Here is a 144,179-nt window from a genome sequence, read left to right on the forward strand (position 1 = left end):
ACTATACAGTTATCGTAAGATTTGAAATTTACCCTTATTTTACTCCATAATAAACAATCCACTTACACCCCTCAGATTATCCCTTCCTCATATTTAATCGTGGATGCCAATATCAATTTTTTTGCGTCTGTGTTTATTAGATAAATCTTTTTACTCCACTTTTTCTGCCCTTAATTCAACTAAAGAAATAAATAAATGGGAAAAAGAGTCATGCGGGAAAATTGATTTTTGTTAAAAGACGTTGGATACAAATCAGTTTTCTCCTTAAAAGTTTATTGGTTCGGGGGAAGGTTTACTGTTAGTTGACGCACATCTGTTTTCCTGGGAATTTACTTGGAAAGTTAAGTAAGATTGAGCTTTTTATTTCAATTTGATTTTGCACTTAAAGTGTTTAAGTAACATTTAGCTTTACTTTTATTCATTATGGGGTTGTCGAGGCTCGTAGGAACGCAGGGCACGTTGGACTGGTCTCTACAATTTTAATGCTATTTTTACTTTTTATTTTAACTTATGACCAACAAGCAGCATCTATAGTCTTATAAATAATATAAACCTCTTGCTGGAGTGATATTGAACAATTTTTTTTTTCAGGAATAAAGTTTATTATTGTTTTTACAGTATTGAGTCACCTTCGTAACTCTGCAACTTTTATTTATTTTTTTACAGATTTTATTGATGTGCAATATTAACTCACAATAATAATTGATTTATTGTGAGCAATAAATTAAACTCTTCTCCTAATATAAGTTTTTTAGTTCACAATTATTTGTGGTTTTTTATATTTTTATCATTAAAGAAAATATAATAGCATTTTTCTATACCAAGAACCAGGGGAACTTCGCTCCACTTTCAGAACATCACAAAATTAAAGACTGTTTGAAGAATTTGGAGATATATATTGTAGTATTAGCAACAGAGTAATAGCAATGAATATCCAAGTCTGCTGATTTTGGAGAAAATTTAAATTGTTCTGCAGAAAGAATGCTGAGGTTGAAGTTGGTTAAGTGCAATTTAATATGTCATATTAATCAATAAACTTTATGTTTTTCCATTGCAAACACAAGGAAAATAAGTCAGTTACAATATCGGATGATATTTATCATAAAAAATGTAGCGTGTTGTTTTCTCAATGTGGACAAACGTAGCCCGTGCCCGTGGAACGTTAGTCCAATTAGCAAAGTTCTGATAATCGAACTGCCTATTTAATTTTTTGTTGGTATAAAGAACGAAATGCATAGAAGTGGACCAACGTGCCCCGACTTCCCCTACTTTATGAATTCCAAAAATAATAATTATTGTAATTGAGTTTTGTATTGAAAAAAAAGGAAATAAAAAAACTGTAGATGTTTGGCAAACATATTGGAACATTGCTATCCTTTATTTAATAAACTAGCTACGTTGCCCGGCTTTGCATGGTCTACGTCGAAAATAAAAGTTATGTCAAGTGACGTGTGTTCAACGTCAAGCTTGAACAAAAAAAAAAAAAAAAAAAAAAGCAAAAAAGACAGATCGCGGAAAAATAACCAAAAAGTAAAAGTAAAATTTTTTAATTCCCCGGTTACAGAAAAAGCCTCAGAACAAGAGCAAGATTTTTTTTTTTTTTTTGTTCACAGCCGAGAAAAAATGGCAACACATCTTTCTTACCAATTATTTTGTCACGCTATATAAAATTGAGAGCGATTCAGACGATAAATTTCTGATTCATTGTTAATATTCTTTGACTTAAAAATGCTTATAATTTTCTCCTCGTGATTTAGCAGCCTTGGTTTAGTTTTGAAATTCGAAGGAAGTAAATCTAATTCAGGTGTATTTATCGCACGCTTCCGAATGAGACTGCAGTGAAAGAAATCGGTCGATTAAATCGGGATGAAAGAGCCATTTAATGCCATTTTCGGGTCCTAAAATTAAAATTCGAACGGTTCGGTTCTTTTTTGGAATTTGAAAACCTACTATGTTCTTTTTAGTGTGCCCTCCCTACCAAATTTGGTCAAAATCCGACGTAAACTGTGGATTTATATAGGAAACATACATATATACTCTCTGTTTGTTTTATTTATATAGTACCTTGACGACCGAGCCTCGCTCCGCTTTAAAAGAATTATTTTTTGTCGACTCGTGTTTTTTTTTTTTTTTTTTTTTTTTTTTAAGGTTCGATAGTTTCTAAATATTCTTGAAAAGCTTCACGTTAACGAAATATTAAGCGCTTGACCTTCTAATAAGTACCAAACAAAGAAGATTCTGAATGCAATTAAATCAACATTTTCCTTTAAACTATCTGTTACATTTTCTTCCATTATACAGTTTTCCTGTCATTAATTTAAATTTTTTTTTACCTTGGAACTAATTTTGCTGTGGTTAAATCTGTTTTTAACCGAATACTTTTATACAATGTTGCGATTCACGATTTCCCAATCGAGACTTTCATTTAGAATAAGTACTTTTAATGTAGTTGATCACTTAATTAGCGCCAACAGGAAAATTTAAGGCAAATGTATACATTGAACTTCATGGCAAATTCACCTATAACAAACTTTGTTGAAAAAAGCTGTTGATGGTACATGTACTGAAAATATTTTTTTGATTTGAACAATTTTTCTTTCAGTTTTGAACAGTTCAAATACACTAAGCATTAACGCTTATGGGGAAACTAAAAGTTATTTTATATCCCTAACTGGAAGGCAGATTTACTTCAAAGAAACTTTGTCGGAAAAATTTCTTGTTGATTAACATGTATAGAGCAGTTTTTTTAAAAACATTTTTAAGCGTATTTTTTACACAATTCAAAATTTTTTAACACTAACGGACAGTGCCAAAAATTACTTTTTGGCTCCAAAAAGTTGTGCAGATTTCAAATACATTCTCAATTTTTGGTTTCCAGAAATGCAAAAGAAAAAAAAAAATAATAATGGGTAAAAATCAAAGTTCAATATTCCGTAAACTTAACATTCACAATAAGTGAGAGGTAAATATGACTGAATCAAAACATAAAATGAATTCAAGGCGCAGATGTTTTTACTAAATCTCGGTTTTAAAGACCAGCTCCCGACTCATAGAATTTTAGGATCTTCGACTTCGACATCTGCGCCCAAAATCAGTCCGACTCTAGCCACGCAGTGTTGGCACAAATACAGGTTAGGAAGACGAACGACCGACTCCGACTCCTTTATCCTAAAATCAGTCCGATTTCAATTCCAGAGGAAAAATGGCCAATCCTGCATTGACTCCGACTCAAAGAATTTTTTCGTCTCCGATTATGACTCCTCAAACACTGACAGAGTTTTGGACATGAAGGGAAAATAACCAACTCCATCTCTGCAGTTCGTTTTTTTTTTTTCACTATGAAATATTGATTGCTGGTATGTTTTTATTCTCATTCCAAAGTTTTATTTTATTTATTTTATTTTTGGACATACGGCAAACAAAGGAGAATTCAGAGACCGTTATGTTTCGTCAAAAATGTCTGTGCAGAAGATTTTTTCTTGTTTTGGTTGATGAAAATTATCGATTAAAGTGGACATTATATATATGTTTTTATTTTCTAAAGTATCTTTATATATTAATGGGCAAGCCGTTTTCTTTTGGTACCGATTTCTCCTCTCTTTGTGAACCGATTTCCTTCATTCATTTTTTGTTCGGTAGCTACTGCCGAGTTTTAGTGTCATCAATAAAATTTTTTGAAATCAGACGCTAATTAACGGAGATATTAATAAAAACGCATTTTCGTTCTAAATGGCTCTTTCTACGCGAACGGATGGTTCAGTTGTTTCGAATTTGATATGGTTGGAAAGGTCTTCAAAAAACACTTCTAATGAAAAAATTGTCAGTTCGCCCAAGGTCCAATAACCTAAATCAACCAGAAAAAAAGTTATAAGCGTTTTTTTAGTTAGCGAAACTCAAAAATTTTAATTTTATCTCTTTTCCATTGTTGAAATTCATTGTTGGAAGCGTGAAACTTTTAGTTTTAATTCATATTCTAAACCGCTTTTTCTACAAGAAAATTGAATTTTAATGCTTCGAGCTTGGTATGGTTGGAAAGCTCGCGAAAAATGCTTTAAAACACGTTTTACCAGGTTTACCGCGCGAAAATCGAAACCTGCTATGTTGGCTTGAAACAGCGCTAAAAGCAATTAAAAGTTAGTGAAAATTCATTTTTATTTGCTTTTTCACGCGACATAGTTAGCGTGAAGAAATTGCTGGATAATATTGTGGTGTTGCCAATTCTCGTTTGAGAATAAAGAAATGAAATACTTGCATTTGTTTTTATTATTGAAGCTTTTGGGGTAATTATGGGCATTTAAAATATTTTGATTATGTTTTTGCGATTTTAATTCGCAACTCCAACGAACTATAGGGGGCACTGAAGTCACTGTCTAATGGCGGACTTGAAAACTAAAACAAACGCACATGGTAACGAAGAAAATGCTAAAAGTGTTGTGATTTTTGTTCGTACGTATCATTTTTTCGCTTTATTCTTTTTAAATTAATTTTCAAAGTCTTGTGGATATTCTGGCCCACGTAGAAAGAAATGAGAATTCAAGAAGCATTACTAAACGTCAAGGATTAATGCAAACTACGTAGTCCGTAGTTCTAAGCAGCTATTTCCACGATGTTGAATTCGATATTTATCAATTCTTGATAAAACTAAATAATAATTGTGGCCTGACAAGAATAACAATTAATGCTAGAAAATTCAATATGACATTACAAATTGTTATCGAAAGAAGATGATACTTTTTTGCCTTGCTTGGCTAGCGCTTATTGTTTTCCATTTGTAGCCGAGTTATTTCTCACGAATTCCCGAATCGGTTCATTTAAAAATTTTCTGTTTCGATTTTTCTAATTTCTGAACTACGATTTAATTGTGTCATGTTATGCAAATCATCAACAAAATTCTCACGGATATATGGTGGTAGTTTTCTTTTCAGTTGATTGACCATTATTTCCTTTCACTTATCGAATTCTGTAATCTTACTACCATTTTATTCCACTCATGATAAAAATTAAAAATGGTTAAACTAAAAACGCGAAATCTCGCCAAGGCTACTTTTCTCGCACAATACCAAAACTATAACCCTAAACAAATTTGGCGAAACCTTTCAGCTGAGAATAAAAGGAATAAAGTAAATTCTTTCTCGGTTATTCATTTTGTTCTACGATAATATATTCAAGAAAATATTTTGCATACTGTCCATTCCAACTAAATGCTGCTGTAAAATATGGTAAGTTTAATTAATTTAAGATTAAAAAAACTCCCATATTCTTACAAATTCGTACAAAACAATAAAATTTTTTACCTTGTAGAACGTTATCCAAGTTTGTTAATCCAGAATTTTCGCTTTCACCTATTATTAAGGAAATAATGAAAACTAACATTATTTTGAGGAGTTCGAGAATACTACTAAGGGACGAATTAATTTCTGTAGCTGAAAGCAAGTAAGACACATCGATTGCGTTAATAAATACTCAGAACAAACTGCCTGTGTTTACGTCAACAGACACACATGGAACGCAACGTGGCAAAGTTTTAGTTTCATTTGCAGTTTTGTAAATCACCACAAGGTAGCGTATTCGAGCGCTGGAGTTCCGAATATTTAAATAAACTATTTTACTGAGTGAGGGATGACTTTCAGTTCCAGATCCCAATAATACCTGCATTTGCTATCGCCACAAAGAGATCTCACGGTGAAACTTTTGATAAAATTGGCGCATTATTACGACGTCCAGTGCTTTCGCATGGACAATTACATGTTGCCGTGAGTCGAGTTCGTTCACTTGACTGTTAAAATTTTTTATAATTAACGGCAAGATCATGCCTACTTTTACAAAAAATATTGTTTGTACAGAAGTTTTACGTATTAAGGGAACTTTGCGGCATCATTTCATTCAGAACGACTTCCATAATAGTGAAATTGGTGAACTTTATCCATTTTGGCACAGATGCCAAGACGAGAAATGTTTTCCTTTTGCATTAAAAAAAAAACGAGTTCAGAAATGTCTATTTGCAAGGAACTGACTACGAATAAAGCCCCTCTTTAAAGTGGGGTTCATTAAACTGTAACCGTTCGTGACAAGACGGAGGAAATAAATGACAAGAGGAACATACAATGAGGAAAATGGGACATCAAACTTTTTTTTATAAGAACGTTTATGAAAAGCAGTGTGATATGTGGCAAAGGGAAAAGGGGGTTATGGTGAAGTGTGAAACTTAGCGACAAAAGGGACAGAGATCAAAAATTTTGAAAAGTGCATTTGTCAGTTTTCCCCTAAACCGTAAACAAATCACAAACACGATTTTTTAAAAAATTACACTATTATTGCGACGTCCAGTGTTTTTGAATGGACAATATTTAATGTAGCAAGTAGGATTCGTTCATTTGACTGTTTGGAATTTAATAATTCTAACAGAGGAGGTCAAGGCATCTTACTCAATAATATTACATTTATTAAAAGGAGCATTGTTCATGCAGAAGTTTTACATATAATCTGAGTTTTGCAGGATCATTTCATTCGGGAAGATTTCAATAATTGTTTAATTGGCAGGTGCTCTTCATCTATTGGCGTCAAATTTTTGGCCCCAATTGCAGCTCGAGAAATGTTTTTACTTTGCATACTAAAACGAGCTGATGTGTGCATCACATGACTTCCTTTTACTCCAATTTAATGTCATTTCCCCATTATTCGCTATTTTAATGTGATTCAATATTTATTCTCTAAATATCACCAACAATGGCCAAATTGAAACCAAAAAAAAAAAACTCCGCCAAATTTGTCGCCAAGTTGGCGACAAAACTTGGCGACCAAAAGACTGGCGATATATCGCCAAGTGTCCGACAAATTATAACGCCACTTGAGTTTACATCGAAATTAACAATGATTTCCCCCCAAAAAGGTGCAAAAGACACCCTTAGGAACATCCGAAAGCAACCAAAAGGGGAGGTGCACAACTAGACCCCACTACGAGTCTATGTACCAAATTTCAACTTTCTAGGACATACCATTTTTGAGTTATGCGAGATACATACGCACATACGCACATACGCACATACGCACATACACACATACGCACATACATACAGACGTCACGAGAAAAGTCGTTGTAATTACCTCGGTGATGGTCAAAATGGATATTTCGCGTGTCTATACATTCTTAGGCACTTTTCCGCATGTGGTCGAATCGAAAAAAAAACTCAACATTCATTTGGGGGTGAGCAAAATGGAAATTAAGGGCGATTTTTGAGTGAAAATTTTTTCGCGAATACAATACTTCCTTTTTTGTAAAAGGAAGTAAAAAAGAGTAGAGAAATGTATATTTGCATCAGGTTGTCACAAAATAGGGGCTGTCCACGAATGAAGTCCCGCTTTAAGGTGGGGTTCACGAAATAGTAACAGTTTGTGACAAGGGAGATGAAATACATGACAAGAGGAGCATACAATTGGGTGAACGTGACAACAAGTCTTTTTTTTTTAATAGGAACGTTTATGAAAAGCAGCGTGACATGTGACAAAGTTAAGAGGGGGTATAGCGAAGTGCAAAATATTGTGAAAAGGAGGGGGGGGAGGGCCGAAAATGTTGAAAAGTTTGACATCAGTTATTCACCGCCCTTAACCATAAACAAATCACAAAGTTGACCTTTTTTAAAAATTGTACTATTATTACGACGCCCAGTGTTTTTGAATGAATATTTATATGTTGCCACGAGTAGAGTTCGTTCATTTGATACTTGGAAATTTATATTTCTAACTAGCTGCGTTGCCCGGCTTTGCCCGGTCTACCTTGAAAATAACCCGTTGTGTCAAGTGAAGTATATTCAATAACCAGGCTTAAATGAAAGAATAAAAAACCATCATGCAAAATTTCCCCTACAAACAATGACGGCAGATATTAAAATACTTTTAAGAAATTAAAATAAAATGTGAAAGATGGATTTAAAAAGCGTAACCATGGAAACACAAAGTAAAATAAGTTTAAGAATTGAAAATGAGAAAGATGGAAATAAACAATGGATTCAAAAAGCGTTACCGTGGAAACGCAAAATAAAATGGTTAAAAACTCGAATAGAAAACAGATTTTTGAAATTCATTTAATTCGCTTGTAACTTTTTTTCTAATTGAGATAGAGGGTTAAACTTTCGACCCTAGGTCGAGTTAGATCTGGAGTAAAAAAGCAGCTCTTTCCAATGGTGTCAAACAGAAAACTGTGGGACATTTCTTTCACTTTTATGGATGGATTTAATAAAGAAAGTACTGCCTAAATATCAGCTAAGCCTAAATAAATTCGAGCTAAAAAAGCCAATAACTCACGCCGTAAGTAGGTTAGAGCATTGAAACAAATAACGTAGAACGTAGGAAATTCTACTCTTTCCATCGATATATAATATTAATATGTGCAAGTAATTTTTCACCCCCATATTCTGGAATTTATGTGAAAATTGGGCCTAAATTATGATAAGAACAGAACTATTCATCGAATTTTTTTCGAACTGATCTGCAAATATTTTCAGGACTTAAAGGAACGAACAGTGAAACTTTCAGGAAAATCGGCCGGATATTTCTCGAGTTTTGCGGGTTCAAACACACAGACGCTTTTTGGAGAGTTCATTTAATACTATGTAAAGATGACAAAGAAGCAACTTACTCAATAATAGTAGACGTTTTATAAGTAACATTGTTCACAGAAGTTTTAAGTATAAATTGAGCTTTGATGCTTCACTACATACGGGAAGATTTCGAGAATTGGGATTAATAATTGGTGATTTTTATCCATTGGCGTCAATTTTTAGCCTACTTTCCCAGTAAAAGTCAGAGAAAGAAGAAAAAAGCATGAAAGAAGGCTTATATTAATGCATCTTAAAAATATCCCGAAAAACAAAAAAAAGTCGAAAACAAAAAAAAAAATAATTAGATAAATATTGAAAAATTAAAAATTGGAAAGTAGGGTATTGAGATGGGGGAAAATGTCTGTCGGTCTGTCTGTCGGTCTGTCTGTCTGTCCCCCCTAATAATTTTTGAATGAATAGTCCGATTCGAAAAAAAATTTTTTTGTCCGAAAGATCTCGGCGAGGACAACTCGTTCCCATATTTCACTTTTTGATTTGAACTATTTTTTATTCAATTCTGAACAGTTCAAAAAAACTTAACATTAGCGCCTACAGGGAAATTCAAGGCAATTCCGAACTGTGAGGCGAATTTGCTTCAAACAAGCTTTGTAGCAAAAAGATTTTGATGAAAAACTTGTATGTAAAATATCTTTTTGATTTGAACAATTTTCCGTTCAATTTTGAACAGTTCAAATGCCTTAACAATAGCGCCTACGGGGAAACTGAAAGTCAATGTAGACTCCGCACTTGAAGGCAAATTTTCAAACAAATTTTGTTCTAAATAACTCTTGACGCCAAACTCCAGACTTCGACTCCGAGAATTTAGGGCACTTGACTCCGACTCCGACTCCTGTGGCCGACAATTAATCGGACTCCGACTCCCCGACTTCGACTCTGACTTCGTAGTTTTGGCAAAAATTTATACACGGAGGACAAATGACTGACTCCGATTCTTAAATATTCGACTCCGACTCCTTTATCTCAAAATGTGATTGACTCCGACTCCTACTCCGCAGCTATGGTTTTAACTGTGAAATAATTATTGTTGATATGACTTGTTTTTATTTTTACGGTAAAGTTACAATTTAGGTACTCAGTTTTTGGCGAATAAACTCGAAGTCATTTATGTTTCTACATTAAGATATGCGCAGACATTTTTTTTTTTTTTTTGACAAAGAAAATTATTTCTTTAAGTTTACATTTTATTGTTTTTTTTTTTTTGGTAAGTGCATTAATTAATTTAAAATAATGTTTTTGGCAACAGGGGAAAAAGAAACGATTTTTTTTGATATCATGTATTCATTTTAATGAGCTTATTAATTTTAATTATTATTCTTTCGTTTTGAAAGCTGTTAAAGATTTTTTATTAATGGAAAAAAGTGTATTAGCTGCTTTGTTTAAAAGTTGCTGCAATTTTATTTGTTCGTTTTTTTTTATTTATTTTTTATTTTTTTTAACCCATCTAATTTTTTTAGATGAGTGAGGAATATTTTATTCCTAGAAATCAGCTTAAAGTATTTTAAAAATATGTTTGAAAAAATTTGCAATTTTAGCTATTTTTGAGATTATTGATCAGGTACTAGAAAGTAGTATGGGTATACGGGAAAGTAGGTTCGTCTAGTTCTAGACAGAACTTCTTGTTTTGTTTCCAATGCCAGTGCGAAAAATGTTTTACCTTTGCAGACGTAAACAAAGAGTAGGGAAATATTTATTTGCATAGGGTTAGCACAAAGCAACACGATATCCAAAATAAAATTATTCAAGCTAGCAATTTGTCGACCACACCAATTTCTCTATGGGGTTGTTTCCTTCAATCAAAAGTACTACTTTTAGTCACTGAAATAGATAGAATAAGAAAAAAAAAAACATGTTGAGCCAGAAAAAACTTTCATTTTCTCAACAGTTGTTTTTTTAAAAACTTTTTTGAATGTTCGATTTTGGAAATAAGGCGTGGTCTTTATGACGTTATTAGTGATGTATTTTGGCGTGCAACTCCATTGCCGCGCTTAATATTTACGATTTGCTCTCAAACGCGTTTTCGGGTTATGATAATTTGCGCTGTGCGCTAATGACATCATTGAGTGGCATTTTATCGCTTTTGATGCCAAAAAATTAATTTCAATTTGCGCACCAATTAAAATAATTGTTAAAAAATATTTAATTTTTTTCAAATTATTTTAAAAGTGGTTAAAACCTTTGTTTTTAAGCATCCTCTTTCAGTAAAAAATACTTTGAAAATTTCGGAAACGTCCCTATTACCGAAATATCCCCTTTCTTTCATTTATTTTGAGATTAACAGATAAAAAGCAAAATTGGAATAAATTATTACTGTGGTGTTGTGTGTCCGTATAGAAATTGTATGTTTTCAGATATGCAGTAAACACGAGTAAGAATAGAAGTAAAAATGTTGGAAAGAGTTAAATTCATACAAGTTTTCTCAAATATTCATTTATGAATATGGTCGAATTTCGACCACTGGGCGATCACTAGTATTATTTTATTTCGTCAAACATGGTTACAAATCGTCTGAGTTCATTCAAGGCTCAACTCAAGCAGATTTTACATTAAAAAAATGGGTTTTCTTGTGCAAAATCTTTTTTTTTTCATCAAAAACACTTTGAGAAACTTTAAAGCAAAATTTCATCTAACTTCAAAATTTCCAGATCACCAATACTCACCATCGAAGATTGATACAAAGTAAAAATATCATAATGGTATATACATTGTATAAATACATTTTTTATGGTAACTGTACGGGTAGAAATTGGTCATAATAATCACATTTTGTTACCGCGTCCTAATTACCATTTCTTTTTTAAGGGATGTGCCTCGTATTACTTAATCTAGTAAACTACCAGTCATAATTTGACGGGTGCTAGGTTCTTATCCATTCCATTTCCTTTGTAGAAACAAGAAACACAATGAGTTGGGGTCCTATTGCAATTCGTGATTGAGGGAAACATAATTTGAATTCAAAGCATCAAAATTCAAATCATTGCCTGAGTGGTTGCTAAATGTTATTTATTTATTTATTTATTTATTGGTGAGCTTCTTATTGTTATTTCTTTTTCTTTTTGAAATCTTATAGATTTTTTTATGGAAAAATATACATTAGGTGCATTGTTTAAAATGTACTATTGCTTTAATTTTTCGTTCTATCAATTTTTTACGTATCTATTTCATCAGACTAGCGAGGAATATATTTTTTCCTTAGAAATCCACATAAAAATTTTAAAAAGGTATGTCTGTTATAAATTGCATTATTTGACAATTTAGAGAATATTGATTCGATATTAAAAAGTCGATTATGCTATACTGAAAAGTAGGCATAAGTTGTCTTGTTAATCCTTATAGTTTTTATCTGGCCTTCCAGTAAGCCCTTGCTTTTACTATAATACAGCGGAAAGTCATGTCTGGATCTCTGTGACGCGCATAGCGCTTAGAGCGTTCGGCTGATTTTATTCGGCTGAAATTTTTACAAAATTAGTTTGTAGTATAGGGCTGTATACCTCAAAGCGAGTGTTCGAAAATTCGATTTTGTTCTTTTTATATTCGAATTTTAAGCCCATTTTTTTTACATAAGTTTGATAATATGAGGAGAAATATTTCGTTCACAGTCTTAAGTTTTAGGTGATTCGAAAACTTAAAATTTTCTGTATCAGATGATGTTAGTTTGAAGTTTCTACGATCATTAGGAGAGAGCTGTAGGAATAGTTTATAGTCGTGAGTCGTAGGAAAGAAATCCCAAATCCAAGGCTGACCTTAAGCAATTCAAACGATTCTAAATGATTTAGCTCGAGAATAAAATCAAGAATTAAAAGCAAATGTAAATTATTTTCGAATTAAAAATTAAATTTGTATGTTTTCATGGTTACGGTTTTTACCCCCCCCCCCTCCCCTTGATTGTCTCGTTCCTTTTTTTCTTTTTAATTTTAAACATTTTTAAAAACTTTTTTTTATTGCCGGTCAATATCCTTTTTTTTATTAAAAGGCTTTAAGTTAAAATACTTGAACTGTGAAGAAAAGCAGTCAGCTTTTTCTCTTAGTTTTTATGGAATTACTTTCAGGAAATTATTGAAATATAGCTGTTATAACCTTCTTTCGTTAGTGTTTAATTTTGGGAAAATGTCTTTTTTTGCGTTTTGAGGGGAACTTTCTTTCGCTTTTAAAATATTTCTAATGCTTTTGCTGCATGGTTTCTGTTAAGCTCCATGCTAAGTTTTCAAATCTGCCAAAAATATGATTAGATCTTTAAAAACAATACTTAACTCATAGTAGATGTTAACTGCAAACATACAGGTGAACCAAATGACCTCTTAAAATTCTACAACTAGCAAAGACGTGCAGGTACTGCAAGTACATACGTATAGCTTTCCGAACACTTCCCAGCGTTCCATGAGATGCAAAGCGGCCAAAACAGTCTCTCTCCCTCACAGGGTACAATTTGGGGAAGAAAAGAAGTTAACCTAAATAAATGTTTCGCAAGGTATGTTTCCAGAAATTATAAACAGTTCCATTTCGTTACTCTAGAATCTTTATTTTCTTTACTAATAATAAAGCTGAAAGTCTCTCTGTCCGGATCTCTCTCTGTCAGGATCACTGTGACGCGCATAGCACCCAGACCGTTCGGCCGATTTTCATGAAATTTTGCATAGAATTAGTTTGTAGCATGAAGGTGTGCACCTCGAAGCAATTTTTCGAGAATTCGATTGTGTTCTTTTTCTATTCCAATTTTATGAACATTTTCCCGAGCAAAATTATCATAAGATGGACGAGTAAATTACCAAGTTATCATAACGTGGAACCGTAACATGGGCAAGCCAATTGGCGAGAAATTTATCATACTTTATTTGTAAATATACAGGCGAACCAAAAAACCTTTTAATTTTCTACTACGGGCAAAGCCGTACGGGTGCTACTAGTAAATTTATAAGAGCATGATCACCTATGTGCCGCAGAAGTTTATGATGCCTAAGATAACGTTTTTTTATGTTTATTTTCATGGTTTTACCGGTTTTGTACCATATTAATGGCACTCCCTGACCTTTTGATGACAATAAAACTCCCTGAAATCTCCAAGTTTTTCCTAGCAAATAGGAACTCTGCTTATTATAAAGAAGAAATATTTGTAGAACTGTTCTATATTATGTCATTCTTGTATTCCGTATATTTTTATTAGGAAAAAACAACAGAACGCAACTGGTATTTGTAACAAAAGCTTTTATTAAAAATACCTCGGAATACTTTCCAACATTTCTTTGCTACTTGTAGAAATTGTACTCTAGGGAATTATATTTCCAAAAGCGCAGTGAGAAATTGCAACAAGGACATGTTTTGAAATATTTTGGGAAGTATCTTAAACACATTTTCTTTGCTGTTGTGTAACTAAAACACTCGATTCAAGAGAAGGGTTTTTTCATTTATAGATAACTTTATTTTTTTCAGTTTTATTGCTAAAAACGAAGTTATGAACACGTGACTTTTACTGCTGTTTAGTAAATAGTCAAATTGTCCAAAAGCGTTTAAGGCTGCATTGTCAGTTTCAAAGTAGAGTATCAAATAAAAAATAGTTGCGAGCTCACTCAGTCGTGTCGGATTTGATTTCGCTATCGTTTTCGACCATATGCCGTGACGAACTTGACATCTGATTGGCGAATCGGATGTCGAAAACGACATCGAAGGAAGTTCGACCCGTACAAGTCTCCTTGATCGACTTGGCAGCTGCGTTAGCTATGTTAGGTTTTAAGCAGTTTTTTTTTTTTTTTTTTTTTTTTTTTTTGAGGTTTAATAACACCAGTCATCATTGATTAAACTCTATGTTCCTCACATTCAATGGTTAAATCTAATAATCCATAGTTTTAAAGCTATTTTCTTTGCATGGTAACAGTTTTTGCGATCTGAATGGATTGGGTCGATGTTGGTGTGCCGTTTAGGCATTACCTTTAAAATATCATAGGTGGATGGTTATTTAACTTATGGATCAGTTGTTACTGCAGTCGACTATTTAACTCAAGATATATACCCCAGAAACCAACCTTGGATTTATTTAAAAGTAGAAGACATAAGTGATCTTATTATGTAATCTTGTGCCATTTATTCCATCACAAAATTTTACATTAAAAAAAAAAATAATAGAAACACTGTATGCGCTGCATATTTAACGCAAACCTGGTCATCATACAATTCTCTCACACGGACAAACCCATGCTTTTTTTAAGTGTAACAAACTTAAAAGAAAATTAGCAAATTAAACTATATCATTTTCATATTCCTTCTTTTTAGTTTTGTTATTAACTTGTGTCATGTTAGTATTCCTCTTAATAGCAATTATACTTGATTGCTTTCTGTATCATTTACTTTTATGTTTCACTATAACTTCTTCAAATTATTTGTATTTAATCGTTTCCAAAGTTGTGCTCTTATTTAATTTAATTAAAAATAAAATTGCTGAAAGGGTGTTTCATGGATGAAACTTTTATCTATTGCAAGATGTTACACGTATTAAGTAACAATAGTAAATAACTTAGCAAGCTCAAATTAGCAAATCGATTCCAGCCACGTGTTTCAAGGTTTTAAGGAACCTCTTTTGCAAAGCAAAGTAAGCCTTTTCCTGAATGAATTTAATCCAGGAAAAGATTAATGACTTATTTCTTTTCTCGGATGACTTTTCATCCTAAACCTCACTGCTTTGCATCAAAAAAGAGGTTCCTTGAAACTTCGAAACTCGTGTCTGCAATAGACTAGCCAGTTGGTGCTCGATAAGTTATTTACTATTTTTACTTAGTCATGTTCCACTCATTGTTAGATTTTGCAATGATAGCGCGGTCTCTGAGACCTGACCTGTTACTTCCCCACTCGCTTGTTTCTAGAAACGGTTCCTGTCCTTCCTCTTGGGCGGTTACGTGTGCATAGTTGTATATTTATAGGCTTGTATGTGTGCGTAGACCTGCGTGTAATCACGTTGGCGTGTATGAATGTGTGTAAAGGCGCTTGTGTGGAAGTGTGTGAATGTGTATGAGCGTGCGTGTGTGTAGGACATGGACGCCACCGACCAGGAGCAGCGGCTACCGGGAGGAGCTGCACCTGCAGACGACGGTGGGGTTGAAAAAGGAACCAAGCATCAAGGATGGTCAAATGAAAACAATTAGCAATCGTGATTGCTCAAAAAAAAAAAAAAAAAAAAATCCTTGCTTTGAGCGATAGTATTTATTTTAGTTATCTTTGTCTCTCGTTTTATTTCTTATTAATTAATGAATTATTTTTATCTTTTAATATTACACATTTAAAATTATTTTTTGTTTCATTTTCCTATGTGACTATACTATACTTGAAGATACGATATTTCGGCTTTGAATTAATGCATTATTTCACGTACGTTCTTATTTTGCTATTTTTTTATATTGCTATTTTTGTAGCGTTGAAAATGTTTTAGAGGAGGGTATTCGGTAAATATAATTTTGCTAATTTTCTAACGGCACGTCAATTTTACTTATTTATATTTTTATAAAGTAAATTTATCTAAATGTATCCCAAGCTTCAATCAAACTGCGACTTTTGGAATGAAAGACAGATATCTTAGCACTCGGTCACCGGTAAATACCTTAAAAATGAACTATATTTACAAAATACATCTAAATCTCAGCAAAATGTTTTTGATTAAATTTTTATCGACATATTTTCTTACTTTTAGCTGACTTTAGTTAATTTTCCTTAAAAGATTATTGATAATAGAATGAAAACTTTTCAAAGCTACCGCGAGTTAACTCTTGCAAAGCGATCAACCACAGCTTTTTGAAATGAATGATGTCGTTCAGATGAACGAGTTCAATGAACGGGTAAAACGAATGAACGATCCTGTGATGAATGGATTATTAAAAAGAACGACATTGCCCAACTCTAGAGACGCAATGAAAATATAATCATGTTAACAATAACCGGAGTTTGTATATTTTTTCTATTGAAAAATTAAATCATATTATTTATAAGTAATGCACTGTACAATATTTCTTAAATAAAAAAGCAAATTGTGCTCAAATTAATGTTCTGTAAAACTACTTATCTTAAGAATATATTTCAAAATTTGTATCACAGTGACACTTAACCGTTCATTTTTCTAACTCTTAACAAATTTCAATCTATTTCTTTAGCCTTTCATTTAAAACACTTTCAGTAAAAACTTCAGTATATTGATTTTGTAATAAATGAAGATCAATAAAATCCTCAAACACTGCCCACGCCCCCCAAAAAAACATATTTCTCTTGAGATACCTTTTCTGGTGGGATTATTTTCTTAACATAATTAAGCATTTCATTTAAATGCGTACCATTTATAAAATTTATAAAATTTTGTTTTTTGCAAGCTGCATTCGTCTGTGATTTTGACTTGTCATAAAAGTATTTTAAGATGTATTATAATAGAAGCTTTAAGTTACCACCCTTAAGCAAGGGCTAAGGCAGAGCTGCATGCAATGTACCAGACAGCCCGGTTGTCACATCCTGAGACTGCAGTTTCGTTTTTGTTAGAACTTCTCAGTTTCGAATAGTGAATAACCGAACTAAAGGCTGATATCATGTTATTGAAGCTGAGAGTGCCAACAAACTGGTGGATAAATTCACTTTATCTACCAGTTTCTTTGAACTCTCAGCTTCAATAAACATCTGCCTCCAGCTCGGTTATTCACTATTCCAGACTGAGGAGTTTTAATAAAAACGAAGCTGCTGTCTCTGGATGTGATAACTGGATTGACTGGTGTATTGCATCCTTACATAATATAAAACGAAGTCTCCAAAAAAGCCTCTGTGTGTTTGAAATCGCAAAACTCGAGAACTACCCGGCCGATTTCGTTGAAAGTTTCGCAGTTTGTTCCTTTAAGTCTTGAAAAAATTTGCAGGTCAGTTTGAAAAAAAAAAAAAAAAAAATCGATAAATAGTTCTTTTTTTATTCCAATTTAGGCCCGATTTTCACATAAATTCCTGAATATGGGGGCAAAAATTGTTTGCAAATATTAATATTATATAACGTTGGAAAGAGTAGAATTGTCCGCGTTCTACGCAATTTGTTTCAATGCTCTAACTTGATCACGGCGGGAGTTATGTACGTTTTTAGCTGGACTTTGTTTAGGCTTAGCTGAAATTGAGGCACTACTTTCTTCATTAAATCTATCAATAAAAAGGAGGGAATTGTTCTACAGTTTTCTTTTTGACACCACTGGAAAAAGCGACATTTTTTACTCCAGATCTATCTCGACCTGTGGCCGAAAACTAAGTTCCTATCTAAAAAGGAAAAAACTTTACAAGTGCTTTTAAATCAAGTTCGAAAAATTTCATCTTTATTCAAATTGTTAACCATTTTATTTTCGCGTTTCCACGGTTACGCTTTTTGAATCCATTGTTTCTTTCCTTATTTTGCATTTAGTTTCTTAAACTTATTTTATTTCGTGTTTCCATGGTTAGGCTTTTTAAATCCATCTTTCGCATTTTAATTTCTTGAAAGTATTTTTATTTCTGTCGTTATTGTTTGGAAGAGAAATTTTGCATGATGTTTTTTTTTCCTTTTATTTGAGCCTGATTGTTGAAGAATATATGTCACTTGACACTATTTTTATTCTCAAGGTATAGGGGGCAAAGCCGGGCAACGCAGCTAGTATATCATAATAGAAGTTAGTCAAGTAGAGAAAATAAAAAACGACTTATCAAGTTTTATTATTTTTGCAAGATTCAGTCAATTTGCTTCTAATGGTAAAAAATTGAATTTTAGTTTTAACAACAGGACGTAATTTTCAGGCTTCGATAATTTACTGTGTAAGTCTGTCTTGAATGGCAAGTTGCAGTAGTTTATTTGCTGTCATATTTTTTTTTACCACATTGTACTGCCGTGGGATAATTAAGGAGGCAGTAATCTCCAAATGTTTCATTTTTAGTTTTTTTTTTTAATTGTATGTTGTCATTAATTATCCTCCCCTTCAGTCGGAATTATGAAATACCTGACCAAAAACATTTATATTTGGTACACAGTGTAATATGGTAAAGGGTATCTCAAAGACAGTATTTCAAGTTTGTGGAAGAAAAATTAAAAGTTTTGTGGCACGTCCAATATTCCGGACTTATATTTTTGAAATTAATATTTTATGTAATAAAACGATAAAATACCAAACAAACTAACTTAAACAATAATAAAGCATAATATAAGCATTTGAAACGATTAATTAAAGATTATATATTTGAAAAAAAATCAGGAATAGACCTCTCTTTTCAGACGAGAATCCATGGTTAGAAAAATGAGCCTCTCTCTATCTCCCAATCCTTGTATGTCTGTGTTGTCAATTCCAAAACGAAAAATTATTTCACGGATTATAATAAGCAGAATGTAAAGAGTCAACTACAAAAAAAATCAAGTAATTTAATCGATTATTAAATTATTAGCAGCTGTTTAAAGTGTATGTCCGGTATACCAGACACCAGGTCTGAAGGGGTTGCTTTATTACGCAAGCTTGCATATTTGTTTTCTGCCGAAAATAAAGCACGAAAGAAACGTCAATTCCTACATTTCCCCTTTTTTAGTAGGGAATACAAAACAGCGTTTCTTCAATTTTCTCAAAAACAGCTGATTTCTGTTATAGTACTGCTATTTACCTTCCTACGGCAGTACAAGCTAATATGTCAAATCTCATGTTAATAGTTTATCCTCTTTTCAAAAATGTTTAAATACTTAATATTGTATTAAAATGTCGGTATCGCATTCTTATTCAAGGTTTCTCGTCTCATAAAAACATTTTAAACAGTCTTTTAAATATGCCGATGGATACTATTAAAGAATTAAAAAAAAAATCTTTGTGTGTGTGTTTACACAGTTTGCACGTGCATATTCTTGAAAACTATGATTTTTTTTTACCTAAAATATTAACGAAGAAATAGAAAATAATATATTTTTCTGTCAATAATTTGCAATTGAACATCTTACAAACGTAATGTATCTTTTGTAAAATAAGTGAAAAATATGATTTCTCTACATACATTTTTGCTGTCTAAGGCATCAATATTTTATTTTAGCTATATGGTAAAATATTGTGATAGGAAATTAAAAAGGCAGATTTAATTTATCTTTTTCGAAAAGAAAACATCTTCAGAAGGACCTTCTGCTTGAAAGTTTTTCATATGAACTACGATCTAGCGTAAATTACAACTCGAAATCCAATTATTGATATCTAGAATTCGGCTAAAATGAGACGGCGGAAATTCTTCAATCTCTCAAAAGAGTTTTTCCTCTTCTTTGTTTTCTATGTCTTTGGAAAGTTTGAAATAATTACTAAAATAATCATCTAGATTTCATCTGTTACAATCCTATCCACTCCCTTCTCTTTTCATTCGGCTATATATGTCTGCAAGGATCTAAATATTCGCTATAAATATATTTTTCCCTCTGATTTTAATGCCCAATTTTTATTTCTGATATTAGCAGCGTTCCCGGCTTTGCACGGGCTACTTAAAAAATGAAAGAGATGTCCAATTGGTGTTTTTGTATTACTCTGACATCAGTTTCTAAAGCTCTGAGGAATAAACAAATACGCGTAATGCAAGGTTTGCAAAACACCAGTAGAGTATATTTTTGACAAAAATCTGTTTAACATTAAACATAGTTATCAATGATACAAGTTATGAGTATTTTCAATTTGGACAAAAGATGAAAATATATGCATTATCAACTATAATCTGTACTCACGTTAAAATGAATTACATCTGATAGACTATATCTGAAATATTTATGTACAATTACAATCAGCTTTTTACATAAAAGGACACACACTTTTTGGTTGATTACGTGAAACTAAAGCACCAAGACTAAATAAATACCAATAAGCATTAATTTAATACCAATCATCAGATTCCAAATTAGCTTTAGATAAAATCCTTAAAAACAATCTTTTTTGTTCAACTCTGTTTGACTTAAAGAAATTCAAATAATCTCAATTTAACATGTTCTTTTAACGATTGTTTCAAAAATAGAAACAGGAAAAAAAAAAAGACAGTTATTACAATTCGAACACTCACCCATGTGACGGGAAAAAGTCCAACAAAATAAACATAATTAGTCACACATCCTAACTGTACCAAAATATGAGGCCGGTGAATGATAAACTTACACTACAATCAATAAACATAGCTAAAGAAACAACTTTCATATGCTGAAAAGAGTTAAGAACGTTGAATGTAAAAAATAAAAAAAGGACAGACGATAAAATAAAGGCTATGTCCGAATAGGGCAACCAATTTTAAACTAATTCAAAATAAAATCCACTATAATATTAAAATCTGTTCGCGTCCGTCCGTCTGTCTGTCTGTCTGTCTGTCTGAAGATCGATCTTCTCGAGAACCACTGCGAATCGGGAGTCAAACGAGATACCGATCAATTCGAAATTTTCCAAAGAAAACAATAGGACCAATCTCATTATTGTACGACTTTAATTAGCGGAGATATTAATTAAAACGTTAATTAACATAACGCTATTCAGGAATTTTTATTTCTTTCCTGTTGCCATTTTGCATATGGGTGAGCAAATAAAATTCTAATAATTGTGTCAAAAGAGATTTTTTTGGCTGCTGTCCAAATCTTAAAACAACGTTTCCATCTAGAATTTCATTTTTAATTAGTTTAAAATTGGTTGCTCTATTCGGACATTTATCGTCTGTCCTTTCTTATTTTTTCACATTCAACCTTCTTAACTCTTTTCAGCATATGAAAAATGTTTCTTTAGTAATGTTTATTGATTGAAGTGTAAGTTTATCATTCACCGGCCTCATATTTGGGTACATTTAGGATGTGTGACTAATTATGTTTATTTTGTTGGACTTTTTTCCGTCACATGGGTGAGTTTTCGAATTGTAATAAATCTCTTTTTCCTTCCTGTTTCGATTTTTGCGATACAGTTTGTATCGTTAAAAGAACACGTTAAACTAAGAGTGTTTGGATTTCTTTAAGTGAAACAGAATTGAACAAAAAAGATTGTTTTTAAGGATTTTAACTAAAGCTTAATTGGAATCTGATGGCTTGATATTAAATTAATGCTTATTGGTATTTAATAAGTCTTGGTGCTTTAGTTTCACGTAATCAACAAAAAAGTGTGTGTCATTTTATGTAAAAAGCTGATTGTAATTGTACATAAATATTTCAGATATAGTCTATCAGATGTAATTCAGTTTAAAGTGAGCACATATTATAGTTGATAATGCATATATTTTCATCTTTTGTGCTAATTGAAAATACTCATAACTTGTATTATTGATAAATATGATTAACGTTAAAGAGGTTTTTGCCAAAAATATGCTCTACTGGTGTTTTGCAAACCTTGCATTACGCGTAATTATTTACTCCTTAGCGCTTTAGAAACTGATGTCAGAATAATACAAAAACATCAATTGAACATCTCTTTCATTTTTTAAGTAGCCCGTGCAACGCCGGGCACGCAGGCTAGTTCTAGATGGAAACGTTGTTTTAAAATTTGGAGAGCAGCCAAAAAAATCTCTTTTAAAACAATTATTAGAATTTTACTTGTTCACGCATATGTAAAATGGCAACAGGAAAGAAATAAAAATTCCTGAATAACGTTATGTTAATTAGCGTTTTAATTAATATCTCCGCAAATTAAAGTAGCACAATTACGAGATTGGTCCTATTGTTTTCTTTCTCTCTGTTTGCGTTCGTCTGTCTGTCTGTCTGAAGATCGATCTTCTCGAAAACCGCTGCGAATCGAGAGACAAACGAGATACCGAACAATTCGAAATTTTCCAAAGAAAACAATAGGACCAATCTTGTAACTGTGCGACTTTAATTAGCGGAGAGATTAATTAAAATGTTAATTAACATAACGCTATTCAGGATTTTTTATCTCTTTCCTGTTGCCATTTTGCATATGGGTGAGCAAGTAAAATTCTAATAATTGTTTTAAAAGAGATTTTTTTGGCTGCTTCCCAAATCTGAAACAACGTTTCCATATAGAATTTTATTTTAAATTAGTTTAATTTCTCTTCAGTCTGATATATAAATCCTAAAACTAATCTTTAAAGCAATTTTTTCGTTTAGAAACTTATTGTAAAAAAATAGCTTCGTTTCTCTTTTATTCTAAGCAATGATTTCTATTTCTTTCTGCTGCCATTTCGCATTTGCGTTAATAAATAACATTTTAACATTTTTTTCAGTAGAACTGACGTAATCAAAACAACCAACTGTATAATTGGTTGCTCTATTCGAACATAACCTTATTTTTCATTTGGCCTTTTTTATTTTCTGCAGCCTACGTTTTTAACTCTTTTTATCATATGAATGTTATTTCTTCAGTTATGTTTATTTATTGTAGTGTAAGTTTATCATTACCAGTCTCATATTTTGGAAAATTTCAGATATGCGACTAATTATGTTTATTTTCTTGGACTTTTTTCCTTCACATATGGGCAATGGACAGAATTCCACTATTCTCTTCAAAATGTACAAAAGTTCTTTATTTTTAGATCTAAAACCTTATTAAATTTAAATGAACATGAAAGACCGGCAGATCTCATGGTGGCTATTCATAACCTTCCACCAATGCTTTGAAAATACCAACTGGTTCATAAAATCCACTCTGATAACACTAGGTTGCACTGTAATCATGGGTGTCAGCAACATTAGTTTTTCCCGCCTAAAATTCTTAAATTATTTTTTAATCCAAACTTACGACTGTCTGTTACTGGATCCTTGTCTGTTACTGGTACCGTGTTACTGGTACCAGCGTGTTTGCGACAGAAATATAACGTTAATTAGAATTTTAACCTTTGTCCGGGTTTGGTAGGTTTTCGAGGTTCATAAAAGAGTAAAAAATGTCTTCCGCTGAAATGTATCCTTGTACCTGAATACAAAATCCTCATATATATAATTGTCAAAATCACTGATCGATCGATGCTCTGACGTCACCAGCAATGAAGTTATTTATAAACATGAATCACTTCACAATTGAGAATTTTTATTGAATTTTGTATATAATTTTACTAGTATATAGCTGAGATTTTGGATACTTTTTCTTGTCAACTGTTGCCAATTCTTTGGCACCACAAAGAGTTTATGTACTTCGAAATCTTTGTTTTTGCCAGAAAGAAACAATTAATTGCCCAAAATTACATGACCCGAAACTTCAACGATCAAAATATCTCCAAACATGCAATTGCTTCATTCCGATGTAGAAGTAATTTTCACCTGTCATACTTTGACGGGCGATTTTCTAGTTTCTTAAATAAAAATCTCTAAAATAATACCTTACTTTTTAAGCCTGATGAATAATTAAGAATTCACCCACAATACTTGTTAAAAAAAAACGTACCCTCAAAAAAAAAAAAAAAAAAAAAAAAAAACACTCACAAACATTTGATAAATAATATATATGGTACTATATAGTTAACAAAAGGATTTTAAAGGATTTTGTTCAATCCTTTATAAATACTTACATGTTTTTCAGAGAACGTTTTCTTTTCTTTGGCTGCACCCTTCCATTCAACAGAAATGCGAACTATTTTTAAAAATAAATACTTCTACGATTACTGAAAAATATCATTAAAAACTTTCCCGTACTTTCAAGAAGGAAACTAAAGTTCACCGACTTTACCTATCCAAAAAGCATGTTTTCATTTCGCTTGAGTAGTTAGTATTAAAATCCGACATCAAAGAGTCTTTATTTTCTTGCTTTCCATTTTCTCCTTCGTGGGAACTGGTAATTTTCGAACCATCGAATATGAATCGAGTCTATTTTTGGAACATAAAAATTGATAGATTATGAGTTCATAAATATCATTTCGCTCTTTGTAGAGAAAATTCGGAAATGGAAGCGCAAATGAAAGTTTTTGAAAGAACTCTTAAAATTTGTTCTGGGTTTTATAACAAGTATTCTATTCGTTTCTTTTAAACTATTAATGCCGTTTCGAAAAATCAATTGTTGCCATTAAAAAAAAAAATGCTTGAGTAAAAGGAATCTTATTTAACGATATGGATTGTACTTATGAAAAGAGTTCTTAGCCAAAAGGAAAATAAAATGGTGTGATTAACAAAAAATGAAATGTTGAAATAAAATTTTAATTAATCTCAACAATCCAACGTCTTTCAAAGGATTGACGTCAAACGACGTATAAATGGAAATTACTTATAAATAAAACATTCGAAAACAATTTTGATTTTTAAAATTTGATTTTTTGATAGTGAATAAATTCCATGCTTGCTTTAGAGAAGTCATCATTCAAAAATTTCATTATGAAAAAAAATTAATATTATTGTTGTCAGGCAACGTATTTTTTTTAACAATGGGTTTATAATTAATCATTTAATGGGGAAATTACTGTTTTCTATTCTGACCGAAATAATAGTTTAATATTAAAATTTAATTTTTTAGCGTTAAATTGTTTCTTAATACTAAGCAAATCATTAAGTGGAACCCCGGAGTCTCTGACTGATCTTGTTGAGATATAAGCAAAAGCAGTCCTCAGGATTTTCGTGACAAACATGCCACGTGCACTGAAAGTAGTCCAGGATAGTAGGCCGTATATTTCTTTTTCGAACATATATAATATTTTTTTGACTGTTTCTATACTATTTTGACCTGCTTATTCCGCATCCGTTGAGTGCCAGACGCTAAACTTAGAGCATTTTTGTCAAAATGGAGAAATTCAAGATTGCCATTATAAAACGGGAGAAGCAAAATAATGGAAACATACGTGCTATGAAATTCATTAAAAGTGTAAAAATAAAGTATTTTTAAGTCAGGACAAAATTTGCAGTAAACATTTATTCATCCAGACCCCGTTAAACTGGACGTCGCTTAATCCGAACAGTCATTCTGAAGCACTCAATTATAAAGCACTTTTACGGGCGTATGTTATGCACGTCTCATGGTGAGAGAAGCTACAGGCGCCCCGGCGAGGACAAATGACGTCAATAGAAGCAATCTGGAGAGTTGTTGAGAATGTTTACTGAGCGCAGTAGCCATTTTGTGAACCTTGGTTTAAATTATGCATAGGTCCATTTTGTTTTATCCGTTCTTTCATCAATTCGAAAGACTTGGATCCCTAATAGTTCGGAATTATTTGGTTCTGCTGTTATTGGGGAGACATATTTATAAAATTGGATGCGAATACAACCAGTATGCATACACATACAGTAAAAAAGAAAAATTTAGTTTCTAAAACAAAAACGAAGAATACTTGGCAAAAGAAAAATTATCAAGTCAAATGACTTTGCACAAATTGTGTTTTGATTTTCTCTGAAAAGTAATTTTTTAACAGTCGCAACCATTATCGCTCTCACTATTGTCATTTTATGGTTTTAAAGTATGAATACAGTCAAATTAATAACTTAAACATAATGAAATCCATGACATAGCTTAGAGAATTCTCCGCATGAGCACAGTATACTTCTACATCCAGTAGAGCATTGCAACTGCTTACGTTGAGCATTTCGTTGGGAGCTGACAGTTGTCACGGATGACTTTCATTGTCTGTAATACACTTTCAATTTTTTCTAGCCGTAATCAATAGGGTTGAGAGCCAGTGGGAGAGGTGAAGCAGCTGATTTCCACAAAATCGTTTGGTAATGCGCAAGTAGGCAGTGAGAATAAAAAACCGGTTTCAGTAGATATGAAAATTCAACTTTACATTTTTTTTCAGCTGACATCTTTGAATTTTACCATTTTTATAAAAATGCTCAAGGTTTATCGTCTGGCGCTCAACGGATTCGAAATCAGCAAGTTGAATTTTTATAGAAACCACCAAAGAATCTTATATTTATACAAAAAAGAGGTATCGTGACATTTCAATGGACACTAGCCTGGACTAAAGTGCTTTAAAATACATCTAAAGTAAATAAACAGTAAGTTGAAAATTCTTAGATCATAAAATAAGTTTAAAAAAGCATCCCTTTCGAATCAGAATTCAAGACGAGTGAAAGTGAGACTGTCTCACTGTGTGCCCCTCTTCGTCTTTTTCTTCTAATTCAACATTTTAAGGAGTTTGTTTAAAGCCTATCCTAGATGTTTTTAATGATAATGAGCCTCATACGTAGAACAATGAAAGTGATCAAATGGCTTATTTTAATTCATAAAAGAATCAATAATAAATCAATGCATGCAAGAGTCAACTAACAGTGAAAGAAGAGAGTCAAAAACTAACAAGAGAGTCAAAAACTATCATTTGATTGTCAATGCATTCAACAACTTCAATCTCGCTATAGTTGCTCAGTGTGTCCCCCCCCCCCTCGTCCCTGTCTCACTTTGCCACACCCTCCCTTAATGCTTCCACGTGAAGGTAAAGTGCTATCTAGAGGTAAAAGTTATTAAAAATCCCAAAAGGTAAATTTTCCCAAAAAAAAAAAGGGTGTCTAAAATTTAATTTTCGAGTAAATAAAATCATTAGATACTGAGCTTCATACTTGAAAACTAAACACTAATTTTGCACGAAAAGTATCAAAATAGATAATATAAAAAACGCACTGAAAAACAATGATCATTTCTTGAAAAACAATTATAACTATTTGTTTCACTTTAATTAAGAATAACTTTTTTTTATCACTAGATAATGAATAGTCTTTATTATAATCATATGAATCAAATTAAAAAAAAAAATGGTTGGATTTTCTCTATTATTAATCTCATTTAAATTATTTATGACAGGTAAACTTTTATCTTATTCCATTTCATTACTTTTCAAACTTTTTTAAAAAAAGACGGAAATCCGTCAAAAGACTAAAACTTTTCACCCCTCGCATTATCTGCAAAGTTTTTATTTTTATCATCGATTGTACTTTGCTTGCTTTAACGGTTTCCGCAGGAATTAAAGCACGAAAAAAGCGTGAAATTCCAACAATTTCCTATTGTTAGTATGGAGTTCAAAACGCATTTCTTCAAACATCTCAAAAAATTGGAAACAATTTAAAAATTGATTGTTTTTTCAAATTAGAATGTAGTTATATTTTCTTCGAAAAGGTAAATATTGTTAAATATTTAAAAATATGTATGCAATCCATATTACTTTATTTTCAATAGAAATTTTTACATCGATTCAAAAATTAGCACGTATCTCTTAGATCAAAAAACACCGAAAATTTCCAAATTATTCTAATCATTCAACCGTTAATTTTGAAAAAAAAAAAAGTTTTTTTGAAAATAGCCCAATGAATTGTTTTGGCAAAAATTGGCTTTTTTTTTTGTTAATAGTGGAGATTGTAAACAGATATTTACTTTTCTTAACAGCAAATAATACTTTGATACGCAGGGAAATTAAAATATTACTACTCAAATTTAGTGTTTTCAATATCATGTGGCTACAGAACATAAAAAAAACTTTGTAACTTAAAAAAGCATTGGAATATAAATATCTTAATTCCCTGAATGCATTATTTTGTCCCAGAAATGTTAAAATTATCAATTTTTCTCGAGTGAAAACAATCTCTTTGGGAAAAAACCCGAGAAAAATCGTCTTTTACCTGAAATTTCCAGTTTCTCCGACCATTTCCATCAGTAGTGATGTAGTTAAAGTCCGCTTACGGATGATATGGAATTGGACGAGTCAATCTGAATGAGGGGGAAAAGTACAAATAAGCTGCGCGTAACCCTTCAATTTCAATGTGACTCTGCGTAATTTAGAGGCTAATATACGTCTGCAAAAGCTGGCATACCTCAAAAACTAATAGATGTGTCCATCTCCGCTTGTAAACCGGATGTTTGCCTTTACCTCTCATTGGCGTTCAGACTGTAGAAAACAAATTTGGGAAAGCATACCTTGCGGTTTGGTGAGTGGGGGGGGGGGACTCAACAGAGGAAAATATTGAAAATAATTTATATCGCTATATCAGAGTCTCCCCATATGCCCTCCAACTATTGCACTAGTTATCATCAGGTGATATTAATAGCACTTGAGCAGACTATAAGTGGACCCGGGTTTAGTTTTGGTCTTCTGAAAATTGATTGCACTCACAATTCTCCCCCCCCCCCACCCTTATTATATACAAACTCTGGTTAAAATCAAGGTGTTGTGGTGTACACTGCTTGCTCAGCTTCCTTAGTATGTCGAAATTACTGTCATTTTAGGTAAAGATATCAAAATGAAAGTTTGTACTTTTGTGAAAAGGTACAGTAATTTTTTTTCTGCTTGTAAGTTGCTCTTAGCTTTTAATTTTGAAAGCTCAAAAATATTAGCGTTTATGAAGAAAATACTTTCACTCTCAAATTAAACTACTACTTTATTAAAACTCAGTGCTACTAAGTTAAAGAAAAAACCTTTGTACGTGCGTGATCTAAACTTGCTTTTGAAACAGTGTGCTCGAAGCAATTCCTGTTAGGTCAGGAGTAATTCAGTAAATAAAAGTAATCTCAACTTTTGAATATGGATATAAACTGACAATGGCTGACGAGGGGTGGTATAACTTTACGGCATATAACAGTGACCGATGTTGGAAAAGCTCAAATTTCAAGTAAAGCAAATAGTTGTAGAACCTAGCAGCAGAGTTTCTTTTGGCAATCTGTGACTCAGGCTAAAATTTCTGAAAATAGTCTGCAAGATAAACCGACATTAGATCAATCGTAAAATGTAAATCAGCGCAAGAAATGCTTAAACATTAGGTGCTAAACTTAAAAACTTCAAGTACATTGTTTCTGTATCCCATAAAATACAGCACAAATCTTCGTTTGCAAAAGTTTAAGACAATATCTCTTTAAAAATATTCGTTTTTTTTTTTCATCCCCAACTAGGAAATAGTATGCAGACCATCTCAAAAGCCTGCGAAGAACGTCGAAGCTAAGCTTTGTCTCTGCTGCAGGGAGTAGGAACTAAGAGCTGACTCTAAATTCTCAGATTTAGCTTAAAACTGGCTAGATTTGGCCAGTTTAAATTCTAATTCTGTTTTCTAAATTTTCAGATTTGGTTTGAACCTGGTAAGTTAAAATCTACTCGAACAGTGACAACCCTCACAAATAGAAGAAAGTTTCTGATTAATAGGATTGTCTGAAAAATGTTTTGAATGTTTAAATCTTATATTCTACCTACCAAAGCATAGCGCACTTCGATGTATTAATTTCTATTCAAAATAATTTTACGACACACGAAAACCATGTAGGTAATAGTATCCGTGATAAATACCATCCATTACATGATGCAGCCCGACCAACCATCCACCCCATCAACCATCCGTCCAATGATGCATACCATCCATTTGCATCCAGGAAGTTCATTATCAGCTTAAAAAGTTGTTTGTAGCAATACATGTATTTATTAATGTATGTCATCATCATTTTCTAACTTGGAAATAGGCGCTTTTAAGGAATTTTTAAACTCATATTTAAGTGCTTCAACCAAATTTTATTAAAGTTTTTAAAAAATGTTATTGTTCAAAGCTTGTAGTAACGGAATAAAAGCTCTTAAAATACTTAGCGTAATCAAATGCTTGAAGCAATCTATTCAGGAAATAAACTGCTACTCTAAAAGTAGCCTTGAAAACATCTTAAATAAACTACTCTTCGGAAAATATTATAAATGCTTGTTTAGAAAATTTTCGCACTTGTTACTCAACAGATTCGAAGTTTATATTGGGTTCGTAAAGTCTTTTTTTTTTTATCACAAAATATGCGTCGAAATTCATAAATGCGCTTTTACTCGGTGGAAAATCAGCTCTTCATTTTACTAATTGATCGTGGGTTATTAAAGAGATTAATTAATGTTACATTTAAAGTGATAACGGTCTGGTCAATACTTTTATTGATTCGAATTTGTCTGGAACGTTTTCGGTTTCCATTTTGTAGTGCTAATTGTACTGCTTATTATGTACTACAAAATGATTGATTCTCAAGAAAATATAATTATTCTTAACGATAAATAACTGATATTGCCATCCATTAGAAAACTCACTTATTGTGGTTATGCAGCTATGCTAGAATTTATTATGTTTAGTTATCATTCTTTCTTTCTAAATTTAGCAATCGTTTAATGGCAGCAGTGAAAATTAAAAAAATTACATGGCTTACAGTTGAACAGCTTTCACTTTAAAAAAAAACATTTAACCGTTTGCGATAGTATGACTATTAATATACGCGGAATAATTACATTTAGAACTGTAAAATAGGCTTGCGCAATTAATATGCAACTTTTTTTTTAATTGGAATACTTTTAAGTACAGTAATCGAGAATGTGGATGTTACTAAAGTCGTTAGAAAAAAAAAAGACTAAAGAAAAGTTTTTATGCAAGTAAAGCACTAATCTATGTACTAAACATCTAAGACAAAAATAAGTAATTTAGTGTTACCAACAAAATCATTGTATTTATTCAAGACAACGTGCAAAACATTAAGGTCACATCGAAAACAAATTACAAATTACATTACACTTTGATGAGTTGTTAATTCGGTAAGTGAAATTAACACAAAGCTCGTAATTTTTAAGGTATTCAAAACAGAACACTTTTCGAATGTTTATGGTTTGTCCTGTTTGGAAGCTCTTGTAAACGAAGAATCGTCCGGGAACACTGTACTTTATGCCTGCCCGATGCTTCGCTGAGGATACCTCCTTCTGAATGGGAAGATATGTAAGTTCCAGAAGTCTGAGACATACCACGAGCTCGACAAGTGTATCTGTAATTTGGATTTCGGCGGATAACGGATCTCATGTACGCTTTTCTTAACGCTTGTTGTACCTAGAATAGAGGCAAAAATACAAATAATCCTTTTACAAAAGTATGGAAGCTTTACATCCTCATACATATAATAGACAATTACTGATCGAGTAACGCTCCTGACATTACAAACTATTAAACTCGCGCCATATCCTCATATATATATAATAGCCAATTCACTGATCGAGTAACGCTTCTGACATCATCAACGATTAAACTTGCGCCGTATCATGACTATTTGATAATATTTTTTAGTAATGTTTGACAGGGCAGGAAAATTATTATTTCTATTTTTTTTTTTTTTTTTTTTGACAAGGCTGAACTGGATGCGGTAACTTAACTGTTTTATTGGTAAGACTGTCATTAACTCTATCTACTGGAGTTTAGGGTTAGTCCACTAGAGTTAGGGTTAAAATTTAAACTATCAAAATATTACTAATCAGGTAATTGCTTCGTTCAAATGTAGAAACCATTTCCACCCGTCATTCCTTCATTCTTGTTTTTCTAGTTTTCAATACAAGACTTTAAATTTGTTGCATAAGTTAGCAAAAAAGAAAGTGAACTTGTTTATACCGGTTGTAGCAGAAGTAACTCCCACATTTCAAATGTGAATAACAGAGCAATGACAAAAGCATATTGAAAGATGTTTTTATACTCTTAAATAATAATATTTACAGTTTATGTTACATACTCTGAACAATTTCGTTTTGAAGATGAAATCGTACAATGCCCACCATTGTATTATGCTTTTATGAAGCTTCTGTTATAAATTCTGCGATACCTTAAAGGAAAACAGAGGTAATACAAGGAGTCCGAAAAGTGCTTGACACATTTTAAGAATTTATAGAAAGGCAACAAACTATCGTATGAATGTGCGGTTTGCGCCTAAACAGTTCACACCTTCACACAGGGGCGGATTCAGGGGAGGGCCAAAGGGTCAGCTGACCCCCCGTGACTAGAATTTTACTATGATTGTTACTAATTTTCAAATTTTTAGATTCGGAAAAATAGTACATGGAGTTAATGTTAACCTGTTTTTTTGCTTCGTTCTGTAAGGTATTTTTTCTCAGTGCGTCACAGTTCAAAGGATTGACTGGGTTCGTATGCATGGGCAATTGATATTTTCAGTTTTTTGTTCTTTTTCAAATAGCAGAAGCATCTCTAATGAGCTCAATCATTGAAAAATTGTAGGGAGGGAGTATTTGAATGTCTTTCTATCTCATTGAGGGAGGGGGGGAGGATGGGCATCCCTACTTAAGAGAAGCTTTTTTACATAGGAAGTATAACGCTGGCTATTGAAACTTGACCCCCCTCACAAATAGTTCTGAGAATACGTTGCGACATCGCAAAAAAATAAAAACCAGCTGATGTGTGCATTACATGACTTCCTTTTACGCCAATTTAATGATAATAGCGCCTTGGAGTAAGCAAGGAAACACTCAATATTTTCACCCCTAGTTTCTTGCGAGCCGAAGCAAAAAAACGTTTTACACAGCTTTATTTCCCCATTATTGGTAATTTTAATGTGATTCAGTGGTGATTCAGATTTCAACTCTTGAAATATCACCAACATTGGCCAAATTGAAACCAGACTTAAAAATTAAAAAAAAAAAAAATCGCCAAATTTTTTGCCAAGTTGGCGACAAAACTTGGCGTCCAAAAGCTTGGCGATATATCGCCAAGTGTTTGACAAATTATAACACCACTTGAGTTAGCATTGAAATTAACGATGATTTCCTCCCCCCTCCACAAAAAAGATGTAAAAGATCTCCTGAGGAACATCCGAATGCAACCAAAAGGGAAGGTACACAACAAGACCCCACTAGGAGTCTACTTACCGAATTTCACTTTTTTAGGACGTACCGTTTTTGAGTTATGCGAGATACATACGCACATGCGTACATACATACATACGCACATACGTACATACACACATACGCACATACATACGTACATACGGACGTCACGAGAAAACTCGTTGTAATTAACTCGGGGATCGTGGAAATGTTTATTTCAGGTGTCTGTATGTTCCTAGGCATATATCCACGTGTGGTCGGGTCGAAAAAAAAAAAAAAAAAACTGAACATTCATTGGGAGTGATCAAAATGGAAATCAAGGCCGATTTTTGAGTGAAATTTTTTTTGCGAATACCATACTTCCTTTTTTGTAAAAGGAAGTAAAAAAAAAATAATAAGTAATCTCTGTATTGTCACGGTAAGAAAAACAAACGTCATGTGAGGTGTTTGATCGAACTACATCTAAACGGTACTTAATTTCATCGCATGTGCACCAACGTACACACATTACACTCTGGAAATGAAAAGTATTGCTTTCTGTTAAATAAAATGGATAAACACCTCACACCTCACATGACGTTTGTTTTTCTTACGGTGACGATACAGCGATTACTTATAACTACACGTTTTTATTTTTTTTCTTCTTCTTTTTCTCATCTTTCATTGTTTTTACGATGTCATAAACTTTTTTTGAAACAGAAATATTAGGGAGCAAACCGCATTTTCATACGATAGTTTGCTGCTTTTCTCTGAATTTTTAAAATGTCCCAAGGACTTTTCGGACACACTGTATTGTTAGGATTTCTTGATGAGGACAATTTTCACTTCTTGTAAGGTTCTCGTCTTACTTTCGTAGGCAGAATTCCAAAGATCGAGATGTTGAGAACGTGATGGGATATAAAATGTAACTTTGTAATGAGGTTGCGTGCTCCAAAAACAATTGATCCATCGTTGTTCCAAAATCAACTACAGTACACCATACAGTAATATATTGCTTGTTAAGGGGTCACTTATAGACAAGTAGAGGGCTGTTTTTTGGCCTAGTTCCGGAAATTATGTCAGTTAGCGCAATCCGACAAGTGTCGTGTCGTTGACCAGACAAATGTTCACGGTTTTTGTCACTCATACTAATGTGGCTTGTCGTACGGGTAAACAGTAATGTAAATTTCATTCCAGGGTAAGTAACCATACTCTATTCAAGTCTATTCAAGTCAATGTCTAATGCTCTACCATTAGCAGCAGAGAGGCTGAGGTTGTGTTTGTTATGGAGGGAGTTGCCATCAATCGATCGAGGCCAAAAGTCCGGTTCTTGCCCTTAAGAGCTACTGCATTTCTTAGAAGTGGTTTATCTCTGCTTGGTGTACTGCTGGCTAAGCGAAAGGTGCTTGGGTCTCTCAAGTTGCAATTGAGGGCTGAGATGGGGAAAACAGAAAGTCACAAGTTTTGAGCGTTTCATTTTTTAAAAAATTTCTTTAATTTAATATTTTTTTAAGGAAAAAAAAACACTAGACGCTCAAGCCAATGACATGGATGGAATAAAGAGGATGCCAATCGGCAAAAAGTTTTTATTTTTTATTTATTAGCGATGGAAGATGGCACTTGTACGTAATGCGCGACAAATGGCCTGCCATTTTTTGCTTTTGCAATAAAATTTATTTTTTGTGACTTAACTGTTTTTCCCATGTCAGCCCTTGAATTAGTAAGCAGCAACAACAATAGAAAAAAATATATACCTTTTGTTAAGGGTACATTCCAAAGATCGTAATAGAGAAATAAAAAGCAATTAAAAATAAGAAGTTAAGACAAGTTACGTCATTTTAATCACTTTGCAGAAACAATCACCACTTAAGAAATAACATTGAAAAGATTCCACGAATTTCTAAAGTGGAATTTAAAAAAAAAAATTGTAGAAGATTTTAAAGTTATTGAAATAAACACATAACAAGGCAGTAGAACCAGTTAAAAAACATCAACCAAGGGATACCAAACTAATCGATAACAAACAACGATGACAAAATTAAAAGCAGCCTTCGTATGACATTAATAAACATATTATGTATTCAGTAAATTACCGCCCAATAGCCAGGGCTAAAGCAGAAATACATGAAATACACCGCCAGTTCAGTCATTTCCAGCCGAGGACTGCAGTTTCGTGCTTATTAGCACTTATCAGCCCGGCATAGGAAAGGGACTGAGCTGGAGATGGAAAGCACTTTAAGGAAGCCAAGAGTGCCAAACAAACTGGTAGCTAATATAGAATTAGCGCAGACCAACGGGCCAGTTTTTGCGATTTGTATTGTTCGCTAATAGTTTTACATGATTAAAGAAGCGCACTTTGTCAGTATTTGCTTAATATTACTGTTTTTAGCACAGTGTTTAAATTTATCGTCGATAAAATAAATTACTAACTGATCCGTGCTAAGCATTCGCCCTCGAAATTTATTGACTTTTGTAAAAATGTCATATAAAAACACCCTCAGTAAAAATTCATACTCGCTAGGTAGAAAATCATAGGATTCAATAATTCGCGAATATCATTGCAGTCATGACTTAAGAATAGTTCAGAATGAAGGTTGCATCAAGTAGTCAAAAAAACGAAGAGCATTCTCACTGCATAAATTTTAACGTCTAAAATCTAAGCAAAATGTGTACTTTAAACATGCTATAACGGCAGGCCACTCGAAGGCTCGACCCCGGAACCATTCGGTTGAAAGCTGAATGATCTACTGACTGAGCTATCCGGGTTTCTCTTGAGAAGGTCCACGTAGGAAGTTTGTAATCCATTAAAAAGCACATCAATTAAATGACATCTTCTTAGATGATTTCAAATCTCAAATTTAAGATAAGCGGTATGTTTTTAGATCGCGGGTCTATTTTTCACTTTTATCCGGCACAGTAAGCTTTAAAATGAGGGGAAAATCGTGGAATTCGATAAAGAAATAAGGAAGAACCCGCAAAATGATAGAAAACAGGCTATAAAAATAATATATAAGGTATACAAAAGTATTTTCCTTCGCTTGTCTTGAGTCTTATTGATATAGATTGTGAATCAAACGAAGAAACAACGATTTGGATAAAAATAACATGTTTCACCAAATTGCAGTTTTAAACACTGAAATGCAAAACTCCTACAATTAGCATTATATTTCACGAAAGAAACTGCACTACTTACGTCATTGTTCATGAAACAATAGAGAACAGAAACCAAAAGTCCCTGCAAAATTTAAAATATTTTGTTACATTAAAAAAAAAAATAACGCTGCAAGATTAAACATTAAATAGAACGTAGGTAAACAATTATACCAAAAATAGCATATTCGCTCATAAATAAGACTAGAAAACGCAGCGTTGTAGTTTGTTTTTTAACTGTAAAGAGGCAGTTATCGTTCTGATGTTGAAAAATACAGCACATGTGTGATTTAATTGTACTAATTTTATTATGATAATTTTTATTTCGTTAGTACTTTGTAGAGCAAAATCGTTACATTAGAGCGAAAACGAAAATTAAATCATTTAGTTCACTTTATCGATAATAAACATTCGGTTGTCTCTAATGGGGGTACAAATTGGTTTCTCACTTATTTCAGGGAAGATTTAATAAGGACACCATTCGTAATTAACGTTTCTATGCACTTAAAATTGCACCATATTGTACAAAGAATATGCAATCCGAAAGAAATAGACAAAAAACAGGGGAAAGGAGATCAACAGAACTAAATGCAAATTAGCGCAGTATTTTTTATGAGAATATAACATACGATAATATTTATTACATGAGACAAAAGTTTTTCTCGTTTATAATTTAGCTTTTACGAATTTCATTCGTCATGCATTGGCAGCGGATCATGAAGTTTGCTATCTACCAATCACAAAGTAAATAAAAAAAGTTAAATTGAAAGCAGTAAGCAATCTTGGATGCTCAAAAATACTGCATGTGTATACGTTATTCCTTAGCTTTATATTTTTACAACTAGCCATTATTTTGTTTAAACTAGTTTTTGTCTTTAATTTTAAGTCATATAAGATAATGTATGCAGTTTGTTTATAAAGTCTTTCAGTGATGAAGGAAAAAAAAAAAATTAAGCTATGCACAATTATTTTTTTTTTTTTTCATCCTCATCTCATTAAGTCCTCCCCTTTCTAATTCTGCACAATATTAGCTAAAGGCATTTATATGGCGCAAAACTCGAAACCTGAAAATGGCGTCTATGATCGGTGAGACTCACGAGTGATGAGCAACAGAAATTTTGATTTTAACACATATTACCGATCCTGATATGGAAGATTATGTCCATATAAAGACATTTTACGACCAAACTTTCACCCCCTTAATCCCCCAGGAGGTCAGTTCTGGCAAAACGTGTGCCAGGACGCGATGTTAAACAACATGTAGCGGCTCCGAACCACGAAAAGTGTACACATAGAAGTGAGAAATACATTTGTGAAAAGAAAAACTTTTGGGATAAGGATCAAAATATTATGAAACAAATTAAAAAAAGTTGTTTAAATCTAAAATAGTTTTTTTCTGAATCAATTTTCTTTATCACTGCAAGAATTTAAAAACATCATGTACTTAAATTCTCTGATATATTTAATTGATGTCTTGAGAAGTAAATATGTCCTTTTATCCCATAATAAAACTTTTGTACTGATTCCATTTGAAAGTCCTACATCATCCTCGTTAAAAGTATAGTTATGTGAATAAGAAAATGTATAAAAATTTTCGTTAAGATTGCTTCCACTACCGGCGACGAACTTTCTTTTAATGATAAAATGAATGACATCAAATTAGGAGCCAGAAAATGAAGTTTTTTTTTTCAATTCCACGTAAACTCAATGGTGGTTTTCGCAACATCATTATCATTTAAAAATTAATTACATAACTTATGTCTGACATTTAGACATTAAAAATGGCTTAAGCTAGAAGAAAATTTCGGCTTTCTATCTTTTTTTTTTGTAATAAACTTGTTTTTTGTCTAGTACAGATAATTAAATAATTCCCTACCAATTAGTAAAATTAGTGAAGTTGAGAAAAAGTACTTATTTTACTTAGAACTATTAATTATATTTATTTATTTATTTATTTTTTTTACAGAAAATTGATTGCTCTTAAAATTACTTTTATTAGTATGTGTCTCCCAATTAGCATAAAAAGCTGAAAACTATTTTCTAAAGTAATTATGAGCAGACAAAAAAAAACAACTATGTATTTCATAACCAAGCTCCAACAAATCTCTGGTGCTATGTTCTCTGAACGACTAAAAAATGAAAAAAATCCGCCGGCGACCTTTCTGAACGGGAGATAAAAAAATTCAATGTGAATCTATTTTTTAATCTACAGTATTTTTATTTTTCTTGTTGTTTAAAAATTCCCAGTCAAGTGATATTTTCAAGTAAAATAGTTCAGTCGCGACCATTTGTAACGAAGTCGAAGGTACCAAATAAAAATTTTTGTTATGCCATAATTTCGATATGCAAAGTTGAATAATACACTTTAAAACATGAAGAGCAGAAGTGTGTGTAAACTAATGTAATAAAATTAAATAAATAAAGTTTCAAATTTAGTTTAGAACTGAAATATGTAGTATTTAAACATTAATTAAAAAAAAATCCGATTTACAAGCAAACAGAGTGGTGCTTAACATATGTACAGCTTAAATGCATTTAATGCATTTTTGTATCTGCCGAAGCACCTAAACTGAACAAGAAAAATGTCTTTTTGATTCTTTTTTTTTTTCAAATATTTAAAATTGTTGAAGAAATGTCAGTGAGGTACACGGTAAGGTTTTCTTTTCTTTCTTTATTATTTCTGTATTAAGTTTCGTTTTTTCCCCCTCATTTCTATTATTTAGTTTATTAATCTTATTTTTTTTAAATTGTAGAATTAAGTACAGAGCTAAACGATGTGTAAATAAGTCATTTCAAACTGAACTTTCATATAAACTCGAAGAAATATTTTGTCAGGCGCTTAAAAAAAATTTCTTCGATACCTAGGATTTTGTAGTTTTTTCTCGGACAATGGGGAAAAAAATTTAAAACTAATTTACTATTCTTTCACGTTTTTAAAACTATCATATAAAAACCAAAAATTCATTCATTTTCAAGATGAATACTTAATTGAGTCTATGTCATGTTTATGAATAAGGTAATGTTCGTAGATCAAAACATTTCCTCCACTTTGAAACATTTCCCCCGCTGAGTAGGGGTACTAGGGATCGAATCCCATTGTTAATTTGAGAAAAGAGGATTTAAATTGTTGTCCTGTAGAGCAATCTATTGATTATTGTAACATCAGTCGTAGTCTTACCGAGTAGCCTAAAGGTTATTTTCTCGGGATTTTCTTCCCTAAATAAGTGTTAAGCATTTTTGGAATAGAAAAGCTTTTTGTTCCCAACGTTCACGCTAATTATGATTATGTAATTAACTAAACATAATTTTAGGAAATAATTTTGGAAGACTGAACTGATTGGATTAAATGGGCTTTGGCATTGCTTACTTTAAACTTAACTGCTTTATTTCTAAATTTTTTAAAAGATCTTTCTTGAAAGTAAAAAAACAAATCCAGCAGCGAGTATTTAGAATTTCTCTTGAAAAATAGAGTTCTGCTTTTTCTTTTTTTTTCTTCTTTTTTCTCATATTTCATTATTTGGAAGGAATGTTTATTGAAAATGTTGGTGCAAATAAAAAAAAAAATGTGAAAGATAAATGAGAATGCTATTTTGTTAATCGGGAAAAAAATTGCGCAAACATTTTTTTTACGGATTACTTACTTTCAATTCAGTTTTCTAATTTTGAAGTTGCCGGAATGGTGGAATACGTTTGCGAAGATAAGAAAATAGAGCAGTTTTTTTATATCAACAAATTCACTCTTCATGCCTCTTAGTAACATTAATAAAAAATTTCCAGTAAATGACTCACACACCATTTTTTTTTTGGCGACACATAATAATAATTTTCATTTAGAAATGCATGATAGATTTTAAAACTCTTTCATTTGTTGAAGTAAATCTTTTGCTTATGAAATCTTCCGATAGCTTCTTACGAAAGAATCAAAGAATCAAATAATGATTTGTAAAAACTAAAAAAGCCAATCATTAACATTTTTGAATAACAAATAACGCTTATGTTAGTGAGGGAAGAAATGCGAACATGATTTTTTTTACAATAATAACAAGTAGTATGGAAAAAAAATAATAAGCAATTCCTACTTAGGTCAACAAAGAAAAAAATTTATTTTACTTAATTTTGATATGTATATACTTGTAACACCTAAGCTTATATTAATGGGCTATTAGTGGTTAAAAATGGTTAGGTGTTATAAAACTGAAATTAATTGATTAAATGTATTTCTTTTATGCTGAACTTTTTGCTTCCCTCCACTAGTCAACTTGAAATATTGTTTTGAACCGTAATAGTAGTAGTTTTTAAAAATAATGTGATTGAATTTTTAACAAACTTTCTATACTGAGATTGAAAGATACAGAACCTGAGACGACTTGATGACTGCGTTGACTATCATGTAGATTTCCTCTAACTTTCCGTTGTCTTTTGGATTGATGCAGAACAACAAATGTGGTATCCCAAGTAAAGGAAATAGTAAAAGTGTTGCTTTCATCGCTTTTCTGAAAGAAAAAAAGGGATAAATGAATTAGTTTCATTTTTTAAGCCAAATATTTAACCTAATTTTGTATACATTTCCATGGTTTCCTGCAGCGTTCAGTAAAATAAATGAATGATGATAAACAAATGAATTAGTACATGAAATACACCGCCAGCTCAGTCATTTCCAGCCGAGGACTGCAGTTTCGTGCTTATTAGCACTCATCAGCCCGGCATAGGAAAGTGACTGAGCTGGAGATGGAAAAACCTCTTAAGGAAGCCAAGAGTGCCAAACAAACTGGTAGCCAATATAGAATTAGCTCAGACCAGACGAGTGACCGAAACAATGGTTCGGTTCGACTCGAACATTGAAGGCAAGGCATGGTATATTCAGTAAGTTACCGCCCATTAGCCAGGGCTAAGGCAGAAATACATGAAATACACCGCCAGCTCAGTCATTTCCAGCCGAAGACTGCAGTTTCAAGAGGTTTTTCCATCTCCAGCTCAATCACTTTCCTATGCACGAAACTGCAGTCCTCGGCTGGAAATGACTGAGCTGGCGGTGTATTTCATGTATTTCTGCCTTAGCCCTGGCTAATGGGCGGTAACTTACTGAAAATGAATTAGTTTCATTTTTTAAGCCAAATGTTTAACATAATTTTGTATAATTTTACATGGTTTCGTGCAGCGCTCAGTAAAATAAATGAATGATGATAAACAAATGAATCAGTTTAATTTTAGAAGCCCAATATTTAACCTAATTTTGTATAATTTTCCATGGTTTCGTGCAGTAAAAGAAATGAATGATGATAAACAAATGAATTAGTTTGATTTTTTAAGCCAAATATTTAACCCAATTTTGAATAATTTTCAATGGTTTCGTGAAGCGTTGAGTAAAATAAATCCTCGCTGCTTCATTAGTACGCTGAATATGTATTTGTTTATTTATTTAGTTATTATTTAAGCACATTTTCTGCTGAAGGAAGGCCTCTTTTTGTCATTGTCCCCTATATTGTGGGAAGATGAACTGTGGTTAAGTGAGAGCAATAAGCAATTCATTTCACACAACGAGCCCGTTCTGATCTCGATGGCTTATTTATCAAATGGTAGCTGCACCATCAAATTGATCAACATTAACGTTCAGATAATACCTTTTACTTTAAATTTCATTAAAATTTTAAAGCATTATCCAAGTGACCAGTAAATGAAAAAAAAGTATAAAAATGTATAATGGAAGTTTAAGTTTAAAATTATAAATTTTAACCATCTAAAAATATTTAATAGGAGATGGGATATATTTTTTTACAGTTGATAATGCTAAAACAATTAATTGAATACTTAAATGAGTTTTATTATGCACTAGTGGCACCTGCACGGGTTTGCCTGTAGTAGAAAATTGAAAGGTCTTTTGTTTCGCCTGTATATTTACAAATAATGTATGATAAATTTCTCGCCAATTGGCTTGCCCACGTTATGGTTCCACATTATGATAACTTGGTAATTTACTCGTCCATCTTATGATAATTTTGTTCAGGAAAATGTTTTTAAAATTGAAATAGAAAAAGAACAAAATCGAATTTTCGAAAAATTGCATCGAGGTGCACGCCCCCATGCTACAAGCTAATTCTGTGCTAAATTTCATGAAAAACGGCAGAACGGTCTAGGCGCTATGCGCGTCACAGAGATCCGGACAGAGAGAGATCCGGACAGACATCCAGACAGAGAGACTTTCAGCTTTATTATTAGTAAAGAAAAGATAAAAAAGAAAGAAAAATTTCGCTAATTCTTCATTAAAAAAAAAAAAAAGAGTTCTAGTGCTATATCATTCAAAAAAGAATTGCTATGACGGTTTACCCCAGTTTTACTGACGTTTAAAATGTCTTCCTCCGCTAAATAAATCAAAAGGTAATATTGAAACTGAAAAATAGGTGGGAAGGCGATTTCGGGTCGGCAAGACTGATGGAGACACCGTTGTGACACTCTGTACCTAAAGTAATCGTAAGAATCAATAGAAATATCATAAAGGACATTCTTGGGGGTAATAATTAGAGAAACATGAAAAGTAGGTTAAACATTATGCCCCTTGTCCTAGTAAGGCAATAGATACAATTGCATTTATGCCATATTATAGAAAGAGTCAACTATACCGTTATTACCAAATGTGTTCTAATAAAAGAAGAAATAACAACGTCAAAAAAGCACAAATTGCAGATTACTGCAAAGACATCCGACCGGATGTCATTTCATCCATAACTTGACTTAGGCGCATGAGGCCGCTAGCGTGGCATTCCATCCCGACCGGTTTAATGCCGCCTCCCTGGCATTCCCTCAGCTTGACCAACCAAAGGCATTTCTTTCTTGTATGGCCATCTGACGCCAGGTTAGTTTTGGACGCCCGCGCTTCCTTTTGCCATCAGGGGTTCACGTGAGAGCAGTTCTTGTAGGAAGAACTGCTTGTTCTTGCAGTATGTCTTCATCTATAAGCTCATTACTTTTGCATTGAAAAAGGCGTTCCCCGTAACACCGAAACACGTGTCTGCAGTAATCTGCAATTTGTGCTTTTTTGACGTTGTTATTTCTTCTTTACTGTTCAACACAAAGGTATTTATTTATCTTGTCTTCTAATTGTTCAGACTCATTATACGCGGTTCTTTATACCAGGAATTAAATTCGCTTTTTCTGTCGCTATATCGAATGTGAACATTTTCTTAACTTAAAAGGAAAGGTATTTGCTTAGTTTTCAAACCTATTAAGAACGCGATGTCTCGTCACTACACAAGGTCGTTAGAACACGAGTCAAATGTAGTAGCCATAATTGTTTCGAATATGTTTTTAAACTTTCAGCAAAAAATCTGTTTAGTTTTGTTTATTTTTTTAATAACAGAAAAATGGTGAGTAATAATTATGCGTCTATTTTTTTTTTTTGCTGTTTTTAAAAGTCATGTAACTAAAAGGAAGGTAAATGTTCGTTTTTCCGGTTTGGTACTAATACAAATATAATTAAAAAGAGAGAGAGAGAAAGAGAGAGCTATACACTACAGTGGGAAGGTGAAGCTCAGTATCTGCAGAAATCAGGTTTTGAGATATTTGAAGAAATCCACTTTGGATTTCATACTAACAATGAGAAATGTTTTAATTTCACGTTTTTTTTCGTGCGTTATTTTCAGCGAAAATCAAATAAATAAGCAAGCTTAGTTATACAATAAAGCTAAAGTACAAGATACGACAAAACTGCAAAAAAATAAATAAAGAAATAAAAAAGAAAAATAATTTGCAGACACTGCGCTTTACCTTCCCACGGCAGCACAGTTTCAGATTTCCACCATTCAGATCTTTGTATGCCTTTCTGTTTTTGAGAATAATGTAGGGAATGTAACGCGAAGAAACTGAAGTGTGTTAGGGATAGTGCTGGAGAAAGGGGTGACGAGAGGGTGGATCCAAGTCCTACCTACGCCCACAGGTGTTAATGGTTGGCAGCGTATGGGGCCAAGGACAATATTTTTGCTGCGCTATTCCATCATAAAGGGCGCACCTCACTTGCGTGGTCTCCGCCGAGAAGTGGGCGTGGCGTTTCGACACTAGTACACGGATGATGTCCACCAGGAAGACACTGTTTACCTAGATGTGAGAAAAATTGCTTATTAAACACACATAAAAGACAAATATTTCATTCAGGATAATTACTTATGCATTGTTTACTTTGATGTAAATAGAAAAACGCTAATTCTTTTGTAGCTAAGTAACCCTTGTCGGTCCAGGTTCAAAGCAGTTGTCCCTTTCAGCCTCTTGATCGGCCATGCTTTTCTAGCATATCACCTTGACAGAATGAATATGTGTGAAAGCCCAACATGAACGCTCTGTAATCTGAAAAAGGACATGGACTCAGCTCATCTTTCTGTGTGCCTTGCACTTTTTTCTTCGACTATGCATGGCCGTTACTGGGAGGCTCGGGCCCTAATAAGCTAAACTTGTTACTTTATCACTTTTTTAGTTTTTTTTTTTTAAATTTTCATCTCTAAGTTTGTTTTTATTTTATTTTAGTTGTAGCCTGCCATTGGAAATTGAAAAACAAAATTGTATGTACGCCTATAGTTATTGTATACTTGCTTATTATATAAACCTACTTAATAAAAAGTAAGTGTACACAAACTTAATAAGAACACCTTGTTAAACATCATAAAAGCAAAAACAGTTTGCTTAGAATTAATACTTAATCACTGTTTACTTGAATTGAAAAGTAAAATGTTGACCCTAGTCAGTAAGACCACCTAAGTAAGCGTAAGTGTTCACTGTACTATACTTTCTTATGATATAAGTGCACTGATATAAAAAGTCCCCCCCCCCCGTGTAGAGGGTAGTAACAGTCCATACCTGGATATAAAATATCATTCTAGGATTGGCAACATGTGTTAAAGGTAAAGAACAGAATTGGTGCGCCCGAATGCTACTAAGATCACCTAATTGAACATCATAAAAACTTAATATCTCACTAAGAATAACTGAGCATTACTCATTAGGAATGCTTGATTTTTTTTATTTCAAATTTTTTAATTTTCCAAATTTGACTACAGTCCATTTAAAACAACTTTGATACACTCCTGATATAATTTACGCTTCTTCATAATCCTTAGTTTATTTGACTTAGAAAAAAATAACTATACTGTCCAACCACGGATTGTATGGAATTTTCGAAACTCCAGATAAGACGAATCTATCTGAATGAGGGGGGAAAACAAAAATTTGATGCCAGTATTCCGTTTATTTGAATGACACTCTGCTTCTGCAAAAGCTGGCTTCGCTAAAAAATAATAGATTCGTCCATTTCCAGCTGTAAAACGGATGTTTGTCTTTCGATACAATCCGTGGTCAGACAGTATGTCCTAGTAATGCATTCTTATGGCGAGACTATTAAATAAATTTTATGCTCTGAATGATTTTGAAACATATTCTATGCCATAAAAAGTATGAAGTGATGCAAAGTTATCCAGAATTTCATTTTTTATATAAGTTATCAAAATAGTTTTAATGTAATTTTATGCTAAGCTAAGAAGGATCTCTGCCATGGAAAGATAAAGCGCAGTATCTACAGAAAAGATATTTTAAGATAGTTGAAGAAACGCGTTTTGGATTCCATACTAGCAGCTGGGAAATGTCAGAACTTAATGTTCTTTTCGTAAATTTTTTTCAGCGGAAACCAAATGAAGAATCTTGTACGATAAAACTTAAAAATAGATACCAAAAATGAAAAGGAAGAAAATAAGGAATTACTGCACTTTACCATCCCACGGCAGAGTAAAAATAATAATCTCTTTGTACCAGTCTGCCTTTTGCTTGGGTTATTATAATTAAATTCAATGTTCTAGTATATAAAATATCCATTTACAGAAAAAAAAATAAGATAACATTTTTTATTTGTAGTTTTGAGTTACTTATTGTGTAAGAAGCACGTCACTTTCCAAATAATATAAAAAGAAAAAACTGAGTATATTCGATTGAAGCTGAAAGTTTCATTGTCTCTTGGTTAGAAAAAAATCTTTTAAATGCACTGTTTGAAACTTTGTTTTTCATTAATTTCTACCTTTATATGTTAACGAACTTTAAATAAAATAAAGAGGGTTATGTGCAGTAACATTTTATTTGAGTAATCCACTGTAAAAAAATCCGAAGCATAACTGATTGCTTACCCGCGCAGTGTTTCGGGGATTTCAAGGGTTTACACCAATTTCCTGTAAAAACAAGTTTTTTATGAAAAAGTTTCTCGAATCTCAACAAGTTAAATGAATACCTGTTTTACACTGCGGAAAAAAACATTTTTGGGTTTAGGGTTTTTTAAGGTTATTTATTATGTATTCATCCTTCCGTTTAGTTACAGCCCCTCCAAATTGACTGACACCCAGTCAAGGGCGAAACGCATTCTATGGATATCGTAGCTTTGGAGGAATTGCTTGCAATTTCGTCTTAGCTTTGGCTATATTTGCTTTAGAAACTTTTCTGGTAAATTAGGAAAAGACCGAGCTATAGCTATATGCAAGTTTTCATGGAAGATTCCTGAGTTATTCTAGAAATATCACTGGCTTCGATTAGGGAATATTTTGTTTTTCTTTTCCAGAAAGATTCCAGGTTAATTTCCGCAAGTTTACTAAACTTCAGCGGGAAACTTTCCTAGTTTGTTCTAGATATGTCATTGGCAGAAATTAGGCATATTGATTGCCCATTATTTTCCATACACGTTTCGAAATTTTTTTATTGCCGGCATTGAGTTTTAAGTAAAATAAAAACTGCATGCAATTGACCTAAGTCAAACGTAATATAAACAGGAATAATCATTTTTTTCAAAGACAAAAGTTCACTTTATTTCATTATCACTGAGTTGAAAATAATTAGCACTAAGCGTTTCTTTTTCTTTTCAAATACAATATTGCCTATTGTATTTTAAAAAAAACCTTTTCATTTCAAAATTTGAAATTGAAAAGAGTTTTTGCTTGTTAGTATTTCTTTTCAACCTTACGGAGATCTGAATAGTATAATACAATGGAGCTAACTTAAAAGCATAGCAACTCAATAAGGATAAAATTGGTTATGAGGGTTGGGGCTAATTACTTCTTTCAAAAAACATGAGAGAGAATGTACTGTCCCAAGATTCAGAAAAGAAAATAATATCTAGAATATGAATGCAGAGAAAAAAAAAAACGCAAACATTTACCACAAACTTATACACAGAAAAATTATGTTATCTGAACAGCTTATCTCAGCTGTGAAGAAGAAAAAATATTTTGGCTTTTTTTTTTGCTTTCCGCTGCAAACATTTATCCGTAAAATATTTTTTTTCCTCATGCGAAGAAGTTTGCTCGTTACAATTATGGCTGCCATTAGTACCCTGTGAACCTCATATTATAGGTGACATCAAAGGTTACTGTGTCTACTTTTTCTTCCGTCGTTAGGGTACTAACAATCTAGTTATGTTCCTGGACAGCTTTCTAAAAGGAAAACTGTCTGAAGTAGGGCGGACAGTCAAAAGTACTACTTTTAGTCACTCAAATTGATAGAATAAGCGGGGGGTGGGGGGGGGGGGGGGGGGGGGGGGGGGAAAACATGGACCAAGAAAAGAACTTTTATTTTCATTGCAGTTATTTTTTTTATTCATTTATTTATTTATTATTATTTTTTTTTTTGTGTCCGATTTTGGAAATAAGTCGTGGTCTTTATAACGTCACAAGTGATGTATTTTGATGCGATACTCCATTGGCGTGATGAATGTACACATTAATGAAAAAAAAAAGTTGCCATTGAGCAGTAATATCACAATGAAAGCAGTAATATCACATAGAAATCACAATGAGAATTTCGAATGCATGCTTTTCTGAAGCAAACATGATTTTCATTACTATCAGTGCGCTAAAAAATTTTTATGTTTATCTGAGGCCAAAATATTGCTCTCTGCGTTAATGGCATCAGTGAATGGTATTTTATCACTTGTGATGTCATGCGCAGAAATGTAAAAAATGAAATTGAATCTACGCACTTACAAAAACATTTTTTAAAAAATATTGAACACTGTCAAATTACTTAAAAAATGGTTTAAAGCTTTTTTTTTCTTAAAAAAGCATGGTTTTTCATAAAAAGAAAAAAATACATTTAAAAGTTTGAAAACGTCACCATGTGAAATTGGGGTCAAAAGAAGACAAGGTTCAGATAGGCCGTGAACATGTTTATTAATTATGCATAGTAATACAGCACATATATAAGAAATCCAGTTGTCCGATGCTCGATAAATTAATCATTGAATTCAAAAATTAAAATCATAACATAGCTCACCACATCGATGAAAATCCACGGTAATCCATGGGAGTAAATAGGTACACATCCCGAGTTACACAATACCCGACGTCGCGGGGGAACACACGCGCACACACACCAACGCCTTGCTTTAAAACATTGCTTTAAAAACTCTGATTTATTCATAAGAGAAAACATGATTGGTAGGAGTAGTTAGTATGTTCAATAGCAAAGATGAAAAAGTTGGTTTGGTTCATGTTATTGCAAGGGGTCGTGTCTTAACCTTTTTAGAAATTATGGTACTAAATGTTAAATTTCTCTTCTAAATCGCTCTCATTCGGAAAGTGGAACGTTTAGGCTGCTCGAAACGGGATGCATGGTTATTTTAGTCATAAATGGTTTTTAAGGTACATGACATAAACTAATGAGTGCAATACTGCCGGGCTAAGAACAAAAATCGTATCTGCACTTTCTATCAAAATTGAGTTACGGACACCGGGTTGTTTATTATCACATATGTTACCTAATCACAATGTTTTAGGATTATATCTCAATGAAAAAAAAAAATAGTTTTTTTTAAATATAAAAAAGTGACATTTGAAACAAACAGATGAAAACTTGAAATGGTTAATTTCTCATTTTGAACTCAGCTGCAGATACGATTTTTGCGCTTTGAACGGCGGAATAGAGGATTATGATCAAAAAAGTACAATGTAAATTTTCTTATTAGTTAATTGATGTGTCAACATATTCATTTAAATACAAAAACTGCGTTAATTAATGAAATATAATATAAGCAGTAGTCTATAGTCAGTTCAAGCTTTATGATGAGTTTAAAGAGCTCTGCATGAAACTCTGTTATTTGATAACTTGACGCACAGTTTCATCCAGTAAATAAACTTTTTTGCAGTAGCAAATGGGATGAAGTATAGCTTATATTTCAAAGAATATATCTCGATCGGTTCATATATGCACACACATGCGCACTTAGATACCATTCTGTTCCACATTAAACTGGAACTTGCTACAAAGCAGTTTGTTTGATGAAGTATGACGGTTCTTTGCTTGCGGAATGTACAAAAAGAAAACCTACCCCCAAAATGGAAAAAAAATCTTTAATTTTGTTTGTTATTATCATCAAACTGTTGAAAATGGGTTATTCTGTAGAAGAAAATAACATTGCGAAAGAATGAAGTTTCAAGACATGACTTTTTTGATCAAAATATTGAGGCATCGGGAAAATGAATGGAAAACATGCAACAATAGAAATCTTTTCGTTTCATTGCCGTTTATATGCACCTAGATTTTTGTTTAGCTTTTCGGCATCCGATGCTGCCTTTCAATGCACTGTTGTGCATATGGAGGGTGTTCCGTTTTAACTTGCAAGACTTTTATTTTCGCAGCCGTTAGTACCAGAAGCATTCTTCCCATTGCAAAAATGTTCAAAATCAGATGCAGAGTTAAGATATTGAAAGTTTGAAGTGAAAATAAAAATAAGTCAAAAAATACAAAATTTAACTTTTTATACGGACCCCAGGTTCTCTAACTTATATTTAGGGAAATAATCTAAATTGAAAAATAATTCCAACACAAAATTTTTGAAAGTAGTACGAATAATAAGCACCGAGCTATGAAAAGCAGCGTTTTGTGACTTACACCACTTTTCACTCGCCATCAATAACACCTTTTGGGGGAAAATATAGCGGTTAACAAGTGCTTAAAATTATATGTGTGCATGGAATGTGGTTTTTCAACTTTTTCGAGGTTTTTTAGTGTGTTTTTGTGTATTACGGCATAACATTTGCATTTATTTTTGAACAGCAATGAAATATATAAATACCTTGTTTTTCTTACTTTGATGACCTGTTTTACTTCTGAAAGGGCGATAAGTTTCAATCTCATGTTTTGTATGGTCCCTTACAATTTTGAACTGGAATATCTCCTTGAGTTTTGGTCGCACAAATGTCAAGTTTTTTGTGTCAGTAATAGTTTTCAATGGATATTATTTCTCTAAATATCAGTTAGGGGACCTAGAGCCCGTATAGGAAAATAAATTTGATATTTTTTGACTCATTTTTATTTTTGTTTCAAACTTTCAATACCTCAACTCTGCATGTTTGAACATTTTTGCGATTGGACGTATACATCTAGAACTAACGGTTGCGAAAATAAAGATCTTGCAGGTTAAAACGGAACACCCTGTATATTAGTCTCTTCCGTAATAGAGTAAATCAAACTGTCATCGAAAAATAGTTCAAAATGTGTTTTATTGCGTTAAATTAGAGGTATGTTTATAATAGTTGCATCCATTTGTTGCTGTTGGAATGGGAATCTTGGCGGAAAAATGGCAAGTTGAATATTTCACATTGGATAAACTCTTTAACTGCGTTCGGGCCTCGTGGAATAAAAAACGATTTCTCTCTTGCACCACTCAGGTCGGGCATCCCAAAATTAGTGCATTTGCGTTTTCCGAACTCAGTTCGGACAATAAAGGCAAAAGGTTTATAAAAACTTTCAGTGTAGACATTATTTCTTAGCATAGTTTACTTATGAACACACACACAAAGCAACCATTATATTTCGTATTAAACTCGTATTGCGGTAAAAGAAACAACAACGCACAAAATTGCATATTACTGCAAGTTATTTGTTGCAGTAGTCTGCAATTTTGTGCAATTAAACATCGTTGTCTCTTATTTTGCAGTAATCTGCAATTTTGTGTAATTATACGTTAGTTTTTCTTATTTTACTTTTCAAGCACAAAGGTATTTATTCAACTACATATTGCGGTACTTGACCGTAAAACAGTTTGTATATCAAATTTTTTTTTCATGAAAATGTTCGACGTAGACATTTATCCTTGGCATAGTTTACTTATGAAGGCACGCACACACGCACACACACACACACAAAGCAACCATTATATTTCACATTTAACTCATATTGCGGTAAAGCAAGAAATAACGTATATTTGCACAAAATTGCAGATTACTGCAATTTCCTTGTTACAGTAATGTGCAATTTTTGCAGAGTTATACGTTGTTATTTCTTATCTTGCAGTAATCTGCAATTTTGGGCAATTATACATTGTTAATTCTTATCTTACCTTTCTAGTAAAAGGTATTTATTCAACTTCTTAATCACAGTACTTGACCGCAAAACAGTTTGTATCTCAAAATTTTACTGAATGTTTAATGAAAATTTTCTATGCGGATATTTTTTCTTGGCCTAGTTTTATATATAAACGCACACGCAAAGCAAAATATGTGTTCCATATCAAACTAAAATCGCGATAGTTGAATACACAACACTTTGTATAATCAATTTTTACATTAGGTTTAATGAAAATGTCAGTATAGATATTTATTCTTGATATCGTTTTACTTTTATTTTCTTCCAAAATACTTCTTATAACAAAGACTAATGTGCTTTTTTAGGAAACTCAAGTTATATTTTCAAAATTGCCTCACCATATAACTCGACAACCATACATTTATATATATTGTTACAAATTCTGTAAATAGTAATTATTGTAGGAACGTAACCTGTAAATAGTTTCCCGTAATGAATATACAACCCCTTTTTCATTCGGCTAAAGTATACGACCCCTATTTTCTTTCTTTTCATTGATAACGGTCTACGCATTTCGCGAAGAGGTAAGAATGTTGTGGAAAATTCTTTTCGGTGTATTTAAGCCGTTAGCGATGGATAAACAGTTAGTTTCGATTGAGATTTCGAACTGAGTGCATTTTTGCTCTGTTTATTGCGAGGCATTTCGCTGTGTTGTTTTCGTATTTGGAAGTAAATACGTGTGTAAATGTTGAGTTTACGGTGTTGTGTGATAATTGCTTAATTGCTGATGAATAATTTAGCAGTTGTTGAAGATCTTTCCTGTACATAGTGTAAATAAATTTCCTGTGTTTTTTATCAAGAACTGTGTCTTCATTTCAAGAAAGTGGAAGTAGCACCGAATCCGTTACAATTTGGCGCCCAACGTGGGGCATCTTCTGGACTTTCTTGGAGTAAGTGTGACTTTGGACATTTTTTTCATAAAGACTTTTTTTGAATTAGGACTTTATTTTTTTATGGTGATTACTCGCGCAATGGATGAACAATTAAAACAACTTCTTGACGCAATCACCTCTGTGAAGAGTGATATGGCTACTAATCAAGAACAATTAAAAAGTGACTTGACTGCAAGTTTTACAGCTAATCAAGAACAATTAAAAAGTGACTTGACTGCAAGTTTTACAGCTAATCAAGAATATTTAAAAAGTGACTTGACTGCAAGTTTTACAGCTAATCAAGAACAATTAAAAAATGATATGGCAGCTAATCAAGAACAATTAAAAAATGATATGGCAGCTAATCAAGAACAATTAAAGAATGATATGGCGGCTAATCAAAACCAATTGAAAAGTGATTTAACGGTGCTGAAAAATGACCTAGTTTCTAACCAAGAGGAAATTAAAAACGATCTTACTTCGGTAAAGACTGTGATGGAAAATAAATTTAATGAGATAGAGCATCGAGTTGATGCTATTGAAGGAAAGTTTGAGGCAGTTGAAGGCCGATTCATCGCAGTGGAAAATAAAATCGAAGAGAAATTTGAAGAAAAATTAAGTTCCGTTGAAGGCCGATGCAATGCTGTAGAAAATAAACTGGAAGAAGAAGATAGAAAATTTCATCAACTTAAAGAAGACATCTTTAAAGACCTGGAAAGGAGATTGGCGACCGCGGAAAGCAGCTCTGTACAGTTTGGCGCTCCCACATCGGTTGCTCGACCGTCCATTAAACTTGCCACCTTTGATGGGAAAACTTCGTGGCAGGTTTACAAAACTCAGTTCATAATAGTGGCGGAAGCGAACGGATGGGACTCTGCTACCAAGGCCTGCCATCTTGCAGCATCCCTGAGAGGTGATGCAGCGGACATTCTTCAGACCCTTCCGGACGGCCAGCGCCTGGATTTCGCCGCCCTCACATCTGCGTTGGAGCTTCGCTTCGGTGAGAAGTGCCAGAAAGATTTGAGCCGACTCCAATTGAAGTCCCGTTTCCAGAAAACTGGGGAAACCCTGCAAGAGCTTGCGGCGGACATCGAGAGACTGTCTCATCTTGCTTTTTGCGACTGTCCTGCGGATGTTCGAGACAACCTGGCACTCAACTATTACATCGACGGGGTTCGAGATCCGGAAATCCAGAAAGCTCTACGGATGGCGGATGTCAAAGACCTGAATTCTGCTGTTGTGTATGCGATGAGATACGAGGCCGCCCAGCAAGCAACCCGTGTGAATCGCCATCCCATCCGAACTCTGGAAGCTGATGAGTCTGATTCCAGGTCGTCCCACCTCGCTGAACTTGAGAGACAACTCGGTGACTTGACAAGACAGTTGAGCAGCATAACAGCCCAAAAGAAACAAGAGCAGAAGTGCTGGAAATGCGGTAGTGAAGGACACCTGCGAAGGAGTTGTCCGGCTCGCCAAGCTACGCGAGGGAAGGAAATCACCACCACTAAAGCTCTGCAGATTTCCTCTTCTAGTGGTGGCAGCGGTGGGATTTTTCATTTACGCACATGTAAATGGGAACCCCTGCAGACTGATTGTTGACACTGGAGCCAATGTGACAATCATTAGGACAGATGTGGCTCGTGAATTTGGATTGAAACTGCTGTGGACATCGCCACGCGTAAGTCTCCGGACTGTGACAGGTGACAAAATTGAGATTGACGGTAAAGTGGACTTGGAAATAGTGTTTGGGAATGCCACCTACCATCATACGGCATACGTCGCTAATATCACGGACCCCTTCATTCTCGGATTGGACTTTTTGAAGAAATATGACTTCACTCTTGACTTCAAGACTAATGAGCTGCACTCGATGAGAGAAGACATAGCCGTTTTCCCTGCAGAGAGTGATGTAAAATCCGCTCATCAAATAATAGCTCAAACAGATTTATCGATTCCCTCAAGGTCAGAATCATTAATACCTGGCTCCCTTGAAGAAAGCAATAGTTTTCGATTTGGACTCATTGAATACCCTAACCTAAGCAATAGCCTAAAAGGAGTACTGGTAGCATCTACGCTTGTGGACCTTTCTAAGGATGTAATTCCTGTGAGAGTCGCCAACGTGAGTGAAAGGCCAAGGAATATCCGGAAAGGCGAAGTGTTAGCAACTTGTACTCCCGTAAACTGCATCATTAGAAGAATCAATTCCCCCGAGACTGTGTCTTCTGAGTCCTTGACATCGAAGTTAATTGGGAGTGCACCCTTATCGAAGGATCAAAGAACTGCTGCGGAACAATTGGTGGACGACTTCAAGCATCTGTTTTCATCTACATCGGAGGATGTTGGCCGTACGAATTTAACGCAGCATAGGATTTACACTGGAGAACACCCCCCTATTAAACAGCATCCAAGACGACTACCATTCGCTAAGAAGGAAGAGGTTGAAACCCTTCTGAAAGAGATGAAGGAGAATGATGTAATCGAACCCTCATCCAGTCCTTGGGCCTCTCCCATCGTCTTGGTCCGAAAGAAAGATGGCTCCACCAGATTTTCGTCGATTACCGACGACTGAATGAAATCACCAAGAAAGACAGTTACCCTCTTCCACGGATAGACGACACCTTGGACACTCTTTCCGGACACAAGTGGTTTTCGACCCTGGACTTGAAGAGCGGCTACTGGCAGGTTGAGATACACCCTGATGACCGAGAGAAGACAGCGTTTACAACTGGACAAGGCTTATGGCAGTTCAAAGTGATGCCCTTCGGCCTCTGCAATGCACCAGCTACGTTCGAGCGTCTTATGGAGACAGTGTTAAGAGGACTCTCTTACGAATCCTGTCTGGTCTACTTAGACGATATCATCATCGTGGGACGCAGCTTCGAAGAACATCTGGCAAATCTTACGAAGGTGCTGCAAAAGCTTAAGGAAGCCAATCTGAAGTTAAGCCCGTCCAAATGTAATTTGTTCCGCCGGGAAGTGAACTACCTTGGTCACATCATCTCTTCTGAAGGTGTACAAACCGATCCAGAAAAGGTGTCTGCTGTCAAGAGTTGGAGTCGTCCCGAAAACATCCATCAGCTGCGAAGTTTCCTGGGGCTCTGCACGTACTACAGGAAGTTTGTGAAGGGTTTTTCCAACATTGCACGACCTTTGCATAAGCTGACGGAGAGCAAGCAAAAGTTTGAATGGTCCAAAGAATGCGAAGATGCATTTCTACGACTGAAGGAGGCTTTAACATCAACGCCTATCCTCGCCTATCCTCAGCCTGAAAAATCCTTCATCCTAGATACTGATGCGAGCAACGAGGGCATCGGAGCTGTTTTATCCCAAGAAATTGACGGAAATGAACATGTCATCGCTTACTGGAGCAAATGCTTATCAAAGTCGGAGCGAAATTACTGCGTCACCAGAAAGGAGTTACTGGCCATAGTGAAAGCTGTAGAACACTTCCATCATTACCTCTACGGCCGAAAATTTCTGCTTCGGACAGATCATGCCTCATTAACTTGGCTTTTGAACTTCAAAAATCCGGAAGGCCAGATAGCCAGATGGATACAGCGGCTCCAGGAATATGACATGGAGATCAAGCATCGAAAAGGGTTATCTCACGGTAATGCTGACGCTTTATCAAGGAGACCCTAACCTGAGAACTGCCACTATTGTTCCCGAATCGAGAAGCAGTATGGAACGACTAGCCCTACCGCCTATCAGGTGACAGTGACTCCAACATCATCAGAACCTGATCCATGGAGTGATGACCAAGTTCGAAAAGATCAACTTGAAGACCCCGACATAAAACCAATTTTAGAGTTCATGGAAAGTGACAGTCGACGCCCTAGCTGGCAGGACGTTTCCATCTTCAGTCCTGCAACAAAAAGATACTGGGCTTTATGGAACTCACTCCATTTACAGAACGGCGTGTTACACCGGAAATGGGAATCTGACGACGGTAAAACATCTAGGTGGCAGTTACTACTTCCCCGATCAAGGATTTCAGATGTTTTGAAAGAAATACATAGTAGTGCGACTGGAGGACATTTTGGTGTCTTGAAAACCCTCAATAAAGTTCGGGAGCGCTTCTTCTGGAGCAAGGCGAAGGATGACGTGGAGAAGTGGTGCCATTCTTGTGACGCCTGTGCTGCTCGTAAAGGACCGAAGAAGAGAAGCAGAGGGAAGCTACATCTGTACAACGTTGGAGCTCCTTTCGAACGAATTGGGATCGACATCCTGGGTCCTCTACCAAGAACTGCTGATGGGAACAAATACATTCTTGTTTCCATCGACTACTTCACCAAATGGCCGGAAGCATATCCCATTCCAGATCAAGAGGCTACCACCGTAGCAGAGACTCTAGTCCAACATTGGATCTCGAGATATGGAACACCTTTGCAGATTCATTCCGATCAAGGGAGGAATTTCATCTCTGCTGTGTTTAAGGACCTATGTCAAATTTTCGGAATTGAGAAAACTAGGAAAACACCACTACACCCACAATCGGACGGCATGGTGGAGAGATTTAACCGCACAATCCTGAACAATCTCTCACTTATGGTATCCAGAAATCAACAGGATTGGGACAAGAAGCTACCTTTGTTCCTGCTGGCCTACCGCAGTGCTCTCCACGAGACTACCGGATTTGCCCCATCCCAGATGCTCTTCGGACGAGAGCTTCGGCTACCTTGTGATCTCGTCTTCGGTCGTCCTCCGGATGCGCCTTCATCGCCTGAGGAGTACATCCAGGATCTCCAGGCCCGGTTGGAAGACGTTCATAACTTCGCACGAGAGCGAATCAACATCGCGGCGGAGAAGATGAAGACCCGATACGACACAAGGTCTACTGGACATGAATTCAACGAAGGCGACAAGGTTTGGTTATGGAATCCCATCCGACGGAAAGGTCTTTCACCCAAATTGCAGTCGCATTGGGATGGACCCTACAAAGCAAATCCTAGGGGTTTGCAACCTAATGCAAAACCTAATGCAAAACCTAGGGTTGTACATTATGATCGGTTAGCCTAATACTATGGCCATAGTTCATGAGTATTACGTAAACAACCATGGTTGATAACATAAAGGTTGTAGATAATTTTTGCTTTTAATGTTTAGTAATATTTCTTCTTATTATTGTGTTTTCTGTATCTGTTAGTTATTAATTAATGTGTATATTTGTAAACTTGTGATAGAAGTTTGGCACCCTTTCTGGGGATTGTACTGCCCGGGACGTGCAGTCCTTAGGAAGGGGGCAATGTTACAAATTCTGTAAATAGTAATTATTGTAGGAACGTAACCTGTTAATAGTTTCCCGTAATGAATATACAACCCCTTTTTCATTCGGCTAAAGTATACGACCCCTATTTTCTTTCTTTTCATTGATAACGGTCTACGCATTTCGCGAAGAGGTAAGAATGTTGTGGAAAATTCTTTTCGGTGTATTTAAGCCGTTAGCGATGGATAAACAGTTAGTTTCGATTGAGATTTCGAACTGAGTGCATTTTTGCTCTGTTTATTGCGAGGCATTTCGCTGTGTTGTTTTCGTATTTGGAAGTAAATACGTGTGTAAACGTTGAGTTTACGGTGTTGTGTGATAATTGCTTAATTGCTGATGAATAATTTAGCAGTTGTTGAAGATCTTTCCTGTACATAGTGTAAATAAATTTCCTGTGTTTTTATCAAGAACTGTGTCTTCATTTCAAGAAAGTGGAAGTAGCACCGAATCCGTTACAATATATATATAACATACTTAATATACAGATATTAAAAAACTCTCATTTTGCGGAGTATTTGCACGTATAATAATTTAAACGTGACATAAACTAAATGAATTAAAATGTTTAATTTCCTAGACTTCCATCATAAAATAAAATTTTCTCTTTTACGTGATTTGAGAATTGTAATGCCTTACTTATTATGTAAAAGCATATTCAGGGATTTGAGTAGTCAAGAAAAAAATATCCTTTTCACTGCGGAAGAAACAACTTCCGCAATTTTCCAGAACGTTTGAGGCATAAAAGTTCCTACGTGAAAAAAATTTCTTCTTGCACCGAAATTCGAAAAGATTTTGACTACTAGTGAGAAGAAAGATAAGAAACTCCGGTTTATACACGATAGAGTCTATGAGCTTGATATGAAGAAATTTGGATTTTTTAAAAGGAAGACATGGAAAAGTTCAATTCTTTCAAAAAGAATATTTATTCTTCTGGAGTTTTCTTTTAACATTTATGTATTTAAATGAAATATAACATATAAATGGTAATAATACAATATCCAATTACGAAAATTGTAACGCTTGCAAATAATAAATTTCAGTCTAACTTATTTCATGGAAATAAATTAATGATATTATGTTTATTATGTTTGAACTTATGTTAAACGCATCTTTAAAATAAATATTGTTAAAATCACTTTTACTTCTATTCGAGATTTTTCAAGATTGCAATCTTTGAAATCAGCAGTTACTTCTACATTATTATTCCTAATCTACCTCTAAGCTGCTAACTTAAATTCGTTGGGGATGTATCTTTAGTGTTAATTTTTTTTTATTTATTAACTCATAAATTATTACTGTTATTATTATTATTATTATTATTATTATAGCAATCCTATTGATCCAAAAAGTAATATGGTATTGAAATTACACTTCTAGCTTTTTAAATAATATTTCCTCAGTTTATAAGTCAGGTGCTGTTTCAAATCTTTTCTCTGTAGACTACATTTGCGTTATTTAAGCATAATTATATCTAGACCTTTCAGTTCTTAATCAGTTCAAATAACGGTTCTGGAAAAAAAGGGCAGTAATGTTTAAAATTATGTTTAGCTAATTTTGATACGACAGACAAGCAACTTGCAATTTCAACTACTGTTTATTTACTTGCATTAAAAATAAAAGAGATATATAAAATTAAAAAATGAACAGTTGAAAAAAAAAAAAGAATTATATTCAAATATAAATAAATGATCCCCTATGTATGATAAGACAGAAATAAATAAACAGCGTTAAAATTGCACTAGTGTTAACTCTTGGAATTGCAATTACGCATTTTGGGCTTTTAAAAACTCCTTTTCAAGTCAAAAAAAAAAAAAAAAGAGCTTTTGAATAAATAGATATCCGACAAGGTTTTAATACTTCTAAATTTATTTACAATGCAAGTATACCTTAACTTTTTTTTTTTTGTTGTTGTTAGATTTTATTATCTTTTGGTTATTCCATGTCAAATCAACAATGTACTCAACCTGACCATCTCAGATTTTCAAGAAAGTGTCAGAAATCTTTTTCTTTGACATCTTAAATTTATCGATATCTTTTTTACAAAAATATGCATTCATAGTTGATGAGTAGCTAATTTTTGAAATTCGATAAAATACAGATTTTTTTGCATTGAGGAAAACTCGAGTTCGGGAGTTAGAGTTGTAAAAAAGCTTATTTTAAAAGAAAAACGTGTACTTTAATTTGAAATGCAACTTGAAGATTTTTCGACAGTTTTTTTTTTACAAAAAAATTAAAATTTAAAACTAAAGACTGTCTTTTAAACATTTTTGAAAAAATATGATTTTGAATGTATTTCAAAGAATACTTTTAAAAGTTTTCAGAAAGTGACCATGTATGGAATATTATTAACAGCAAATAATAGAAAATTTTTGCAATTTTTGCTGAAACATACATTAAATTGTTATAACTTAAAGTTTTGTGTTTTGAATGTATTTCAATGAATACTTTTAAAAGTTTTCAGAAAGTGACCATGCATGGAATATTATTAACAGCAAATAATAGAAAATTTTTGCAATTTTTGCTGAAATATACATTAAATTGTTATAACTCAAAGTTTTGTGTGAGTTACTATGTTTTATTTTAAGAAATGTTGCGTGTACAAAGTCGTGTATCAAAGTGGTATTGAAAAGAAAATAGAGCAATAAACGAATAATTGAATTAATTAATATGCGAATAAAAACAAAGAGTGAGTAAAAGAGTGAATGAATAAGAAAATAAGTGAATTACTAAATGAAGGAATGTAAATGAATTAATTAATAAATGAATACGTAAGTGTTTTAGTAAATGACTGATTGAGTAAACGAAGTAAGCTATTTCGCTTTGCCCCATCCACTTTTCCCCCGCATGTACTAGACTCCTTGAGCAAAATATTTGAAATACAATACGCTGAATGTTGTCTAAATTAATATTGCACTGCATATTAGAAGGTCTCAATTCATATTGAAAATGTTAATTAAAACGTTTTTATTTTATAATATAAAAATAATTTTTAACTTATATCAAATATTACAAAAAGAGTATCAATGTTTGAAAATTGCCTGTAATATCATAAGCTCTAATCTTCGGCGATCTTTTTCCTGAATGGAATATACTACATGTGCAATTACATTGTTAAAATATGAACAGATAGGTGGCACTAAACACAGAGTAAATACTTCACATTTTCACTTTACCCCGCTATTTCACTATGCCCCACACTCCCCTATATATATATAAACTCTTTCTCTCGCTTAAAGGGTACATTAAGTACTCTTTAAAATGAACCATTACGCAACTATGTGTCTTTTATCGAACCATTGTGTAAAGCACTGATGGCAAGGATAAAATGCTTTTAACGAACTAAAAAAAAAATTGCTCATTAATAATGAATAGAATTTTTTTAAAAAATATCTCTGTTTGAGATGTTAAAGAGTAATATTTCTGTAAATTTAATGAAAATCTGAGATCGTCAGGTTGAGAATAATTTTTGTGGTTGATTTGACATGGAATGAACCCTTTACGAAGTCATACTTATTGAAGTTGCACATTGATCAGATTAACTACAGATTAATCTAAGAAAATTACCTAATTAATATATTTTAGTCTGATATGAAAACGTGCACTAGCAATGCACTCGTAGTAATCTACTAGAAATAGCACTAAGGTGAATTATTACAAAACACTATGCATTCTGAGGGGGCAATGCTTTTTTTTTGTGAGACTGAGTATAAGCACTCTTTCAATAGAAATTCAACTTCAACAAAAACTCACCACTAGTGCTGTCAGCATTGGTCCCGTTATAATCCATATGTAATGAGTGTCTCCGTATCCTGTCCAACAAGGTGTGTTATGATACAAAAACATGAGAATACACCAACTTCCAATGAAAATTCCCGGAATTCCTACAAATGAGAGATTTTTTTTAATTATATTTACAAACGAAAGTACTGATTTTCTTATTAACTAGGCTTCATAAAAGCATTACGCCATTCGACCTTCTACACACGAGGCGGTTAGTTCAATCAATTTCACGAAAAGGTTGCCTGTCAGCCAGTTGACTGGCGTTCTTTGTTGTGTTCACAAGAGATAATTTAGTTGAATCAACTTGGATTCATAAAAGCTTTACACTATTTGGCCTTTTCTCTACACGAGGCGGTTAGTGGAATCAACTTCTCGAAAAGGTTGCATGTCAACTAATTGACTGGCGTTTTCCGAAGTCCTTCACACGATGTAACTTAGTTGAGTCACTTTGGATTCATTTGACCTTCTACACACGAAGCGGCTAGTGGAATCAACTTCTCAAAAAGGTTGCCTGTCAATGAGTTGACTGGCGTTTTTCGTTGTCTTCACACGAGGTAACTTAGTTGAATTAACTTTTCTTCCAGTAAGCCGAATTTATTCAAGGAGCTGCTCCACACTGCTGTTTAACCTAAACCGAGTAGACTCCCATCTAGTTTATTCGTGTGTAGAGCAAACAATTGGCAGTGTCCCGATGAGTGTAATCAACTACACAGTTGGCACTATTCTCATTGGGATGAGAATAGTAGCGGCACATGTGCCTGGTGTGCCGGGCACACCAGACAAGTTGATTTAACTAAATTGAGCTGTATGAAGAAAATATTAAACGACTTTATCTGAAATCGTTGATCTTAACGTTTTTACAAGCACTATATATTTTTCTAGGGTGTTTAGCATTAGACGTTACAGAAAAAGTTTCAACTACTTAGCCACTGGCTTTTGTCATGACCTCATATGAAACCCGCATTTTCTGAAGCATTTTGAAGATGAGCGAAAATAGTAGGAGGAAAACAAACAGTTCGATTCAGACTTTACTACAGCAGGTCTTTAGAGAAAGTTTTTTTTTATTTTTAAAAAAAACACATATTTAATGGTATATAAAGTATTTTCAAAAGTTTGCCGAATGTTGCGGCGGAAATAAGCAGACAGCTAATAAAAAGGTCAACGAATTCCAGGATTTTGTACATTCCGATCGTTGTGATGGAAAAGATAGAATAAAATTTGAACAGTTTACGTAAGACGCTATCGCCAGATAAACATCGACAAAAAAAAAAAAAAAAAAAAAAAAAAAAAAAAAAAAAAAAAAAAAAAGAGGCAGTAGAAATATTATTTTGCGAGTTTTTTTTCTTGAGCAATCACGATGCTTATTGCTTTTATTTGACTGTTTTTGGCGTCCTATCATTTTATTTTGCCCCCGCCACCCTCCGCACCATCACCGTCGAGCGGCTCCGCACGATGCTGCTCCTACAGCGAAAGCCGTCTCCAGGTTGCATCCATGTCCTACACACACGCGCATACACACACAATTACACACACACACACAAACACATACACACACATACACCTACACACCCATACACCTACACACATACACAAACACACACACACTTACACACAACTACCCACACATTCATGCCTGCACACAGACACAAACACATATGCCTACACACATACACAAACCCCCCCACACACACATTCATACACACAACTACCCACACAAGTATGCCAGCACACAGACACAAACACACATGCCTACACACACATACACATACCCCTACATACAAACACACATACTCCCCACACACACGCCTACATACACACACTCGTGATTGAGAAAAACATAATTTGAATTCAAGATGTCAAAATTCAAATTATTTTTTTTTAAATTCTTTTTTGGTTATCTAAGTAAAAAATTCACCTCATAAACCGTCATATTAGAGCACTGTAATGAGTTAAAAACTGAAACAGCTGTAAGCAAGCATCAAATTGTGTATATATTTAAGAGATAGTTTTTTAAAGGATCAGGCAGGCTGGATATTTGACATTTTTGATTTTGCTGAAATTTTCAGGATATGTTTCTTATTTAAAACTACTAAACACGTGTATTTTTATTTTTGCAAAAAAAAAAAAAAAAAACTTTAAGTTTTTGTAGGTCAAATTGGACTTTGTTCGTTATTTCAAGAAAAACATACCAATTTACACATAGGCTAATACGTTTTATTTTAAGGGTGAACCGTGGCACTGGCAATTATTTTGTGTTCTTTTAACTATATCCTTGATATCTGTTTCTACATAATTGATTGTGGTTGAGTCCTTATGCAAAGGTCAGGGGTCACTCAAAGTTGTGCGAAAAAAAGTTTTTTTCTGCAACTTTGGCCGTCGAAATCTTCTTGCGCCAACAGTGAGCCACAGTAGTATCTATTTCAATAAATACATACCAAAGAGTAGTATCCAAAAAGAGAAAGATTTGTGTGGCTGACATTTGGCGCACTGAAATATTTGACTCTGAAACTGCAGAAATCACAAAATTGCATAACTTTCAAGGTCATTAATTTTCTGCGCCAAGAGTCAGCAGATATGAAACTACCTGGAGAAGAAGCCTTTCGTGTCATATAAACACAATCAGTTAACAGACCTATGGCTACTGTTTCAACTTCTACATAATTTGCCTCTAAACTTTGCTCATTGAGCTTTTTGGCGCTTGTGAAAAACTGCATTTACCAGCTTTTAGGTACTTATTACTTTTATTTGCAACAACATTATCAATACATTCATAAACTAACTAAAATGGTAACAAAAAACAACATATATATCAGGCGCCGTTTAATGTGATCACTTTGGGACAAATACAATTTGATAACAATAACCGATTGATAACAATAACCGAAAAGAATCCTGGAGACACAAAATAATGATTTTTTTCCAATTAAGGTGCATTTATTTTGGCAACCTGAAATTAAAATCACAGTGACTCAACTAAACGCACTTTCAAATTATTAATTATTAAATTAACAGAATGGAAATATCTGAATTATAAAAAGTTAAAGCTAAATTATGCACATTAAATTTAATCACATAGTAATAGGTGAAGTAAAATATGACCGTTTTCCCTGACATTCGTAAACCAGTTTCAATGCTCATTCAGCTTTTCTATCTTTTCCAACATGGTTTTGCTTGTTGTTTAATTTCAATTTCACTTCGCTTTGTTTTCAATCTTGACACAATTCTTTAACAACTTACAAAGTAATAGCAACAATGGAGGTCCTACATCAATGCCTGCAACATGTCCAGCGACTGAATTTTTTAGGCAACAAAAAAATTTTCTTAGGGGGAGTCTGTGGTCATTGGGGCGAATTTTTAGTAGCATCATTCGTAGAAAAATTTTGAACTGCTATTGAAAAATACAAAATGCTACACAGAAAGTTAGTCTCGTCAGGGTTTGCCTATGTATTTCTGTTAATTGAGGAACAAAAACGGGGAAATAATTGAAAGTTTATGAAAAAGTGATAACAATAAACGAAGACGCTGATTACAATATACGACTTTTTTTAACGTGTGTTAACATGCAAGTGTTCCGGGACTTCGTGATTCTGATAACATTAAGCGAATGATAACATTAACCGTGATCACATTTAGCGGCGCCTACTGTACTTGGAACCAAATTGAAAATTTAGTCCCTAAACTACTTATTATGCAACAAAAACTCTATTTGTCTAAGTTTAATAAATACCTTTGTGAATGAAAAGTAAAATAAGAAATAACAATGTCAAATAGCACGAATTGCAGATTACTGCAAAACTTGTTTCGGCGTTACAAGGAATGCCTTCAGGGGCGCCGACTTGCAAAAATTATTGGGGGGGGGGGGCAAAGCGTTACTGGTGATCCAGGGGGTATGTAATATCACGGAGCCACACCCCCCCCCTTTCCAAAAAAAAGTTCAGATTTTTGAACCTTGAAAATGTCAATTTACATATTTTCTGATTTATACAAACAACAATATGCGGCATAGCGTTTTCAAAGTCAATCTAAGAATTGGTACACAAATTTTCTGGTTCAATTAGATCATGTCTCTTGTATTCAGTGAGGGACATTTTTGTAGTTCTAATTTCGGGAAGTCGTCGTGCCCTGGCTAGGCATTGATATAAAGTAGGGCACTTGACTTGCATGGAAGGGCACTTGACTTGCATACCCAGTGGCGCCGACCCACAAAAAATATTGGTAGGGCAGGGGACATACCGCAGGTCTAACCCCGGGAAATTTTCTAAATTGGAGATGGAAAAAGTAAGTTTTACAGTTTTTTAAGCATTTTAGAGCAATATATTATCAACATTAGAATCCCGAAAACTACTCTCGCTAACTCAACACATGCTTTAGCTTTGAAAAACGGAAAAGAAAAAAAAAATTGTACGGTATTTTCGTAAAAATGTAATTAATTTATGGTATAATAATTTTGTTTTTAGACTATTACAGAACATTGAATATATATCTATAAAAAGATTGAAATTATATTTAAATAAATCTTAAACTATCATTAAAAAATAAATCATAAAATATTGCTGTCGCACTTTGATTGATAAGTGAAATAGCTAATTTAAACTTGCTTTGAATAAAGCTCATAGTTCATTAAATAAAAATAATATCCCAAAGTTAATTTGTTTAATGTTAGTTAATAACGTTAATATAGTATGTAAATAGTCGGTTTTTATAGGGTCTTATACCCTACAAATATTTAAGTATTTGAAAATAATTAATGCAGTACTATAGTAATACGGTAACAAAGTAGTACTAATATTTCTAAATTTTAAATTTAACATTCGGTATGTAGTTAATTCTCTATTTTACAGAGATTTTTAAAATTGCTCTAAACACCAATATTAGGGCTGTCTTTAGAAAGATGCAAATGTCGACCGCCTAACTAGATTACTGAATTTGAAGTCGACGACTGGTCGAATATTCAACTCATCCAAAATATCTCGGTGGTTATGAAGAACAGCCAAGTTGTTAAATCGCTTCTGCTCCGTGGTTAATTGGACAGACCTTATCCGCAGGTTCGCACACTGGGACAAATTCTAAGTGCTCGCAGCACCATAACACTCTCATTATCCACACCACTCGTTTTCAGTTAACCTGCTTTTTACCGTAATAATTCTTTGTTTTAACTCATTACGGAATATACTTTGCAAGGTTACTAACTATCTTCAAACGAGGAAAATAAAAAATACTAAGACAAATTTGAGTTTAGAAAGCATTAAATAGCTAATAATTTTCTTAAATTATTGGGGGAGGGGGGGGCTCTTCCCCCTCAAAAATTCTTTTGAGGGGGCTCGGGCCCCCTCAAGCCCCATGGAGTCGGCGCCACTGAATGCCTTTTTCAGTGCAAAAGAAATCAGCTTATAGATGAAAAGGCATCTGACAAAAGACTTACTCTTTTGTAGGATGTCTTTTCTTCCATAAGCTCCTTTTTTTCCGTTGAAAAAGGCGTTCCTTTTAACGCCGAAACACGTGTCTACAGACGTTGTTATATCGTATATTCTATTTGTCTACTTGGCCTGGCGACTTCTCTTGTACTATCTCGTCTTCCCTTTTCCATCAGTATTCAGATTCAGGAAATTCTATTTGAGAATTATGAAACTGCTTAAATGTAGTAAGTTCCAAACTGAACCAAAAACATTTTAAAAAGAATCACGAACTTGAATGTATTTCAAAGAGGTTATGCCCTTTCCCATAGGAAAAAAAAAACGTGCGTCTCATACACAAACGTATAACATTTTCATGGAAGGAGAAAAAACTGATATAAAATCATTTCCAGAAAGCACATCAAAAGAAATGAGAGAACAGATAGATCATAATGGAAAAAAATATTTCAACAATCCTAATATATGATTTCTTCAATAATTAGAAGCCTCTTTACAGATAAAAAAAGGACGGTACATTAAAGCCTCCAATTTTTTTCCCTTTGCATGTCAGGAAAGTTTTATTGACGTTAACGACATGGAGCAAGAGAGCACAATTGAATAAGTAAAGATTTTTTTTTGAGTTCATGTCTATGTTATCAATTATAGAATATTAAGTTAGTATTATAAAATTATGGCAGGACATATTTTTTTTTATATCAGATAGAGATTTGAGTTTTATATACATAGCTTTCCCTTTTTTTACAACAATAAAAAAAGCAAGAAGTGCATGATTTGATTACCACACTTGAGCTGATTTGCATACTGTGTAGTTTACGGACTAAATTTTCAATTTGGTTCCAAATATATGTTGTCTTTTGTTGCCATTTTAGTTAGTTAATGAAAATGTACGATGATATTATTGCAAATAATGGTAATAAGTACTTAAAAGCTGGTAATTGGCATCCTTTCACAAGCGCCAGAAAACACTCGCTGTGCAAAGTTTAGAGCCAAATCATGCAAAAGTTGAAACAATAGCCATAGTTCTGTTAACTGAATGTGTTTCTATAACACGAAAGGCTTCTTCTCCAGGTAGTTTCACATCTGCTAACTCTTGGCGCAAGAAGTTAATGACCTTGAAAGCTATGCAATTTTGTGATTTCTGCAATTTCAGAGTCAAATATTTCAGTGCGGCAAATGTCAACCCCACACATCTTTCTCTTTTTGGATATTAATCTTTGGTATGTATTTACTGAAATATATACTACTGTTGGCGCAAGAAGATTTCGACGGCCAAAGTTGCAGAAAAAACTTCTTTTCGCACAACTTTGAGTGAAACCTGACCTTTGCGTTAGGAGTCAACCGCAACTAATTATGCACTAACAGATATCAAGGATATAGTAAAGAACACAAAATAATTGCCAGTGCCACGGTTCACCCTTAAAGTAAAAAGTATTGGTCTATGTAAATTGGTATGTTTTTCTTAAAAAAACGAACAAAGTCCAAATTTGACCTCCAAAAACTTAATTATTTTATTTTTTATTTTTCTAGCAGAAATGAAAAAACAAATGTTTAGTAGTTTTAAATAAGGACCAAAAACTGAAAATTTCAGCGAAATCAAAAATGTCAACTAGCCAGCCAGCCTGATCTTAAAAAAAAAAAAAATGGTTTCATAAAATCAGAAAAAAACCTTCTAGCCCTATGAATTTGCAAATTAGCATATCTGAGGTAATTCCTAGTAGCGATATCTTTCTTGAGCTGAAAAGTAAGTGCTCTAAACAAGGCCAATTGAAGTTTCATGTCCTTGTATCACGTTCATTTTTTATTCAATTTGCTTGAAATTTTGCACATTTATAACATGACTCATAAAAAATAACAAAAAAAAGTTCCGTGTCTAAATTTAAGTTTTAATTATGTTTTACAACAGTTTTTTAAGAGAAAAGCGATTTGACCTTATACGGAACATCAGTCTCCAATAAGGCTAGCTGTGAAAAAACTCCAAAAAGTACTTTCAAACGAAAAAAAAAGAGTTTAAAACTTTTTGTTTTCAATATGAAAACGTAGTAAACCACATTTGATAAGCTAAAACGCATTACATATCAAAAATTATCTATGTACTTCAATGGAAAGGTGAAAAATCAATCCTCAAATTATCGGGGCACTGATAGGTCGTTATTTTCTGGTTTTGGTGGACTTCGAACAGTTCATGCACATATGTAGCGCATGAACGTATCATCCACCCGATCCTTTGGTGTTATAAGGACACCGACGACATAACAATGACAATCACAGCCTTCTTTGGTTACAACCTACTTTTCTAGGGTTACCAAATCACAGGAAGAAAAATTATATTAGGGGAGAGTGTACCTTGGGATCTCATCCCCAGTGTCACTTTGAAACACTTTTCGTATTTTAATTTTTAACGTAAATTACGTTGAGACAGTTTGAAATTGAAATATTGCCAGCCATTTAAAGTAAGAGTTCCAAACTGTCCCAAGACACTACATCCTATTGTACCTTGGGACACATCCTGTTGTACCATGGAACAGTCTTCATGATTCAGGAAACAGCCATGTACTTGAACAAATTTTGCACCAAAAAGCAAAAAAAAAAAAAAAAAAAAAAAAAAAAAAAAAAAAAAAAAAAAAATTTAAGGTAAAGAATTAAATTATGAATAATGAATTATAAATAATGAATTATTATCTAACATTAAGTATGTTAAAAGACTACATCTTATTAGAACATTTTTCTATGTTCGTAACATATCTTAGTTATTAAGAATTATGCATATATTGCACCTTGAGACGTGTCCTAAGGTACAATATGTTTGACTGTCCGGAGGTACTATCACCACGTGGTTTAAGAAAAACCAAAATCGTGGTCAATCTATATGCACTATCATTATTATCTCATAACTGAAATATTTAAAGTACCGTGCTTTTATAACAACATAAAATTCAGTTGATTAGTTTTACAAATGCAAAGACAGAAAAGGAAATAAAAACGAAGAAAATATTTACTTTGGAGTCATGAAACTTTCTTTTTGTCACAAAATTATCAATTTAACTCTTTTGATGCTGATTTTTATTTGGCACCAATTAGTGGTGAAGGTTACTATTAGAGATTCCAAAAAAAAAAAAAAAGGCCGCTTAAAATAAAGTTTAAAGATAGATCTCTAGATAGAAATTAGCAGTGTCTCAAGGTACAACACTCTCCCCTACACAAAGACTTTTTTTTTTTAATTCGTCAGTTACATAAGTTATGCTTTCTAGAACAATAACCACTTTTTTATGCTAGTGAACGACAGTGACTCTTGAAGAAACAAAATTTACTGTAAAATAAGATCGGGCAATTTTTACCGGAATCCTTTGTAAAAGCTGTTGCTACACTTTTGCCAGTTGATAATCAACTGCTAGTTGAGAATGCCTTTTCGTTCAATAGGATAGCGTTGATAGGTTTTCTAAGGACGATAAAATCACGTTTAACAAGTCTTTGCTCTTCAAAAGAATGGAGTATTAGTCTTAGAAGCCTACATGGTCTTATTTGGCGCAACCGTCCCTTAAATAGTACTTTTTATAGATGTAAATAAATCATCTATTGTTCTGAAAAGTGGACAAGAAAAAAGTCAGATTATAATTATTTTTGCAGTTACATTTACGAATGATCAAAAGGTCTTTACCCCATCCTATGCAGTAATAAAGCTTGAATGGTGCATCTTGTTTGAAAATATGGACTGTCACTCTGCTGTGAAGTAGCAAGCCTTCTACAAACATCCAGTTTATACTAGCCATTCCAGAATACATCTGTAGTATTAAGACGCTTTTGCATAGCCAGTCCTAGAGATAAAAAGCATATTCCAATTAATTATTTATTGTGGTATTTGCTTGTAAGAAAATTAGCCAAAAATAAGAAAGAAAGCGAGCAACGTTTCGACTGTTTATTTTATACTTATTATACTACTTTTGTCACAAAACTAATAATTATTATTCACTAAAATCTTCTTATTATTATTCTGAATATTTTGCAATGCTCCTAGGTTGAAATTGTCTTTTGCTTGTTGTCTTTTTTTCCCTTTATTTTTTAAATTATACAAAATATTAAATAACGTAACTATAAAAAAAAGTATTGAAGCGCAATGTATTGTAATAAGTTGTAGACACTTGTTTTTGGGGTTTTAAGTAGGCTTTCCAGATTTCTGAAATTCTCCAACGGTCACCGGAATGCCCCCCCCCCCTCAATTGTCGCGGGTATTCTTAAACCCTTGATTGTTTTTTAGAATGTGTTTTAAAAGGTAGTTCATTCCCAATGCTATGAAGAAATGGTTACTAATTATGAAGCCTAAACCGGAGGTTCCTTCAGTAAGAAGATACATTTTGAATAAGGAATAAAAAGTTGAACAATATTGACGTTTACTTTTCATTAGCTAGGACATTTTTAAGAAACACTTTTTAGGCTTTTTAATCTTGCTGTAAAAATTTTCACAAGCTAAACAAATATTCATTTTAAAAAACAATGTTTCAAATGAAAAGTAATTATCCTAAATAATCCTTCACAATTAATTAGTTTTTGACTATTTTGGTCTTCCGTAATTAAATTTATCTTTTAGCGGGACGTGATGTTAACCGGTCAGGACACCGGTATTTTGTCTGAAAACCCGGTCAAAGCCTAGTTTTAAGAATCCTTTTCTTTCATAGTGTGATATTTTTTATGTACATTCACTTTACATCCAAATGCTCACACTTTTCTGCATTGAAAGACGGGCAACTTGAAACTTCAAAACAGGTGTCTGCAACCTTTTATAATATTTGTGCTTTGAGTACGTTGTTTTATGGTTATTTCACCGCACATAAAGGGTGTCCGAAAAGTCCTTGACAGATTTAAAAAATTTATCGAAAAGCAACAAATTGTCGTATGAACATGCAGTATGCGCCATAATGCTTCACAGGTTCAAGAATTCTTATGACATCGTAAAAAAAAAGGTAAAAGAACAAAAGAAAAAAAAAAAAAACGTTTAGTTATAGGAAATCGCTGTATCCTCACAGCAAGTAAAACAAACGTCATGTGAGGTACTTAATCACTTTATTAAACAGAAATCGGTTCCTTTCATTAACAGAGTTCAATGTGTGTATCGTTTGCAGACAAAGGATGGACTTGATTATCGTTTTGATTTGGTTCGAGCCACATACGTGGCACACATTGAACTCTGGTAATGAAAGGAACTGATTTCTGTTTAATAAAGTGATTAAACACCTCACATGACGCTTGTTTTTTCTTACTGTGACGTTACAGTGATAACCTATAAATACTCATTCTTCCTTTCTTTTCTTCTTTCTTTCTTGTCTTCGATGTCATACAAATAATCTTGAAGTATTATGGTGCAAACCGCATATTCATACAAAAATGTTTTGCTTTTCTGCTAAGCCAATGACTTTTCGGACACCCTATATATTTATTCCTTTCTTACTAAATAACGTGATTGACTACAATGAGATAATCCGTTATGTTTAGAGTGCCAAATAATGCGCTAAGAAATCATAAGTCGTTTAAAAATGATTTTATTAAGTTTAAGACTATTGAAAACGTATGTTTACTTGCAAAGCTTTAAATAGACATAGAAGTGACTAGGACAGTTTCAACACGCTTAACTTGATTTAAAAAATTTTTGTCCCTTTAAAATGTTCTAACTATTTTTTTTGTTCTAACCGCACCTTTGACCTGTATTTTTGCCTTATTTTTGTGCTAGTCTAACTGCAGTAACGGGATTTCTTGTAACGTGCAGTTATATTAAAAATAAATAAGTAAATATTTAATCGCCTAAAATTACACTCCGCACTTGAATATTATGAAACAAAATTTGCATCAAAAGTATCTGATTAAAAGGACCATGAAAGTTTTCAACTAGGATTCGTTATCGTGAATCTTGACAAAAAGGGATCCCTAGTGGTTAACAAAACTAATATACATTTTTTTTTTTAGAAAAAAGAAATAATTTTCCAAAACTAATCTCTTTAATTGCGTAAAATTGCATTGCCTATTATCTTCAATGAAAAGAACATGATAAATAATGTGACCTGCTACTGTAACTGGTAAATTATATGTCAGATCGCTTTATGCTCGTAGCTAAGAGGTGTTGATGCAAGGAAACTTTTATTTTCTTTGTCATAGAGTACGAATGAAAGTATTTTAGTTTATATACTTTTAGCTTACGCATATATATAGTTAAAATGGAGTTTAAATTTATTCTATTTCAAAATATATTGCAAATAATTTTTCAGAATCAAGTGAAACAAGGAATTTTAAAGGGGTAAAAAGTACTTGATTTTATGGGGGAGGGGAAATCTAGTTTTCACCCTAGTTAAAAATTTTATTTTACGTTTACTCCGAAGAAAACACAGATACTTTTACTCCTTCAAATGTTATTTCACAAACTGATATAAAGAATTGCAAAAACTGAAAACTGTTGGATACGTTGGTAATCTTATCCACAAAACGAAGGAGAATAAAGGAAAAAAAAATCGCGCATTTGAAAGAGAAATGTTTTTAACTTACTGAGTGTCTGTAGGATACATTCATTAGAACTGGTGATGATGATACGATGAGCAGCAGTAAATTTAGAAGAAGCGCTACGGATAGATTGCGATGAACTTTCAGCCGGCTGCACTTTAAGCAACTTAAAGATATCAATAAGTCAAATAAATTTCATAATTTATATACATATATACTAATAAACATAAGCATCATATATTAGTATGTAGCAATTACATCTTCATGCAACGGGCAGTTGAAGTATATTAAAAAATGAATGCTGTCATACAGGCTTGTACCCGATCCAGAGTAGGCAAACGCAAAAAGATAGTAAATTTATTGCAAAGACAAAGAGGAAACTCAATTATATTGCCAAAACTAGCAGAAAACAATTGATCATGAACTAAAAATCTTTCTATAAGCGTATGGAGTAAATAGATTTGATTCCTCTAGTCGTAGAAAGCTCATCTCAGTTGAACTCAGTGCTCGTTGTCCTGGTAAAGAGGGCTAAAATCACATTTGCTATGACAAACAGATTGGGCAAAAATTGTTTATAAACTATTTGTAAGTAATTGGAACTAGGTGAAAAATTTTCCACTAAGAAAAGAGTTTGGTAATTAATTTTCAGGAAAAAAAAGTATCGTTGCTCGAAACGAACGATTCAGCAGCATCGTTAAGGCGAAAGCAAAACATTTTATCATGTTTGCATGCAGAAGAATCTTCGCTCAGTTATTTCAACACTACTGCTAGTATTTCATACGTTTCATCAATTTCAAATGCTGTTTCAGTACTTGAGATGTTTGGGATATTTAAATTTTAATTAATTATGTGTATCCATTTAAAAAAACATTAGGAATGCTATAAAAGGTGATTCCATGCAAGTTTTATGCCATTAATTTTATGACTTACTAGCTGTTAATCAAAACTGATTTTACCTTAGAGAAATAGTTCCGACGGGCTGATTCTCATATGAAGGATTTCATTACTTATTTCCTTACAAAGTTCGCGTTTTATTACTTTAAATGCGATTTTCAGAAATAAAAACATGCAATAACCATTAAAAGAATTTTAAAAATTAAAAAAAAATATTTTTTTAAATCAAACGAACCATATTCCTAAAAGAAATGCTGTGTTTTATGTGTCTATATTAAAAGGAGTTAAAGAGATTTCATTGAATTACAAATCGGGTATATATATATATATATATATATATATATATATATATATATATATATATATATATATATATATATATATATATATATATATATATATATATATATATATATATATATATATATATATATATATATATATATCTATATATCTATATATCTATATATCTATATATATATATATATATATATATATATATATATATATATATATATATATATATATATATATATATATATATATATATATATATTAGAGTGGTCCTTATTTATATGGGGAAAAAATTTTAAGAATTCAACAAGTGACGCCCCCTAATTTTGTGACACTATAATAAAAAGTAACGTGTGCAAAATTTGAACTCGATCAGGCCGTTGAACTTTAGCACTTTTGATAATTTTCGTACAAATCGAGTTTTTACTTCAGACCCAGTACATCGTTTCTCATAGGTTTGCAAAATACTTTTACAATGAGGTAGCACTAATATTAACCTTTTTAATTACTTTATATCATCTAAAGATTTTACGTTGAATAAGAATGAAATAATTTTTTAGAAGTTTTCCTTAATCGTATGCTTTTCTCAATGTATCTCGATAGTGTGTATTTTTTTCCGATATTCTTGGACGGTCTGTGAAATAAATTGTTTTTGTGACTCATATTCTTTGGTTGGAATTTGTGAAATTCTTCGGTTCATTGTGCTTCTCTTTCAGTTGTATCATTCACAATTTTCAGTATTTTAACTATCTCTCTTCCCTTTAAATAGTTTCTTTCATTTTGCCGTGAATCAGGATTAAATAGGAAAAAATCTTTTAGTATTTGTAACTTATCAAGCAGACTGTATTATCTGTAACTTTACTGTAATTATTTGTAACTTTTTCAGACATATTATATTATTCAAAGGGACCTCGATTGGGTCGCTGCGAAAAACCATATCTTCATACAGCATTTAATTATAAAACAACTTTGTAAAACAGCATTGAAGAACTTTCTTTTCATGTAAGGACAATTTATAATTGTTTCCTAAACATAAAAATTTTCAAACAAAAATTCCTTTTTGCTACCCAAGTGGCTCAGGGATAAGCTCCAGTTTGTCGAAAACATATCCCTGTAGGAGGAAATTCACCAGGAAATATTATTACAAGTTATGAGAATTCTCTGTAATCTTTCTCAATTCCGCTTTTTACGAACAATAATATGTCATCAACTTCGTCTTTTAGAATTTAAGTGGTATGTGTACTTGATTGAAATGTTATAAGTTCTGAATGATTTAGATCTTTCCACAAAATTTTGAAGCGCTTAAATAATTGAATATCTGATCTAGAACTAAGAAAGGCAAAAACTTCTTTGCGGACACACTCTGCAGTACGATTTCAAGATCATGATGATGGCAATCCAAATGTAATATATCACTGTTCGGTTTTTGCTCTAAAAAATTGCATGCACAATTTATACGGTTGGTATTGCAAGTCGTTGTATCAAACACTACAGATAGAACACTTAGCAATAAAGAACTATCATCTAAGATATCATATACAACTGAAGAAATATCTAAGGAGTTCCGAGTAACTGTTCAATATTAGGACCTGAAGCTATCACGGTAATCCAGTCGGCGTTCTTTTTCCAGTTACATCTGGATGTAGCTTTGTATCCCAGTGAATAACTACAAAATCTAAATTTAAATTCATGAAATTTAATTTTACCTCTCGAAGATTTTCTCTTGATCTCTTAAAGAATGCACGATTGATCATTAGGTCATTTGGATTTAAATTTACTGCATCTACATAGGCTGTAAATAAATGAACAACATCTTTATCCCTAATATGGTATTTGTACATTTGTATAACAGTGGTGAAAGGCGAGCAGATATCAATAGTTGTCAAGCTTTTTTGCATTGTGGTAGACCAGCTGTAGAAAAAAAAAAGTTTAGCAGTTTAGGATAGATACCTATTTCGGTTTCTTCGGTTTCTAAATCTTGTGAATTGCAAGAATTTGATGATAATAAAGGACTATGTACTGAAATAGAAGAAAATTAATTTAAAGTATAGATTTCTACATTGTTCCGATCTGAATATATTTTTTAAATTTATATTTTAGCTATGGAAAATACAGTACATTTTTATGTTAGGAGTAATCGAGGATTTTCGAATTTTTTTTTTTTAATTGAAAATTGCATAATCATTAGGTATGTTGATAACTAAAAACAGCGAATTAAAATTTAATTGAAATTTCTTATGTTTATAGCATTTAAAAACCTTGCGACTCTATTTGCCACACCTATTACATACACAGGGGATTTTGTAAATGAACACCACCAAAGCCTGGAGGAGGCAATTTGTTGTTGTCAAAGATCATTCATTAATGGCATAGGCCATTCATTAATGGCCTTTAGAATCCCTTGTGTCCATCTTGGTGTAAAATGTTCCCCTGCCGCTTGGTTTGAAACGAGCGTAGAATAGCGGTAAGCCTGACACAAGGCCATTGGTGTGCATATACCCTCTGCAACATGTAAAATTTTACAGAATGAAAGTGAGAGAATGGTTGATCTGGAAGTAGCAACATGTATTGAAGTTCAAAATTGCTTTAAATATGAAAAGTAAGAATATTTTTACATAAAAATGAGAAAATCCGCAATTTTTTCTCCGAAACTCAAAAAAGGGGGCCCTAGGGGCACGTGTTAATATTTATGGATTGACATAAAATTTTGCAAGGATCATTTATTTGTGTAATGGAACAAATTGAGGGGGCGTCGCGTAAAATATCTGCATTTCAAAAATAAGGACCACCCTAATATATATATAATATATATATATATATATATATATATATATATATATATATATATATATATATATATATATATATATATATATATATATATATATATATATATATATATATATATATATATATATATATATATATATATATATATATATATATATATACTATTTCAGTCATCTCATAGTTGTTGAAAGTTTTGAAATGCAGAGACAAAGTACATTTTTCTCGCGTCTATAAACGTTCTAGAAAAAAGTATTACATAAATTTGCTTGTTTAAAAGACAAAATTTTACAGAAGATAAATTAAGAAAAATCGTTGGTCTAATTTCCTTTATAAAGATACATTAGAATACAGATCGTCTTTTATTGTGAGGTATTAACATTTATTAATACATCATATTGATAAAAAAAAAATTAAATTCAAATAATAAACTTTTGAAAGGCCCTGGTATAGCTTTTAAGAACAAATCAGAAATGGGTTATTTAAAAAAAAAAATCAACAATAACCAATTATTTACTGTAAAATATTTAGTAAAAGACGGAACTGAAAACTTATCAACAGTTCCCTTCACGACTTTTATAAAACTGATTTTCCTGAAAATAGCTGAAGAAAAAGCAACTCAATTCTAGCTTATTTGGTGCAAGTAGCTTTTAAACGAAATGATATAAGCTATTGAATTCCAAATAGGCTTCGTTTTATTACGTCAAAAAAGAGAAATAGTAAGAAAGGAAAACGTGGCTTTAGTGTTTGAGAAGATTCAATTCAAGGGTCTAGAATTACTTCTCCTTGATTTAAAGAGATAATGTTTGAATTGATTGGTTTTAATATTTTACAAAGCAATTTGAAATGATACTTTTGCTTGCAATGTGCGGAAGAACGGAGTTACTTAGAAATGGTAATACTTTAAGAAACTTTTTTCTTTTTTGCAAATGTTTTTATTTAGGGAAATTCTATCGTTGCGTTTAAGCTTTATTACATTTTGTTCAACTTTCTTTTGATTAAATTTTCAAATTCAATTCCTTTTACAGTGTTAGAAACTCCAGCAGTTTTACCTACACAATTTCAGTTTATATAGTTTCTTTTTTATGAGATAAAAAATGCATTATTCAATTATGGTTTCTGAATGACAATATTATTTCTATCATTTATTGTCTGAATTTAAAAAGTAGATAACGTAGATTCAGTCAGTTATCTTTTAGACTTGTTAGTTTCACGTTTAACATAAAAGAACAAATTTTTAAATCTTTATTGATATTTTTACTTTTTAATTTCATCATTGATATATAATTATACGTTTATATACGGAACATAAAATTATTTTAATTTATTTATGAAATAAAACCATATGTGTTACACATTAATTAACATTTGGTTTTTACAATAAATAAACAAGCATGAATAACGCTGATTATTATTTTGTCTTCTCGAAGTTTATCTCAACACACGCTGTTAAAAGGGAAGCACGGGTTTATTTTACATATTTACGTTGGTCTTTATTTTACACATTCGGCTTTTGCAGATACTACTCATTATTTTCTGTCAAAGTTTTTACCTTTTTTTTCGCAAATCTATCGTTTCCTACAGATTTTTTACGATTAAAAATTATTTACTTTAGTTTTTCTAATACAATTATTTTTAAGCTTTAAATTTCTCTTTAGAATATTTAACTACGTATCCCAACTTTCATAGAATCATCAACATTAATAGAAATTATTCTTCATGCTTGTTAATGTTCCCTCTGAGTAATGAAAAGTTAAGTGATTTATGTGAAATAATTAGTAAAGCTGGAAATATTTTTGTAACATGCAAAACGGAACAAGAAAAACAGGTAAACGAAATTATAAGACTTGAGAGGTAATTTAGTTCATTTACTTCAAAGCTAAATCATAATAGATAAATGTGTAAATTATATTAAAAAGACAAAATACATTCGAAGATTTTAAAATATTGATAGTTATTTGAAATATGCACTACTGTGCATACTTAATAATAAATTGTAATTGAAATTCTTTAAACTTATGGTGGGAAAACTAGGAAGTAAGAAAAATAGCTCAAAATTCAGAACTAACAAGAAGTTTCGTCTAGGACTAAGCGAGCCTTCTTTTGCGTACAAACTTACTTTTCCCTCAAACATACCCTCTTAACATTTAAAATTTATTTCTAAAACCAAGGTATACATCTCTTTTATGTAAAAAAAAAAGAATTATGTAGAGTTGATATCAAGTTTATTTTATCACATTGTTAAGCGTTCAGAATATTTAATCCGTCAATGAGCTTTCTATATTTTTTTTTTTTTTTAATTTTAGCAGTTTTGTCTAATACTAAGCGTACCACTTTAGATGTTTTTCATTTACTTTTTTTTTTTGAACTGGGTTTTTTTTATCGCTATTTTTACTACACATTAAGCTTTCTTTCGTGATTTTTTTTTTAACTTTTACTTAAAAACAGGCCAAAAACGTAATGTGCTGTTCAATATAAGACACAAGCATCTTGAATTTTTTCTCCAAATTAGCGCCATCCTTTTAAAATCAATTAAGTTCAGTTACTTATTTTTTAAAAATTAGAAACATTTCAAGAACTTTTTATTAATGTTAACAAAGTTATGACATAACTTCGAAAATAAATACAGTTCGAAATCGTAAAATCCTTTTTTTTCCTTTATTGCTTAGAAGAATGCCATCACAAAAGATTACTACTTGGAACTATTTAAGAGCCATTTAATGGCTCATTAAAGAAAAGATTTATGTTTGATTTTGCTGTGATAAGGAGCAAATTGCGTAGAAATTTCAGAGATAAATTTTAAGATTTCGTAACGCCTTTTGCGATAATTGCAACCTATAGAGCCTTTTTCCATGTATCTCTTTTTCCTAGAAGAGACAAATGTACTGAACCCCGATACTCTTTTCTTTATTTGTTTTTAGATCTCATTTATTAAAACTTACTGGACTGCCGTATTTATTCGACGTTGAGCTCTTATTCAAGGTTTTTTTTTTTTTTTTTTTGCAATTACACTTCAGAGTTTTTTTTTTTCAGCTGTTCCATTTTTTTTAGCGCGGAAAGGAGAATTTGCTCGGTTGTTAACTCGTATAAGAATGAAAAATTATTCGACGCGTGAAATGCAAAATTTACCATGAAAATGCCAACACGTGTTCAAACACGTGTCAAAAACAACATGAAAGTTTTTGTCGGATATCTTTTCATACGTAAGAAGATTTCTTTTGCAGTGAAATGATGGGTTTCTCCTAAGTCCAAAACAGGCTTCTGCATTTTGTTTTTGCTAATTTTTATTATTGTTACCGAATTTTAGGTGCTCCTTCCAACAATGAAATTGTGCCTTAACGCTAATCATTTACAACCTATGGTTTCGTGCTAAGGTAGGGACTGATGGATATAAATACACATACTTCATTTTTGGTGACATCAGAGCATTACTCGTTCAGTGATTTTGGCTATCACATAAATGAGGATTACTATTATTATTTTCATTATTATCATTATTATTACTTTTCAGATTAAGTTAATCCTTTTAATTGACACAAGTATGCTTTGATGAAGAGGAACTTCCCCACTTCTTTTCATTCACATTTTTTATAAACCAATTTTTGGAGAGAATTGAAGGGACCATGTTCACAACACACAACTATTTTATTTTCTACACACAGATACAGTTTACATGATGGGCAGCCAATTTGCCTTTTCTCCCGAATAGCGGTCAAAGAAATGCCATAAAATGCTATCTCGCTATTCGGTCAGGAATTTTTCCATTCGTGCCTTCACGACTGTCTAAAGCGATATGAATTCAGGCGCTCTCATGCATCTGCGCAGTAGGCAAACGCGGAAAGCCCCATTACGCAATTATGGAGATCGCAGTTACAAATCATGGGATCCCTTTCAAGTGTTACGCAATATAACCACGTGAAGCATGTAATTTCTTACATAATTACTGTGATTTTCGTTTATTTTGTTGCTGTTACTTGAATCACTCGGGTACCCAAGCCATGCTACTAGATTCCGTTTTACAGAGCACCACTGAGGTGGAAATCCGATTCAGCTAAGACAGCACATGATGGATGAAAGCTGCACCTATCAACATTCCAATAATTTTGATCCGAACAGAAATCCGAATAACTCCTGGTTCAGAGGGTTTGTTAATAAATTCGCCTCCTGTAAGATTTGCCTGCTATTTTATGCACGATATGTATTCTGATTTCAGTGAACATTTTACAAATCTTGTAACATGAAGTTTCTTTTACGCCTCTATAATTGTATAAAATGCATTGAAAATTCGAAATACGCCTCAAAAATAAAGACAAGAGAATGTCCATGCTTTGTGTTTTGAATAAAAATGTATTTTATGCATGATCTGTATTATGATATCTGAATATTTTACAAATATGGTAACCAAGAGATATATTTACGCTTCTATAAGCGTATGCCACGCATTGAAGATCGGAAATACGCCTCAAAAATTAGCCAAGAGTATTTTCATGTTTTGTATTTTGAATTAAGATGTCCTGTTATTTTGTGCATAATACGTATTTTGAAATCAGTGAATATTTTGCAAATCTTGTAATTAGAGATATTTTGTGCGCCTCTATAAGCGTATTCCAGGCATTAAAAATCGGAAATGCGCCTAAAGAATTAGCCTTGAGTATTTTCATGCTTAATACTATAAATAAAATTTTATCTGTTAAAATATGCATGCATGTATTCTGATATCAGTGAATAATTTACAAATCTTTTAAACAGAGTATTTTTTCAAAGCTTGCATTAGCGTATGCCTTACATTCAGAATCAGAAATACTTCTCAAAAATTTAACCAAAAGCATTATAATGCTTTGTGTTTTTAATTAAAGTTTAGTATCATGAAAACGAAATTGTACATTTTTAAATATCGCATCTGATTGTTTCAGTATGTTTTCAAGTACAAAAAGCGAAATATTCAAAACAGACAAAAATAAAAATGGCACACCTCTCTTGTTTCCCTAAATTAATTTTTGTGTGATACTGATCCATAATATGGTCTTTATCGTTTTATTATATGCAGTAAAATCATATATTTTCGCGAAATGTGGTTTTGTAAGCTGAAAATTTCCCGAATTTTATATGAAAAGAACCGAAAGTTGAAAAATTAGATATGAAAAAATTTTTCGCAAGGCTTAAATTTTCGGGATTAAGTTGTGCTCGTGAAAATTAAGTCTTTTATAGTATTCACTTTCCTAAAATGAACTTCACATTACTAAAAAATGTCACGGAGTACTTTCACGCCTCCGAAAAAAAAAAAAAAAAGAGATAGCTACATTTCTGCTTGTAACTATGTGGTTAATTTAAAAATGTTTAAAAAACTGAATTGGCTTTAAGCTCGCTCAAAAAAGTATTCAAAAACAATTTACAGGGCAAGCGTTTCTCCGGAGTGATGAATTATTGAAATATTAAAATCAGCTTTCTTATCTCAGTGTTGGTTGAAACTCATTTGTTTAAATACCTAGAGAAAGTTATTTCCATCAATTTTTGAAAAAAAAAAAAACTATATAGCTTTGTTAACAAATATTTTATATCTTTGTTTTTTTGGTTTGTTCGTTTTTTTTTTTTTTTTTTGTGTGTGTGTGTGTTTAGCTGCTGAAAACGACTTCAAAACATTACGGTTACATATTACTTCCTTTTCGTCGTAAAGGAAGTATTGTATTCGCGAAAAAATTTTCACTCAAATATCGGCATTAAGTTCCATTTGGGTGCATCGTATATACATATACCTAACGTCGTACCTAAGAACGTATAGACGCCCGAAAGATCCATAATGACAATCCCCCAGCTAACTGCTACGAATTTTCTCACTACGTCTGTATGTGCGTATGTATGTATATGTATGTACGTATCTCGCATAACTCAAAAACGGATTGCCGTAGAATGTTGAAGTTTGCTGTAGACTCCTAGTGGGGTCTAGTTGTACACCTCCCCTTTTGTTTGCATTCAGACGTTCCAAAAGGGGTCTTTTACACCTTTTTTGGGGGAAATCGGTGATAGTTTCAATGCGAACTCAAATAATGTTATAATTTAGCGAACATTTGCAAATATAAGGTTTTTGGTTGCCAAATTTTGTCGATATGTCGACTTCGCAATAAATCGCAAATGAAATTGGTGACGAATTTGGCGGTTTTTTTTTTTTTAATCCGGTTTCAATTTGGCATTATTGGCGATATTTAGAGAGTTAACCATTGAATCACGTTAGAATTGCAGTTATGGAGAAAATTCATCTCTCTAAAACCTTTTTCACTTCGGTTCGCGACAAACTAAGAGGAAACTATCTAAAAGTGTTTCCTTGCTTACTCAAAGGTACTATTATCATTAACACTAGAACGACTGACATTTTCTGTATACCTAGAAAGACTGAAGGGGCCAGTGTGGCCCCTACCCATTTTTGGAGTGAACTCTTTTAAAAATTCTTCCTGAGAGAGTCCACATGCCTGATAAACCTTCTTTCATGACTAAATAAAAACTTAGTACTTAATTATTTTTAGTTTTTCTCTCAATGCTGGTCAAAAGGTTGAATTAGTTTTCCTTTCTAAGAGCAATGGCCACCGTTAGGATGGTAAGCAGTCGGTACTGTTTATAGCACTTGGATATCCAATCGGCTGCATAAAGAGGAAGTTACAGGTTAAACTAGAGTGAATGGATATTTTTCTATGCTACAAAAATTAGGATAAAGGAAAAAAATTAATTTTTTAATTGTCAAAATGCTTAGAGGCCACTGTGGCCCCTCCCGTCTTTCTAGGTATAAGGATCAATATTAAAAGTACTATGAAGCAAATGATTAAATGATTAAACAAGCATTCAATTAGTGTCATATAATGAACAGTAAGAAATTTCCATTAAGTTCCGTTAGATATTATCCGAGTTGTTAAACAACAAACTACGCGAGGGGCCACACAGGCCCCTCCGTCTTTCTAGTGTTAAATTGGAGAAAAAAGAAGTCATGTGAGGCACACACCAGCTTGTTTTGCTTTAATTTAGAGTTAATGTGCTATTGCGTAAAATTCGCTAATTACATTATTATTCATTTTTCAAACGGGAATGTTTATTTTTACAAATTACTAACGTGAGACATTCAAAACAACATATTGCTCCAAAAAGTTAAAAATAAATTCTTCGTCAAAGATTATTGTCATAGACTGTAAGATTGGCTTGATTTCGTCTAAATGAAAATCTTTTAGTTTTATTACGCGTGTTCTTTTTTTCGTTTTAATTTAATACTTTGTTTTACTTATTTATTTAAATTCAATTTCACATATTTAGTTGTTTCTAGTCGCAAAAATTATATAAATGATCGATTAAATGTTTATAAACCTTTTTTAATATAAATAAGTTACCTAATAATTTATTTTTGTTACTTTTCGAAAAAATTATGGAAGTTATTATACTAACTCTTTTGTTTTTATGAAATTCGCGTGTTTGTTGATGAATTGTATATTTGTTTTAAAAAATTAAAATCCTTTCTCATATAAAATATATCCATTATAAATAAAAAAATCAGATTCTCACCTAATTCAATATTTTCAGCGGACAAAAAAAAAAAACCTATCCATGTAATTAATTATTATGAAAGTTTTCTTGAATTTATGAAGTGTTACTCCGTTAACTTACGTACATTTTCTTTCATACAATTGTGTTTCCAAATTTTTTTTTTTTTTTTATGTTGCTTTTGTTGTTGTGTCATCATTTTATGTTGCTGTTTTCTATAACACTACAATGTTTGTACGGTTTACCCCTGGTTTCACCAGCATTTACCCCCTCCCCCCCAACTTACATGTGTCAAAACATATGAATGATACTGCTAAACAGGGGGGGGGGGTGGAATTTTGTGTCGACGAAACTGGGGGAACACCATTCATACCTGTACTCTTCCCCCTTTCCAAAATTTCAATTACTCAATCCAAACAAAATCGTCTGCAGTTTTCATTATATTTTGTTGATCATCCCAACTCAAAAAATCGAAGCATACAACACAGTTCCAAAATAAAATGGTAATTGCTAACATTGACGAACAACGCTGTATTTAGTAATTTTTTCGTTTGAGGTCGGTAACCAGAAAAGTATTCGCCGCGGAAAATAGATTTCTGTTCTGATAAAGCCCTATTGTTAGAACTATAGAATATGTTCAGGCAGCTTCCCCTTTCAAAGCAGGGAAGAAAGCAGAAAATATACCTTGACAGAACATGTTTTTAAGATTTAACTAAACGGATAAAAGTGCGTTGCGTAGAGGATTTTCTTTCGTTCTTTTTTTAACTATTACTATGAAAACTTTGGTATAAAATGTTTTCAACGTTCTTTTAAATTTAATGCCAGATCACGCTTTAAAGAGATTCTAAATTTTTTGCTGCTTTGAAAAGTTTCAAAATATTTAATACTAGAGCTAATGTATCGAATTTTATCGCCAATTACAAGCATATATCTTAGATTAGATGTTTTCAATCTAAAGCTAGTTCTAAGCACCTCTACAGTACAAAATAAGTTAAATATACAGCAGGATGATTCAAAAAGACCCACTTTTAAAACTCTGTAAAAAAAAAGAACTATTGGTCAAAATAGCTTCAAATTTGAACAGAACATACTTGAAAGATTACTTACTTTCGCTACTCACTGAAACTCGCTAAATTTGGCAACTTTTCTTAAAATCTCTGCAAACTTTCAATACTCATATTCCGATAACACTTACTAGTTTATGCATCCAAAAACATGTTTTACTATGATTTTTCATTTATTACTTATTTCAATTGTTTTCATTTTTTTACTATCGAATGGTTTCCGGGTTAGGAACTTTTTAACTGTTTAATTTAACGTCTCTAAATGTTTAATACATTACATAACGATCATCGTTTCATCCTTCATTAAACTAATTGTTCTGATTGATGCCAAAAAAACTGCAGAAAATATATTCAGTGAAGAATTTGAAAATTAATCCTCCAAAGCTAAAAGCGTTTTCTTTTGATTTTGAAATCACTGCTTTTCAATTTAAAAAAAAATCTATCATTTTCTAAAGGCAGTCATCAAAACATTTGGAAAAAAAAAAAAAAAAAAAAAAAAAAAAAAAAAAAAAAAAACAGCAGGGAATGTGTGAGGTGAAAAAGGGGTGGCGTACTCAACGAAAAGTTTTGGATACTATCCTGTGAACTCGGATATACCCAGAGTCATAATCTTTTCGGAATTCTTTTCACTGTCCCGAGGATCTGAAAGCTCTTAAAGAAAATTCATAAAGGAATTTTGAATTGTTATTGATAAAAATACTTACTTAAAGTAACAAAATATGAATAATGATATGGATAATGTTATGAGCGAAATGATAGATCCAATCACCACTATCAAAGCAACAATAGTTGGTGTCCAGGGGCTCGGATACAGTGTCTGAAAATGTAGAAAGTTTTAAAAGCTTTATTACTATCATTCCTATAAAGAATTTACATATAAATGTAAAACAAAGTATGCAAAATAATTACAATAGCACTTATAACAACCAAAATTGTTTCTATTTGGGCTGCGAATCGGCCTCGCACCATTTGCAGACCAAGTGCATTTCCAAGGGAGTCAGCGTCGGGCAGATTTTGGGATAGGGTCAGAGTGGTTTTCAAGAATCGAAGGTTTAAAATTCCAAGAGAGTCAGAGTCGGATATTTTCCCTCAAAGGCCGCAACTCTACCGGTGTTTGCGGAGTCAGAGTCCAACGGAAAGTGGGGGAAAAGAATCAGATTCGGGGTCAGAGTCAAAGGCTGTAAAATTTCCGGTGTCTGAGCCGGTAATTTTCAGTCCAGCTGCGCGGTCCTAATCTTTATCAATGAATGCCAGTATCACTTGAGAGTTTTGACGACCAGCTTCCCACCACATGCAGTCACTTGGCTCATTACGATATAAGTTGCGCTAGAACGACTACAGCAATGGTTCTCAACCAGAAGTACTCCTTCCCCTTGAGGTACCAAAAATCTGTGAGGTTTACGCGGTTAACTACTACAAAGTATACAGATTGCACTTTCGCCCTTTTTTAGGGCTCATTAACCTAGAATAGCCGTACGAAAACAAATACTCATAAAGTAAAACCTCGCTTATCCGGCTACCATTTATCTGGATCAAATTTGTATATATATATATACAGTCGAGCCCGCTTAATGGAATAGGCAATTTGCCAGGAAAAATTATTCTAATAAGCGGGATATTCTATTATCCGATATTCCATTAAGCGGGCTCTCTCTCTCTCTGTCTCTCTCTCTCTCTACATATATATACTGAAATAGTAATTAAAAATTATACTTGCGAGAACGGAACTATAAATGCGCTAAATATTCGATTTTTGTTTTGCTTAAATGTACAACTTCTGCATAGAACATGCAATAAAGTATAGGGGAAGGTTTCCGTCAATGAGCCGGTTCCACATGACTAGACCGCGAAAATATTCCCGTACCAGAGTTCGTGCAGACGCTGAATCAGTTTAAGTACCTTCCTTTGTCTGAAAACAGTCCACTGTAGAGTCGTCAAGTAGCTAGAATTACTTCATCAAATTTTTAATCGTTCAGATAAGATTTCTACCATTCTCTCACAAATTACTGATATTTTCATTTAGTTATAACACGTTTTGAATATTACTGGTCAATTAAACGTGAACATTGACTTAAAAGAGTGCATTTTCAAGTACAATTCCCCGTACTTCCTGTTTCGTCGTGATTCGTCAGAGCAGTAACACCAAAAAGAATATTCAAAATGACGCAGTTGCTATCATTGGACCGTTTGGTGTTTCCATGAATGGATCAATTGTCAAAGTGGTTCATTAATGGAAAATCGTAAATATTGTTGTAACTTCAGCTCAATTACCTTTGAAAATTGCTGAATTGTTTTAAAATAAATATGATACTAATGGAAAAAGGTTTATTCATGAAATTTGCATCAATTTATTAGAATTTCAACTCATTTTTTTTAATAAAATTGATTAAAAAATTAAAACATAATAATACAGTTTCATATACTTTTGCTGCTCCAGAAAAATTTCAAAAGTAGTAAAATATGGCCAGTGGGCAGGTGTAGTTATGTAACATGCTATAGAGAAGCTTACAGAAATGATGTCATGGACCTAAAATAAGTCAGCCAACAGTATAGATTCCCGGAAGCAATTTTAAAGAGACACATGAAAGATAAAAACTTTATTTTGTTACCTTAGCAACTTATTAGAAGTTTAGGAAATAAGCCCTCCGAAATAGGAATATAACTAGTGAATCATTTTTTGAAACTAGAGAAGACGTTTTAGGAAGCACTTCCGAAAAAATTGGGGAATTGGCCTTTCAAGAGGCTGAGGGAAATAACATGTCCCACAGATTTAATTAAGATAAAATATCTGTTAGTACTAATATTATCTGATAGTTTGAGAATTAAAGTTCTGGTTTCAGTAATGAAATGGTCAATAACTTCTTTGACATTTTAGAGAGCAAGTACTATCTCGTGTCGAACGAAAATTTTCAAAATGAGTAAAACAAAAGTCCAACAGTTCAAAAGACGTTAAAAAGGTCTTAGCTAATAATGGCATTGCACAGGTTGGGAAAAGATCAAGTGGTGAACGAGGCGTGATGAAAACAGCTATGTGTTGTCTGAGTTTTTTTTTTGGGGGGGGGGAGGGGGTTATGCTCCTCCCAACCGAAAATAAAACGTTTTAGAAAATAAGTCTCTTTTTTCTACAACTCAATGTTATTTGCAGAGTTTATTGATCACCTATTATAAATATTTGTAAGTTACGCATTGATTTTCTAATTTGAGAATGTGGTCCATCGATGGAAACTCGATGGTCCATTCACAGTAGCCGGTTACAATGAATAAACCACATGCTAAAATATTTATTTTTAATTTTAATTCTTAATTGTGTATATTAATCATAAAAGTGAATATTATTATTAAAAGAGAAATATACTCAGTAATTGTTCTTATAATTCCCGTGAAATTTGAGTATAATTTCCATTTTAAAAAATCGAAAACTGTTATGTGGTTCATTGACGGCAACCTTCCTCTAGTACTCAGTTTACAAACAACATTGCCAGTCCGGCACTACTGCAGCCGAACTATAAATGATTAGTGTTTGCGAGAAACGGTACTTTGTAGTTCATTTAAGAATGTGTTTTGCTTACTATCTGGGTTTTCGTTTTCCCGGATTTTCGGAATTTTCGTTTATCCGGATTTCCTTTGGTGTCAGTTAGTCCGGATAAACGAGCTTGTACTGTAATTTTTTAAAAAAACTAGAGTCAGTTTAACTACAAAGTAATATCTTTATAAAATAAACCAGGTTCCAAATGCACACCCTCAAAACCATTTAAAAAGTTCTTAAGCAATGAAAAATAGTGTTGAATAGTGAACTAAATTCTAACGGCTTTTTTTAAATTCAAAATACGTTTTTAAAGCATCGAAAACAATCAAATTAGTGAAGAAGACTCAAAACTTTTTTTTTAATTCAACTTCATCGAATTCGTCACGCGATAAAAAAAGTACCTTAATCACAAATTAAAAAAAAAAAAAAACAACGAAAAACATGTCACAGGAAGAAAAATACAGGAACGTGATAAAGGCTACTTTCACCGGAGTAATTGGAATGTTAAAAATTTAGAATAAAATTTACACACGTGGAAAAAGTTTTTGAAAAAATCAACTCCAGAATGGAATTTAAAACATCAGCGGGATTTTTTTTCAATTGCACATACTTTTTTCTAAGGCTATATTTTTTTTCTGACTTCATATACATTGCTAGTTTTTCTTTAAATAAACGTTACAGCTGAAAGATTAATTAAATTATTGAATGGGAGGGAGGCGACTTCCACTGGTGATTCATCGAAAATATTCGGGTTTTCACCGATATTTTTCAAAGGCGAAAGTTAATATTCAATGGCATCATTTGTCAGATTTCGGACTTAAAAAATAATAATAATTTCGTAATTAATTTGAGAGAAATCATTACACATTCAATTTACGTAACTGTTTAAAATTTTCATTTTTTTTTGTTTTAAATCCAATATTTTTAAAATTAAAGTCTAAAAGTAAAATAAAAAACAATATGTAACATTAAATAAGTTAAAATTCTGCATTTAGTATTCGTTTGTGAAATAAAGTCATCGGATCCTTGCAGGAAATTTTTTAACACATTGAGAATAAAAATATCAGTTTGCTCTTAAGAATCAATAATTCTTATTCGACAGACAGTAACGAAAGGTTATTAGAGTGATTTTCAATTTGGTTTGATCTTTTCTACGTGTGGATAAGTTTGAGGACTGAAAAGCTACGTTTCACTGAAGCTGTCTTTGCAGGTGTATTTGATATTATTGATTATTGATACTAGTCGAAAAACTTCCCAAAAGGCTTGTCTGAGTTTTCCTTACAAAAAAAAAAAAAAAAAAAAAAAAAAAAAAAAACTTGACTGCTTCGCAGGTCGATTCTCCATAAAACTAAGTTGTTATTCAAAATACTATTGATTAATTTTTTAGAAAAACTTAAATCAAAAATATTTTTATTACTCTCCCTAAATCTTCTAAAACAAATGCAGGAAAGCTTCTTTTGTGAGAAAGTTTCAAATTGCTTGGGATTTAGTGGTTCGAAGAAAATCGCCCCTTAAAAAATTGAAATGTTGTAAGCATTTTGTTTTCTATATACAAACTTGTAATAGTGCAAATGTTAAAACTTGCTGAATAATTAAAAAGGAAAAAAAATGTCAAGTAAGAAAAATCGCCTGGGAAAATTTCTGAAACAAGACACAAAACACAGGATTCGGCCGATTCTTTAACATGCCAGCAGTTAAAGAATCTGATTGGCTGAAAGTACTGAGAACTAGCTGGAACACAGGCTGAATGGATTTGCTTATTCCATAGCATTTCTGTAACACGCCTTATTTTTTACCTAAAATATGGCAACACGAAAATTAATAGGTACTGGAAAATTGATTATTTTCGACTATTTTCAAGGCAGAAAAAAGTTAAAACGCAATAAATAAAATTCTGCTGGGTCGAAACAAAACCTTCTTTTCTCGCGACAGTTCTTTGCGCACTCAGAGATGGCTGATATCTCGCCGCTGATATATAGGGGAGAGAGTTGTACCTTATGACACTTTTCATATTTTAATTTTTAACGTCAATATTTTGAATCAAATTTGAAACATAAAAGTCACATTAATATACTTCTATGCAATATCTTTTTTAAAATTCAGGTAGTTTGACGTATGAAAAAATTTACAAATAACCTTCACGGGTAAACATTCAATTTCTGTATATATACATAAGAAAATAATTTTGTTCAATAGGAATAAAAATAATAACATAAATGTGATAGAAGAAAACCAAATGAACAAAGTAAAATAAAAATTTAATAAAATAAATAATAAAACGATTTAAAAGGAAATAAAATCTCCATTTGAGTCTCTTTTTAGGGTTTGTAAAATGCTTAATGCCGCTAAAAAAATAAATAAATAAAAAAGGTGCTGTTAATAGTTTATAGTATCTAAGAATTGATTAAAAAGTATGCAAATACGAAGCAACGTGCCTTGAGAGCACATTCCTCCACCCCTCCGTTTCCTCTTTAGTAACTAAAAATGTGTATTTTTTTTCCTTAAGGAAGCTTAGTGGGGACTATATTAGCTTTAAAATAAAAAAAAATAATAAAGAAAGAAATGTAAATGAGTAAGCGGAAAGTATGCACTTTATCAATCCGAAATATTTTTACTGCATTTCCTCAAAGATTATGTTCGTCACGTTAGCAAAGAACACTTTATTTTTAATGCAGTTTTAAATTCCTTCTTCGTCTGACATAACATTTAAGGTAAAAGTGATAACGCACCAAACCATTGAACTAAAATTTAAATTAATTTCATACTCATTAAGATAAATTTTTAGCTTTAACGACCTACACATAAAGCCTCCGTTTTAATTATAATTATCTCTAGCTCAACCTATGTACTTTCAGGTAATTGAAAAAATACATTCGTTAAAATAAGAATACTAAGACGCTAATGAAGCCGTTAATAGGAGGCTGATAAGAAAATGTTATTGAATTTTCGCTGAATACATGCTAACGCTTAGAAGAAATTTAAAGAGCAGGAAAATGAGAAATTAGGAATCAGATAAAAGAGGGGTATCAAGGGTTAAAAGATGATAAAACATGAATCCAATTACTAAAAAGGCTATTAATCTCTCAATCGAAACCATTTTTCAAGAAAATATGGGCACCATAATTGTCAAATATTCCAATATTTAGCGAATAATATTACATCATAAAAATAAAAAAACTTCGTAGCTTGATATCATCATTACTTGAATCTTTCTTAAACTTCTTCGAAGAGACTATTTCTGAGTTCTACAAAAAGCAGTAAATTATAGTTGGAAATTTATCTTATAGGACATGTTAATGGTTAACAGATAATGGGTGTGCCCTTACAAGGCTAAAGTCTACATAATTAAGGGGAGTAACTAAAAAATCTGATCGTATATTTAAGGTTTAAAGGCATAAATAAAATTGTTTTTCAGCCTTCATTTAGTTAATTATTCAACACAAATTGCTTCTTGCGCTTGAGTTTCAGCATATTTAATTTTTTCATGTGCTTCGTAATTTATTGATCGTGGAACCAAAGAAAATACTGAAATTTATCTAAGAGCACATTGTGGATTTTGCTTTCTTATAGCGTTGTGTTTGCCAAACTGTATTTTTTATTTATTATTTAAAATTTTTTGCTTCAATTTTTAAACAGAACGTGTAAATGCATGCCTTTTACTGTTTAAAAAAATAAGCCTGCGATAAAACAATAAGTGTGTATTGTCATTACGGAATATGCTACTACTTGTGTTGACTCTGAAACAAAAAGAAAAAAAGTCAATGCTTTAATAAGAGCGAATGGACTCAAGGTTCTCTCAAATAGACCCAATGTTTCAAAGGACATATTTTATAGCTCAAAATGGATTCTTTTATTACTTAAAATCCCAAAAGCGGATTTTTCAGTAAAATAAAAACAGTGGGAAACAGGCTTTCACGAAATAGTAATAGTTTACAGGTGTTAAACCAAGCTCCAGATGAGGGCTCGTTCTTCTATAAGAAAAGAAACTTCGTGAATTTAGTTTGTCGTGAATCGAAGTTCTTACAGCAGTTCAAGAAAGAAAAAGGGTGCAATGAGGTTTTAAAAGGCAGTGGGAGCATCAAAATAAAGTGGTTGTTCACAAGGGTAACATGAACTTGTATTCTTCCAAATTAGTTTATAGTTATCACTAGACACAATTGTTTCTGGATTAATCTGTATAAATAAAACAGAGACTGTGTGTGTGTTCCCTATACAAAGCCACACCAAACTTTTGCAGCACGGTACTTTGACACTCGGGAAGGCTCGTACAGGGTTTTTCGAAAGCCAAAAAAGTGCCGAACCGTTGCAATTTTAATTTTAAGACCCAAAAATGGCATAAAATGACTTTTTCTACTCGCAGTATCGATCGCATCGGTTCGATTCTAGTTTTATTGGAAAGCCCGCGAAAAATACCTTCTTAGATTTAGATGGAATCTAAACTCCAAAAGCCTACATTAAACAGGGAAATATGTATTAGCATTTTCTCTTTATATTAAAAAAAAGTAAGGTCAAATGAAATTCTAAAAGGAAGTCTGTGGCGGGCCTGCGTCAAGGAGACCCCATATAGTTCAGTAAAAATAGGGGTCGGACCCAAACATCCAAAAGAAAAAAAGCTAAACCTGGTGAAAATTGTTTATTACCCTTCCAATAAGAACAGGTAAAAAGTCCCATCCCATTGTGCGTCAAGTTTCGGAATGGAGGGGGGGGGGGGGCAACTAAAAATTGCTGTTTTGAACATTTTTTCGGAATTTTTAGAGTAAATTTCAAGAGGGAATATTATGTCATATTAAATTTAAAAACATGAAAATAAAGGCGTTTACCCCCGAGAGGGATGACACAACCCACCTAGAGCCCTCTATCCCCGTAAAACGAAGCAGTACCTCCGTTCTCCCCCCCCCCTACATACATTTCAAGTGGAAATATTATTTTATGCAAAGTAAAAATTAGTAATCAAGTGTGTCCATCCTCCAAGTGCGATGGTACCCCTTATTCCAAAGCTACAGCACCCTCTCCCCCGAAAAAAAATTATACGCCAATCCCTCTCCCCTCCCCTTCCTTCCATTTCAAGTCGAAGTATTATTTCATGTAAATTTAAAATGCATTAAATCAGAACTGCCCGCCCCACAGGAACAATAGTTCACCTCCCAAAACGAAGTAATATACTTAAATATTACCCCCCCCCCTCTCTGAAGGCACATTTGATTAAATGGTCAGAAAAATTATGCTGAACTGTTTTTTTTTCCCTTTTACTATATTGATTTTTTGCAGTACTTAAAAGCAAAATTTTTAGTTTGACACATGGGCGAGTGTAGGACCAACGCAATTCAAGACATGCTCGATGGGCGTCATATCCGGAAAACGGGCAGGCCAAGGAAATAGCGTAACCTGTCGGGCACAGAATAACACTTGTACATTACGTGCGACATGTGGACGTTCATTGTCCTGCTGAAACACTGTACCAGGAATGCTCTGAAAGAAGGATAGTACCTCCGACTTCACAGCGTCTCTGAAGTAGCGCTCGCTATTGAGGTTACCCGTGATTCGGACTAGATGGGACTGCTCTTGCTTTCGATAGCGTTTCAGACCATGACGCCTGGCATTGTGCCGGCATGACGTCGGATTACACACTCTGGGAGGTGACGTTCCCATGTGTAACGTCTGACGCGTAGACGTTCATCGTTAAAGTGCAGTTTGAATCTGGACTCATCCGAGAAAATGATCTGTTGGTAGTCTGCACGCCATTCGGCGTGTTGGTAGGCTCATTGAAGCCAGAAGTAACGATGGCTGAGGATAAAGGGTATCCTGTGTAGGAGAATCCTTGCATACAGGCCTTGGCACAGCAGACGTCGACAAACCGTGAATGCAGCAAGTATGGCGCCTGTAACCATACTCCAACGTTGTGCTAGCGTACAAGAGGACACTATTAGATTGATCACAGCTATGCGGGTGAGGTATCGATAATCCCATGACGTCGTTCAGTTCCGTGGGCTGGGGCGAGCCCTTCGGCTAATAATTTCATCGTCCTGTGTCCATTTTTTACAAATACGCATCAGAGTTATCATAGTTGAAGCATTACGCCCTGTGAGGGCACTGATTTCTTTAAAGATAAATTCACCCTCACGCATGCCGATCATGCGTGAGGGTGAATATATATACATATACATATATATATATATATATATATATATATATATATATATATATATATATATATATATATATATATATATATATATATATATATATATATATATATATATATATATATATATAAACATGAAGCCAGAAAAAACTTTTTTTTTTCCCAACAGTTTTTTTTTTTTTTTTTTTAAATTTAATTTATTAAAATGTCTGATTTCGGAAATAAGGCCAGGTCTTTATGATGTCGCAAAGGATTTGGCGCGCTGAATGTTCACGCTTTGTTGTCAACCGCGTTGCCAGTACAGTCTGTTCTCGAACTCCGCGACAAGCAGCTGCGAACTGTTCCAATTGAAAAAGGGATGATGGTTTAAGGAATCGCACTTTTTGCTTGCTCGTTACTTCCTTCTTGCTATCACCCATTTTTTGATAAAATCAGAAGAAACCTGACGCATGCGCAAATTCGAGTAAGGTTTCACATTAAAATATCGGACAGTACATGAGAATAAAGAAGCAAGTTAAATACTGGTATTTGCGCTAATGTCATTAGTGAATTGCATTTCATCATTTGTGATGTCATGTGCAGAAGCGTAAAAATTTGAATATGAATCTGCGCACCGATTAAAATAATTGTTAAAAATATCAATCTTTATCTATATCTTTGTCAAATTAGTTAAAAAAATGGTTAAATCCTACTACGTTTTTAGGCATGCTCTTTCAGAAAACATACTTTAAAAATTTCGGAAGCAACGCAATTCCGACATGAGGCTTCGTGCGAGAAATTTGCATGCAATGATGATATAGTGTGCTCTTTGTTATTTTGCGAAAAAAAAAGTTTGTCTATGTAACTCTGATCTGAAGAAAAAAATCTGATAAAAAAGCATCTGACTGAAATGCATATAACTCTTTTCAATGCTTTTATTTGGGATATTTAAATATGTAAGGGTTCTAAAGTAAACAAAATTCAATAATTATTCAGCAAAAATCTCTGAAATATGGTTAGCTATAAGCCACTTTGTTAGCGCTTTTTAATTTGTTTTAATCAATCTTTTATTTGGACAAGCGGATCCATTATTATTTAATGCCTATTCTACGTCCTTGAAGTGAATGGACTAAAATCTGGGAATTTACAATGTCGATACCTCTGATTATACTAACGCCTACAATTGCAGCTTAATAGTCTTAATGGAAACGCTGTTGAATCAATGCTTATAACTAAATATACTGTACTGATTCCCGCCATACAAATGTTTAGAGCGAGTAGATTGATTATATTATAATAGATACTGATTGGGTATCCCAGTAAGTACTTCATTTTGTAGAAGTGAATGAATGTTAAAAGGTAGAAGATATTAGTGGTGCGACGTTGGTGCCGATGCCGATGTTTTCGAAACATCGATATTTTTGTAACGTCATTGAAGTTTGAGCGTCGATGTTTTTTCTAACATCGATGTTTCTGCCATCGATGCTTGAGGCCGTTGTGTGTGGGTCACTGTTCTTTCTAATATCGAAGTGTGAGGGTCGATTACTAATACAGATATTTTATCCAATATTTTAAATAGTAGGGGAACATGGGGCAAAGTGAAATGGTGATATATTTACTATTCCTTTAGCTTCACCTATCAGGTATTATTTTAACTATGTAGTACCATATGTAGTCTCATACAGTCAGTAAAAAAATACCGCCGAAGATTAAAGCATTTGGTAATATAGGCAATTTTAAAAAATTGGTACTCATATTGTAATATTTTGTTGCAAGTCAAAAAAAATGTTTGTTACTATAAAATGATAAAGTTCTTGTTATTAACGTTTTAAATATTAATTGAGACCTCCTAATGTTCAATGCAATTAGTTAATATTAGGCTTATTTGTATTTTAAATAAATTGTACAATTAGTCAGGTACATACGGGACAAAGTGGATGGGGCAAAGTGAAATAGTTTGTTTCCTATACTCACTCAATCATTTAATATAAATCACTTACGTTTTCATTTGTTAGTTCATTTATCTACATTCCTTCACTTACTTATTCAGTAATATTTATTTATTTATTCATTCTCTTATTTTCTTATTCATTCATTCTTTTACTCGCTCATTTATTTTTCTTTATACATTAAATGATTCAATCATTTAATTATTCGTTTATTGTTGCATTATCTTTTCATTTATTCATTCAACCATTTATTTGCTGATTCTTTTGATCAAAAATATGTTTCATAATCGAATAAAAAATATTTTATTAGAAAAATATTTTATTTTTCACTTTGCCCCATGAAGAAAAAGTGAAAAATTTCCACTTTTTTTTGAAAACTCAAATTTACTGCCAAAAATAAAAAATTCTATTTCAACACAAGTTTCATAACAAAATTACACGTTCTTTCTTTGTGCACTGTACTTTTCAAAACAAAGTTCCGATTTTTTCATTTTGAAAAAAATCGGTCATCTTAAGCATTTCACTTTGCTCCACATTCCCCTACTCTGCAAGATTTAATCAGCACTACGCAAAATCCTGACACAAATATAGAGCTGGCCTACTTAGAGTAATATCGTTTCAACTTATTTTTTTTCTACACTTCAACACGTTATCTTCTGTAAAATAACACCTCTCTCGTTTCTTATTATGTTCATTGCATTATTATAAAGCTTTAAGGCGGTGGTCGGCAACATGTCGATCTCGAGCCCGTTTTAAGTCAATCGCGCCAACCCTTTTGAACTTGTTTCTTTGGCTGAGTATCATTTTTAAATATGTACTATTTTCTGCAAAAAAAAAAAAAAACTAGGTGCAACTTCCAAATTAAAAGTTCCATAAAAAAATTTCTAAAATTTTTATAATAACTGTAAAACAATTATTTTCTAAAAATGAATGTTTTATGTCATTGGTACCAAAATAATAGTTCTCAAAATTTGTTATTGATTTGCAAGTAAACCTAGATTTGAAGTTTTAAAAGCGTTTTTAAGTAAGAAAACATCGTTTTAAAGAGGATTTTACATATTATTTTACTTTAAAATGACCACATAAAGTCTTATATCTAAATGTAAATCCATACCAAGTTTAGTGATTTATTGTTTCAAGAATATAAAGTAAAAGAACGATTTAAAAATGACAAAAACTTAAAAAGTCAAAAGTTTCTTTAAAAAAAAAAAAGGTTTAGTTGAAAGTGCAACTTTTTTTTTTTTTTCAACCGAGAAATTTTTTGTGAATTGTACTTTCAGAAACAGCAAAAATCAGCATTACCGCTAGAGTCAGCACATTAAGTAACCCTAACAAACAAAGTTTTTTTTTTTTTTTTTTGTCTAATCAATGTGAAAATGAAAGGTCGGTCGTCTCATTATGCTTTTGGTGTCAGTTTAAAATACATATCGACACTTAATTTTTTTTTAACTTAAGTGCACATTAGGATTGTTGGCATTCGTCCTTGGGCACATCCACATTAAAATCGGTAGAGTTTTAAATGTAATTTGTACAATTATCTTCTCAAAGTACTGGAGCAATCCAAATTTGTTATGGATTATATTTTCTCTCTTTTTCTCTTCATTTTTTTTCTTTTTATTTGCATGTTATCAACTTTGAAACTTTTTTAACGTTTAAATATTCGCATTAATTATTCAATAATTTACTTTCAGTTTTTGTCTTGTTCAGGTAAATATTTTTAAAATGTTACGAAATGATTCCAATACATTTGTACATATTTTTATTATTATTATTTTTTTAATGTTAACTATATAATTTATGCATTGCTTTGTTTCTAATGCTAGTAATTAATTATCATTCTTATAATTAGCTTTGAAAGGTTGGTGCCACTGCTTCTGCTAATTTTGTGCTGATGGGGGGGGGGAATTTGATGAAATAAGGATCAAAATGAAAAAAAAAAATGGTTGTGTATAAATCTTAAGTAGTGTTTTTTTTTTAAATGTATTATTTTAAGATTTTAAAAACACCTTATTTATCATTGTTACATTTTACCAGTAGAATTTTTGTGTTGGATAAAGATAAAGCTCTTCCGTTTGTGCAAGTTGGTAAAACACAGTATTATGCAACTGCAATGCGCACGATAACAGCTAATTATCTTAAAGCGGTTTTTAATTGTTTAAATTCAATATGGAAAAGTAGCGTAATGGTAACCGTAGAACTTCATGTGAAAAAAAGGAAGTTAAGCAGGAAAAAAAAACGTTTTCCACGCTTTTGGTCCTTTGTTTACTTTAAGGCGGTTTTCTTTCAACGTTCATACTAGCACCAACTAAGAAAATACTTAATTTGATAAAATTCTTCAAATGAGCAATCACTTAAGCTTTTCAGTTTAATTTTCGCGATCAAGATTACAAAAAAAGTGTTGCCGAATAATTTTGTTAAATTATGCAATGAAATGTGGCAAATATTATTTGACTTTAGACAATGTCCTTGTAGAAGTAAAATTTATTATTTTCATTGAATTTTAACGAATTGCATGCAGCACTCAGCAGTTATTATAGTTTAATGAGGTTTTGTTTTTGCTGTCAAAAAGAGAGATTGTGACCAAAATTTGTGGGGTTTTTTAGCAGTAAGAATTTTATATCCAAAAAAAAAGTATATATATGATGTCGAGTCGATCCAAAACGTAACCCTAAAATTAAGTAAAATGCTTGTTCTAAGACTCGGAAGAGCTTTTTTAATTTATAGAATAAAGAAACAGTTTAAGAAACAGTTGAGTATGAGTTCGTTCACAGAGTAGCGTACTGCCGTGGGCAAGAAAATGGCAGTAACAGCGAGTCCTTCTTTTTTTTTTTTTTTGCATTTTTTTATCTATTGTACGTTAGATTTACTGTATAAGTACGAACATTTCCTGATTGTTAATATTGAATCCAAAAACGCGTTTCTTCAAATATCTCGAAAAGTCATTTCTGCAGATACTGCCGTTTACCTGCTAACGGCAGTTTAGACGTCTTATGCTCAAAGGTGCAGGTTTGAACCTCGCTCGAGAGGATTACATTTAAAATACAGAAAATTGATGGCGTCCTTGCATAATTATGCGTCAAGTAAAATATCCCTCGAATGTTTGTTTAGCTTTGAGCACTCGTGGCAAAATTAAACTTCTAGTGCAGTTTCGCATCAAATACAGCCTAGGTGCCTCCATCTGGTGGGGTAACATGGCATCAGAATTCTCGCGTGAATGGAACAGTGGTGCCACATAAAAGAATGGTTGCCGGTCTCGGGGAATGCACTAGGTTTGGAAATCTTTGTTAGCCACTACGCAGAGTTATTAGGAACAACGACACGAATGAAAGTAAATTAGAATTCTTAAGTAGCTTCCCAGGAAACCACACGATAGGGTAATAACAGAAATAATTAAATCATTAGCAATCGAAAGAGCATTGTAAGACATGTTTCTGGACGCATAAATTACTTGCCCTAGTGGGCCCTTTATCAGAACATGAGGTGTTAAAATCTGCCGAAATTTTTAGACAAGTTGCCAAATTTAACGAGTTTCAGCCAGAAATGGAATACATCTGTCACACGATTTGTAGATGGACGCAAACGGTGAAATTAAGTGAACAATTTCTCTATATTTTTTAATTTGGCCGACTGTCCTTAAAATTTCGACCGACTTTAAGCTTTTGTATCTCGATAATGGACAGATGAGGCAGAAAAAAAAATGTACGCCAAAAATATATCTTAAAATGCTTTTCCGATTCTATCTTTTTAAGTATTTTTCATGATTACATTCTTCGTGTGGTTCCCTGGTTAGAAGTCAGCCCCCAACTGTTAAGTGCAAGTACTTTTACATTAAATATTTTACTACTGTGATTAAAAGTTATAAAATATTATGCCACATGTAAACCAACTACGTAATACTTTCGAGGAAATTATCTCTCAAAATTAATTAGATATGTTATATACATATCCGATTTTTTCTCGTGCACGGAAAAAACATTGTGAATTTACTATATAAATATTACTTTTTTTAATGCACTTTCAAAACTGGTTACCAGTCCTTCATTTTCTTATGACTCATACTCTTTGCTCCCAGCTGTATTTTATTACAGCTGAATGATTTCCCATTAATTTTTGTACCATATAAACTTGAACTAAGAAATGCGAATAACTACAGGAAGTTTAAGCCGGAATTTACAGCTGAGTGTATTTCCATTAACTTTTAGCTAAGCAATGTGTCCAAATAGTTACAGGAAGTTTTCGTAGTTAGCATTCTTCTTTTACGCATTCGTTTTCCTGATGCTAAGTTTTCTAATTATGGAGATCTGTGATACTTTAGCGGTATTAATTAAGTTATTTCAGGAATAATTCTTGGAAAATAGTGTTTAACTTGATAAATACAGTGATCACAGATTTTCAAATAGCACTTTGAATATAACTTTTGTATTAAACCAATACTTATCTACAGCTATAAAGAATTAATTACCTTAATTATAATTAATTGCAATATATTGACAGAAGTATCGTAAAGAGTACATATTGTTAACTGTTAGAATAAATATATTTGAGATTAATGCTTATCTGTTTATTTGTATCGACTAGTTCTATGTACAAAAATTTGTTTTAGTGCAAAAAAATAAATAAATATATAAATAAAATAATAATAAAATATATTGATAACAAAATAATAGTACAAAAGTTTCAAGAACAAGAGCGACCCAGCTTTAATGTTAAATGACAGTAATCTAAGTCATTTGAATTTTCTCTTTAGAAAAGTTACCGGTAACTATAGCCAAATTGATGCACAATAAAGAAAAAAGCACCTACATTCAAATACAAATCCTTCTTTTGAAGTAGAAATTCACGCGGTCTTGATCTCTCTCCCCCCTTGTTTTTTGTTTTGCAGATGTTTTTAAAATTTCAGCTGTCGAAAGCAAGGGTAGAATGAAAGTGGAGTTGAACTCTCACTTTATCCCCGAGATTTGAAATGTAATGGAAATTTAGTTTAGTAAGACTTTAAAAATTTTTCATCATAATGCTAACAGTTCTGCTTTTTACAGTCTTTTTTAATTGGTGAAACATTAAAACTTTTGCGTGAAGAAACTGAAGTCTGACACTGATTTCGTTGCAAGTATGGTGATTGCTTATTCATTCATTTTCAGGGGGAGGAGAAATTATAAAATTGAAGAAAGTCCTTTAAAACTACCCACCGCCATATTAGCAACACATAGACTGAAGTTTGTTTTGTTTTCAAGCCATCTTCCACTTTCATCACATATTCGAACAGCAAACATTCCTGAAATAGAAAAACAAAAAACATATATTTTTGGACTTGGGGGGTAACGCACGAATGTAAACGATTACATTGAAGAAGTCTTGAGATCGCGGGAGGTTTTGATATACACGGAACTTTGGTATTCTAATCCAGTACTTATTCACTAGCCAAAACAACTTCAAGGCTAGGAGGGTAATTTGCATTACATGTTCTCTTAAAGTATGTAACTTAGGATTGTAACGTAGATCCACATGGATCCCCTTACGTGCGGAGAAGAATGGAAGAGAGATGCCACGGCCGTCAGAGTCGGAACTGATTTTGGGGTAAAAGAGTCGGAGTCACTAGAAAACAGGCCGACTCCGGCTCCTGGTTTCTTTTTTTTTTTACTTTTAATTGACTCTCCTTGCAATTTTTTAAAAACTGACTACCAATTGGCTCGATTGCATATGTATTAAGGCCTACTGAAAATAAATGTCATCAGAACTAAGTTAGCTTGCTTGTTTATCGAATTTTCTGTAATAGCTACCTACGCCGTCCCCTAGTTTTCCCACTAGATGGCTGTCATCTAGCATGTCTCCGCATCCCTAAGAGATACAAATGGGATTCAAACCTAAGCGTTCTGCCCTAAGCATCGAGGCACCTGATGCTGTTGTTGCTATTGAGTCCGTAGCTGCTAATGTCATTCCTGAGCGAAATTGTTGTTGCAGCCGTTGTTGCTGAACATGTTGTTGCTGCAGGTGGAAGCTGTCATTGCTGAGCTAGCTGTTAGAATATGAAAATTGCGTGTAATGTGAACATCCGCAGCTGGACGCATGCGAGGCAGCAAGGTCAGTGCCAGGGGTTGAACGGATATGTACGAGTAAATGCAGGGTACGTAACTGCATCAATGGTCAACGTTCTCGTTCTGTGTCATAATTCATTTTGCTGTTGAACGTGGCTCCCACCTATTGGATTGCGGGGTTACCAATTGTTGTGTACGTTCAGAGTGTATATAATTCAACTTTACCACCGAATCTTGTGGTCTTTGTGGATAACTGGAAAAGTGCTGGAGAAACATTTCAAAGGTTCGTTGATCAAAACCCATCAGTACTACAATGCAATCGACCTCTCCGGCGTAGTTATCTACATTTATGGCCTCACTAGATGACGCTGACGTTTTCGGGACTAGACAATTTCTGATTTTTCTGTGTTAAGCTGATGCAACTATGATATGCTCTTGAAATTGAACGGTGCATCCACCAATCAATGCAAGTTTCAAATCTGGTTTAATTTTTGATTGGACGTCGCCCATTTTGACCGCAATAGGCGCTGAATGGAACCCTGACATTCATTAATCAGTGGCAACGTAATGCAAAACAGGGATTCCCTGTAGGGGGGAAGACAGGGTCCCCCTGTCTTTGTTGCCATGAGTTTCAGCGGTTGTCACGGGATATAAGCGTAAGTGAAATTTAGTGGATACTACATTAGAACAACGCACATTCCAACGAAGAAAATTTTAAATAGAAACTATTAGGTTGTTCGAAAAGTAATTTCGTTTTTCCCGACAGTAATTTAAACATAGGCCCTTCAAATGGTCATAAATATTTCATTTCAAAAAGTTTAATCTTTTAACGATCACTGGTGTTGTTATTCACCGTTTTGCAACAATCATTTTCTTTATTGTGTCTTTATTAGCGTCAGCTGGCCTTCCAGAACAAGGTGAGGTTTCTTTCCAACATCAAAATTGCCGAATTAAAATTTTGAGAACCAGCTTTGATACTGGCGTACTTTCAATATATCTTCTGCATGTACACCGGCTTTTTTTTTTTTTTTATTTCGTGAACAAAAAAATTTTTACCTTTTTGATAGCAAAAAGTAAAATGCGCTGACAATTCTGCTTTCACTCTTCATTTTTGAAAAGTCACCAAGCAAAGAGTACTGCGTAGATTCAAATCGACATTTTCACAAGTGTATTGACATTATGTATACTGACTCAGAAGTGAGCTTATATACATAAGCTATCAAAATAAGTAACGATTATACGGCGTAAGTGTACGAAATTATTTTCCGAACAGCCCAATATGTGTGGTCAGTTAGAGTAACGGGGAACATAATTTCAAAGCTTCAGCTTTAGATCTTTTATTTTCGTATGGATGATTTGAAGGATAATTTTTTGTTCATTGTGTCCAAGACAACACTCTATAAGAGTATGTAAAATTTTACTTTATGACTGTTGGTTATTGAATGAAATCATGTTTACATTTACCCTCAGCGTGTTTTCTAACTCCACAGAGGTTTGGGGAAAATGGATACACCCTATTTATTTCGTCGTGAGGTTGATGCAGATAGATAGGCGCAATATGCACAATCAGTTTAGTAGCTTCAGAAATTACGCACCAACGATAAAAATTCTGTGATCCGGAGGTCAAACACGACCCGTTGAACTCCCCAAAGGTAATTTGGAATCCTTTTGAAAAGAAAAATCATACAAAAAATTAATTAATTTGCTGAATTTATGCAAAATACACACAAAAGTGTAATTTATATCAAACTTTAATCTTTCAAATAATAAGAGGCATAAAACACTTAGTTGCCTCCATTCACCCCATAGAACAGCATTTATTGCGCACATGGTAACATTTATATTGCACATTAAATATAGCAGGGAAGGTGATATTAATAAAGCATAGTTATTATCAATCTTCTACATGACAAGTAAATCTCGTACGATTCAGTTACTTTGCATTTGTTGACGAATGGAGATGAAAATGTAAGATGATTAATTTTTTACAAACAACTTTTTTCAGTGTCATTTTCAAAGAATAATGGCATCTACCCAATTTTTAGGCAGACAGTGGAATTTTAATATTGTCCTTTACCTGTTATCTAGTCTTCACGTACCAAAAGTTAATTTCAAAAATAACCACAAATGTATTGAGCAAGTTTTTCTTTTTCCATTTAACCGATGTTAACTTTTGCCCCAACTGACTCGGCTTGTTTTATGCTTCACGTTTTATTACTTACACTTACGATACATTCATTGGAGAATAAAACATTTAATTGTACGATCCAGGAAAACAAGTTTGAAAGTAAGAATAAGGACATACTTTTTCAGTCGGTTTTGTTATCATTAAAAGAAATAGTAAAAAAGAAAACAAAAATATGAAGTGAATATTTTCCTTTAGCTCAAGAAACCGATGATTACAAGAATTTTCCGTAATGCTTCATGCAGATCATTTACGCCCAACCTACGGTCCGCTTGAAACATCCATCCGGAGAAGCTAATCCGTATTGCCCATTGTTTTGTTTGATGTCAGAAATCGAGAAGTACGACTTATGACAATGTGACAAATTTGGATCCAAATAATCAGAAATTGTTATCTAAAAACAGATACATTTAATAAAAGAAGAAGATTAATTAACAAAAACAATTATTGATTTTTAATTTTCTTTCCCTTTCCATACTTTCCATGTTATTTAGATTTTTTTTAATGTTTTGCAATTGTATATGCGTTTTGGCCTTTGAGAATTGTTTTAGTATTAGGTGCTGCCTATGGGTAGAAAGGTTAAGCACCACTGACTGTATTTTATGTGGAAGTAACCTAAAATACATACCCTAGTGCCATATTTTATATTCGTGTGCTTCTTTTTAGATACATTAAAGTTTGGGGAAAACTTAACGAAAACATATAGCTGATACAATGACTATCAACTTTCGTGTATATGTTGAATTTGACTAACTACGTACAATATTTTCTCTAAAAAAGCACCTTAAACAGACCTGCATGTTTGGTTTCTCCTACGACGGCTCCCCTGGTATCCATTTGGGGGCAGGGACGGCTCAATATTTCACCAGGCCTCAGAGGGGGCCAGCAGATGAAGGAATCCCAAGCGGCGGAGCAGAATGGATCTGAAACGGAGAAGGAACAATTGATGTAAATGCTCTTCACGTAGGTGAATCTAGGAGTGTATTGGACAAAATAGATGGAATATATATTGATATAATGGCAATAAATCGTTTTTCTACACAACTGAAAAAAGAATAACGGGCGTATTCAACTCGAACAGAATTCGATCGAATCGAATACGACCAATTGTAGCTACCAATGGCACTGCCAACAATATCACGTGCCATATCAGTACCAGTCGAGCCCGCTTATTAGGATATCGGTTAAAAGAATATCCCGCTTAATGTAATACATTTTCAGTATACCAAATCAATGTAATGTATTATTTTGATCCCGGTTAATAGAATATTGCGCTTATTAAAATATTTTTGCGGCAAAATGGCTATTCCATTAAGCGGGTTTGACTGTAGTTACTTTTTCTCTACGCTACCGGTAGATAGAATTTGATCGAATCGAACACAATCGAGTTGAATATACCCCTAAACATTAGGGGGGAGGCTGAAATGTAGCTTGTTGAAAACTAATATAAAAATCTATGAAGGTTTTTGTGTACATGAGCTCTCTTCGTCAATAACACGAACAGTGTTGAGTATTTACCCAAATTCTCTTCAGGATTTTTTCAACGTTTTTAAAGTAATAAAAACTCTTAGACTTTTCAATTCTTTTGCGCCAAACTGAATTTCATTTTAATTCTTACCATTATTATTACTAATGTTCAAAACGATGATCTCGAAAATATTGTATCACGACTGCTGCAACATAAAATATACTATAAGCTTTAACTGTAAAACTTCAATGTTATTCAATATCTTAACACAAATAAAGTACGTATTAATCGTCTTGCTGTAAAACTTCTAGGATTTAATTGGATAACAAATCATATACGTTGCCAGCGCTGCGAACGCATGTCACAGCGCGAATGTATGTCACATGGAAAATATTTTCCATGTGACCTATTATTTTTCTAGAAATAATATTTTGAGTATCAAAAGTTATTGTTTGAAATGAATCATCACAAACACACACTTATGGTTCAAGTGTGCGGAGTTGGTATTTTCCCTCGAAGTTCACAAATTTGCAGAGTCAGAGTCGGAGTCGGAATCAGACTGATTTTTGGGCAAAGGAGTCGGAGTCGGAATCAGACTGATTTTTGGGCAAAGGAGTCGGAGTCGGAATCAGGTTGAATTTGGGGCAAAGGAGTCGGAGTCGAAGGCTCTAAAATTCCCGGAGTTGGGGCTGGAGTCGCTCATTTTCGCTTCAACTCCACAGCCCTAGTAAGCACGTTAATAACAAGGGTCGGTTTCACGTGTATGGCTTTATAAATGCACCTCCAAAAAACGCAATTTTTAAAATGTGCCCTCTTTACACTACCTGTGCAATGCATGCATGTGCTGTATACTCTCATGTATAAAGGAATCTATACATGTTTGTATGTGATCAAACGATTTATGTATACTATCTTTGTTCATATGAAGCAATACAGCCAAAGGCAATATAGTAGTGCCTACAAAAATGAGTTTTTGAGCTGTTTGCAGAAATGCTTTTTTGATTTCCCACCAGCATCAGCAAAATATTGGAATTTGGAACTTTTTTTTCGTGCTTTATTTTCTTCGAAAACAAAACAAGCATACTTGTACAGTAAAACTAAAGTAAAACAGATCACAAATATTCACAAAAAGAAAGAAAGAAAGCACGAAAAGAAAGCGAGAAATGTAGGGGGGACCGGGGTTAGTTGTTACATTTTTTTTTTCAATATTTTTTTGACGCTAAACTATTTAAATTATTTACACGCGTGAAACTTTAAAATACATCTAGATTGTTTAACATTCATAACATATTTTTTAAAAAAATGATTAGAAGTCACTACTCCAAAATATTTCAAGGTTTTTAAATAGATGTAGATTATAACAACTTAACCCACCACGGAGCATGTTGTTACAGTATATGGGGTTAGTTGTTACTGAGATATATTTTAGTGATGAAATGAATTTTACACATTTTCTGGTTTATTCTGTTAAATTTTTAACCACGTTAAAAATCAAAAACTTTTTGGCTTTTCAAATTTACTTCATTAATGACCTATTCTATCATCATCATTATCATTGTCCGAATTTCAATTTTCACAAGCATATAATTTATCAAGCTTAGCACATCAGTCATGTGCCCATTTGTCAAAATTACGACATTGAATCCGTTTAGTTGTTTTTTTAGATTCTGAGTACGGTTTAGAGCACTTTATGCAGAACCAGTCTTCATCATCTTCATCCAAAGGACGCACTTTTTGGACGCACCATTTTTTTTTTTTTTTTTTTGCTTTTTTTTTTGTCTTTGTGTCTGTTGATTTCTTCTCTGTTAAACACAATTTCCTTTTCACAGATTTTTGTTTCCCAGCTTCGGCTTGCAAAACATTTTTTACTGGTGTATATTAAAGTGGCGCTGACCTATGGTTTCCGCTTGCGAACCGTCTTCACTACTGCACTCCTGCAGCGTTGGAGAAAGACCTACATTCGAATAATACATTATTTATTATTATTATCATTGTTGTAATTATTATTATTATTTATTCAAGCATAAATATTAACAACAAATTAATCATAGAATGAAAGAGATCAGAATTATTACTTTTATTACTATTATCATTCAACTGCAGTACTTTATATGAATTAAATCAAGCAATAAAACAGATCAGAAATAAGACTTACCACCACTAGCATTTTTCATCTTACTACAGAATCTCTCTAGTGTCATGAAATTCATCGGCTGCCTTTCGTAATGAACTACCTGCAATTACTTATTTAGCTACATCCAGGTATGTTTTTTTAGGTGTTTTGCCCCTTCCCTCCTGTTTTTATAGTCCCCCGCCATACACATTTAAAAAGAAAACATAATATTAATTTAAAACTTGCATGGGGCATGTTGTTACTTGTAACAACTAACCCCAACAAAATTGTAACAACCTGCCCCATACGACGCCATTTTAGTTCTTGGCACATATTACTGGTATTATATCTTTGTACAAAACTTTTAAATATGTTAGCACTTACCTAAAAAAGTAGGCTTTCATGTGGTACAAAAATAAATTCGTTATCTACAACGACTTCGTCACAAATAGAAAAATAACAGCGGAAAGAAAAATTACGTCCAGACTCAAAAAACAGTTTTCCTTGAGCACTCTCCATGCTACTGACTGCAAGCACTCCAGTGATTGTCAGGGAATGCAGATGGGTGTGTTCTATCATCTACTGCAAGGAAAGTCAGTTTTTCCAGGCGGTTATTTTGAAATTCGAATGTAACAACTTACCCCGTGTTACAACTAACCCCGGTTTCCCCTACAGATATTACCGTTTACCTGACCTGGGCAGAATAACGTTGCGTAATTTTTACTATAAACTAAATTTTTCATTGTGTTTTATTTTTTTGGAAAGCAAAACGAATTCATACCTGAATGAAAATTCAATAGCAAGTTCGATGCGAGTTCAAAAACTTAATGTGAGTTTAGTGTCAACTGATAATGCCCATGTGGCGATTTCGGTAAAACTGAAAAGTTCTTTGCTGTTCATTTATTTCCTTAGCATAATACTGAGGTCTCTCTCGAGCTGTATTCTATGAAACTCTCTCTATATCAGGAAGCAACATATTTTTTTTTATTTATTTTTTCTTTTTTATTTATCTTAACAGATTTACCAAATCAAGTTCATGCTTTTCAAATAGAATTTATCTCAAGCATTATTAGATTTTTTTTTAATTAGAAAAGAAAGTAAAATAAATAAGAAAATTTAAAAATCGTTTTTTTTTTCTACATTTACAACACATGGCTTAAATTTGAAATAACCTGGCAACTGTGGACTATTTAAAACAGTATAACAGTGTTTCTTAGAATTATTTATTCGAAACTATATGTTTAAAATGATATTAATAGGGTAAATGTTTTACAATAATATTAATTTCAGTGACACAAAAAAATCATTAATAATATTATTTAAAAATGTTTAATAATAATATTCACTATAATAACATTAGTAATATAATAATTTTAACTACAACTGTTTTATAATAATACTTGAAGTACCCGCACGGCGATGCCCGCGCAAAAAATCTAAAAAAAGTCCGTTGAATAATTAAAAAAAAAAAAATCCACGATCCCTCCCATCCCTTCTGATGTGAAATGAACATTTTTCTTCACATAAAATTCGTACAAACATTGTCAAAAACCTATTAGACTCCGTTTGGGATTTCAAACTATTCGCCAAAACACATAAAGAGATTAACATTAGTTTTGAAACTCAAAATAATCCTTCAATTGTATAGTTCATCGCTTAACGCTCCAAGTAACCACGCTACCGTAACTCTGTCCTTTGGCGAGTGAAGCGGTTTTTTCCCCTGCAGTTTAAACTGTTTCGCCAAATAAACAATGCTATAATAAAAACGTTATAAAGAACAATCACAAATGAATAATACTACAAATGAAATAATTTCCTTAGATGAGTAACTATCTTCAACTATAAGAACAAAAACAAACGTTGTAGAAATAAGGAAAACAAAACCCAATAGAAAACTCCTACAAAATCAAATTATGTATCTGAATATATATATAAAAAAATGCATTCACAAATCAGTTCGCTGACCACAACATTCCCACAATAGCGTAGCTATCGACACTACCGGTCAACGCCCTCTCGAGTTAACTTACCCCGCCATCTATTAAGAATTCATAGAATTAAACAATCGATTAAACATTTAATTTGCAATTACAAATATTTCGGGAACGCAGTCGAACGGGATATAAAATAAGCTATGTCCGTCTCCTGGTTCTAAGCTACCTCCCCACCAATTTTCAGCTGAATCGGTTCAGCCGTTCTTGAGTTATAAATAGTGTAACTAACACGAGCTTCTTTTATGTATACATATAGATAAACTATAATAACATTAATAATATAATATTATCTATAAATATTTTATCATAATATTAACTGTAATAACATTAGTAATATAGTAATATTAAATATAAGTATTTGTAAAAATATAGCTATATTAACATTACTGATGTAATAATACTTACTATGAATACTTTATTATGATATTTACTATAACCGTTAATACTTTCTCTATTGATGAATAAAATACATTTTTAAAAATATAAAATAAAAATTGCTAACTTTTCTATCTCGATCTCGACGTACATTAGCTATTTGTCTATCAATTCTTTGATATGATCTGGTGGGATAAAGTGGTCATAAAATCGTAGGTTTTCAACTTAGGTGGATAATAAATGCAAAAAATTCTTTAAACACTTCAACTTTTTTTGTTGTTATTTTTACATTGCATTATTAAAGAACACGGTACATTGAATTTAAGGAAGAAAAATATTGATTTTAGTAGTTTTATAGAACTTTCTTTTCCCTATGTTTTTATGACCACTTTACCCCATGGGGTGGGGGAAAGTGGTCATAGCATGGGGTAAAGTGGTCATAGTTAAAAATAGTAGCAAAACCATTATAAAGAACCCTAATACTTGTATATTTCAGTTGTTTTTATAATTACAAGTATATTCACGAGTACATGCGTGTGTACACGAATATATGCGTGTCGTGTTATTTCATTTTAATTGCACTCAATGTTAGTTCTTGCAGTTTCTTTATCTTTCGAAAAGAAAAAAAATCTTAACGGAAGTTCGGAATCAAATTCCTTTTAAAAAATTACAAAAGAAGATACACGAAAACACAATTTTAAATAGAAATCTTCGAAAAGTAGTAGAACTATCAAAGGATTAATTTTAGTGTACAAAATGGCCTCAAAAAATAAAAGAAAAAAAAGTTATCAACTAAAATCTTCACGTGCAGCGATTTTCTTCTGGGTAAAAAAATCCATTTAGTAAATTGTTCTTCGCAAAACACGTGCTTCTGGCTTCCATACCTCTTTACATTTACATAAAACATTTACAAGTTTTTCCTATCTCTTGAGCATCGTCCTACGTCCTTCTTTTACGTTTCCCAGATGAATCAACTTATTTTTGTACTATTTTAAGGAAAAAGGTATATTCTATTGCAAGGCTATTCCACGGAAAATGGTCATTATATCCCGCACGAGACGCCTCTTGTATTTCATTAAAAATAATACTTTAAAATACTACTGAACACATTTTTTCTGCTCAACAAATTACAAACTTGTGTGATTTCTTTAGCAAAAAATTTCGTCCTTACCCTCCAAAATTATTACTTTTTAATGAAATGTATGAACCGTCACGTGCGGGACAAAGGGTTGAATTTTTCGGGTAATGGCCCTGCAGTGTTTAAATGACAGAATAACTGAGGTAAAATGTGCATAATGTTTTATAATTGCAATGTAAATTAAGACAATTCCATTGTAACAGACTAAAAGTTAGAGAAAGGGGAATGACCTTGATGCTTTTAGAAAACTTTAAATATAAATTTTAAATGACTGTAAGCAGAGATACAAAAAACCTAGTTTTTAAGTTACTGGAATAATTCCTTGAACTTTGGAAAATAAACCCGGAACTTTGAGAGTTTTGGAAGTAAACAATCTCCATGCTTTTCCATGCTAATGGGGTTGTTTCCTTCAGTCAAAAGTAGTCCTTTTGGTCACTGAAATTGATAGAATAAGCAAAAAAAAAAAAAAAAAAAAACTTGGACCCAGAAAATATTTTCATTTTCCCAACAGATATGTTTTAATTAATTTTTTTAAATGTCCGATTTTTGAAACAAGGCGTGGTCTTGATGACGTCACAAATGATGCACTTTGCCGTATCTTTCTACCGCGATTCCACGTTATAATAATCAAGAAGCGAATTAAAATTACGCTTGCTATCAACCCTATCGTTGCCAATACACGTGAATAAAGATGCGAATTAAATATTTTGCTCTGTGAATGGCAACACAGAATGGCATTTTATCATTTGTGATGTCATCGGACACAGAAGCATAAACACTGAAAGCGCGCCGATTTAAGTATTTTTTTTTAATATTAAACTTAAACAAATTATTTAAAAAATGGTCAGATCCTATGTTTTTAAACATGCTCTTTCAGAAAAAAATACTTTTAAAATTTTGGAAACGACCCCATTCTGGGCTTGAAACAGGATTATCTAAGATTTTTTCAAAAGATGATTCTTAAAAAAACTTCTATGTTCGCAGTATATAACAAGATGTTTAAAATTGATTTCCAACTAAAAATGTGCTTGTTGAAATTTTTTTGAAAGAAATTCAAATTGTTGGTTGATGTTCAAAAATCAATACATAAGCAACCCTTGTTGACGAGATAAATATTATAAATGAGATGAAGAATCTCATTGCTGCTATTAAAAAGTGCTAAGCATACAAATAAATCATTTAAATGTTTAATTAGAGATTAGTAATGTTCATAAAAGTATTAAACATTCAAATAAATCGGTTAAATATTTAATAGCGAAACACTTAAAAAGTAGTCAACTAGGGATAGCTTAACAGTCTCTTTCGCCTAATTTCTTTAGAAAAAGTTACGTGATTTGCATTTACAACACTAAAAGGCATTAAATTTTGAAATCGTGTATAAGAAAAAGCTTAAAATATAAACAAAGTTTTATTTTCTTAAATTACTTGAAAATTCCCAGGAATTTGCAAATTTTAATTCCCGAACATCCTGGTTTATTCCCGGGAATAATCCCTGCTGAATGTTGTTAGATATGTTGACAGAAATAAGATGAAGGTAGTTATTTTCTCCAAAAATATCATTTAATTAATTCTTCGTAGCAGATTTGCATAAATTACCATTGTTTCGCCACACATTTATTTTTATGCCTATTGCGTACAAAATAACTGATTAATCTTGATGAAAATTATACATTTAATGCGAAAGGAGTGTAGAAGTTATTATCTCACAAAATATGTAATGCCAGCTGTTAATGTAACGTAAGCCAGGGTTGCCAACCTTAGAGGAACAATTTAAGGAGCATCTGTAATGATTTTGAGGAGCAATTTAAAATTTTGAGGAGCAGTTCGGTACTTTGTATAAAAATTAATAAAAATAACAAAACCAATTATCTAAAATTGTTTTTGAGCTTTATCAATTATTTTTAGCTCTAGTATAAAATTTTTTAAATAATAAAACAGCTTTAAATACTATTTCAATCTTTAAGTTTAAGCATCTTAAATTTCCCATATTTACATGTTTGTCAAGATAAAATGACAATAATATTTATTTAAAAATAAGCTTGAAAACGTTTAGCCGAGAGTAAGAAAACTTCTTTGTGCAGTTTCAAAGTTTCGCCATTTTTAACACGCTTTTAATAGCTTCACTTGTATGTTTGTGAGTAACTCTCCTTTGGACTAAGAGCTAGTGGCTTATTACTGTTAGTACATTCCACGACTTTGTGAGCGTTCGTAGCCAAGCGGTCTAAGGCCGGGTCTTCGCTGACGTCCAAATCCGGAAATCATTGGGCGTGCGTTCCAATCCCGTTTACACCGAAATTAAATTTATAATCTTGCAACTCAATTTTAGCCCACTTTTTGTGATCGGATTCTTTTACAATTTGGAATGCAACCTCAGACCCGATGACAATGCAATATTCTATAATCAAATTTATTAACGACTAGCCGCCTGCGGCGACCAGCTGCTTCGCCTTCTTACGCCATTCACCTTTCTATGCTAGCAGCCACCTACGGCGCACAGTGGAGTATTTGACTGAAAATCCTGGCCAAAACTAGTTTGATTTTCACCCTTCTGAAGGCGACATCCTTGTGTGCGTTTGTGCGCTGTATTCCTACTTATAGACATGAAACTTGGTATACAAGTTGTCTGAAATGTCTAATGTTACGAAACTCGATTTTTAAAATTTGAATTAGAAAATGAAATATTTAATATTTTATCCACGGTTTAGACGCATGTTTACGACCGTAAAAACGATCCTAGTAAAACGTAGAAAAAAAAACCCAATGCATCACCAGATAGGAAAAATAATTGTCTTCAAGATTATGGTTTGTTTGAAGTTCTAACGTAATTAACCGAATTTCAATCCACTTTTTCGACTTTTTTCAATTATTCAATCCATGTTTTCTTGCATCCAATATTCTAATAATGTTATGGCTCTGAAACTTTTTAAGGAAATAATATAAACACCTTACCTTCATTTACAGCGAAAACGGTGAAGTTATGTTCTTTCACTGATTTATAATGAAATTTTTTTTCAATGAGTTGAAATAAAAATTTTCAATAATTTTCACTCGATCCGAAATGAATGCCACGGTTGGCTCTTTGCCAATAATGCTTAGACAAGTGATAAGTAAACATGTTCGATGCGAATTGCTGTTTTCCTTTGAAGATATGTAATTAAGTGCACTGTTCGAGGGGGGGAAAAGAGCAAAAAGCGGTTAAAAAAAATCCTAGTATTCTGTACAAAACACTAATTTGAAACCAAAAAAAAAATCATTTTTATTCTTTTCGTTTGGTTTCAACTATTAAAACCCTGAGTTAATCATGCACAAAAAGAATTAAAGACAAGGGTTTCGGGGTTACAAAGAACCTTTTTTTCTATTGAAATAAATAAATAAATAAATAAATGAACTAGGATATTATAACTGTAAAAACACTCGAAAATGGATATTCAAAAGCTCTTTGTTTTTGAATTGTATATATTGTACTCGTACCTTGGGTCGATCCTTAGTTTTTACATCGTGTGATGTGTCCCGCTAAAAATTGTACGAACAAATTTGGAACTAAAATTTTATATAACTTTAATTTCACAATGAGTAGGTAAAATGCCTTAAATATGGATAGCTCGCTAGCGTAGGAACGTTAGGAGACAATTACAATTGTCTCCTAACGCTAGCAAGTGTGTGTGTGTGTGGGGGGGGGGGGTATTTCCCCCCTTTTGCTACGTATAAGGGGGAAAGATCCCCTCCCCCCGGCACATTATTTGCAGCAATGAGCTGAAAAAATATAAATATTTATTTATTTTATCTAAAATCTATCTCAATTTTAAGGAAGAGCAAATTTTCTTAGCGAGATCACAAAATAATTTAATTTATTAACTCATTAACGTACATGAGAAAATTAACATAACTGAACGCAAACACATGTTTTAGGGGTGCAGTGAATCTCTTTAGCGATGCATAAAGGTAAGCGTTTTCGAAATTAATTGGATGATTCTCATTCCATAAGTTACATCTTTACACATTGATGAAGCGGTTTCTCATAACCATGAAACTCGTGTCTGAAATTTTATTGTTGTTTGTGCGCTCAAATATGTCGATCTTTTCATTCAGTAGTACTTATGATAACTTTTTTGCAAATTTATTAAATCTTTGTAGGTAAACTCAGTTTAAAATCATGACTTGTCACAAAAAGAATCGGATTATGCACTTTTTTTTTAAAAAAATCATTTAAAAAAAGGGCAGTTGTAGGCGGAAGATTTTTTTGCTGAAATTAGCACTAGAGACTTTGCCAAATACGATGCAAACTTTCCAAAACAGCCCGACCAAGCCCGACACCCATTTAAAAAGCTTTCTCTAGTTATAAATTAAGGCGAAAAGCCTTTAAAAATCTCACGTACCAAGTTTTCTTTATTTTTTTCACTAAAAGAAAATAAAAATATTTACTTTGATTTATAATTAGCACTAAGCCCTGACATTTCTTTATACCGTAAAATTGGTTTGGTTCAATTCCATTCATTTAGAAAGCCACAAAAAAATCTACATTGAAACGCAATAATTAAGCTGAAACGTAACAAAAAAGCGAAAATTCTTATAGAAATCTCATTTTTCACTGAAGCTATGAGCAATTGTATGTGACTCAAGTTTCCAAAACAGGTGCCGATCGATGCACCAGTTAGTCAACTATCATGGAATAAATTTTCATAAAAATCGGGTAAATTTTTAATTTTGGACTTTTGGCCAGGATTTTCAGTCAAATACTCCACTGTGCGGCGGCTGTTTGGATAACTTGTCATTTACCGTTTTACTTCAAGTTTGACGCCTTCGGCGGCTGTTTTAATAAATTTGGGAGCAGTATTAATCAATCCATCTCTATCGTTTTTTGTGCCATTCGCATTTTTACACCAAGATTGCCACTTTCGGCGGCTATCTACCTTTACGACTTATCTCTGAATTTTCTTATCCATCTCTATTTATTGTAACCTCCCTGCTCATTTCCTAATAAAAACAAAGATCACTCAAAAAACGCTTTTTTTATCTCCAAAATTCCCCGTATTGTGCAAAAAGTAACAAACGTAAAGTAAGTGACAAAGAAAAAAAAAATCTTGCTGTTTTTATTGAATTAAATGCGCACAACTATGAAATGTAATGTAATATAGATACAGCAAAACGTCCAGCTTGGGGGGGGGGGGGATGGAAAAAGAAATAAATGCAATCCCTAAATAAAACAAAAAGAGGAAAGAAAAAAAGCAAACGCTGCCGGTAAAGCACGTGGTCAACACGTCATAAAATGTAGAAGTAAGCTATATAGTAAAAAAAAAAGATTAACATTGTTTGCGATTTAGATTCCGTCGTAAATATCGAATCGAAATCCAAGTAGTGACGTCAGAGGCATAAAAGATTGAAGAACGCTTTTTTTCGACCGATGCGTGAAATGACATAATGTGTTCAGAATTAAAAAAATTGTAAAAAAAAAATTATTGCGTATTTTTAAGAAATTTTTTCTTTTGAAGAGGGCGAAATGTTTTTACTATTACCAACTTAAATTTTAGAAATGAGGCTTTGATACTTCTCGCAGGATGATATTAGAAAAATATAAAACCCTGGAAAAAATGCAAATTGAAGGTTTTTTCAAAAATTCATAAAAAATACAAAAATTGCTCTATCTTTAAATTTTTTTCATTCATCATATTTAAAATTAAATTTCCAACACTATAGTACAAAAAATATTTGTGTGATGCGATTGGTTCGGGGTCTGTGAGGTAAAAAGTGCAAAAAAAACACATAAAACATTAAATAACTTTTCTTCTAATTAAAATATAAAAAATCGAAGCCCGAGGTGCACATCTTTGGCTGTACCTGTACACCAAATTTCATCTTTCTAGGCCTTACCGTTTTCCCGGGAAGCGCGCCACACACACACACACACACACACACACACACACACACACAAAAACATCTTATTTTGTTATATGTATAGATAAGTTATTAGTTAATTCTAATTAACACGATTTTATTAGCTAAATTTGTATGCTTATGGGTCCAACTTTCCTTTGGACAAATAGCCAGTAGCTTATTAGAATTACTTATAACGTACAAATCAGCGCTGCGGAGGGTAACAATGTTTGCACATGAATTTACCAGAAAGCATTCAAAATGTCTGATGCAAATAATGGAATAGAATACAAAGATACATTCCATTATAACTCACGCACAAAGACTTCATTTAAGATCGTTAGCAATGTTTAGTATCTAAATCTTGTTTGAAATAAAATAATAGTTTAAAAAACTTAAAATACACGCTTTTGTAGCTAAATGCACGAAAAAGTAAAAAATGAAATAATAGTTTAAAAAACTAAAAAAACACGCTTTAGTAGCAAAATGAACTAAAAAGTTAAAAATAATCTTTGGATGACATGTATATAAAGTAATTGACCAAACACTTAATTTTATTGGAATAATAAAAAAACGTGGGGGGCTTCTTATCAGTTGTCTTAAATTTCTTCCATTTGTTATCCATGCAAAAATGTAAATTGGCAGCCCCCCACGCTTTTTTTTATTAAAGTAAATTAAGTGTTTGGTCAATTACTTTATATACTTGTCATTCAAAGATTATTTTAAACTTTTTAGTTCATTTTGCTACTAATGCTTTTTTTTTTTAAGTTTTTTTTTTTTTTTAGTTTTTTAAACTATTATTTTATTGCGGAGCAACTCCGCAAAATGCCGTGCAGTTGGTAACCCTTCGTAAACGTTATTTGAATATCAGACAAGAACAAATTAACTTCCCCGTTAAAAAACAATATACTCAAGCCAATATATCAAGTCATTGAGGTAAAACAAAGAGAACATAGATTATGTATTATGAAGCAGCATTGCTCGTTGGACCAACGACACATGGGCTGCATGCGGCCGTGCTCAGTTTTTCGATCTAGTTGAAAAAAGGTAAATTAATTTGTAATTTCCGCAGAAGATGATTCCTGCTAACGAGTCGCAATATAGAGATGCTTGTTTTGCTAACAATTGTCAACAGTAATTGACTAGTGCGGTAAATTATAAATGTTCTAGGTCAACCAATAAATACTGCAAGTAATCGACTGATCTCTCCATAATTTAAAGGGGTAAGGAACACAAAAATCGTCAAATTTTGCATTTTTTTTTTAAAAATCATTTTAAAAACTTCTTCGTTTTTTTTCCTGCCTAAAAGGACGTTTTAATATTGTTTCTATCTTAATTAGAACGAAAGGTATCCTTATTTTTGTTGCGTGCATTTAACTAATATTATATTTAACTTTTGAAACTTTAAACGCGTTTTTCTCCATCATGCAATTGTTCCCGATTTCTTGCATTCAAACTCTTATAAGTCAAAAAACGATAAAGGTAAAGTAATGAATTTTGGAGCATATCTTTTGCAAACAGTTTACTTTAATTTTTATCTTGCGAATTTGAAGAAAAAAAAAAGTTTACTGCAAAAGATATGATTTTTTGTAAAAAAATATTTTTTAATTTTTCGAAATTTTTCTTAAAAAGAATATTTTTACCAAGAATATTTTAAGTTATATTGCCCTCTTAAAAAAAAACTAAATTTAAATAAAAGATTTTTTTAAATAAATATGTTATTTTTTTGTTTATTAAATAGATGGTGAATCAGTGCAAAAAAATTTAGAACTCTTAACTACTTAATGAAAATGTTTTCAAAATGTTTCTCGGACACCCTTAAGTTTGATTTTTTTCCATAAAAGCGTAAAAAACTATCTATTATTTAAAAACTATCGGGGCCAGTGAGAGGGTATGTCTTCCATGTCGGAAACTAGGGCCCGGTATGTTAAGGGACCAGGTTCAGAGTTAGAATACTACAGAATAGAGAGGGTAAGTTTATAGGAGAGGGTCTCGGCGCTGAAATTGATGAGGTGCCTTCCTATATCACTGCTATTAAATATTGTTTATGTAAAAACTAACAATAATGTTCCAATATTTTTGAATTATAGCAGCACCTATGCAGATCCAAATTTCCCAATAAGCAGGTAGGCATTTTCCCAAGCGACATCCTTTTCTTGTAATTTAATAATACTATTTCCTTTCACACATCTTACGAAAATTAAAGATTTTTCAAGTATGCAAATAGATAAGGGTAAAACTACTTTTTCAGACGAAATTGGAGGGCGTCATTGCGTTAAGCCAGAAGTCGCAACAAAATTGAAGTTTGACTAACATTTTTTGTTCCTTACAATTGTGGTTTCTTGCATGGATAACATTTACTTTGTCCTTTACATTTTTACAATATAAAAATTGCAATAAAATACGAGTATGCAGGCTCATAATGCATACATAACATCCCAAGAGAAGGAACGTTACGCGTTATTGAAAAACAATTTTAGACATTTTAAAGGAGAAATAACGTATCTCAATGCTGCTATGTTATTTCAAAATTTTCGGAATCGTCAGCAAAATTTTCCGATTAAGAATTTTTTTGGGAGGTCTCAGTGACCTCCCATCGGAATACCCCTGAATGTAAAGCGTCATCATTTCTTGCTTGTCAAAATCTTGACAGTTTAAATTTCGGGAACACTATTTTTCGCGTTTTTTTTTTTTTTTTTTTTGAGTCAAAGAAATGTTGCTTCTTCCTTTAGAGAAGAAAGGGAGGAGGGGGGAGGCGGCAGATTTCAAATCTGCTTACGAGTGGCTTGGAGCTAAATTCAGCTTTGCACCTATAGCGATATAGGGTCCTGCGCTTCGCTACATCTGAGGCTGAAATAATTTCTTAATTACAAATTGAAACATAATTGAATTTTCACACTTGAATTTTTAAAAGAAAATCATACAGAGCTTGTGAAAGATCATAGAGTATGCAGCACCGTAATAGAAAGTTAAAAAAAAAATTAATCATTATTAAATTTTTATACAAGTAGTACTATACACACAAGTATATCATATATATATATATATATATATATATATATATATATATATATATATATATATATATATATTATATATATATATATATATATATATATATATATATATATATATATATATATATATATATATATATATATATATATATATATATATATATATATGTTAAATTATATTACCATCTAATATATCTTAAACTTTTCTTTATTTCAATGAAAATGGAACACACTGTTGCAGGGAATGGTTGACAACAAATGCAGCTAAGGCAATTTTTCATTAAATATGTTCATAGCTTACACTTGCCTACCGCATAAATAAAAATGTGTTACTGAAAACTGTATAAACTTCATGTTTACACAAAGCATTAAAGTTTCCCCCTTTTTTTTGGAAGGGGGGGCTAGGGTGGTCACCACAAATTACCACCCAGGAGAACCCCTTGCTAGGAAAGCTTTTGCTTGCATATATGTATTTAAAAAATACCAAAATCTTTATTAAAGATATTCAAGAGAAATCCGATCAATATAATCCTTTCAATTGTAGCCTCTTATTGCCAGACTTTCACGATCCAACGCCATTTCCATCATTCCGCCTGGATAGTCGGTTCGCATCTCCAATTTGTAGGTCGTTACGGCGTTATTATGTGCCAAAGGGAATTAATTGCTGAACACAATTGTTATGAATATTGTGTTCACATTGAAATACAGAAATAATTGACGCGTAAAAGTATCCCGGGTTTCGAAATGTAATCGTTGTTACCCGCTATGTTTGATTAGTTAACGCGCATTGCTCACCAGTTTGGATATCAAAAAATGATGAATTTGGTGCCTAGATAGGTTTTGGGGAAATCGCATATATGAGGGAATGTTTTTATTAAAACTTAAACTTTTCTGCTCGCTTAGACGCAGCGTTGCTTTGAATCATAATTGCTCTACTTTTAATTGCCCTGTGCATGTTTCATTCAGAATTTTTATTGGTATCACTGATTTCTATTGGCATAAAATTAACAAAAAACTCCTAAAATTTCGAATAGTTACCAAAAATTAAAAAATATATACAGGATGTTGCAAAACTAATGGTTCATACTAAAAGCGGTGGTAGACCTTGCCAAAACAAACAACTTTCACAATGCAATATGGGGTCGGAAAGCAAACAACAGGCCGGGAAAGGGTACTTGGTTCGCAGAAAAATGGGGACTCCAAAAAAGACTAAAAACAACAATCTGAAGACAAAGATCCTTTATTTATAACTTTATAACACCGTATTTAAATGGATGCAAGTACTGTAACTTCTTCCAACAGGTATTGCCCGATTTATGAACATGTACCAGCAAGTAGGCGCCCATGGTGTAATTACCAGAGGACCTTTTCCAAAAAAGCGCTGCAGACCTTTATGATATGACATAAATATTCTAACGTGTGCGTTGTTCAATGCATCGCTGATATGAAATTTGTTTTGCAGCGAGCATTTGGAATAAATAAAGGCTCTGTGTCTTCATATTGCTTTTCTTAGTCTTTATTGCATTCCCCATTCTTGCGAACCAAGTACCCTCTCCCTGGGTGCCGTTTACGATCCAACCCCACATTGCATTGTGAAAGTTGTTTGTTTTGGCAAGGTCTAGGTCTGTCACCCCTTTCTGTATGGACCATTAGTTTTGCACCACCCTGTATATAAAACCGTTTAAATTTAAGCACTAGCCAGACTCAAAAGCATCCTGCCACTCAGGGTGACTTTGATACATCCATCCACTATAATGTTAAAATCTGTTCGCGTCCATCTGTCAGTCCAACAATGAGACCAATCTCGTAATTGTGCGACTTTAATTAGCGGAGATATTATTTAAAATGTTAATTAACATAACGTTATTCAGGAATTTTTTATTTCTTTCCTATTGCCATTTTGCGTATGGGTGAGCAAGTAAAACTCTGATAATTATTTTAAAAGAGATTTTTTTGGCTGCTGCCCAAATCTTAAAACAACGTTTCCATCTAGAATTTCATTTTAAATTAGTTTAATATTAGTTGCTCTATTCGGACATAGTCTTTATTTTATCGTCTGTCCTTTTTTTATTTTTTACATTCAACGTTCTTAACTGTTTTTAGCATATGAAATTTGTTTCTTTAGCTATGTTTATTGATTGTAGTGTAAGTTTATCATTCACCGGCCTCATGTTTTGGTACATTTAGGATGTGCGACTAATTATGTTTATTTTGTTGGACTTTTCCCCGTCACATTGGTGAGTTTTCGAGCACTTGTTCAGTCTGGTAGCCCGAATGTCCTCAGCTAGATCACTTACCGTTTAACATCGAAACAAACTACAAGAGCTCGACTCGACCCCCCCCCCCCCCTCAGTGCCGCCAAGTGTCCAAATCATGGAGATGCAGCTGACTGGTGATTCCACCTCTCAGTTGATAAGTCAGTCATCGCCGTTCTGAGTTAAGAAAATGATGGCCTCTCTACTACAGTGGCGTCACTACAGGGGAGGCGGAGTGTGTCACCCGTCTGGGGTGTGACACCCAAGGTGTTATTGCAAGTTATCGAAAAATATGAAGCTAAAATGTATTTTTAAGACTACAAATTTAATACTTTTCCGGGGGTAACTCCCCCGCCTCTCGGACCCCATATTTTCAACCCCGCATCATGCTGCGTAGACCAAGTAGTGACCTCTTATACCAAAAACCTAAAACCCATTATCTTTCCCTGTGTTTGAAACAATAACGGGGCCATCAATTTCAGACACACCTTTACTTTTTTGGCCTCTCGCCGCACACATGCATCTAGGGCAAGTTATATAAAAAACATTTAAAGTTTTTATTTATCTTCTGCACATTATCCAGCTTAAAACTTTGCAGAAACACAAATGTGTTTTTTTTATGAAAATTGTACGACCACAATTTTAACCACAAATTTCCGCCCCGGGTGTCACCCATGCTAGGTACGCCACGGTCTACTACATTTACAAAATACTGAATTTCAAAATCAAATGCTGAAATGGCAAACTGCCTCTATATTTACAAAAAAAGTAGGAAAAATAGTTATGTTTCCCGGTCTATTCATACTTATTGTTTTTATTTTTTGCCAACTTATGAATTTCGGTGCTAATTAAAATACGGTCGGAGATTGCATAGAAGTACTAGTTCATACATTATATATAATTTTGCCGGTAAGTATAAAAAGAAAATGAAGAAAATGTTTCAGTACTTTTTTTTTTTAATCAAAGTGAAATAAACTGTTTTTTTTTTTTTTTTTTTCAAAAGTTTAGAAAGCAGATTAAAAAGTATTGTGTCCTGAAAATGTCTACATTTTGTAACTTATAAAACGACTGATACAGTTAAACCTGTCTACAACGATATTGTTGGGAACTAAAAAAATATTGTTACAGACAGGTTATCGTTATAGACAGTTCGATTATTAATGCTGACATTTTTCTAGGACCAAGGAAAATATCGTTATAGACAGGTTTATTGTTATAGGCAGTATCGTTATACACAGGTTTCACTGTATTTCGAATTCTGAGACATTCTATACATGATAAAAAGTCTTCAGATGTAAATACAGTAGGCGCCGCTTACAGTGATCACTTTGGGACAAATATAACTTGATAACAATAACCGACTGATAACAATAACCGAAAAGAATCCAGGAGACACGAACTAATGATTTTTTTCCAATTAAGGTGCATTTATTTTGGCAACCTCAAATTAAAATCACAGTGACTCAACTGAACGCACTTTCAAATTATTAATTATTAAATTAACAGAATGGAAATATCGGAATTATATTAAGTTAAAGCTAAATTACGCACTTTTTAATCACATAGTAATAGGTGAAGTAAAATATGACCGTTTTCCCTGACGTTCCTAAACTAGTTTCAAAGCACATTCAGCTTTTCTATCTTTTCCAGCATGGTTTTGCTTGTTGTTTAAATTTTAATTTAACTTCGCTTTGTTTTCAATCTCGACACAATTCTTTAATAGTTTACAAAGCAATGGCAACAATGGAGGTTTTGCATCAATGCCATGTCCAGCGACTGAATTTTTTAGGTGCAAAAGAAAGTTTTCTTAGGGGGAGTCTGTGGTCACTGGGGGTGAACTTTCTGTAGTTTCATCCCTAGAAAAATTTTGAACTGCTATTTAAAACCACAAAATACTACAAGGAGAAAGATAGTCTCGTCAGGGTTTGCCCATGTATTTCTGTGAATTGAGGAACAATAACGGGGAAAAAATTGAAAATTTATGAAAATGTGATAACAATAAACGAAGAGGCTGATTACAATATCCGACTTTTTTTTAACGTGTATTAACATGCAAGTGTTCCAGGACTTCGTGATTCTGATAACAATAAGCGAATGATAACATTAACCGTGATCACATTAAGTGGCATCTTCTGTAGTACAAAATCAGAATGATATTGAAAAGTTTCTTTTCAGAAAATCCCTATAAGCTCTGGATATTTCGAAGCATTTTTTCAGAAAAGGAGTAAAAGAGATTGATGCTCTAAAATAAATGTTTCAAACAGAACTATCCCTGAGGGATACTAAGAAACAAAAGCAAACCGAAAGATCTGAAAAGGCAACTTCTTCAATTTGGAGTGAAAAAATGTAATGACAGTTATAGAAAAGAAAAGGATTAATAGAACGTGATACAAATGAAACCTGATTAAAGCAATTCCTTTTTACGTTTATAAAAATAGTCAACAGAAAAAACATTTCAGTTAGAGGGCAAAAGAAACATCTTCTTGCTGCCTCAACAAATTTTGTTTTTAAGCAATGTGTATTAAATGTTGCTATGGTAGCAGAAAGCTGACTTCCGAGTTGTTTTTAATGTTAGAGGCTGCATGTGTGTGTATGTGTGAATGGCGTCATACTTTTTACTTCCTTTTACAAAAAAGGAAGTATTGTATTGGCGAAAAAAATTTCACTTAAAAATCGACCTTAATTTCCATTTTACTCACCCCCGAATAAATATTGAGTTTTTTTTCCACTCGACCACACGTGGATAAGTGCCTAAGAACGTATAGACACGCGAAATATCTGTAATAACGATTCTCGAGTTAATTACAACGAATTTTCTCGTGACGTCTGCATGTACGCATGTATGTGCGTATGTATGTCGCATAACTTAAGAACGGAATGTCCTATAAAGTTGAAATTTGGCACGTAGACTCCTAGTGGGGTCTAGTTGCGTACCTCCCCTTTTGGTTGCATTTGGGTGTTTCTAAAGGGTTCTTTTGCCCTTTTTGGGGTGGAAATCATTGTTAATTTCAATGTAAACTCAAGTGGTGTTATAATTTGGTGGACACTTGGCGATATATCGCCAGTCTTTTGGTCGCCAAGTTTTGTCGCCAACTTGGTGACAAATTTGGCTTTTTTTTTAAAATCTGGTTTTAATGTGATGTGGTAATTGATACACCTCGTGACTTACAGAGCGAATAATTTAAAAACGTATTTTTCCTCATTCGATGTGCTTCAACTCGTATGGTGGTCAGCGAAGCTGCCTGCCAAAACGAAGGTCTCGAGATCGAATCCGCTGTCCACGTTCTTGCAGTTTTGCTTCTCTCATTTATTCTACTGCAAAGTTGTTGCAGCGAAATAGGATTTTACGGTAAAAGTTACTGGCAACATGGATGCCAGTAACTTTTAACGTAAAATTTCAGAATTTTTTAAACAGTGTAGAACCTTACTCATTGGATTTATGTTGTTGTTGTTACTTATGCCACTCGGGAACCCGAGCCCGAGTAGCAATGCTACTCGATTTTAAGGCAGAGGGGTACGGCTTCCGTTTAATCGAGCGCCTATTTCTTGATGGAATTCCGATTTGGCTCAGGCAACACGATAGATGGCAGCACCATCTATGGGCAGTTCAATTATTTAGAACCAGACCAGAAGCCGAATAACTTCTGGCCTAGCACCCCCAGAGGTATCGTTTCACTTGGATAACTTTGTGACCACGAGCGTATTTAACTTTCCCCAGTCGCCCTTAATGAAGACGGCGGCTAGGACCTAACCAATGACCTTCCGGTCACAAGTTCGATGCCTTGCCGATCAGGCCATCACGGCCATTCCTTGGGTTTCTTGTTTCTACAAAGGGCTCCTATCGCAATCATAATTGTGAAAAACCTAATTTGAATTCAAAGCGTCAAAATTCAAAAGTTCAATCAAATTCAAATCAATTCAATCCGGGGCTGCATGCTAGATGTTGTGTGCTGAACGATGTTTTTGCCAAAAGTCGTAAGATTTGTAATTCTCCCGCCTTTATGTTTGCCTATTTAACATAATCCTCCAATAATAATTAGCGGAGATATCAGTTAAAAACTGTTAATTATGATACTTAGATTATGACATAAATCCCTATTTTTCAAAGGCTTTCCTCCATTCAACTTATTATTCAGTGCTTCATTTCAACTTTTTGTAACAATGCTTTTATTAAAATTTGTAGCGTGAAGAAAATCATTGAATAAAAGAGCTGTTGCTATTTTTTTTCTCGAATATAAAATTCTGGCTTTTGTTTTGAAGATTTTTCCTGTGATCGAGGGATTTTAAAATGTTTCCTTTTTGGTTATTTTTCCGCAATCTGCTGCAAAACTTTACTGATTTATTTATTTATTTATTTATTATTTTTATTTTTTTATTTTTTTTGTTCAAGCCTGATTGTTGAACACGCGCCGGACGATGCATCTAGTACGTGTAAAATAAGTCGATCCGTGGAACATGGAGGCGGAAGAGTACCACGAGCGGAGGCCAGTGGATCTCAAAAACAATAGGACATCGTTCAACGGTCAAGTGAAGCAATAAGCAATCGTAATTTCTTAAAAAGGAATTGTTAATTAAAAGAATAACAAATAACATAACCGTGATTGCCGTTTTGATTTAGTCATTCATGCAAACAAGAAAGAATTTCCCGTTCAAACAAAAATAAATTACATCGAAGTTAGAAGGATTAGTGAATGAAGAATAAAAAGGAGAAATGTTTTATTATTTAGTATCAACTTTTTGGCTTTCGCAACCCTACCAGAAAGTATTATTCAAAGGGCTATAAAATTTCAATACGATTTTTAGAAGCATCATAAAACATAAATGCCGCAGTATATATTAAGGGGTTCTCTTACAAAATAGCGATTATGTTTGTTTATGTTTGTATAAAAGTCGAAAGACTTTCTTAACCAGTGTTTTGATTTTCTTAAATTGATGAGAAACTAGAGAGTTAAATGCAACAAGCAAAATCCTGAAGTTTTACTATCCAAAGTTTATGGTTACCTTAATTGATTCATAAGAAACCGAACTTTTTTCTAGGAAGGAGACGGGAAAACAGAAAGAAGAATGCATTTGTTTTCAAGCTAAAATGGAAAAAAATAATAAAAAAATAAATATTTCCTGAAAAAAGAAAAAGCTTTTTTTTTTGCTTAACTTTTTTTTCCTTTCAGGTTGTAAAACATAGTGGAAAGTAAAACAAATCATGGGTCAAAGCATTCGCTTAAATAAAGCAAATTACTATTTTCGGAAAACAAAACGCGGCTGTAATCTTTTTACATTTTGCGATGTCGTTTTGATTGTCGTTTGTTCTTTTCGCTCTGAAGAAAATTGAATGTATATTTAATTTTACTCGTATTTTGTAGTTTTAATGTTATTTTTAGGCAGACTTTTTGTCAGTAATTATGACCCAAACCTGATTTCGTTGATCACACACAATAGACATAGACATGCTGAAAAAGGGTGATTAACTTGTAAAAATTATTTAGTCCCCCGTGGCCCGGTAGTATCATTTTTATTATTTTCCACTTTTATGAAATTGTAGCATTTTTTTTCCTTTTTGCGTACAATAATGATTTTTTCCCCGAACTTTATTGAAGTTAATAGACATAAATACATAATTTAATGTAAGCAATATATTTTAATTAGTAAAACAGAAGAGATGCATATTGATTATGGTCGGAAATATTTTGCCAGTTTCTTAATGACTTTTGTGCACTCTAAGGTTATTTAATTGAAGAATTGCAGTTAATACTCCCATGTGCATAATTTAATGTAAGCTATAAATTTAATCAGTAAAACATAAAGGGTTCATCTTGATTTTGGTGGAAGAGATTTTACCAGTTTCTTAATAACATATGTGTGCATTCTAAGGTCGTTAACCTATTTAATTGAAGCATTGAAGTTAAAACACCTGAATACATAATTTAATGTAGCAATATATTTTTACCACTAAAACTGAAGTCTGCTTCTTAATTTTGAAGGAAAAGATGTTACCAGTTTCTCAACGATTTTGTGCACTCTAAGGTCATTAGTTTATGTAATTGAATCATTGAAGTTAAGACACCTAAGTACATGAGTTAATTTAAGGAATATATTTTAATTGGTAAAACATAAGAGCTGCATCTTGATTTTAGTTTAAAAGATTTTACCAGCTTCTTAATGACTTTTGTGCACTCCAAGGTCAATAATTTATTAAATTGAAGCATTGAAGTTAATAGACCTAAACACAAAATTTAATGTAAGCAATATATTGTAACGGATCCGGCGCGACTTCCACTTTCTTGAAATGAAGACACAGTTCTTGATTAAAAATGCAGGAAATTTATTTACACTATGTACAGGAAAGATCGTCAACAACTGCTAAATTATTCATCAGCAATTAAGCAATTATCACACAACACCGTAAACTCAACGTTTACTCACGTATTTACTTCCAAATACGAAAACAACACAGCGAAATGCCTCACAATAAACAGAGCAAGTACGCTCTCAGTTCGAAATCTCAATCGAAACTCAACTTTTTATCACGCAGGACGCCTTTATAAACATCGAAGAAGTTTCCACAACATTCTTTCTGCTTCCCGAAATGCGTAGACCGTTATCAAATTTTATCAATGAAAAGAAAAGGAAATAGGGGGTCGTATATTTTAGCGGAATGAAAAGGGGTTGTATATTCATTACGGGAAACTATTTACAGGTTACGTTACTACAATAATTACTATTTACAGAATTTGTAACAATATTTTAATAAATAAAAACAATAAAGACTGCATCTTGATTTGGCTTAATACCTTTTGTGTACTCAATGGTCGTTAAGTTATTTTTTGAGGTGGCGGTTGATAGAAGATTTTTCAATAAACATTGTTTTAATTTAGTCGCTCTGAGGTCGGTGTTGGCAGTTTATTTTTCTGTTTAGTTTAAGTTTGGTCTGTCATAAACTTGTCTTTTATTGCAAATTTTCTAGGTTTACTAATGATAAGTGTTAGTCTTGATAAAACACTTTTTCCTCTTCAAGTTTTTCGTACTTTGGTCGTCATACGAAATCAAAACATGTGTAATAATTTGCATGTGGATTAGTCAAGCGAAGATTTACTACACGCGTTAAAGATACTTAATTCTTAAACCTCCGGGAAATGTAACACGACTTCTTCCATTTTTTCTTAAATTTCGCGAATACTATTACTACATCTTATTTTATTAAATACTAGTGGTTCTCGCACGGCTTTGCCCATAATAGAAAAATTAAAAAGTATTTTGGTTCACCTGCATATTTACAAATAATGTGTGGTGAATTTTCTCGCCAGTTGGCTTGTACCCATATTACGGTTCCACGTTATGATAATTTCGTACCTCGTCAATTGGCTTGTGCCCATGTTACGGTTCCACGTTATGATAATTTCGTAATTTACTCGTCCATCTTATGATAATTTTGTTCTTAAAATTGGAATAGAAAAAGAACCACATCGAATTTTCGAAAAATCGCTTCGAGGTGCACAACCCCATGCTACAAACTAACTTTGTACCAAATTTCATTCAAATCGGCCGAACGGTCTAGGCGCTATGCGCGTCACAGAGATCCTGACAGACAGAGAGAGATCCGGAGAGAAACTTCCAACTTTATTATTAGTAAAGAAGATGCTAATATAAACTTTATTCCATCAAAAGAAAGAAAATATGCACAGCATATTTTATTTCATTTAGTATAAAACGATATTTTATCTTGAAAAATATATTTAAAAATAATAATTAAAGCAATAAAAGTAGGTATTTTAGGCCAACAGTTCAAGCTCCTTGCCAAAACAAATAATTTCAAAACAAATTAAAAGTACGTAATGATTTTGGATCATTGCTTTAATTCCTTATTTTTTTTCCCCTTCTCTTCATGAGATTAATTATTTCAAGAAGAAGGAGAAGGAATATTAGAAAATGTAAGATTTTCCATTGAAATTCCGATGTAAGATAATTAAAAAATATATATATGTAAGGTGAAATTTAAGATGTAATGAAATAGTTAAGATTTCCATATTACATTGTATCAAAAGGAAGGAAAATCTAACAAACGAAAAAATTTTATAAATAAAGCAAAATAAAAAATTTCTTGCAGCATTAATGAATTATTAATCAGGTAGAAAAACGAAGAACTGATTATAATATATTTCAAAGGAATTGAAAGAGAAGTTCAGTTTTTAAAAATGCCGTGATTTACTTCTAAGAAACATGTATCATTTCGTAGAAAATACCTTAGTATCTCCTTTGTATCATCCTTCAGAAAAAAAAAAAACAAATTTCTGTTTTCGGAAATGTATATATTACAAAGAAATATCCGAACAAAAACAGCGCGAAACTCTCAATTTAAAAACATTTCAAAAATAGAGTTCAAAAAACAAAAGACTACAACAAGAAAATAGTTACAAATTACGGAGAAATAACACTGTATTTAGAAATATTTTATGTTGACTAGGACACCAATAAACTCGTAATAAAAGCGAAGAAAAATCTTATTTCTTACAAACTAACAGCTCGTAAAAAACGCAAACAGCTGTAAAGAAAGACTTTTATTGTGTGGAATATTTTATTAATTTTTAAAAATTTGTTCCATTACAAATATTAGTTTACGCGTTACTTCCTAGAAAGTAGTAGGGAAAAATGTCAATTTTGATATATTCTTTGTCAAACTAGAATTAAGACGAAAACGAAAAAGGTAGTAATGCTTCTTTTGAGAAAAATAAATCATGGTCCTCTGAATTTCACGAAAACATTTTAAATCTCTAATTTATTTGAAGTGTCTTGTAGATCTGATGAGAACTTAATCACATAAAATAACAATTTTTAAGCTTCAGTTGTCTTTGAATTCTCACTCATCACAAAACGAAATGAAATAAATATCAACTGCTTTAAAGATGGCCAAAACAGATTTTTTTTCTTTATTCGGAAAATTTAAAGCATAACTGTTTAGAGAAATTCGAGCGAAAATATTTGACAAAATTTTGAAACTTACTAGAAAAAGACATTCAAAAGTAACTGCAAACTCCTTGTAGTAGTAAGATTAATCAATTTTAACAGTTTCTCACTGTTAAATGCAATTTCCAGAGAAGCTGAGAAGCAAGCAAGTGGAAAGGAGCTAGCTCTTCAGACGGAATAATTAAGGAGGAGATTTCTCGGGAGACAAGTGTCATTAGTAAAGGAATCGGGAAATATGATTAATTCTTGAAACAGTTCAGTGAATGTTAAATTTGTATGCATTTCTTAGAACCACAAGTATGTTTTTTTTTTAAATTATTTTTTCAAGAAAATACTATTGCAGACCATATATTTATATGCAGGGTGTTAGTAAAGTCCTGTAAGGAAAATTCATTTAAAATACTACTACCGCATTAAACATTTTTTTTCCTTTTCTCATAAATGTGTTTCAAAACCTTAATACACTTCTTCATGCGCACTTTTCATAGTTCTGAGAATATTTAGAAAATTTTCAAATTCTTAAAAAGGTCTGTCTAGAGCCACTATATGAGACAGACCTACGCATCAACTTTAGATTAGCCATTTTGGATCATATTTTTCATTGTTGTGGAGCTAGGGTTACCACATCAATGTTCCGGGACATTGCCAAACTTTGCGAAATCAGTAAGTAATTAATATTTTATTTTATAAAAAATTAATGTGCCACAATTAATAATTGCTCGCATTGAAAAATTACCAATACGCGGTAATTCGCGAAAAAAGACAACCACTCAAACAAGCGCTGCGATCCAAAATGGCTTAAACTTAAACCGATGCATCGGCTCGTCTATATAATGGTCTTAGTTCGATCTAGTGAGTAATTCTATCTTAAACGAGCTGGAACAGTGACAAAAAGTAAAAAACGGCATTGCTTGAAACAATTTATTTAACACTGCCCGATGTTTTTACTGCGATACGAGGTTATTTCACGCAGATAAAACATGGCTGCTAGTTTGATATTCGTAGCAATAGCCTATTTAATCTTAAAAACTTGATTAGTATTATTTCAGAAATACATCAAAGCATTTCAATGATGCAAAAGACATAAACAAACTACGTCTTGTTTAGGAAAATTTCAGGAATACAGTAAAATATTACCGCATTGTTTTAAAAAATATTTTTCACAATTTTAGGGTTACAGCTCAGTTGCTCAGTTAGGCACAGAAGAGCTTTTCGCTCTAGGACATTTTTTATGTAAAAAAGAAGGCAAGAAATATCAGATAGACCTGATCTAAGCTTTGATGCTCTAATTATTCGAAATCTCTTAAGGGGGTCCGGGACACATTTTGAAATTTTTTTTATTACATACTTTAGAGTTTTGAAATTTTTTGCACTGATTCACCATTTATTTAATAAGCAAATTCATAACATAAATATGAAAAAAAAAAATTATTTAAATTTAATTAGTTTAAAAAAATGGGGTTGCTTTAAATTGCTATAACTCAAAATATTCTTGATCAATTTTCAATTTTTTTTAAATAAATTACACACAATTATCTAAGCTTTAATTTTTATTCGGCGGTTTTAAAAATATTGATTCAATAAAAAATAAAGAAATGTTTGAAGAAAAATTTCGAAAAATTCGAAGATACTTTTTTTTAAAAAAATCATAATTTTCGCAGTAAACGTTTTTTTCAAATTCGCTGAATAAAAATTAAAGTAAACTGCTTGAAAAAGATATGCTCCAAGATTCATTACTTTATCTTTATCGGTTCCTGACTTATAAGAGTTTGAATGCAAAAAATCGGGAAAATTGCATCATGGAGAAAAACGCGTTTAAAGTTTTAAAGTTAAGTACACATTAGTTAGGTGCATGCAACAAAAATAATTAAATCTTTCGTTCTATTTAAGATAGAAACAAGAAACAAGATTCAAACGTCCTTTTAAGCAGAAAAAAAAACGGAGTAATTTTTCACATGATAAGAAAAAATTGCAAAATTTGACAATTTTTGTGTCCTGGACTCCCTTAAACTCCAGGCGTTTTGTAAATCACTGTTATAGAACTTATAAAAACATCAATTTTTCAATAGCAAATAAGCCAAAAAAATATCCCAAATTGACAAAAAAAAAAAAAAAAAAAAAAACCCTAAGTAGAAAAAAAGTATTTTCAAGAAGTTTTCAAATAAATTATACTTCGCTGAAAAAAAAAGCTGATGTGTGCACCACACGACTTCCTTTTACTCCAATTTAATGTCATTTCCCCATTATTGGCATTTTCAGTGTGATTCAATAGTTTACTCTCTAAATATCACCAACAGTGGCCAAATTGATATCAGGTTTCAAAAAAAATCGCCAAATATGTCGTCAAGTTAGCGACAAAAGTTGGCGACCAAAAGACTGGCGATACATCGGCCAAGTGTCCGCCAAATTATAACACCACTTAAGTTTACATCGAAATTAACAATGATTTCCCCCCAAAAAAGGGACAAAAGATCCCCTTTGGAGCATCCGAATGCAACCAAAAAGGAAGGTGCAACTAGACCCCAGTAGGAGTCTAAGTACCAAATTTCAACTTTCTAGGACATTCCGTTCTTGAGTAATGGCGACATACATACACACACATATGCACATACATACGTATATACAGACATCATGAGAAAATTCGTTGTAATTATCTCGGGGATCGTCAAAATGGATATTTCGGGTGTTTGTACATTCCTAGGCATACATCCACGTGTGGACGGGTTGAAAAATAAACTCAAAATTCATTCGGAGGTGACCAAAATGGAAATAAAGTCTGATATTTGAGTGAAAATTATTTCGCGAATACAATACCTCCTTTTTTGTAAAAGGACGTCTAATCAATAACATTTCTCATTAAAGTCAGACAACATATGTTACTGGGACAGTCAATTTTTGATGTATTACAAGTTTTACGTTTTTACTTCCTTTCACAAACGAGGTGATGTGTGCATCACATTACTTCCTTTTACGCCAATTTAATGATAATAGCGCCTTGGAGTAAACAAGCACACACAAAATATTTTCACCTCTAGTTTCTTGCGAATCGAGGCAAAAAAACGTTTTACAGATTTATTTCCCCATTATTGGCAATTTTAAAGTGATTCAGTGGTTAACTCTTTAAATATCACCAACATTGGCCAAATTAAAAGCAGACTTAAATTTTTTTTTAAAAAAATTAAAAAAAAAAAAAAAAACGCCAAATTTTTTGCCTAGTTGGCGACTAAACTTTGCGGCCAAAAGCTTGGCGATATATCGCCAAGTGTTTGACAGATTATAACACTACTTGAGTCAGCTTTGAAATTAACAATGATTTCCCCCCAAAAAGGTGTAAAAGACCGCCTTAGGAACATCCGAATGCAACCAAAAGGGAAGGTGCACAACTAGACCCCACGAGGAGTCTACGTACCAAATTTGTCCTTTCTAGGAGATATCGTTTTTGAGTTATGCGACATACATACGCACATACGCACATACATACATACGGACGTCACGAGAAAAGTCGTTGTAATTAACTCGAGGAATGTCAAAATGTATATTTCGTGTATCTATACGTTCTTAGGCACTTATCCGCGTGTGGTCGGGTTGAAAAAAACATACTTCCTTTTCCGTAAAAGGAAGTAGAAAGGAAGTATTGTATTCGCGAAAAAAAATTTCACTCAAAAATCGACCTTAATTTCCATTTTGCTCGATCCAGAATGAATGTTGAGATTTTTCTTTTCGACTCGAACATACCTGGATAAGTGCCTAAGAACGTATAGACACGAGAAATATCCATCTTGACGATTCCCGAGTTAATTATGTATAACGATTTTTCTCCTGATGTCTGTATATACGTATGTGAGTATGTATGTCGCATAACTCAAGAACGGTATGTCCTAGAGAATTGAAATTTGGTACGTAGACTCCTAGTGAGTTCTAGTTGAGCACCTCTCCTTTTGGTTGCATTCGAGTGTTTCTAAAAGAGTCTTTTGCAGTTTTTTTTTGGGGGGGGGGGTCATTGTTTATTTCGATGTAAACTCAAGTGGTATTATATTTTGGCGGACACTTGGTGATATATCGCCAGTCTTTTTGTCGCCAACTTGGCGAAAAGTTTGGTGTATTTTTTTTTTAATTTGGTTTCAATTTGGCCATTGTTGGTGATGTTTAGAGAGCCATTAAAATTGCCAATAATGGGGAAATGACATTAAATTGGAGTAAAAGGAAGTCATGTGATGCATACATCAGCACGTTTTTCCTTACATTTGTAAAAATAAAACAAAATAAATCAATTTTATATGAATCTAACTTGTTTCTGAAAGAAACATGAAAAGTACATTTAGCTTGGAATGTGAATTTTGATCGGTGTTTATATTTTAAAGACCGAATAGATACGTATGTTCATTCCATTTTAGACATGCAGTACTCTTGCTTTTTAGTAAATTCACTAGTTTTTTTAAGTTAGATTTAAAAAAAAAAAAAAAAATCCTGCATTTAAGAATCTTTGAAAAGTGATACTTAATTGAGCAGTTCGAAAGTTTAGTATTGTTCCAGTCATTTCGTTACTCATAATTCAGCTGGGCTTTCAAATCCGCATAAAAAGAAAACTAAGAAGGATATAACTAAGAAAAACATTTGAAAAAATACAGAAAGCATTCAAGTTTCAATTGCATATCTTACAGGTGTTCCATGAGTGAATCTTTAGATGCAGGGTGAACATCATCGTGAAGGTCCAGTTCCTGACAAACTCTGCTTAACATAGTATACTATAAACTATAACAAAACCTGTTATCCGTTAATTGCATTTCATAAAGATGTTCCATGTGGGAATCTTTAGTCACAGGGCGTACACCGTGTGATGTTTCAGTTACGGACAATCTCAGCTCAATATAGCGTCAGTCGCCGGCAAACAGAGTTTGACTGAGTCAGTGCATAGAGCTCTCCTCGGATTTTTTTAATTGCAAGAAACATAACGGAGTGATTGGAGCAGCACTACTGCATCAAACATTGTCAGAATTTGGGATAAACATTCAAAAGATGCTTTCGGTGATGATTTTTCAGCACATTTCTGGCACTTGATTTCAACGTTTTTGGCAAAAGACCAAACTCCTGTTGTGCAATAGGCTCGTTAATCTCCTGATATGCCCCATTGCGACTTCTGGCCGTTTCCCAAAACTCAAGAGGCGATTGAAAGTTTAGTACTGTTCCAGTCATTTCGTTATTTAATTTAAAATTAAAATATTCGACGACGGCACTCCACGTAACGTCAGTCCAACTATTTGCCAGCGACTGACTTTATTGACTGACTGGAAAACATCGCAGAATGCGCTGAAACGTTAAAACGTTGAGACGTTGAAATGTTGGCTCATGCAAGAGCGTTTTAGTCATACCCATCAGGTTTTACACACAAAAAATACGGTCGGCTACTTTTCTAGAAACCCGGGTATATATAGCCTTTTATTCCTCTTCAAATGGATGAGAAACCCTTTTTTGCCTCCCCCACCCTTCCTTCCTACGTCTTCTGTTAAAGGATTCGTTATTAATAAATATATTCATAATATTTTCAACAAATAACAAGAATTTGAGCATAATCAGAGTCAAAACTTAGGTTTTGGTGATTCTATAAATAAACCAAGATTAATTCTAACAAATATTTCTATACGTAAACTAATAGGCTTAATTCCAATAAATAAATCTTTCTCATATAGTTTAAGAAAATCTGCAGTTCAGGAAATATCTTAAAGTTAAGTACTACAAGACAAATTAGGGAATAACTTATTTTTCTGACCTCATGTTTTCTTAATCCTCAACACAGTGTTGCAAATAAAAGTAATTGCCTCATTGACGTTAACATATCAGAGTAGATGTAATTAGAATCATTGCATAGCTCTTGGGAAGGGCTTAGAAGGAAAGAAGGGATGCGATGATAGCTAAATACCGATGTTTCTGGCATCACTATTTACGGTCAATGCCTTTTTTAAGATTCATGCTTTGCTTTCTATGTTTTTTCTGGAAGTCAGGATTCGATATTTGACCAAAAAGTGTCATAAGAAACTAGTAATTTAATATACTTACGAAAATAAAGTTCTTGCGACTGCTCTAATGAATGAAAAGGCTTGATGGCACGACACATTTCTAAACTCCTCTACAAGCGTATTTCCCGCATTGAAAAGTTGAAATGCGCCTTAAAAGTTTATTCAAACTTATTTTTGCATTTTGTATTTTAAATGAAAATTTAGCTTTGAGAAAAAGGGGTAAAAGCAATTGGAGTACAAATTTTCAAGTACTATAGTTAAATGCTATTATTTTTTTTTTCTTAAACTTAAAAACTTGTCAAACATTCTAAACGTTGAAAATCAAAACAGTAAACATCTTTAACTTTCCTACAACATTTTATATGTGTTTGTTTGATATTTGAGCAAAAAATTGTCATAAGAAGCTGATAATTTAATGTACTTATAGAAATAATTTTCTTACGATGCACCAATGGGTGAGAAGACTTAGTGAGGGCCAGACATATTTTTAACGCCTCTTCAAACGTATTTCACGCATTGAAAAATTAGAAATGCGTCTGAAAAAATATTTACGCGTATTTTTTTGCTTTGTGTTGTAAATGAAAATTTAGCATTGGCCAAAAGAAAAAAAAGCAATTGAAAATTTTGAAATATGTATTGCATTTGAATGTTATGATTTTTCCAAAAATTCAAAAATTGTCAAACATTCTAAATGTTAACAAGAAGTTCCTTCCAGAGCAAAACAAGTCTTTTATCCCATTTTGTTTTAAAGGAAAGAAAAAAAATACCTTTCAAAAAAAAAAAAAAAACATATTTCAATATCGTGAATCGTTCTAGAGATAAAACAGTTTAAACATTTTGTCAAAAAAACGCAGGGGGCAAATAGCGCCCAGGTTTTTCTTTTTTAAAATTGTACCATTTGTTAAATTAAAAACTTCGAAAACTATGGAGGTGACCCTCCAGCCTAGATTGACATGGTCTATACCTAGTACTAAATGGCAATTCAGTTTTTTAAACAATGACTTATATTAATTTAAAAATAGCACCATCGTTACTCCTGTCACTTTGTTTTCATTGTTGAATACATGCATTTTCAGTTTTGTTATATTTCGGTGCAAAGTAAAAAATATGTTGCGAATAAATTTACATTGATTTGTATTGACATTTCAGTTTATTACAATCACTTCTCAAGTGATTTAGTTTTCCCATAAAATCAATTTTTAAATTTCCGTATATACGTATACGGTATATATTTTTTCAAAAAATCGATACTTCAGAACATTGATATTTCAAAACAACGATGCTCTTTGAATGATGTATCATCGATGTTTTTGCTTCAAACATCAATCTTTTCAAATATTGATTACTTTAAATCGATATCATATCTCCAAAGAAAAGGATTCTGTTATAAATTTTGTAATTGCTTATTCGTTGCTGATACATATTCTAGCAAACAAATATTTTTTCAAAAAGGAAAACAAAGAGAAACTTTTTTAAGGAAAGGAACTACTACTTAGAGTGATTATACTGGTCTGTTAAATTTTGGCTATGAATAGTGACTATCCATGTGGCAGCTGTGTTAATAAATTTAAACAAAAAGTTACGTCCAGAACTAAACGAGCCTACTTTCCCGTACACCAACATCGTTTTTCTATCATCTGATGAACATTTTCTTAATGAGCTCAGACTGCAAATTGTGTCAAACATACCTTTTTAACATTAAACTGATTTCTAAAAACGAACATGCCTCTCTCATCTTATGAAAGGTACGAAAGAAATGAATAAACAAAGTAGCTAATGTTAAACAATGCAATTAAATTAAGTTTTTAATAAAAATTATTTAATCGTTTTTTTTTCAAAAAAAAAGAAGAAGAAGAGGAAGTAAAATAGATAGCACATAAAAATTAATGCATTTTATCGAAAAAAAAAAGAAACATATACAAATCGTTTGTTGGTCTTTCCTTGAGGTAAAAATAAAGCTCCTATGGTTTTATTTTCCCCCGCTGCCATTTTTTTAAGTACAAGTAAATAAAAATTATTGTTCCTCTTAAATAAATAATTTATGCCAAAAAATTAAATTGTTTGCATAGAACTTTCTTTCTGTTAAAAAATAAAGCACTCAGAATTTGCTTTTATTTCCCGTTGCCAGAAATAAATGAATTAAAACTTTATATAAAAAAAATTGCATCTCGTTCAAAAAATACCCTGAAAATAACTAAATCTAAAAAAATCTTTTCTAAGCATCTTCATCTAGAGTTTTTCCAACATAGTTTGTTTGAAAAAAATCTGCCTTTAAGTTCAAGATTCATTTAAAATGAATTTCCGCGAAAACGTAAATGTATTTTTTTAACTGTTAAAATTGAGTGAAAAATTTTTCAAATCAAAAAAAATAAAATGTGAGAATAAAGCGTCCTTGCCGTGATTTTCCGAACAGAAACAAGTTCGTTCAAATTGGAGAATTCACTGAAAAGTTCTTAAGGTAGGCGAGGGGTGAGGAGCAGACAGACCGACGAACAAAACCCCCTATTATATCCTTAACCATATCATATTCCCCATCTCATGTCCTTACTTTTCAATTTTTCATTTTAGATATTTGTTAAGTTATTTTATTTATTTTTGACTTTTTTATTTGTTTTTAGCGAAGGCGTAAGGATGCATTAAACTTTCTTTCATGCTTTTTTATTCTTTTTTTTTACTTTTACGGGAAAGTAGGCTAAAAAGAAAAAAAAGTTTAGTTTGTATACTCTCGCCATAAAGTACATCATTTCATATAGGGCAGTGGCGTCGCTACCGGCGGACGGAGGGGGCGGTCCACCCCGGGGGTGTCACCCGTCTGGGGGGTTACACCCAAAGTAGAATTGCAATTTTTTGAAAAATATAAAAACTAAATATTCAGAAAGGTTCCCCAAATATTTAAAAATATATTTACTCTATCAAAGGCAGTTGCATCACCATGACAACCATCTTCGCCCCATTACACTAAGTATTTTCATCGCTCATCTAAAATGCATTTTTAAGACTACAAATTTGAAAATGTTCACATGGGAAAACCCCCAGACCCCCCCCCCCTCCCTTCGGCAACCATCATCGAGTGATTATTAAATTTAGCACTAGAATCATATACAGTGAAACCTGTGTATTACGATACTGTCTATAACGATAACCTGTCTATAACAATATTTTTTTTGGCCCCAGCAAAATGTCAGCATGAATAATCAAACTGTCTATAACGATAACCTGTCTATTACGATATTTTTTTAGATCCCAACAGTATCGTTGTAGACAGATTTGAATGTATTGTCAATACTTAGATCTATTAGTAAATTCTTATTAAACGAAAAAAGCTAACTAGTGGTATGATTGGTACTTACTTGCACATCTGGCTTAGCTTTCGCGAAGGGTGCAGCAATGCTTTTGGGGCTTTCTTGGTAAATTAGGAAGGCGCCAAGCTATTACTTGAAACGTACTTTAGTTTTACTTGTACTCTCCAGGTTCATGACCTGGCATTAACCGGAGATACTTCTGCATCACTTAAAAAGATTCAATAATAATTTTATCAAAGTTACTGTTTTTTAGCGAAAAACCTTCCTGTTTTTGCAAGATATGTTTGTGGCACGATTTGGGCACATTAGCTACCCATTCTTTTCCAGGAACATTTCTTAATTGTTTTTACGGTGTAGAGTTTGTTTCCATTTATCCCTTTATTCCTATTATCCAAATAAACCCTCTTTTTTAAGAATTTTTTTTCCGTAAGTATTTAGGAGAAAAAAAATAAATGTCATTGGCCAGTGAAAATTGTGCTATTAAACCATGATTTCTACCAGGTAGTTTAGAGGTATCTTCTTTCTATCTTCTACCAGAAATTTTCCAAAAAATTGCATACTTATAAAAACCGTGCTTAGAGGTACCCCGAGTTAAAATTTTTGTGAGGACAGATTCTCAAATTGCAAATGGAACTCAAAATTTCGTCGAATAATGATAATTTTCCCGAAAAGAACTGAAAATTTTGCCGAATGATAATAATTTTGCCAAATAAAACTCCAAATTTTGCCGAATCGTCACCCAAAATTTTGCCGATGAAGGAAATTTTCGGAAGGTCACGGTGACCTCCCGTAACCTCCCACTGGGGCATCCCTAACAGCGGTATACACGTAGACAAGAACACAACGGATTGATCGACTTTTCTTCTACGACTCTGCACGGAAGAAAACCATCAGTGTCTATTTTAGTACTAAATATTGATATTACGAACTCTATTGAACAAGAAAACAAACACGTATCAATAAAGGAAATCAAATATATTGTTCAGATTTATTATCAACCCAGATAAAGATAATAGTTTCCCATGCAACAAATTTGCTCATTTTTGAATGCAAGTCGTTGATTGAGATTTGTTATCGGATTGTTTGTGTATTTTCCATTTAGAATCTCAATCTTGAGAAGGAAAGACATTTTTCGATTTGGAAATGTAACAGATTTTTCTGCAACAACTTGCTTTCTGCGATAAGCCGTAAATTGTTATTTAGAATAGATGTAGTAGTATATTCTTTCTTCACTGCAAATTCGAAAGGAGCTGTGTAAAAAGCCAGCTGGCGAAATAGAACTCTTTTAACACTAGACCACATGGGATTTGAAAGTTATACATACACTGGTCGAAAAGTTATTTCACACTTCAGGCGCTCATTGCATCTCCCTAGAGTAATACTAGAAGATTTTCGAAAATGGCACGCTTAGTGAAGCACTTGCCTTTTGGAATTTATCATACTCAATAAATTATTGTAACTGATTACTTGAAGGGTATGGTAAAGCAAATTTTTCTCCTAAACTGGCTCTAAGAATGTAGTTTTATAATCCGTGTTCAGTTATTTCGGATAATTAGAATGAGTTCAGACACTTTCTGGGAAAAAAAATGCTTTTACTTTGAAAATGAACGCTTGTTCTTACGAACGCAATCTTCCTCTTAGAAAACATGTAAACTTTATGCTTTTCCGATTCGAACGGGGCTCTTCCAAGGGCCAGCCCCCCTAGTTTCTGTTTAGTCTGGCATGGTCTCTCGCATCGAGCATGTGAACGTAGTTCTTTAAAAAAAAAATCTTTTTCAATTTTTTACCAGGGTTAAAAGAGCGCGCGTCCCATCCTTTGCATGCTCCAGAAAAAGTTATAGCTCTCTCCTGCAAAATTACCATAATGTGACTTATGTCCTTCTGGCTCTGCGGTACAGAATTAATTATTTGTGCATTTCTGATTAG

General features: G+C 32.8%; 1 protein-coding gene across 1 annotated transcript; it reads right to left on the reverse strand.

The window, feature by feature from the left end:
• Positions 1-30,906: 30,906 nt before the first annotated feature.
• Positions 30,907-106,645, reverse strand: LOC129229934 (calcitonin gene-related peptide type 1 receptor-like). Its single transcript, XM_054864316.1, has 10 exons — positions 106,543-106,645; positions 102,718-102,803; positions 86,640-86,752; positions 73,424-73,544; positions 70,554-70,710; positions 61,455-61,585; positions 44,191-44,276; positions 40,546-40,681; positions 36,232-36,273; positions 30,907-31,284 (listed from the first exon to the last, which is right to left on the reverse strand). The coding sequence occupies exons 1-10, from the start codon at positions 106,583-106,585 to the stop codon at positions 31,039-31,041; spliced, it is 1,161 nt and encodes a 386-aa protein (XP_054720291.1). The 5' UTR covers positions 106,586-106,645; the 3' UTR covers positions 30,907-31,038.
• Positions 106,646-144,179: the final 37,534 nt, after the last annotated feature.

The sequence above is a fragment of the Uloborus diversus genome, chromosome 9 (assembly GCF_026930045.1).
Source record: "Uloborus diversus isolate 005 chromosome 9, Udiv.v.3.1, whole genome shotgun sequence".
Classification (NCBI taxonomy): Eukaryota; Metazoa; Arthropoda; class Arachnida; order Araneae; family Uloboridae; genus Uloborus; species Uloborus diversus.

Excerpts from the sequence above, each read along its gene's own strand:
- LOC129229934 (XM_054864316.1), bottom strand. The coding sequence starts at position 106,585 with ATGGATACCAGGGGAGCCGTCGTAGGAGAAACCAAACATGCAG. Across the intron at positions 73,545-86,639 it reads TTCATATTTTGTTACTTTAA|TTGCTTAAAGTGCAGCCGGC; the intron begins GTAAGTATTTTT and ends GATATCTTTAAG. Across the intron at positions 70,711-73,423 it reads ATGTATCCTACAGACACTCA|GACTGGCTATGCAAAAGCGT; the intron begins GTAAGTTAAAAA and ends TTTTATCTCTAG.